The sequence below is a fragment of the Eumetopias jubatus genome, unplaced genomic scaffold (genome assembly GCF_037043125.1).
Source record: "Eumetopias jubatus isolate StellerSeaLion01/CBP00866 unplaced genomic scaffold, mEumJub1_p1.0 scaffold_9, whole genome shotgun sequence".
NCBI classification, from domain to species: domain Eukaryota; kingdom Metazoa; phylum Chordata; class Mammalia; order Carnivora; family Otariidae; genus Eumetopias; species Eumetopias jubatus.
Window position 1 is genome coordinate 14,050,130 of NW_028274815.1, and position 144,179 is coordinate 14,194,308.

Consider the following 144,179-nt stretch of genomic DNA (forward strand, 5'->3'; position numbering starts at 1 on the left):
AAGCTGTGAGCAAGCACACCTTACCACAAACACTCAGGACACCGACGGTACCTGAATCACTGATAGAACCGTCCCAAGTGGTACTAGAATGTCCTTCGTCCCTGTGCTTGGTGAGTCCAATGTGGGGGCAGGGAGAGATGGGAGAGCTTCAAGGCCTCCCGATATTCTCTGCCTCTAAGTGAGGGGGACCGGGGTGGGGGTGGGGGTGAGGAACTAGGGAGGCTCCTTAGAATGGTATTCAGTTAAATCAGACTCTGACACTGCATTCATAGCAGATCTTCACTGGTCACCTGTTGTGCACCCAATACCATCCTTTTTGGGGGGGAGACAGACAATAACCAAACACCACACACACACACAGATAATCACCTGTAAGAACAATGAAGAAAAGAACCACAAGTTAAGAAGGATGGGGATGGTAGCACAAGTAATGGGGTGTAACAATCTGATTAGATGACATTTGAAGTAAGACCTGAATGAAGGAAGTGAGCCACAAGGATATTCAGGGCAATTATGGGGGGGGAAACCCCTCCAGCAGACTGACTAGTTCTTTTTTTTTTTTAAAGATTGATTTTATTTATTTCAGAGAGAGAGAGAGAATGCCCACAGGTGGGGGGAGGGGCAGAGGGGGAGAGAATCTTCAAGCAGACTCCCCGCTGAGCATGGAGCCTGAGCAGGGCTATTTCCCACAACCCAGGAGATCCCAATCTGAGCTGAAACCAAGAGTTGGATGCTTAACCGACTGAGCCACCCAGGCGCCCCTGACTAGTTCTTTTCATAAATAAAATGTAAAGATTGGGTCAACAAGTGAGCACGGCACTGGTAGTGTGGGACTGGTGCTGTGGGTATGCTGGAGAGCAGTCCAGTGGCCCTTGGCTAGAGTAATTGTGCATGTGCCCTCGGAGGCGGCACTCCCACTTCCGGGTATACTGCCTGCCCCAAGAAGCTCTCACAGGGAGCCATGAGGGGATGTGTCCCAAGATGTCTGTGACAGCGTTTGTGGGAACTGCAGGCAATCTGCTGGTTCATGACGAGAGGAACAGGTAAGTAAAATGTGGTCAGTGCATCTAACGCATACTACACATTGGCTGGAGGCATGAGACTGATGCACACACAGCAACGTGGACACAACTTTTTTTTTTAAAGATTTTATTTATTTATTTGAGAGAGAGAGGGAGTGGGAGAGAGTGCATGAGAGCGGGGAGGGCCAGAGGGAGAGGGAGAAGCAGGCTTCCCACTGAGCAGGGAGCCCGATGAGGGGCTCGATCCCAGGACCCTGGGATCATGACCTGAGCCAAAGGCAGACGCTTAACCAACTGAGCCACCCAGGCGCCCCAGACATAACTCTTTTATTTATTTTATTATTATTATTTTTAAAGATTTTATTTATTTGACAGAGAGAGACAGCGAGAGAGGGAACACAAGCAGGGGGAGTGGGAGAGGGAGAAGCAGGCTTCCCGCGGAGCAGGGAGCCCCATGTAGGACTCGATCCCAGGACCCCAGGATCATGACCTGAGCCGAAGGCAGACGCTTAACGACTGAGCCACCCAGGTGCCCCGGACCCAGCTCTTTTAAATGCCAGATGGGGAAAATAGAAACAAAATCTTATGCATGGTATAATATATATAAATGAAAAATTCATTCTCACAATAAGAACACCAAAGTCATGTAAAACTAAAGGAAATACCACATCAGAAAAGTTTCTAGGGGTGGGTCATAATGGGAGTGGTTCAGTTCCTAGGGCTCCATGCTAACTCCTCCCCAAAACTTAGTGGCTAAAAATAGAAACAATCCTTTTGTTATTTCCACGGTTGCTGTGGGTCAGGAGCTGGTGAGAGGTTTGTGTGGCTGATTCTGGCTCGGGGTCCCTCCTGTAGTTGCAGCATTATGGTAGCTGGATCTGACCCGGGGTCTGGGGCAGCTGGGGTCTGGGGGGCATCTCTCTTCCTGTGGTCTCAGGGCTCCTCCCACTGGGCCAGTTTGTGCTTCTTCACAGGATGGTGGCCTCAGCATGAATTTTTTTAAAAAAGATTTATTTATTTCTTTATTAGAGAGAGAGAGAGTGAGCACAAACAGGGGGAGCGGCAGGCAGAGGGAGAGGGAGAAGCAGGCTCCCCATTGAGCAGAGAGCCCGACACGGGGCTCGTAATCCCAGACCCTGGGACACCCAACTGACTGAGCCACCCAGGCGCCCCAGCATTCACGACTTTCATGGTGGTTCAGGCTCCGGCACAAGTAGTCCTGCAAAGATGTTGGAGGTATCATAGATTTTTCTGACCTGACCTCACAAGTCAGGAAATATCACTTCCATAGCATTTTATTGATGACAAGACAGTCACAGACCCATCAATGTACAAGGGAATTAGATTCCAAGTCTTGCTTTTTACAAGGGAATCCTATTGTTTGAAGACTTCATATCTCCTGTAATTCACTCATTCAGGATCAGTTTCTGGATGAATAATATGCACTTCTTTCTTAAAGAGGCCAGATGCTTATTTCCTCCACATGGTTGGAACTTCATGTCAAGAAGTAAAACACATCTTAAACAGATGTCTTCAGAGAGCCTAAAGGCAAAGGATGTGTAGGGGAATAGCAAGAAACTGGTAGTCAATTAGAGCTCTAAATAAAATAACATAAGGTTCCCTGGGGTCCTTTCTTGTAAGCAATTACGTTTCTCCAACATTTTGGGCACACAATTCGGATTTTCCCCAGCATCTTGCAGGTGAAATATAATTTCCAGACTCTTCAAGTCACTTCATTGTTTGCCATTCTTACACTCACCAGTGTGACGTTACTCATCAAGTACCAGTACGCTTGCCTCCACCTCTGCATTTTCTCTGTAAATGGCACGTTCATTCTTACAGTTTTCGGGCCCCAGGCCAATTATCCTTGATTCCTCCCTCACAACTCCAGAGTACGACCAGCAAATCCCACTGCCTCATTTCCCACTTGAACACTCTACCCCCTCTACCTCCTTACTTCGGCCCAAGTCACCATGACCTCTTACCTGGACCGCAGCCAAAGCTTGCTTTCATTCACCATACTCTAATCCTAACCTATTCGCACAGCAGCCAGAGAGATTATTTGAATATGTTGACTAGACCAGGTTGGAAAACTTAGATGTCGAATAATCATGCTTCCTTCTGCCTACCTCTGCACCTCATCCTCTTTGTTCACTAAGCTCTGCCAACATGGGCCTCACGATTCCTGGACATGACGTCCGTTCTCACCTGTGGCCTTTGCACTCATGTTCTCTGCTTGGAACCCTTGCTCCAGGTCTTCCCATAGCTCGTTCTCTCACTCATTTCAGCTCTGCTTAGATACTACCTTCTGCAAAGTCTTCCTTCAACACTGCTTCTGAGACACCACCCCCTCCACTTAACTCCTGACCCTGCTAAATTTATTACACATAGCAATTACTGTTCTCTGGAATCATATACAGTGGATGTTCCCCTGAACTAGAATTTTAGCTCCCCAAGGGCAGATTTGGTATTACTCACAGTAGTATTCCCTGTGCTTTAAATTGTTGCAAGCACGCACATGGCAAGAACTTCATCATTTTTGAATGAATCTCTATATTCTTATACTTGAGAAAATCAGGCAGCAACAGTCCTCTTAAGCTTGCTGATCAGTGAGTATTCTCAGGCCACATTAGTTTCTATGGAATCTATCCAGATGCCCCAACCAAAATTCAAGAGGTTAGGTATCAATATTATAAATAATTAAGAAAATTTCATTTGCTGACGCAAAGAAATGGCTAATTTATATCCACATTACTTTACCACTCTTTAAAGAACAAAAGCTATTCCTATTAAATAATATTTTGATGTATCTTCCAGTCCACAGTCACTTAGTTCAAGTCATAAGATATCAGTTACTGTTTGAACTTTTAGAACTCTAAGTTTCAAACCAATTCTCTGGAAAATCTGAGTTGGTCAAAGTATAGGCATCCATGTTGATGTATAAAAAAGTCCTAAATCTAACCAGAATGTCACTGACTCGGGACATGATAACCTGGACTAATTCACAGGAATCTGGATCACTTGGTCTCCATCATGGCTGGCAACACTTCTGATCCAGCTCGTGTTCCAGACAACAGTTATTTACTCAGAACTCAAGCATTTTGGTCTCTGGACATCTTAAAGATATGTCAAGGTGAAGGGTTGGGAGGGAAGCAGCCCTTGAGGATGGGTCGGAGAAGTGAAAATACTTAAGAAAGAAGAAGGCAGTGCCTGAATCTTGATTATCAGCTTGAGTAACTTTATTATTTATATCTTGGTTTACTACAACTCATCACCTTTGTCATTTTGAGAATGATCTTAATCATGTCCAGCCCACGGATTTGAGAGGATAGGATTGAAGAGTCCAAGGGAGCACGTGCCCCTTGTTTCCTGGGATCTCATTACTCAGGTCAGTCCTGATGATAAACCAGGGGCCGGGGAACACTCTGTATGATGTAGTGAAGTCACTCAATACAAACATTTAAAGTTTTATTTTTAGAAGTTACATGTATTAAAAAAAAAAACTTTTTTCTTTTCTTTTATTCTAATTAATGTTACTATTAATTAGAACATTAATTGAAGATATTTTCATTTATGATAATTGAAACCAAAACTTTGTGAGGCTAAAGCAATGAATAATCTTCGACTCTTAACAAAAGATGTTCGGATACCTGAGGATTATATTTCCCATTCTGTATTCAGAACCATTAACATTCAAAAACTATCACAAAGATTCAGACACTAAAATTATTTAGCTAATATAAGTTTATGCATTTGGTATATTTTTTATTTGAAAAAGCACATGTTGTTAAAAAATAGTTTTGTTACAAACTAGTCATAAACATACCTTTAAAAGGTCAGACTTTGCATGGCTACGGGGGGATGTTTATTAACTTTTGGCATACATTTCCTCTTTCTGTAAATTCGTAGAAGAGCACAGATTTTGAACTTCTCATTTGCCAACTGATCTCACTTTAAGGTTAATCAGACTCCCTCCCCTCTACTAAAATAAAAAACAAAATCCAGTTTTTCTCAGTAACAATAGAAGTGTTGCTGCTTTTAAGAGTCTCACGCTCTACCGACTGAGCTAGCCGGGCGCTGCGTTGCTGCTTTTAAAATAATGCTTTTTTTCTTAAAATACTTCCTTTTCAATTACATAAATATTTATTGCTAGCAATACAGGGAATGCTTCTTGGGTATCCATGTTTGTCTTAAAAACTTAGCACTTACCCTAGTATCAAAGAGAATATAGGCAGGAGTCTTATTCATGCCTTCTTCAAAAAAAAAAAAAAAAAGTCAATAACTACCACTTCTTACAATATGCTATATTTTATCATTCTATGAAGCACACTCTTAAACAACTCTAAAATCAGGACGTGTCTTTAATGGCACAGATGTCAGCTCACCATCAACAGGCTGGCCTCTGGCTCTGCGCTGCTTTCCTGCTCCAGGGGGAGCCCCAGTTTTCCCAGCCCTTCTCCCCAGCCTGGGTCCTCTCAGCTGAGCCCAAGCTGAGCCAACAGCGCTGGCGCGTGAACAGAGGGGTTTGAAAGCAGACAAGCACGCCACTGCAGGTCAGGGCGCGGTGCCGTGTCACAATCCTGTTTTGACACGGGTTAGATGCTTAGTTGGCTGGACGACAGTTAAAGGCCTGAGAAAGGCACTGGGTCAGAGCTGGTAGTGCTCTGGTGCTCCTTCAAAGTGCCATATAGAGAGCATCCTAAATTTGAATGAAATATAATAATTAAAAGTACAGCCTAAATCTATAGTTGTATCTTTAATGATAAAAAATGACCTGTGCAGGAATTCTGAGCAATGTTTTATAGTCCTGTGCAGGTCCCTCATAATTACGCAAAAGAGACAATAACTCCACTGCAAACTGGTCCCCGTCCACAGACCACCTGTGCACCCCAACCCCTGCGATGAGAATGTGATACTCTGGAAAACAAAACTAAATATAATCAGGTGCTCAAACTTTTATTTTAATTCTTACAAAATACCATAGAAATGAACCCAAACTAAACAGATATGTACATGTACATATATACAAAATTTCACTTCTGAAAAACAATCTATAAAAGTAGATGGTTAAAAAAAACGAACTTAAAAAAGATTTAAAACCAATACTATGAAATTAATTTCTTCAAAGTAAAGTAACAGAAATCTTAAATTGCTGGTTGTAGTAGGCTTTCTAGACTTATTTACATATTTTATTGGGGCCAGAAATATAAAGGAATTTTCTTTTATTTTAGATTATCTTCAGTTTCATTTTATTTCATTACATACTCCTGAATCTGTTTCCCTTTACAAATCCTTCAACATGAGGACACAGCGTAGGCCACAGGAAGTTACAGATCAACTTCGGTCTTCTTCTTCCTCTTGACCCACAGGTCGGAAAGGCAATGTAGTTTGTCCTCTTTCAGGGTCAGACATTCGAAGGATTCTAATCAGTTTACTTGATGGAAGTGAACTAGAGGAAGCAAAATTAATTACTCAGATTACTAGGAAAATTTTTTCACATTAAAAAAAATCCTAGTACTCCCTCATGAAAACACCAATCTACTGCATCTGCTAATGTGGGATATGCTGACTATCTGGAGTTCTAGGAGAAATATAATTTGCAATAAAGAAATCATTTGTTTTCATTTTTAAAAATTAACATCCTGCTAAATGCAGTAGGCTTTCAGTTTAGAAGAAAAAGAAAATGAGATTTATATACCAACTATTTCTAATTCTTATTCTTGTCTAGCCAAGAAGCAGTTACCTGAATATTCCCAATCACAAACTTCAATCCCCAGAGGATCAAGTGACCACTTTAGAGGCAGAATATCAACACTAAATGACACAATGCCTGACACCTTGTAAGTACTCAAAACCTGCCGACTGACTGCAGAACAGAGCTCTTTATTCAGAAAGATTAGAAGCAGTAAGTCACCAGGAGAAGAGCCAAGACCAGGGAAATCATGAATTGTGTCTTTAGTCTAAACAGAATTACCAAAATTACTTTACTAGTTGGTCATGATAACCACGAAGAAACAGAGTCAAAACAGAAACAGTAACAAGTCAATAATCAAATTCACATCAACTTGCTTCTGTTATGGAAGGGAGATAACACAAACAAAATTTTAAATATCTTGAAAGGAAAAATTATCTTAGATCTCCTGACATTGGAACTGATTTTTCTTTTTATTGGTGATTTATGTATTTGCATTTAAAAAATTAAGATTATAAGAGATTTATTTCCCCCTTTTATATATTTGATGTATATATTCACAGAAGAATTTTTAAAAGTTACCTCATGCTTTGAGGGGTAAGCAAGATAAACTGTCTGAAACGCTGGGAATCCGCCATCTTGAGTATCATGTCCATTGCAATCCTCCGGTTAACCATGTCCTGAAGAACAAAGTGAGGATCACTATTGCATCAGTCATATTCCTGCAAAAGCAGCATTCTGCTGGCTGTTACAAAACCCCGCATTTTTATCCAGGGTTCACCTACTACCTTATCTGTGATGCCTAACTACTCACACAGGGAAAGATAATACCCAAAACTATTAGAGGAAAATAACTGAAAATATGTATCTTCCAGGTAATTTCTACAGTCAGAATATTTGTAAGTATAGCTCCCTCCCTCAAATATACTTAGCAATTAATCTGCAAATATTCCAAAGACACAACTAAATGTTAGAGAATGAATCTAATTTGGACAGTAATAATAATTAATCCCTCAGGAGAACAATATCAAAAGTGACAGCTATAAAGTATTAATTCTCTCAAAATTTCCCTCAGTGATCAAGGTGTTTTAAAACCTCTGCCCCTACCCTATCACGCTACAATGTGTACAGTGCGAACCAATTTATTTATTTATTTATATTCTTTTTTTTTTTTTAAGATTTCATTTTTTTATTTGACAGAGAGAGAGAGAGAGAGAGAGAGAGAGCAGGGAGAGAGGCAGGCAGAGGGACAGGGAGAAACAGACTCCCCGCTGAGCAGGGAGCCTGACTCAGGGCTCAATCCCAGGACTCCAGGATCATGACCTGAGCCGAAGGCAGACGCTTTACTGACTGAGCCACCCAGGAGCCCTGAACCAATTTAAATTTATAAACCAGTTCCTCGATTCAATCTTTAAAAGAAGTTAAATAGCATATCAGTATATAGAAAAACAATGCTTCATTATAACAGGTTTTGAAACGAAATTAAACTGTGGGCTTACATTTTCTGAGTTCAAATAACAGAGAAAGAAAAAAAATCCAAGTACCTTGAAAACTAAAAAGTGGAAAACATAACCAAATGCGTTTATAGGCATACATTGTTAAAGGTCTACTTGAAACCTCATGTGGTGGTACAGCATGGTGGCTAAAAACACTGTTTTGGAGGCAGACCAACATCCTGGTTATATTACTCAATGGCTTGTATTATATAAATTCTTCCCTCTGGCATATCTGTAAAGCAATCTACCTTAAAGTTAACAAAAATAACGAGAGCTTGCACACGCAGATGCTGTCCTTTCAAAACACTGCCCTGGAGAGGCCTATCATTTCATAACAAAGCTGCCAAACCACCAAAATATATTTGTTTCTGATTGGTTTTCAGAATTTGGGCACATTTTTCTGAATAATTCCAATGGGGCAAAATGCCATTCTGATTAAGAACCTCTAAGTTTCTGAAAGAGAAAGAAGTTATTCAGAATTAAATCTGACAAATAAGATGGGTGATAAGACTGCAAAATGGCATTTCAAACAAAATGAGTGCCTGGTAAGAACAATCCTCTCCTGTGATTTGTGAATTAGCTCTGAAGCCAATTCTCAGAGAATTTCTAACCAATTGCAGCAATGGTATCAAGGGGAAAAATGACACAGGATTATACAGGACTCACAGGGATAAACTGCATGAACGAGCACTTTGTAGTACTTATTACGGGCTAGGCATCAGGTAGGTAAAAATATCGAGACATAGTTGGTAACTTCAGAATGAAAATGTATAAAATATGTAATAGTAAAATGTATAAATATAAAATTACATAATATATTTTATATTATAAAATATAAAAATAATAGTATGAGTTGGTGTAGCGTGGTGCCAAGGGAGCTCTGAGAGGCTCCTAAATCCTGCCTGGTGGTCACAAAGGCTCTATAAAGGTCACATCGAACCAGGTCTGGAAAGATGAGTAGGATTCTGACATACACAAAGAAGGGCACAACAGGCAGAGGCACAGTGCTTGGAAAATCACAAGTAGCCTATAAGGGGTAGCCACAGAAGTGGGGAGATGCCACATCACGAAGGCTCTCAGTTACCCAAAGAATTAAACATTCATCCCAGATAAGATAATTCACCACCTCAGAGTTCTAAACAAGTAAGTGCCCATGATCAGATTCATTTTAGAAATATAAACCTGGCAAAACAGTGAGGGAGGGACTAAGGAATAAGGAAGCCTAAAGTCTGGGAGTCTGGACAGGAGGCGGTTACAACAGGCAGGGGTGAGGAGACACAGACAAGCTAACAGGAAGGAACAGAGACTCGGAAGGTCAGATGTGATGGGCAAGTAAAAAGGAAGGAAGGATCACAGATACATCAAAGGTCTGGCAGTGTGAGGTCACATGGTAGGTAACAGCAATTTGCCAGCAATCAAAGTAGCGGATTCAGGAAAAGGAAGAGGCTCTGAGTGGAACACTTGCTGAGTCTGAGGCATGGCTATGCCTGATGATGTCTAACAGTGGTTGGGCATGTGCGTCTGGGGTGCAAGAGAGGCGTCAGGAGGAGACACTCAGACTTGTTGGTATCCAGATGTAGGTGGTAGTGTTGGGGACTCCGTGTGTGTATGTGTGTATGTGGTGTGTGTGTTTAGTGTGTAGGTGTATGTAGCGTATGATATCCAGGAAAATCAACAACAGTATAAAAAACAAAGAGGACCTCACACATTTAAGGGCAACGGCATGAGGGGAGGCAGCTTGGAACACACTAGAACCAGAAAAGAGGAGAGCAGAAACTGGCAAGAAGACACATTATAGGAGACGGAGGATAGGCCTCTGGTACCAAATACTTCAAAGAATTAAAATAATACTAAAAGTTCATTGATGATCTTTGCTAAACAAGTTTTACTAGAGTATTATAGTCCAAACCCAGATTACAGTGGGTTTAAGAAGGTGTAAGGCATTAAGAAGTACACAGCACGGTTAACGGCTGGCTGGTGAAGGCTCACTCTGTCTCCACCATCGTAAGTGCGTTTACATGTAAGACTCGATCGTCTCACCATAACCCTACGAGGCAGGAAAGGTTAATGAGGTTATTTTATGCATGAAGAAACTGAGGCCCAAAGTTCTCTATGGAAGTAGTGGCAGAGGTTAGGTCTCAATCCTAGGTTTGTAACTTCCAAGTCAAATGTTCCCGCCCCTTGTGTGGTATCTGCTGCTCTTCTGATCCAAGCAAGGGTAAGGAAATGCTTACCGCTGTGAAAATGGAAGGTGGAGACAGGCTAGGGAAGAGGCGGAAGCCCAGGACGGGGTCTCCAGGGAGAGCACTAGAATTCTCAGTTCTTCCCTACCACCTCTCATGGACTAAAGTGTCAGGGCAGGATCCCTTCTCTTGTGGGTAAAACTAAAGAAAGAATTGCTTCCTTTCAAAATACACATTTCCAACAACAACAAAAATTTGAGAATTCAAAATTTAACACTACCATGTAGACATCAAACTCATCCAGGCATCTGAAAGGAGACTCAGCAATGGACCATAGAGAAAGAATGAAGCAAACTGTGGAAAAAGAACGTTCTCCTCCGGATAAGGCTCTCATGTCATTGAAAGCAGCTCTGTTTCCCTCTCCAGGCTGAACCTTGAGTGAGTTAAAAAACAAAGTGGAGCAAAAGTCAGACTAAATTCTTTACAAAAAGGTTGGCTACCATTAGAAAAGAATGGGTTTACGGTAAAAAAAAAAAAAAAAAAAGAATAAAATCATTTAGTGATTTAGTGATATGGAAATGACACCTATTTAACAATATTAATTCTGATCCATGAATGTGGGATATCTTCCCATTTATCTGTGTCTTCTTCAATTTCCTTCATCAATGTCTTATAGTCTTCAGTGTACTGATCCTTCACCTCCTTGGTTAAATTTATTCCTAAGTACTTTATTACTTTCAATGCTACTGTGAATGAGATTGCTTTCTTTTTCTTTTTTCAAGCATTGCTAAGCACTAAGACAATCTTTTATTACTTGAATTATAGTGACATCTAGTGGTTAAGCTGCTTTAAAGGTAATTACTGAACGTCAAAAAGACAACAGGACCAACTTCAAGAGGCTCACACTGGTCCAGGATGAACAGCAGCAACAAACTGGAACATGTAAAATCTCTTTCAAAAATTCCTCTTAATAAGGGCTCAGAGGGACAATAAAAAAGAAATTGATAAAATTAATAACAAACTCTTTCACACAATATCCTGGGGAGACAGTATAAAATAACATTAGAAGGAAGTCTATTTCATTTGGACAGAATTTCAGACATACATATATACCCATAAGGTGGAAAAATGGGGCACCATCAGCTTGTCTACCATAAAGTTTTACCACATGTGTTTTAGCAGACACATAACGTCACTTATTTTTCACACCCACTATTTGAAAATTATGTGCCTCTCAAGTAGCATTCATTTAGAAAAGGGTTATAAAAAATTCTGAATTTAAACATACACTGAAATTTTTATCATCCATAAGTCTGAATCTGTGAGAATCCAAATGAAAAAGCAACTAAGTAGTAAAAAGCCAAACCAAGCCAACAACCAAACTTCTCCACATAAAAGCAAGAACTAAGTAACAGGATGCGGTCCTTTACTCCAAAATTGCATTTTGTATCAATCTAATAAATGAAGCCCTAGATTAATTGTGGAGATCTAAATTTTACCTTTATTATTAACTTATCATGGGATTTCGGTCTCAGTTTATTTATTTGTAAAACAAAGACTAGAGAACTAAAGGATCCTTAAAACAGTAATACTCTTTTTGAATAACAGGGGTGATAATATCAGAAGGGCTAGCTTCGGTTGTCCTGTACAGTTAGCTCTGGGGATAAATGATCCAAACCCTCCTAATATTTTCTTCTTTTTTTCATTTTCATTAGAGTATAATTCATATACAGTAAGGAAGATAAAGCTTAAGTGTTCAGCTCAATTACCTGGGTAATTACTCAGATCAAGACACAGAACATTCCTAGTGTCCCAGCAGATTCCGTGTTCTCTCCCAGTCACTACAAATAACCCAAAGGGTAACAACTATTCTGACTTTAATCATCACCATTTAATCAGGTGAATTTTTATCAGTTTTTTGAAGAGTTTTTAAGAGTGGGATTGCTTTCATGGACACTGCCAGACAGGTTTCCAAATTAGTTCCACACCCTCACCAACACGAGACGTTATTGGTGTTGCTTGTTTTGGTCACACTGGTAGCAGTATCATAGTCATCTATTATGGTATATGTTTGTATTTGTCTTTTTTCTTTCTTTCTTTTTTTTTTTAAGAGAGGGAGAGAGAGGGGAGAGGCTGAGGGAAAGAGAGAGAGAGAATCCTAAGCAGACTCCATGCAGAGCATGGAGCTGGACATGGGGCTCGATCTCACAACCCTGAGATCATGACCTGAGCTGAAATCAAGAGTCAGACACTTAACTGACTGAGCTACCCAGGCGCCTCAAGTTCATATTTTTCTGATGAATAATGATACTGAGCACTTTTTCAGGTACTTAGTCACCACTAAGATACTTTATGAAGTTCCTCTTTAAGCATTTTGACCATTTTTAAATGCATCGTCACTCATTATTCCTTAAAAAATTTAGATGAGTCTTGTGTATATGTACTGTAAATTATCATTTATTCTAAGTATTAAAATGAAGTATAAAACTTAGGACAACTAAGAGCAGTAAGCAATTACTTAAAAGTTTTGCCCCAGAGGTGCCTGGGTGGCTCAGTCGTTAAGCGTCTGCCCTCGGCTCAGGTCATGATCCCAGGGTCCTGGGATCGAGCCCTGCATCAGGCTCCCTGCTCCGTGGGAAGCCTGCTTCTCCCTCTCCCATTCTCGCTGCTTGTGTTCCCTCTCTTGCTGTGGGTCTCTCTCTGTCAAATAAATAAATAAAATAAAATAAAAATAAAAAAATAATAAAAATTTTGCCCCAATTATTTAGAGTGGGTGGTTGCTCTTGACCACCTGAACACATAATTTTTTTTTAAAGATTTTATTTATTTATTTGACAGAGACAGGGATAGCGACAGCAGGAACACAAGCAGGGGGAGTGGGAGAGGGAGCAGCAGGCTTCCCTCTGAGCAGGGAGCCCGATGCGGGGCTCAATCCCAGGACCCTGGGATCATGACCTGAGCCAAAGGCAGAATCTTAACGACTGAGCCACCCAGGCGCCCCTGAACACATAATTTTTAATGCTATCTCCCTTACTCTCTCTTTCAAAGCATATGACCATGAAAGAATCCACAAACACAGACTCTACAAAGTTGAATATAGTGGCTTTGTTTTTTCAAAAGAGGCTGGATCTACAGATACCTTCAGAAATACATGCAAAGACAATTACAAGGGATAGAACATTCTTCTGAGAAATCCTTTCTTGGTTTCCTATAGTGACTTCCAGAGTCTGTGGACTTTCTCTAATATCCCACATAAATTAAAATGCTAGACGAATTTTAAAAAGAAAGCTGTGGAGTGGAAGGAGGGTAAACATTTGTCACTGAAAATTCCTAGTCATCTTTTTGGTGGTTGTGGAGGGGTAGGTACAAGGACAGCGTTAGCCAATGAGATCGATTTAATTTTCAACACTCGGGCAAACACTAGCCTTAACTTAAAAGTAAGTTCTTTTGTTTTTCAAAGACAACAGATTAAAGCTTATCAATGTATTATCAAAAGAAATGCAGCAGCTAATTCTCCTAATAATTAGCATATGAAGAGTTAAGACACTTACTGATATGCTCAGAGTCTCATTCTTGTGGTCAAAATTCATCTTTCCACAATAAGCCCGCTGAGACAATAGGTTGTCAAAGTACAATTTGCATCGTAAAGTCAAACACCTTGGAATAAAGAAATAGGGCACATTAAAAAGAATATAAAGATATAAAAACTGTATATTCAGCATGATCTTTAAACCTGCCTGTAAGACCAGAGAGAAATATGCCAAAATGTTAACACGAGTTGCCCATTTAATAGGTAGAATTTTAAGATTTTTCCCGTCTTTATATTTTGTGTCCCCACATTTTTACCACCTCATTTCCTTCTATAATAAACAAACGTAATAGAATGAAAAATGATGCTATCCCACATTTAATATATTCTATTACATTACAGCCCGTCCATATTATCTGGCCACGTCTGGCCGTGTTCATGAATGTATCAATCAATTCAAGCAATTTATACGAGGCATCACCCTAATACAGAAGACATAAATCTCGTCCTTGAGATTAAGCTCTAGTAGTGTTAAGATAATAAATAAATGGCCTATTCATTTGCATATCTCCTCTCAATTTATGGAGACATTAAGGGTGAGGGCAATCTCTTAATCGTTCTATACCTATAATACCTTACCCACAGCCTAGCACAATGCAAACTCCATCTATCACACAGCATTCCACTGTAAGGAGGACCTTTCCCTTCTTCCTCAGTTATTTATTTATTTATTTATTCACTTTTCTATTCATCAGGATGGAGTCACAGATTCTTATTTTATTCACTGGGTTACCATCCATTCCTGCCTCACACAGGCCCAGGTTTGGCCAGTGGGAGCCTCTTCAGGCTGCCTCTTATGTCCTTTTATCATGCATGACTCCCTGTTTCTTCCAAGCACTTCCTTACTTCCTGGCATAGCAAGAGGGCCCAGCTGTACCTTCTCTGCCCAGCTCTGGAATCCAGCCATTTCTCCAAGGGGGAATGGTATTTGGAAAATAAGATCTAGATGAGAGAAGACTTAGTATTTTCTTAACATCTTTGCTCCTTAATGGGCCTATGGTTCATTTCTTCAGAGTAACTATCATTTATTATTATCCCTCCTAATTCCCTTGCTAAACTACGTTAGATCTCTGCCCCAGGAAACACTGAGAGCTTAAGCTTTCTTTTGTGACACAGCAACCACAAAGCTAGCTGGTTTTCAGAATTTTCTGTTAACTTTTCTTTCTTTCACTATTGATAAGTATCAACTGCTTCCATACATGGGATGTCTAAGAGAAACTGTCCTAATAAAGTGGCAATGTTCTCCAGGGTAAAGAGATAAACAATTTAAAAAATTTGATCATTCTTATTCTACTCCTAGGACTGGGTAAAGAAGATAAAACATGTCAGTGGTGAAGAAACATATCAAGGTAATAAACTGTAAGATGAGTACCTTTACAGAAAATATTTTGAATATAAATTTCCTGGTAACAATATAAAAAACCCTACTGCTTCTGAAAAAGATGCAGAAATAGGCACTGGATATAGTCTTTTTTTTTTTTAAGATTTTATTTATTTTTTGACAGAGAGAGACAGCAAGAGAGGGAACACAAGCAGGGGGAGTGGGAGAGGGAGAAGCAGGCTTCCCGCGGAGCAGGGAGCCCGATGAGGGGTTCGATCCTAGGACCCTGGGATCATGACCTGAGCTGAAGGCAGACGCTTAACGCCTGAGCCACCGAGGCGCCCCAGCATTGGATATAGTCTTAGCCTGACACATCCAAAACACTGCATGGAATAAATGAAACACGTTTTCAGACTGGACATCGAACAGTACAGGCAATTCCAGTCAAAATGATCTCTAAAATACGGGAAACAAATGAATTGAGCCTTATAGATGTCCCACATCACTATTTACAGAAAGAGTAAAGGGGAGTGGAAACCCAGCCTGAAGGTCTCCCTGTTACAGAAGACAGAGCTGGGCGTCTGGGGAGGCCAAGCTGCTCCAGGTCTCAAAGCCTAGAGTGTAGCACACAGGGAAATCCAGAGCACAGACAGAGGGCGCAACAAGTCTCATGCTGAGAACTCTCTCTGCACGTGTGAAGCTGCAGCAACAAACATCCCGAAGCTGCAGGAACAAACATCCCAAAGCCGCAGAAGCAATCCCTGCAGGTCACCTGGAGCCAGGAATAGTCCCAGTTCCCACAGGCAGAAGCCTTCTAACTCACAAGGTATCAGTGGAGTACCCCAAAGGGCATTGCTGATCCTGGACCAGCTGCTCAGGTCCCATTTGATGAAACTTACAAGTAGCCTCAAAAAGTTAAAAATAAATCCCATATAAGTGAAGTCCTATTAATATGCTTACAAAACTGAAGCACACATTTCAAAAACTAACCTACAGTTTAGTTAAGGAATATGACCAAACATGCAAAACCTACTTCTCTTTATGGAATTAACTGAATTTCCTCATACATACTAGATATATATATTTTTTAATTCTCTAGTCTTAGGATTATAGAGTTTTGGGTATGAATACAGGTAAAAAGCAGATCATTGAGGGAATGCCACTGGGGAAAACAGGGGTTAAGTGCAAAGACGAGGACAGCTTTGACTCCAGGTAGGTCAAGGGCCATCCCTACCTATAAACTGACAGTTTGTTTATAACCAACTAAATAATAACTAAATAAACCAACTCTGGTTTATTTCTGTTGTTCCTGATTTTCACTGGGGTCAATCTATCCCTGAGAATATGAATATTTCTGGGTACATATAATATCCAGTTTCTCTGATCTTGTGTTCATTCTTTCAACCAATATATATCAATTTTCTACTACATTTCAGGCACAGTGGTAGATACTGGAGACACAGCAGTAAACAAATCAGAGTCTACATCCACGGAGCCACACCATTCCATTAGATCATAAACTGAGATACTACCTCAACAGGTCCCGTCAAAAACTTGTATCCCTTAAGAACATGCAATGTCCAAAAGTGCAACGGGCTGTTTCAAAGCCAGTGAGCTCCCATTCAAAGGACCTATGTAAGCAGAGATTGAATAGCCACCTCTGAGTTACCTAGTAAAGGGTATCTAATGGAGGAGAAAAACTCGATCAGCTTGCTTTAAACGTCCCTTCCAATCCAGAATTCTCTGATTAAATGACAGGACCCTAAATACCGCCCAATTAAGGAAAGAAGTTTCTTCTTTAACTGATCATGTGAAGTTCTTTCAATTTAATTTTCTTATTTATAAGGGATAATGTGAAAACAAAATATGAAACTGTGAGATATGTGATAATATTTTTAAATGCACTTACCTTCTAAATTGTTGATATGTTTTGTATCTATGAGTCATTATTTCTTCCAGCAATTTAATAAACCTTTTTAAAGTCCTTACTTTATTATCCAGATCAAGATAGGTTTCTCTTGCTTCTTGATATTGCCTGTTTTATGAACAAAATATTAAGTTAGTAAGTGTCATTCAAAGAAACATAAAGAAAAGTAAAATCTCAAATACATTTTTTGGGGAAGAAGGGAGAGTGCAGGGAGTGCCAAGGGGCCCAGAAATAGCAGGTGTCCTGTCTCTAGGCAAACTATACTCCCAGAATGAGCATGTGCTGCCCCAAAGGGGAAGAGCTGTACGTAGGGCTGGGCAGGAGAAAAGTCCAGGCCCTGGAGAAGGCAGAGGAAGTACATGAGGAAAGTGCCCGGGGAGCGGGGGGCAGATCTTAGAAATGCCAGCAAATATACACCTTCTACAAGTGAAGGGATCACATTGGAAGGCAAGAAATGTTTCCCTTAGTGACAGAGGCCAGTGCAAGAACAGAGGAACACAGGGTGAGCATTAGGCTCTGCCAACCCAGCCTGAACAAAACAAGGTCAAAGAGGCAGAGAAGGCCGGGTCCCGCAGAAGTGCTGTTACAGAGGGCAACAGCTCACTGGTAGAACAGAGGAGAGAAGGTTCTTGACCGAGTCTGAAAGGCAACCTTGGCCAGGGCTCCACAGCTCCCCACCCCAAGCTTATTCAAATGCCCAGTCCAGGAAAATCCACGTAAAAAATGAGTAACACAAAAGGCACAAGTAGTCTCCACACACAGATATTAGTGGAAATAGCTTGGGAAAGAGCAGCACGACACCCCTACAGACAAAGAGAACTCGTCAGAACAACGCGGTTACAAACCTGATGGAAACTGTAATTGAAAAACCACGAATTAAAACAGAACATGACACAGTGCTACCAGGAAGAGATGCCTCAAAACAGAAATAAAAAACTGAAAGAATAAAGTACTCAGAAAACAGACAGGTAAACAAGAGGAGGTGATAACCAGGTAAGAGGAGGCGGCAAGCAGGAACCTGCAGAACCGGGGGCGGGGGTGGGGGGGGTCGGACGGAAGAGAACAGAGACACGAAGACAGTGTAAGGCGGTGATGCACAGGGGAAAAGAGACAACGCAGAAAACTCTGACGGAGAGATCAGAAATGAGAAAAGCAAAAACATGGGGAGAAAGGTAACACGGTAGACAAAATAACTAAAGACAAAGGACATACTCCATGTGTGCAACAAAGGCCTACACAAAACCAAGTAAACAACAGCACAGCAAATATGTACAAGTAAAACACAAACAGGAAATTTTAAGAATTAAGATAAATCTACAGATTAAAAAAACACGGTGTACACCAAGGAAAGGATCACAGAATCTGACATTCTGGACAAGTTACAGCACTCATCATAAAACAGATGGTCAAGAGAAAAAGAATGTTCTATCAGGTTGAACTATCCCTTCAAATTCAAAAGCTACAGACAAACAGTTTTGAACACGCAAAAACTAAACACGTTACTTCACATGGCCATTCTTAAGGACGCAATTAATTATAAGACAAAATTTCAAATGGCTACATAGCCCTTTGGACAAAGACAAAATACTCTCTTCACACCAAAAATACAGAAAAATGAAGAAGTACATAAAAAGTTCACAGAAAAAGATAAATGAATGGTCTTAAGGCATGAAAAGATGTTCAGACTCAGTATAAGTGAAATGGAAACTAAAATTACATTGAGCTATACTCTTTTCTTTTTTTAAGGAAATCTACCCATTGGCAAAAAAAAAAAACAAAAAAAATCTAAGGTTATCACACACTGTTTAGGCTGAGGGGAACAAGCCCTCGGACACACTGTCCTCCGGAGTGCGAACAAGCACGGTCCCTAGAAGGGAGTCTTCCAAAATGGAGTCAATCCTATTAAAACACCCCGACTATACAATAAGACATATGTACAAAACTATTTACTGTGACCACCATTTATAACAGCAAGGGATTAGATTAGAATTCTACTATCCATTAGTAGATGATTCAATACCATATAATTATAAAAAGCAATGAAAAAATGCCTGTGTATATTGATGCAATCTGTACAACAGCTTACTTACTGTGCTATCTCTTGTATCTGGCAAGAATAAGAATAACATGCTCACATTACCTTGCATTTACATAAACAATTAAGGTAATTATCTAATTATCTAATTTAATTAGATAAAAAGAGAGAAAAGTGGTAGAGACGAGACCGGAGAGGAAGCAGACACCTTTCATGGGGTGCCCCTTTACAGTGAATTGAAAACATGGGAGTTAAGGCCCTCTCGGGTCCTCACTTCCAAGATGACCAAGAAAAGAAGGAATAATCCTGGACGTGCCACAAAGAGCCCCTCCGCTGCACCAGCTGCGCCCATTGCACAACCTGGGACAAGGCCATTAAGAAGTAGGTTATTCATTCATTCGGGACAGGGTAGAGGCTGCCGGGTCAGGGACATTGCCAAAGCAAGTGTCTTTGATGGCTGTGTGCGGGCCTACAGGGCTGTGCGAGCCATGCTACTCACAGCAGGGCAGCCGGGCACCGCTCTCGGGAGGTACCACAGGACCCAACACCCCCACCCCGATGTGGGCCCATGGGCGCTGCCCCTTGACCTCCAATAAGGCTGGTGGAAGGAGCCAATCACCTAAGGACGGAAGAAAAACTGGTCTCTGGAAAAAAATAAACTGGAGATTATACTTTATTTTTGTGTGTTTGTGTTTACTTTTTAAACAAATTTTTCTTTTATTTAAAGTCAATTAACATATAGTGTATTATTAGTTTCAGAGGTAGAGTTCAGTGATTCATCAGTCTTATGTAACACCAAGTGCTCATCACATCACGTGCCCTCCTTAATGCCCATCACCCAGTTACCCCATGCCTCTACCCACCTCCCCTCCAGCAACCCTCAGTTTGTTTCCTATGATTAATAGTCTCTTACGGTTTGTGGAGATTATACTTTAATAAACAAAACAAAACATGTGGGGTATTATCTATTTTAAAGAAAAACTACTCTTACTTTGTGTAAGAGTAGTTAGGTAGGTAAGAATACCATTGTTTTCCACTGTTTTTGAAAACAGAATTGAGATCATTCCTGTTCCTGAACTTTGTATTATGAAAAGCTCTTCATAAAGTATAACAGATATAATTTTCTACTATAATTCAACCGGCATCCTATGCTGTACACAATTTCTAATTTCCCAGCTTTGTAAGTAATGCTACAATAAACATACCTGGGCACAGATGGCTTTTCTCATTTTGGATTATAATAACAAAATTTCTTGGCCAAAGTGAAATTTTTGAAGGCGTTTGACATAAACTGCCTTAACGCTTTTCAGAAAAACTTTTATCACATCTAACATTTTATGTATCCTACATACTGTTTATTATGGACTAACTCATTTAATCCTTATCAGCACCTTACAACTATAGGTATCCCTATCTTACAGATGAGAAAATTCGGCTCAGAGAGATTAGGTCATTGGCAAAAGTCCCATAACTGGAAGTCAAACTTCAATTCAAACCAAGGTTGTCTTGCTTGAGAAACTGTGCTTTGCCTATGCTAGAGCTTCCATTCTTACCACTAATAGAAAAATAGCCATTTCACTGAAATCTCACTGACATGACACTGACACTTTTTTTCATCCTGACATATATGAAATCGTTCTGATTTGCATTTAATTGCTTGTGAAGCTAAACATTTTTTTCTATATGAATCTTATAGGTATAAAAATGGCATTTATGTTAAAATATCACTCCATAATGAGTTTTGTTATGATTCAGAAGAAAAAACATTAGTTTATTATTTTTCTTAAAGATTTATTTATTTTAGAGAGAGAGAGAGAATGTGTGTGTGAGTGGGGGGAGGGGCAGAGGGAGAGGGAGAGAAAGAACCCCAAGCTGACTCCCCACTGAGCGCAGAGCCCCAGGGTGGCTCGATCCCATAACCCATGAGATCATGAGCTGAATTGAAATCATAAGTTGGACGCTTAACTGACTGGGCCACCCAGGTGCCCCCCATTATTATTTATTATTAATAACACACATATGGAAAATGAGCTTGGCTGTAACTGTATGCCATAGCAATACTCAAACCAAATTTATGATTTATATATAAACATTTATTTTTTATGTCTTCGTAATATATATGAATAATAAAGTAGAAAAGCTACCAACCACTTACCTCATTATTTCTTCTCGATCTCCATGACTAGCATGTTCTGCTTGTATCTTTTGTCTTAATCTATTAATTTCTTTGTCCAGAATTGATGCAGATTTTTTGACTTCTATCCGTTCTGGGCAGATTTGTCTTGCTTGTGACATTTTCTCCTAAGGTTACAGATGTTTAGTATCTTTAAAACTTGTCTTTGACATAGTAATTCATTGTACTACTTGTGCTGACAAATGCAAAGTAAAATTCTGAACTTAGGATCAGAATTTTAGATGTTTTTTAATTATTTTTACAATCAATGTTATTTCTTTAAGCTTTATACTGAGAGGAGAATCTAGACTCTATAAATCTTCAAGAGAAAATTGCATTACTATGCATAACTTTAATAATTTTTACGTTCTCCTTATCTTCCTAGTGAAACAAATTTCAAGTGGCAGTTATGAAAAGTGTGGCACTTTTCAGTCAGCTTTCTGTGTTTTAGGATGGCCTCTGAACACCAAATAGTACTGAAAACACACAAAAAAAGACCCTCATATTCATAAAATATTAAAAAACTCAAAGCACGTTTACACATAGTACTTCTTTTACCCAGGCTACTCGGAGGAAGGGGTGCCTTTTCCTGACATAAAGCTGCTATCCAGTTGCCAAGCTAGGCATTTAAGGAGCTAAGTGGCTGAGAGCAAGTGTCACTTTCCACATCTCGCAGGGGCATGAGGTTAGACCTGCTCTCTGAGCTAGAGCCTTCTCCGCGGTGGGTGGTCTCACGGATTCACTGAAACAGCAGTCCCTCTCCATGAGACGGACCATCTCCAGACCAGGTGTCTGTGTTTGGAAGGGTGACATTAAGGAAAACACTTCAATGGCCCTGACTAAGGCGGTAAACAAAACATAAAAGAGAAATGTTTGATAACCTCTAGTTCTTTTTCTTTCATATCGAGTTCTCGTTTCTTTTTATTTAAAGTATCCAAATGTTCTTTCTGCTTTTCCTCGTAATGCCGCTTCCCTCGTTTTTGGTTATCCACTTCAGAATCAGCAAGGTTTAATTCATCCTGTTTGAAGAAAGCCAAAATAATCTTTAAAGAAAAGATTGTTTAAAAAAAATTACCAGCATAGGTACAAAACGAACTGATAACTCAACAAAGTGGACAAGGTTATGTTGCTTCTAGAGGCAAGCACTGAGCTCATACCCAGGCGTATGAATGGAAGTGAGAGGTTTCCACAAATTAAGAAGTCACATTATTATATTCAAATTCTAACATGAAGTCTCCATATATTATGGTGCTTTCAACTTTACTTTGGTAAACAAGAGAGTTTTGTGGAAAGTCACAGAGTTTTAAGCCTGAAAAAGACTTAAAAAAACAATGCAAGTGCTAGATATTTATAGAGGTGATCTGGCTTTTTAAAAAGGTGAGTCAGCGTGGAAGAGAAAAGGATGCAAAGATATTTATCACTGACTTATTTAGTCATCATTCTGGAAATAAAACCTCACAATTTTAGCATTTTTAAGATCACCTTAAGAATAAATAATAGTGGACTACGATAAGGTAAAGATGTATATTATAATGCACAAAAACCACTGGAAAAAGAAGAGTAATGGCTTAAAAACTAGTAGAAGAGATTAAAAAAAGGAACACTAAAAATTACTAGGCTAATCCCAAAAGAAGAAGAGAGGAAACAGGAACAAGAACAATTAAAATACATATAACTAACCTTTTTTTTTTTTTTAAGATTAAATGCTTGCTTTTTAAGACCAAGTACAAGGCAAGGATCTAGTCCCATTCTACTCAACACTATATTGCAGGCCCAGGCTAATTCAATGAAAATGTAAAAAGGAAATAAAAAGCATAGATATTGGAAAGGAAGAGTAAAACCACATTTAAAAAAAGAGATGACTAGAGCGCCTGGGTGGCTCAGTCAGTTGAGCGTCCAACTCTTGGTTTCGGCTCAAGTCATGATCTCAGGGTCGTGGGACTGAGCCCTGAGTTGGGTTCCATGCTGAGTGTGGAGCCTGCTTGGGATTCTCTCTCTCACTCTCTCTGTCCTACCCAGCCCCCAAATACATAAATAAATAAAATCTTTAAAAAAAAAGAGAGAGATGATTGTATGAAGAAATTTTAAAGGAAAAGCTTTTAAATTAGTAAGTTTAGAAAACTCACTGGATACCAAGCCAAAACAAAAATCAGTAATATTTCCACATGCTAGGAATAATTTAAAAATTAAAATCTGTAACATTCACTATAGCATCAAAAACATCAAACATATATCCAGAATACATAAAGAACTCTTAAACTCAACAAGAAAGATACATAAACGCAAGGGAAAAAAGGGCAAAGATTTGATCAGATATTTCTCCAAAGAAGATATACACGTGAGCAATACAAATATGATAATTTGTTCAACAGTATTAGACATAAGGAAAATGCAAATCAAAACCACAACAAGAACATTTCATTCTTTGGGGCGCTTGGGTGGCTCAGTTAAGCATCTGACTTCAGCTCAGGTCATGATCCCATGGTCCTGGGATCGAACCCCACATCAGGCTCCCTGCTCAGTGAGGAGTCTGCTTCTCCCTCTCCCCATCTCTCTCTCAAATAAATAAAATCTTAAAAAAAAAAAAGAACATTTCACACCTAACAATATGGTTAAAATAGAAAAGGCACACAATAACAAGCGCTGGTTCCCAAGGATGTGGAGAAACTGGGACACTGAAACGTTGTTGGTGGGAAGGTAAAGTGGTGCACTTTTGAAAATAGTTTCAAAGTTTCTCAAAACACAGCATAGGCATGTAGTTCAACAATTCTACTCCTAGATATTTATCCAAAAGAAAGAAAAAGATGTACATGAATGTTCACAGCAGTAGTACCCAAAGTACCATCAACTGATGAATGGATCAATAAAATGTGATATACAATGGCCTATTACTAGGCAATACACAGTTACAAATTACTGATACATGTTAGAACAGGGATGAACATTGAAAACATTATACTAAGTGAGGGGCACCTGGGTGGCTCAGTCATTAAGCATCTGCCTTTGGCTCAGGTCATGATCCCAGGGTCCTGGGATCAAGCCCCGCATCGGGCTCCCTGCTCCGTGGGAAGCCCGCTTCTCCCTCTCTCACTCCCCCTGCTTGTGTTCCCTCTCTCGCTGTGTCTCTCTCTGTCAAATAAATAAATAAAATCTTAAAAAAAAAAATTATACTAAGTGAGAGAGTTCAGTCACAAAAGACCACATATTATATGATTTCACCAACATGAAATGTCTAGAATAGGCGAATCTATAGAAACAGGAGTAGTGGTTGACAAGTGTGTATTCTGTACACAGAATACAAGTCCTGAATATATTTTGTTAGATGTACATAGAAACATTTCTTTTGAGGAACTGTGAAAGGTGTTGTAGTTTTAATTTCACCATCCATGTGTTCATTGCTAGTGTATAAAAAATACAATTGATTTTCATTATGTTTATCTTGTTTTCTGTGACTTTGCTGAACTTATTTATTAGTTCTACAAGTTTTCTTGTAGACTCTTTGAGATTTTTTTCTAAGTAGACAATCATGGCATGTCAAATAGAGTTTTATTTCTTCCTTAAAATCTGTGTATCTATTATTTCCTTTTCTTGCCATATTGCACTGGCTAGAACTTCCAATACTAACTACACTGAGTAAATGTAGTGAGACAAACATTTTTACCTTCTTCGTGCTAACTAGGTTGTTTCTGGTCTTTAATGTGTTGAAGAAATTCTTCATTTCTATTTTTCTGAGGCTTTTTAAAAATTATTTTATTTATTTATTTGACAGAGAGAGAGACAGTGAGATAGGGAACACAAGCAGGGGGAGTGGGAGAGGGTGAAGCAGGCTTCCCAGTGAGCAGGGAGACTGCTTGAGATACAGGGCTTGATCCCAGGACATTGGGATCATGACCTGAGCCAAAGGCAGATGCTTAGCGACTGAGCCACCCAGGTGCCCCTTTCTGAGGCTTTATAAAAAATCACGAATAGGTGAATATTATCAAATATTTGTTCTGCACTAATTGATGTCTGATTTCTCTTCTTCAGCCTATTAATACGGTGTAAATAGTCTTGCATCTCCAGAATAAGTAAACCCCATGTGGTCACTGTGAACAATATATAAAAAGGAAATGTATTTTATATATTGTTTTTCTATTGTTCAGTGCCATAAATTTCCCTCTCAGCACTGCTTTAGCTTCACTCCATAAATTCTGATAAATCATCTTCATTTTCATTTGGCTCAAATATTTAAAAATATCTCTCAATACTTTCTCTTTGGACCCTGGGTTATTTAGAAGGATGTTAAGTTTCACATATTTGGAAATTATCTATTAAAAGATCTTTAATTGAAGATCTTTAAAAGATTTCTAGTATGAATGCATTATGATTAGGAAACACACTGTATAATTTCAATACTTTTAAATTGTTGGTTTTTTTTAATGGTCCAGGAGGTGATCTATCTTGTATACATGCCAAAGGCACTCGAAAATGAGGTGTATTCTGCTGGTGTTGGTAGTATTCTCTAAGTATTGATTAGATACTGTAGGCTGACGGTGCTGTTCAATTTTCTAAATCCTTACTGATATTCTGTTCTATCAATTACTGAGGGAGTTCTGTCATATTTTGCAGGTGGTATGTTTGGTGCAGCTGTGCTGTTTTGGTGCACACACCTAGGATTGCTGTGTATTATTGGTGGATTAACCCTTTTGTCATTATATCATGTCCTTCTCTGCCTCTGGTAATTTTATTTTGAAGTGTACCTTATCAGATTTTAATATAGGTACCCCTGCTTTCATTGAATTATCATTTGCAAGATATATAAACTTCCATTTATTCATTTTCAACGTGTCCATAGGTTACATTTGAATCGATCTTCTTGTAGATAGCATATATACTGGTCATGTTTTTAACCTAATCTGCCTATATCTGTTTTTTTAAAGATTTTATTAATTAATTAATTAATTCAAGAGCTAGAAAGAGAGAGAGAGGCCTGCAAGTGGTGGGAGGGGCAGAGGGAGACGGAGAGACAGAGAATCACAAGCAGACTCTGCACTGAGCATGGGAGGCTGATGTTTGATCTCATGACCCTAAGATCATGACCTGAGCCAAAACCAAGAGTCAGATGTTTAACTGACTGAGCCACCTAGATGACCTGTGACTATATCTGTCTTTCAGTTATTTATTTAGACCACTTACATTCAATGTAATCATATAATTAGGGCTTAAATCTGTCACTTCATTGTTTTGTCTTTTTTTTTTAAGATTTTATTTATTTGATAGACAGCGAGAGCAGGAACACAAGCAGGGGGAGTGGGAGAGGGAGAAGCAGGCTTCCTGCAGAGCAGGGAGCCCAATGCGGGGCTCCATCCCAGGACCCTGGGATCATGACCTGAGCTGAAGGCAGATGCTTAATGACTGAGCCATCCAGGCGCCGGTTTTGTCTTTTTTTTTTTTTTTTTAAAGATTTTATTTACTTATTTGACAGAGAGAAACACAGCGAGAGAGGGAACTCAAGCAGGGGGAGTGGGAGAGGGAGAAGCAGGCTTCCCACTGAGCAGGGAGCCCAATGCAGGGCTCGATCCCAGGACCCTGAGACCATAACCTGAGCCAAAGACAGATGCTTAGTGACTGAGCCACCCAGGCGCCCGTTTTGTCTTTTTATCTTCTTTTTCCTGCTTCATGTGGGTTACTTGAACATTTTCTTAGAATTCCATTATGATTTGTCTATATATAGTACTTTTGAGTATATCTTTTTGAATAGCTTTTTTTAGTGGTTGCTCCAGGTATTATATTTGTATTATATATATTCAACAACATAGTCTACTGTCATAATTTTTAACAGCTTGATTATAAATATACAAATCATACCTCCCATTCTAGTCCTTTATGCTTATTTTTTAATATAATTGTCTTAAATATTTCTTCTACATATTTTAGAACCATCTCAGACATTATTAAAATTTTATTTGCTTTTAAACATAATTTTAAAAACTCGAAGAAAAGGAAAAGTCTACTGCATTTACGTATATAACTTGTCTTTCTTCCTTCCTGATGTTCCAAAATTCCTCCTTTTATTGTTTTCTATTTTGAGAACTTTTAGCCATTCTGTTAGAACAAGTCTGCTGGCAACAAGTTCTCCAAGTTTTCTTTCATCTGAAAATGTTTCAATTCTTCCTTTACTGCTGAAAGATATTTATGCTAGAATTAGATTATGGGTTGGCTGGTCTTTTCTTTCAGCAATTGAAAAATGTGTTACTTCCATATGGTTTTTATGGTTTCTGATGAGAAACTGGTTATCATTCAAATAGTTGTTTTTGTTTTTGTTTCCCATAGAGGTAAGGTTTCTCTCTTGGTGCTTTTAAGACTTCGTCTTTAGCTTTCAGAAGTTTGACTATGATGTGTCTTATTGTGGATTATTTTGGGTTTATCCCATTTGGGGTTCACTCACTTTCTTAATCTGTAAGTTCAGACTTTTTGCCAAATTTGAAAAAGATGCAGCTATTATTTCTTGGAGTATGTTTTTGGCCCTGTCCTCTCCCTCCTCTCTTTTGGGGACTCCAACGATACAAATGTCAGATCTTTGGTTATACAGTCTCCCAGGTCTTTAAAGTGTTACTCATTTTTTCAGACTTTTTTTTTTCTTTTTTTCTTTTGCTTGGTTTAGTCTATTTTCTCTCTGTTGTTCAGATTTATAAGGGCCAATAGTAAGAAAAATTATGGAACAACTACATGTTCAATACATGTGATAAACTTCAAGGAGACAATAAAATCCCTAAGTAGAAAACTTAAATAGCTCCATATCAACTAAAGAAATCGAATTCATAAAGAAACTACAGGCCACAAAGAAAATTACAGGCCAAGATAGCTTTGCTGGTAAATTCTATATATAAAAAAGAAGTAATTCCAAATATGCGAAAATTTTCAGAAAAGGGAAGGGGAAACACCTCCAAACTTATTTTATGAGGCCAATATAGCCATAATAAAAAAAAAAAAATCAAACACATCACAAGAGAATCAAAGAGTAATGAATAAACATAGGCCAAAAATCTTCAATGGAATTCCACACAATGGAATGTTAGCCACAAAAAAGAAAGAAATCCTGACATTTGCAACAACATGGATGGAACTAGAGAGTATTAGGTTAAACAAAGTCAGTCAGAGAAAGATAAATACTATATGATTTTTTTTTTAAGATTTTATTTATTTATTTGACAGAGAGAGACACGGCGAGAGAGGGAACACAAGCAAGGGGAGTGGGAGAGGGAGAAGCAGGGAGCCTGACGTGGGACTCGATCCCAGGACCCCGGGATCATGACCTGAGCCGAAGGCAGACGCTTAATGACTGAGCCACCCAGGCGCCCAAATACTGTATGATTTCACTCATATGTGGAGTTTAAGAAAAACAAACAAACAAACTAAGGGGAAAAAAAGAGAGAGAGGCAAATCAAGAAACGGACTCTGGAGAACAAACTGATGGTGACCAGAAAGGAGATGGTGGGGGGATGGGTGAAATAGGTGATGGGGATGAAGAAGTGCACTTGTGATGAGCAAAGGGTGTGGTATGAAGTATTGAATCACTATATTGTACACCTGAAACTAATCTTGCACTGTATGTGAACTGGAACTCAAATTAAAACTTAAAAAAAAAAATCTTCACTAAAATTTTGATGGATTTCAGAACCACCAAAAGAAGGTTTAGCCTGGCAGTTTGTTCATTTAGTCTTATATACAAAGACTTGTACACCAAGGCTCAAGGCAGCTTTATTTGTAATAGCCCCCAAACTGGAAGCCCATATGTCCCTCAGTAGGTAAATGAATAAACAAACTGTGATATAGCAAATACAATGGAATAGTACTCAGCAATAAAAAGGAATGAATTACTGATTCAAGTAAAAATACGGATGAGTATCATAAAAAAAGAATAACTTTTATTCTATTCACTTTCAAAATGTAGTGTGGACATATGTGCTAGACCATGTGTTATGTTCTGAAAAAGGTCAAATCAAAAAACATAAGAGTACATAATGTGTGAGTCCATTATACATAATTCTAGAAAGTGTGTAGACTATAGTAACAGCAAGCAGATTGGTAATTAGAGACAAGGAGAGGGGGTGAGGAGAGATTACAAAGGGACATGGGGAAACTTCTGAGTGTGAAGGACTCGTTCCGTTCTCTAATTGTGTGGTTTCACAGGTTATACATGTCAATACTTAACAAACTGTACACTTCCATGTGTATTCACTATACATCACTTATATCTCAATAAAACTGTTTTTAAAAGTCTCTGATTTGGGGCGCCTGGGTGGCTCAGTCGTTAAGCATCTGCCTTCAGCTCAGGTCATGATCCGAGGTCCTGGGCTCAAGCCCCACATCAGGCTCTTCCTCTCCTGCTCCCCGTTCGTGCTCACTCTTTCTCCCTCTCTTTCTCTGTCAAATAAATAAATATTAAAAAAATCTTAAAAGAATAAAGTCTCCTGATTTAAGGACCTCCGAATTAAATTTTACTCAGTTTGTTGGTTTGTTTTTTGGGCCTAGCACTAGTCATATACACTGTGATGATCATGGCCAGCCTCAAGAGTTACAGTCAGAAACAGAGAAAGAAATCAACACCAACCAAAACAGTAAAAACAGCATCAAGAAAGACAGAATATTTGGAAGTATCCCAAAAGGAAAAGAACTTGTGAAGCACCTAAAAACTGAAAATATTTACCTCATACAATACAGGATATAGGCTATAAGACTACAATTTATTGCATCTTGTTCATACTGCTAAAAACAACTATCCCCCATGGTAGATGTCTGATTATAAGAGTTCTATTAAAACTAAAAACACTGTTACATCGAGGATGGAGAAAAGCTGTTCCTTTATTTCAAACAGAATTTTTAAAATGGGTGCAACTGATGTAGTGGGAGACATTACAATTAGAAAATTGAGTAACTTATGAAACAGGATGGTTAAACACTATAAGTTTTCGAATCATTTGTGGTAGGAACTTTCACACTAAATAGGTCCGCATTTGCTTCAGGGAGCCAAAGGGTAAAGTGTTTCAGGCCACGATTGTGCTGGTTAATCATCCCTCCGGGCAACTGTGGAAAGGTACAGACTTAATTTGTAAAATAGGATGAAAAGAAACTGATCTGATGTCACTATCTCTTCCTCCACATTTACCATGATTGTTTGATCTGTTCTTGTGTACTTCATAAACGTATGTCCTGGGTACCATCAAATTTAAAACCAAAAGTGAAGCAAGAGAGTATTTTATTTCATTTCATTTTACTGATGAAAGGAAGGACTACAGATATGAACAGCCACTTAACGACACCCATCCTGGGTTAGGTGAGGACTAGGAGGGATTAGGTCTAAAATTAAAGTCTGATGTAGCCCTAAACCTGTAGCATTTCTAACCTTTAAGAAGTTACAGCCTTTAAAAAGTAAGCTGGGATACAGAAGGAACATAATCATTAAAAAATGTTATTCGCTTGGATGTTTAAGGTAACCAGCATTACTCAGCGACATTAGATAAATTGCTACAGGATTGTTATTGCCACTTGTTTCATATAAACCTGTATCAATTATGAGGTTTTAAAAAACTATAAAACAGGGCACCTGGGTGGCTCAGTCGGTTGAGCGACTGCCTTCGGCTCAGGTCATGATCCTGGAGTCCCAGGATCGAGTCCCGCATCGGGCTCCCTGCTCAGCGAGGAGCCTGCTTCTCCCTCTGACCCTACCCCCTCTCATGTACTCTCTCTCTCTCTCTCTCTCATTCTCACTCTCTCAAAATAAATAAATAAATCTTTAAAAAAAAAACAAAAAACTATAAAACATTACCTTGGAATTTTTAAAAGCAGTCACCCTTGATCCAAACAAACTCTATATTAAAAACTGAGAGTCCTTCCTATTCTAATAATGTAGACCATCTCTCTTTATAGGCTCAATGTGGATCACGTTCCTCAAACAACAAATTTAACTTGTGACTAAAACTAAAGCATTAAATTTGCAATTTAAATCAAAACAAACTGTTCAAAGTGAGAAAAATATTCCCCATACCAAAATTTCAATGACTATATATCTAAACAGAGTACTTTACCCCTCATCACCCCTGACACAACATGAATAACTGTCCTAAAAGCAAAGAGATTTCATCTTAAAGCTGCTAGTATATCATGATGGCAGTGTCTCAGGAATTAAATTATTCTGTTAGCCTGTTGGTCCTGCTGTATAATGTGACATGACATTGGGGAGGAAAAGCCTCTGGGCTGACTGCAAGCAAGTTCACTGAAGAACTCACCTCCTGGCTTTCAGTTATTTGCAGCCAAGGCAAAGAGCTAAGATCAAGAATCCTTACTGCCTTCTGCCCGTATTTTCTGCTCTTACACTTATTCAAACTCCCAATTCCAGGAGGTGTGTTAGCCTAGAGGTCCCTAAAAGAACAGAACAGAGCTTACTCATCATTTCTTGTTTTGAATTTTAAATTGTCTGGGATGAATAATTTAGGTGCTGATCTTTCCTTTTCTATATTGTTTTAATGTATTTCATCATTTTGATTTTAAGCCACCCTGTTCTATCCCTTACCCATTTTAAATATTTTTTTAATCCTACCTTTGTTGTGACTTGACTTAATTCCTGAGTCCTGAATTCTACCTTGCCTATTCCTGACGATTTTTAAAATTTATCTTACTCTGTCTTATTTTTTTTTTAAAAACTATTTGTCTTTTTTATTTTAGACTTTTTACCTTTTTCTTATTTCCTGTAGCAAATGCTTCTTAATTATTTTTCTCAATATTATCTTCAATACATTTTCCTTCCTCACAATTTTAAATATTTAAACTTTATATTCTTTGGGGCACTTGGGTGGCTTGGTCAGTTAAGCGTCTGCCTTTGGCTCAGGTCACGATCCCAGGGTCCTGGGCTTGAGCCCCACGTTGGGCTCCGTGCTCAGTGGGAAGCCTGCTGCTCCCCTCCCCCGCTCGTGTGGTCTATCTCTCTCTCTCTGTCAAATAAATAAATAAAATCTTTAAAAAAATAAACTTTATATTCTTCTTGATCATATAACTTATCTGTCGGTTTTCCCATTTTTTATTCTTATCGCAAAGAGAAAAGAGTTCAGCTGCCCTGGGTTATAACGTCAGGCGGGAGCCCAGCCCCGGACAGTGGCTCCACAGAGACCACAGCAACCTGTTTTTCCAGGCAGGACGTCTGGCACCCTCCTTTCATATTCTCCCAACTCTGTAAGTTAGGTTTTCTAAAATTTTCTATGGAAACAAGTACAGTAAAAGTTATAGGCACAATTCTTTTAAGCTATTAAAATACTTAAATCCATTTTGATTCAAAGGGGGTAGTTTTCCTGAAAAAAATAAAAAGGGAGGGTATGTTGAAATCATATCATCAACATACCCCTCTTAGAGTCTTAAAATATACTATTCATTCTTCTCCAAGTCTTATAAATAAAATTTAAAGCTCTAATAATTGAACTATGCATAAAAATGATGATAAGTTATTGATAATTAAGCTAATAAGCAACACAGGGAAATGTACACCATTTAATTGTTAAATAATTTTATTTTCTAAATTTGTTTTCAAAAAGCATGTGTTAAAAAAAAAGCCAGTTTAATTCAGGCTGGAACATTAACAGAGATATATCAATAAATAAGAATTCAGTGGTACTTAATTTCAAGTTGGCTTTTATATCTAATATATAACTCTATTTCTATATAACTAATCCCTGAATTACTGAAGGAAAGCAGGGAGGGACAACAGAATAGGTGAGCACAGAAACAGAACAGACGGACAAGAAAATATCCCTGCTTCTAGTTCTAAAAAAAAGAAGAAGAAAATCACAAAATAAAGAGGGAACAAAAGCTGTAATCTTCTGGGGGAAATAATTTGGCAATTTATGGTCCTAAAGACATGAACAGAAGTGTTTAATTCTAATTGATCTACTGATGAAAATTTGGTTTATATCCCATTTTTTGTGGTTATATTTACATTTGACCATAGATTCTATTAGAGAAATATCTAGCAAGTACAGCATGGATACACAACTGAAACATAAAATACACATATAACAGAATAACAATAACATATACCTTAAGTGGTTCTGCTAGGTCTGAGAGCTGATTAATTTTCTGTTTAATTGAATCATACTTGTTTTCTGCTTCTATTTTCAGACTTTTAAGATGTTCCATATTTTCTTTTTGTTGTTCCATATTTTTCTCAACCATTTTCATTTTGATTTTATTTTCTTGGGCTTCGTCTTCCTGGTTACATTTACAGAGCATATGGAGTTAATTAAAACACTTAAGTTATGAAATAGAAAAACAGTGTGAAATTATGAGAGAGGAGACACTACAGATTCCAGGCAATCTGATGAAAGACAAATACAAAGAACACTAGCATATTTTCATACTCTTAGTGGTAAATCAGGAAGTAGAAGAAAATGATTCAACAAAAAGACTGACATTTGGGAGACACGTTAGACTGTACTGTGCTTGAGGTCATAATCAAATGGAAGAACTTTTATTTTACCTAGTTACTCTTTTCTTTCAAAATGCAGTGTACTTAACTAGTGCCAGCCAATATGTTAGATGCTGAGTAAACAAAAATGACCAAGACATAATCCATACCTTTAAGAAATCTATGGAATTAAGGCAGAAAAATAAACAGTGAAGAACAAGACTACTAATAAAAAATGAAGACAAATTCTCATTCACGTAAAGCTCCAATAGACTTCATCTATCTTGCTCACTGTGACATCCCCAGCACTTAATATGGTGCCTGGTGCAGAGTGGATACTTAATACTTACTCATTTTAACCAGACCCCAATCTATCTAATGCAGTGCTTACTGTAACTCAGAGAAGTTAAGCTGAATGTAATAAACAGTTCCTTGAAAAAAAAAAAAAAACAGTTCCTTGAAAAAAAAATAACAAATGTGTGATAAATTAAAATGCAAACCGGTTTCTTGGGGAAAAAAAACCCCAACAATGCAGAGACCAGCTACAACTGCCTAAAAGATATCCATTAATATTTATACTGATTAACTGTGAAATATACTATGCTAGGCAGTTTGGTTTGAAAGGCCACTTGTTAGAAGCACACTGTTTAAGCTTTTTTTATTACATGGAGTAGAAGACAAAATCAATTATTATGCATGCACATTACATATACAAAACATTAAGGAACCTGAATGCCATAAGCCAGGTAGGTAGTTTCTACCTTATTTGCAAATGAAGACAGCAACCATAAAAAGTAGCTCCAATTAAAAGGATTTAAAAAAGGCTGAGTAGATGCTATTAACCTAAATGACTGCTTTGTCCCTTAACATTACATTTAAACTGAGGAAAAGAATCTTACCAACGTTGCAATATCTACAGACTGGTGTTCTTCTATATTCTCAAGTTCCCGAATTTCAGAAGTACTTTCTGTTATTTTTACCTGAAAGAAAAGTATTTCAATTTTAGTAACATAAAATAAATTAAGGGGGTGCCTGGCTGGCTCAGTCAGTAGAGCATGTGACTCTTGATCTCAGGATTGTGAGTTTGAGCCCCACATTGGGTGTAGAGATTAGTTAAAAAAAGAAAATCTTTTAAAAATAAATAAATAAATAAAATTAAAAACCTAACAAAACCCCAGAAAGGATATATTAATCCACAAAGTCCTTACTCTGCTTTTGTTACAGAGGGTTCTGTAGCTAAAGAAAGAGACCACATTAGTATTAAATGAACAAAAGGAAGTTGTATATAAAGTCTGCCGTGATCACCCTTATTTCTAATCCACTCCCAGGGAAAAAAAGATGGAAGAACTCCATCTTAGCATTTAAAATGATGACAATGTTGAATCCATCGAGAAAATCCTTTTCTGAAACACTCAGATTGAGGTTATGGCAAGATTACTCCAATGCAGTGCTTCACAAAGTACGACCCAAGCAGCACCTGCCCCCCCAGGTGCTTCTGAGACTCTTTCAAGGGGTCATGAGGTCAAAACTATTTTCATAAAAACACTAAGACATTATGCAACCTTTTTACTATTTATAAAAATATAAAAATGTCAATTTTCTCACAAAATATTTTTGGTTTTGGAAAAATATAGCTATTTTCCATAAAAATGTTATTTTTGTTAACACATGAGTTTTTGTTAAGTGAACCAATAATTATTCTTAAAGTTTGTTTCAATCTTTTAAAAGATTTATTTATTTGAGAGAGAGAGAAAGAGTGAGAGAGCGCACGTGAGCATGAGTGGGGTGAAGGGCAGAGGGAGAAGCAGACTCCCCACTGAGTTGGGAAACTTCAATGCAGGGCTTGATCCCAGGACCCTGAGATCATGACTGATGAGCCAAAGGCAGCCACTTAACCAATTGAGCCACTCAGGCGCCCCTTAATTCTTAGTAATTAGGTAAAAGCCACATAAATGAAAGCTTTTTTTTTTTTTTAAGATTTTATTTATCTTTTTGACACAGAGAGAGAGACAGCTAGAGAGGGAATACAAGCAGCGGGAGGGGGAGCGGGAGAGGGAGAGGGAGAAGCAGGCTCCCAGCTGAGCAGGGAGCCCGATGCGGGGCTGGATCCCAGGACCCCAGGACGATGACCTGAGCCGAAGGCAGATGCTTAACGACTGAGCCACCCAGGCGCCCCTAAATGAAAGCTCTTCTAAGACTACAGAGGGTCTGGAGGCCAAAATACTTGAGAACTGCTCCTCTAAAACTACATGAATGGTAGGATCTTAAAAATAACTTGGAAGTAGGTAAGTTGAGAAAAACAAAGGGACTTTTTCTTTTTTTTTTTTTACCTTTAACTCTCTATAATGTATTTGGCGCCTTCTAAGAAACTCTTCATTACGCTTAATATCCTTTTCAAGGGCAGACAAATGTTGCTGAAGATTTAATATCTGGGCCTTCTTATTTTCAACTTCATTCTCCAAGTCACTGGACAGAGAGGAGAGGATAAAAAAACACCTTAAATCTATTTCTGAAAATTACAATATTTTAGGTCTTTACAAAGAAGAGCTTATTTAATTGTGATAGTTTATTTGCAAAACTCTATTTAGTTAGACCAGTTCTATATTCCTACCAAGTTATCAATAACATGAAAATATGGAGATTTCAGAATACATCAAAACTGGAGTCATATTTTATGCATTTCATTAAGAAATATTTACGATTTCTTTTTTTTTTTAAAGATTTTATTTATTTATTTGACAGAGACACAGCGAGAGAGGGAACACAAGCAGGGGGAGTGGGGGAGGGAGAAGCAGGCTTCCCGCCGAGCAGGGAGCCAGATGCGGGGCTAGGTCCCAGGACCCTGAGAACATGACCTGAGCCAAAGGCAGATGCCCAATGACTGAGCCACCCAGGTGCCCCAATATTTATGATTTCTGTGTGGCAGGCATCATGCACAGTGATAGGCAGGGGTGGAAACAGAATTAAGACAGGGTGGCTCAGTCGTTGAGCATCTGCCTTCAGCTCGGGTCATGGTCCCAGGGTCCTGGGATCGAGCCCCGCATCGGGCTCCCTGCTCGGCGGGAAGCCTGCTTCTCCCTCCCCCACTCCCCCTGCTTGTGTTCCCTCTCTTGCTGTCTCTCTCTCTGTCAAATAAATAAAATCTTTAAAAAAAAATAGTATAGTTTCTACAAAGCCTCACCAGCATTAAATAATACCTTAAAAAAAAAAAAAAGACATGAAAGAATCAAACAAACAGGAAAAAAACCCAGGAAATAAGCCGTAACGTTAAAATGTGAACAGGATACTTTATATCCTACAGAACTACGGGAACATAACAAGTGAGCGTGGGGCAAGTGACAACCGAACTGTATTCTCTAAAGGTTCCCTCAGCTGGATCAACTACAGGACATGGAAAGACAGACACCGAAGCACAGAGAAGTTAAACAGAGAAACCCGACAGCACAACATGTGCTGTCGCTGGGTAACTGCAGGAGTGGAAGGCATGGAGTGGGGGACAGAAAAGGGATGGAAGAAAAAGCCAGCAGGTGCCAAAGCCATAAAGGGTCTCTGTGACAGGAGTCACTGTCTTCAGAAGTCACCTCTTCCTGCCTCACTGATCCAAGCACCTGTCTCCCAAAATCATGTGCCTGGTGGGAGAGAACCACCTTTGCAGTTAAAAACTTTTCTCTGTGCCATATTTCAGTAAGATGCATATTTTTCCACATTTTAATTGAAATCATGTTCCAGTTCATGGTTCAATTAGCAGCATTTTTTCTTTTTTAATAACAGAGCAGCTTAAATTTGATGAAATACTGTAACTGTGCTACCTTGCCAGAATCCTCAAAATTAGAAAAAGACTCAAAAATGTCAGCTGAATGAATGATAAACATGAGGAAAGGAGGAAAATAGTTGTGGTATTTCTGGTAAAAATAGGGACAAATATAAGAACTTAAGATGGCTCCTCAAGATTTAGTAAGAAATATTTGAATGACTATAAATCTATACCTTTATTAACAAATGAATGCAATTGCACTAAAAACAATAAAATATTTACCAAGTAAACAAACTTTGAAACCCAGAGCCCAAACCAAAAATAAAAACCAGTGAACTAAGCACAGACAATATTCTGTTATACTATTTCCTGAATACTTAGAATAAACATAAGCAATCAACATAATCTATATAAACAAAACTACTAAATTGTACAACTTCCTTTTCGCTGGGTAGGATGAATTCTGTTATACACTTTCTTTTTTTTTAATTTTATTTATTTATTTGAGAGAGAGACAGAGATAGCGGCAGAGAGCACAAGCCTGCTTCTCCCTCTGCTCCCTGCTGAGCAGGGAGCCCAACGTGGGGCTCGATCCCAGGACCCTGAGATCTGAGCCAAAGGCAGATGGTTGACTGAGGCACCCAGGCGCCCCGTTACACACTTTCATATAGTGTTCCTCCTTAGTTTTTAATTAATTTTTACACGGAGCAAGAACCTTTGCTACCTAATGAAACAGGTACAACTGAGCTAAGCATGTGTGCATTGTTTGCGTGGGATGAACACAGTCTCCTGACCACCTATTCAAGTAGTACTCTCCCCAGTCTCCAGCCCTTAGTGTGCTACGTTTGTCTCCACAGCACTTGACCTAGTTAGTATTCATCTATAGTCTATGTCCACCTTCTTAATACAAGCTCTGGGATGAGGAATATTTTGCACTTTATTTTGTGCTGTGTCTTGTGCCCAGATCAGGGCCTGGTACATTAAGTACTCATTCATTATCTGTTTTAAAGAACAAATGAAAGAATAAATTTGAAAAACACGCTTTGGAAAATTACATTAAATATGTTACAGTATTTTGGCAATTCAAAAATCCACAGGTAAACTTTTTTTTCTGATCTTGTATGTAAGCAGTAACTGCACTGGAATTATTCCAAGAGCTACCTTAGACATTTTTCTTGCACTTTATGTGTACTTTCATCATGGGAAACCACACTGGGATAATCAAACCAAGTCAGTACCTGTAGTGAGAACTTAAAACCCTTTGCCTATTAAGAAGTCACTCTGTTCGTTATGAAATTTTTTGTGAATTTTGTGAAAATATATTATAATCTTTTCACTTAAATTCCAGGGCCGTTTTTCATCAATAGAGATCTGTCAGTGCTGAGTTGAAGAGGGTGTAGAGAAGCACCCTTCATATATTTGCAGTATGAGGGGAAATCGAGGGATCTTTCTGGAGTCATTTAGGAATCACTGTTAAATGGCCAACTTATTCAAAAATAAAATAAAAATGTTAAATTATCTATTTTAATAAATATTAAAGCTCATTTAATATTACACATATTAAAAATATTAGTAATTGCTTAATATTATTAAATATTTAAAATTGAACCATAAATTATATATTAATATATCAATTATAGTCATTTGGCAACAGCTATTAAATAACTTAAAAATTCATATATCCTTTTATTTAGCATTTCTACTATTAAGAATTTAAGCTATGTACACACTTTCAAAACTCTGCCGAGATCCACATACGTGTGTTTGCTCTGCAGCACTGTTATAAGAGGAAATGGTAAACAACTGCTAGGTCCGTCAACAAGACACTGGTAGCAGCGTATTGATAAGCCATACTGAGAGGTAGTTCTAAATGTGCTGACATGGTACGACTGCCAAGATATAACACTGACAGAAAAAAAGCAAGATAGAGAAAGCATATGCATACTTATACATAGCACAGTACGGATGAACTTTACATGTAAGTGGAAGAAGCCAGGCACAAAAGGTTGCATATCATTTGTTTCCATTTATATGAAACATCCAGAATAGACTAATCCATGAAGACAAATCCATAAAAGGATTAGTGGTTGCCAGGAGTTGGGGATTGCGGAAGTAATGGCTAATGGGTATGGGTTTTTCTTCTGGTGTGATAAAAATGTTCAGGAATTAGCTAACCGTGATGGTTGCACAACCCTGTGAATGTAATAAAAATCTCTAAATTGTATGCTTTAAAATAGAGTGAATTTTATAGTATGTGAATTATATCTCAATTTAAAAAGTCACTGTACGGTACAAGGATAGAAACTAGGAACACGTATAAGAAACTGCTCAACTATTTACTTTTGAAAGAGGGATGAGGGTGTGCCTGGGTGGCTCAGGTCATGATCCCAGGGTCCTGGGATGGAGCCCCACCTAGGGCTCCCTGCTCAGTGGAAAGCCTGCTTCTCCCTCTCCTCCCCGCCTGTGCCCTCTCTCACTAACTCTCTCTCAAATAAATAAATCTTTAACGACAACAAAAAAGCAATGAGAACAGTTCATTCTGTATACTTTTCTACACTGTTTGAACTTTCTCACCATATGCATATATTCCTTTTAATTATTTTTTTAAATGTCAACAAGGACTATGGAGAAACAGGATTATGAGCTTTTGTTTCCCAATTTATACCTTTTTATATTTAAAAAACACTAGTGAATTTTTCTAAACTTCCAAATATCAGGCAACTATCACACTGGTTCAGGTCAAAACAGATGACACAAAAGTCATCTAAGTATCATTAAAAATTGGTATATTCTCTTTCTTTTCTTTCATTTTTTAAAATTTATTTTTAGTTTTTCCAGAAAATCCAGGAATTTTATTCCCTTCAGTGCCTTCATCTCCTTCCTACATTCTTTCAGACTTGGCTTTTTTAGCTATTAGCCTTTTTCTCTCTCTTTTTTTAATTGAGGTGTAGTTTACATACAATATTACATTAGTTTCAGATGTACAACATAGTGATTCAAAATTTATATACATTATGAGGCAACCACCACAATAAATCTAGCAGCCACCAGTCACCAAAGTCATTAAAATATTAATAACAATTAATATTAATTATATTCCCTACACTGTACATTACATCTCTATGATTTACTTATTTTCCAACTGGAAGTCTGTACCTTTTAATCCCCCTCATCTCTTTCAGCCATCCCATCATCGCTCTCCCCTCTGGAGAGAGACTGTTCATCCACCAGATTGTTCTCCATATCTATGAGTCGGTTTCTGTTTTATTGTATTTATTCATTTGTTTTGTTTTTTAGGTTCCACATATAAATGAAATCATACAGTATTTGTCTTTCTCTGTCTGACTGACTCGAATTAACATAATACCCAGAACACTATATTTATAATTAATAAAGTTTATCAATGTGGGAAACAATTTTTTAAAAACCAGTGTTCATCTGGCTTTTAAAACAAAAGATGTGTCCCCTACACATTAATACAAATACTGTTACCTAAAAAATGAAGCTAGTATCAACTTGAAACCCTTATTACTAAAACGTTGGAATCAGAGATGCCAACTTGCTACTGGGCTATATTTACAATCTCTTCCAATAGTGCCGTACTTCCTTTTTTTAAGACTCGGGACACAAATACACGAGGCAATTTTTGTTGAAAGGGAAGTGTAAGCAACATAGAGTAATACCACCATGATATTTTTATACATTTGTACTCATGTCTGCTTGAATACCATATAATTTAGTCTTACCCCGTTAAGAATTAGGAAAACTGGATTTAAACGTCATGGTACAATGGACAAAACCTTATCACTTTACAGGTCACTTTTACATAGCACATTCACACATTTATCCTCTAAAATTCAGTGTCAATGTAAAATGTGTGCTTCGTGCCATGACACCAAGTTGCTGGTCATTCAACTTTTTTCTGTTGCTAAATAAGTTTTACCAAACTTTCTGATAACCATCATGGCTACTGTTCTTTATGCTGCTCTCAAAGTCACATAAAAATGACTAATCTTATTTGAAAACAAGAGAGATATTTCAATAAAACTCTCATTTCTCTTACATACGTAAGTCATTTAGAATACTTTCACTTTTACTCAATTTTCGTAGATATTTATTTTACTTAAGTTCTAAGTTCTTCTACTGAAGGTCTTGCAGGTCACTAATTTAGTTTCAACCCATTAATTTGTCAATTGAATTCGTCTGGTTAGAAAATCATGTTTTTTGGTACCAAAATTCCTTTCTGCAATGCTTGTGAATCTCATTAAATACACTTACTAGTTTTTTGTTCAACTTCTCGCATTGTCTCCTCTGGCAGCTCTATTTTCCTAAATGTGTGCTCTAATTGTGCCGACTGATCTTTTTAGAACAGTGCAACTCAAGATACAGTCAGAGACGGAATATGGAACTTGAGCCAGAATGTAAACCAGCACACCTCTACTCTCACTGAGCAAAGTCAGAACTAATGATGGGATAGTGATGTAGCTGGTGTACATTCTGAGTTCAGAATGTGCAGATCAGCTGGTCAAGGGAACACACTTTGTGTTCTTAGCACAGAATACTATTGTCAAAGTGATGATGGGAAATAACCATCAACCTAGAATTCTACACCCAGCTAAATGATCTTTTAAGCCCGAAGAGATTACTCACAATCTTTCCTTGAAATAACTTACTAAGAGAGTAACATGAAGGGAACGAAACCCTATAGGAAGCAGTAGCAATACCACAGTAACTCTACATTGACACTAACCTTATCTCAGAATCCACATCTTTGCTTAGAAATTTAGGTCTTGTATTTTCAGATGAATAGTAACGTCCTGCAAAGACTTGATCACCATCAGCAGTAAAAGCTTCTCTACAATTCTTGGGTGGCTTTTGGGACTGCATTACTGCACGAGCTACAGAATTATTCTAAAAAAATAGAGGGGGGAGAAATAAATTTTTGAAGTTATGCCATAGCATTTCTGATACACAATCTCAAAATGTTACCTATCATTATTTTAAGATTCAAGTATTTTTATTTAAACATTTAAACATAAGTAAAATAATTCCAAAAAATGAAAGAATTTCAAAAACAACTCTCATGATTCAAAGAATTGAAACTACTGACAGTCTTTAGAACAACATAGTAAGCAAGGTTTTATGACAAACTGATTTTAAGTTCTAATGCTGCTATCTATTAAAATTAAAATTTTAAGTACATTTTCACACGAAAATGTTTACTTAGAGTTCATACAAATCTTACTTTTTCTAAATGACTTTAACAGCCTGAAAAGAAAGATGCGAATGAACAGCAAATTGCAATAAAAGATGAGTATACTGAATTACATGGGGGAAAAATAAGCCCTAGAAGTAAAATGGGCATCAGGCTTAATGGAGGCCTAGCCAACCTCTGGGGACAGACAAGAGGACTTCATTATTTCCGTTCAAGGATCCTTCTAAAATATGAGTGAGCAAAGCCCACAAATAATTACAATATGACCCTGTAACACATACACTGTATATATATTTAAATTACTGATACAATTACTTCTCAGTTTGTTATTGAGAAAAACAAACTGTTTTGATTAGATCTCTGTTTTGAATTTCCTAGTTCCTTCTCAGCAAATTTATGCCAGTGATGATCTAATCCAACAAGTACATAAATATACATAGATAAAGAGTAAATACTGATTATTTTACAGTACTTTTAAAGTTTTAAGATAAAGAACTCATAAAATATCAAGTAGAGTATTTGCTTAAAAATAGAATAATAATAATACACTTATCTATAAGGGTAAATAAAAAATGGATTTGGCAGCCAATCAAGAAAGAATGAATAACAAAAAAATTATAGCATCATTCACCAAAATAATAGGTATTTGTGAAATATTTACTGAGGAATAGCCAAAAATATAAAGTTCCCTCAGGCAGAAAACACATACACCAACCAGCTCTGTATTATGCTGTAGTTTCCTATAAGGTAAAAGTACAGCAGTAAGACATATTAACAACTCCATAATATAGAAGGGGAAAAGGATTTATATAGCCAACTTCAGTTTTGGAAATTTAAGAGTATATAAAATTCAGCAAGCATCTTATCTTACTTTGATCAGAAGCACTGTCTCTATGCTTCTCATGTCAATCAGGCTGTTTGCAACCACTGCATTATCTATTTCTAAAGCTGTCAGGACTGTTGGAAACTCTGGATGGTAAGCAGCTCTAGGAGACAAAAATATATAAGTATTAAAAAATTACATATTAAAAATATGTTAAGTATTATCAAACTTTAATTTTATATACATATCTTTTTAATGTGTGACTATAGGTAAGACAGTGGAAAATATCTGATAACATTTGAAAACATCTGGAATAGGTTTTATTTTATCTAAATAGCAAACATTTATATCATGTGCTAGGCATTCTAAGAATATTATAAATAATATCAGCTCATTGAATCCTCATAATAACCATGGGATTGATAATGTTATTCTCTAATTTAAAGGAGTTTGTTCTTAAGATGGGGGAGGCAAACCACTGGCCTAGGATTTAAAGCGGAGAGAAGTCAATGGAGTAGGAAAGTTTAAGGCCCAGGAGAGAGTTGAAATAATTAAAAGAAACAGTCCAACAAACCAGGCAAAAAAGCATGCAATTCAGAGTCTACATAGAATAAAGAGCTTTGGAGAGCAAGAGAATCTCTTGTGCTGAGCAGGATAGACGTACAGATGCAGACAGAACTGAGCAGTTCGGCGGCCTGTACTTCAGGGCAAACAAAGCCGTTTTTATACAACAGGAAACTATCCCCAGCATCTCCTGGGGAGCTATACACTCCCCCAGGCTCCTCTGATGAGGTTCTCTAATGTGAGCCTAATATACCTGATTCATTCTAATATTCCAAGGGTGTTTTACTGTTCTTTTCTACACTAAAATAACATGCCCAATTTTAAAATTTAGTGTTTGAACCACAATATATACTGATAAAGGTCTTCACCAAAAATCACCTCTCCAAAATGTCTGCAAAGGCAGGTGAAGTTGAGAGAATATTAAACATACCCGACCTGTCGATATTCTGTCAAAACCTAAAAGTAACATCCAACTTCCTCTACTACACCACCAACTTGAACTTCAGCATAATTCCAACTACTCTGAAAGGCGAATGCCTGGAGCTGCTCCATTAACCTCCGACTTCCCACTGTCACCACGAGCTACAGCTGCAGAGTTCCCGGCTTACCACGCCTGTTCAACCTGCTCTCTCCCTGCATCCAGCACATTTACAGATTTGCTCCCACACCTCACTTTCTTCCCTCTCCAGCCTCACCTCATGGCCAATCAATGAACTCTTCTCAATTGCTTCCCTCTTCTTCTGTAATAACTACCCATTCTAACAAATCCTACTATAGTAACAGTCCAAGGGTACACATTCTCTCCTCAAACCTATTAAAAAGCCAAAAATCCTGCAGCCATGGGCGTTTGAATCCTGAGTGGATGTTGGTTCTGCTTCCTTACTCACTCTCCCCAAACCTACCCAACTCCGGAGGCCCTCATTCTCAGCACACAGATTCACCTTATTTCTAAGAAGTGACCTCATGCTGCACAAATGGAGCTCACTCCGCACCCCTTCACAGGATGATACACTGCTAGGAGACTGGAAATACAACCATTGGGAAACACGGCATGCCGGCAGGGCGGTGCCAGGCATTGCTACTCATGGGAGTCTGTGCAGTGGGTCACGGAGCAGTCCCAACAGCTGTTCAGGGCCCCTGTCCCTGGTCCCCAAAGGACAGTGCTGGTGCAGAAGGATACTCCTCACAGAAGCCAATCTCTCCCAGTAATCTCCCAGGGACAGTTTCCAAGGTCCCCGTAGGGAAATATCCAATTGCAAGTCACCATACTGGCATTCCACCAGCTGTTCAGAATTTTCTCACTCTAGATGCAACTATCCTGCCAGGGGGCATCTTTACCATAACCAATGTTGTCTGAGAGCACAACTGAAATTTCACTCTTATCAGGTTTTAGAAATCAGGATCAGAGCCAGAAACTAATGTAGAGTCATATTTTCATGCAGACTGGGAAAACAGTTTACCCTTAACTCCCAAATCCTTATTTCTAGCCTAAAAGCTGACAATTCCACAACAGAATTTATCCACTTTTGACAAATCCACTTTTTCCTTACACTTCTCCTAAACCAGTTACGAGCACATCTGCTTGGTCCAGAGACCTAGCAGTCATCCTCAATTCTTTCATTCTCTTACATTCAAGTAACAAGTTTTATTTTGTCCAAAATAACGCTTTTAATTATTTTTTAAAGATTTATTTATTTGAGAGAAAGAGAGTGTGTGCACAAGCAGGGTGAGGGGCAGACAGAGGGGGACAGAATCCTAAGCAGAGTCCCTGCTGAGCGTGGAGCCCAATGCTGGGCTCTATCTCATGACCCTGAGACCATGACCTGAGCCAAAACCAAGAGTCAGACACAAAACCAGCTGAGCCACCCAGGCATCCCCTAAATAGCGCTTTTAATCTATTTTTTGCAGAATAATTTATGATGCCATGCCACTATGCATTTTGCACATAGAATTCTATTTGCTTATAAGGCAATTAAACCTTACCTGTCACTTGACAAATTCATCAGGTCAGAAGACTGACTATTTGTCCTCTTTTCTCTAATTTCTTCGCTAACCTGCCTACTAACATATAATTCCTCTCTCATTCGAACTACATCTGCATCTTGTGATCCAATTTTATCAAAGCTGACATTCAATTAGAAAATATGTATTACATTTGAAAGTAAAGTGACTAGCCAGTCAGGCAGTTAGAAAGAGGCCAGTTTAAATACTGTGCCTTTGAGAAGGTTTGTTAGGGTCATCAAAGAAAACTACCACAGCTCTTTACGGAATCTGCAAAGCACCTTGAGAGTTGAACTGTGAGTACTGAGTGCCAAAGCTCTTCCTTAGTACCCCCACCCCCACATACCCCTTAATTTGCCGTGGTCTGTATCACTTCCCTCAGTATAATTTCTATGCTGCACCATGTCCCTTCCCCTGTCCTGGCTCCCACAATAGACCTTGTGTAAGGAGCTCAAGGGCAGGGAGCATGTCTTATTTATCTATGTGTCTCCAGTGCCTAGACTGAAGTTAAAGAAGTGGCTTGATGAAATTTCATCAATCAGTACTACAGATTTGGTTAATACAAAAATGTCTTAATTCTTTCTGATCTTGTACATGATTAAGTAAAACCAGAAACGGCATTTAGCTACCGATGCCTCACCTGTGTCTTACATCATACATCTCATTCCGAAACTCAGAAACTATTATCTGTGGCCGTGAGGTCCCTCGTGAATAAAACCTTTCCATCAGTGCCTGAAGAACTCTTTCATCAGCATGGTTATGGCAACAATACGCCTGCAGAAGTCCTTTCAAGCAAGATTCAATAGCCAAAGCAAGTTCAGGATCACGAAGATGAATGCAAGCTCCTAAAGGTGAGAGAAAATTATTAAAAGGCCCATTAATATTTTGAAATATTAATGTAACTTTCTTCTTATAACAGTTTATAAATGACTTCAAAATATTTTCACATAAGGAAGCTTAAATGACATTACAGATCTTATGTTAACTAAATGGGAGATCCCTATATATCCACTGGATACACTGGGGAGAAAACCCATCAAATCCTGTGAAAAGAACTACCTCACTAACTCCCATGTAAATTAACAGATGTTTTTCTATGAAAGTGTATACTCTTCCAGCCTCTGAATGGCATTCTGAAAAGCAAGCCAAAAGGTTTACAGATTCTTTACTATTTTCTGTCAAACTGATTAACACTGGGATTTTAGAAACAGAGAGAAAATGCCTCATCCGTTTAAATGGATCCTGGTATAGAGGTACATATCATTTATATGAGATTTTACCATAATACTTAACACCGTGTGTAATGCTGTGCTTACACGGTAATAGAGTACTTTAGCAACAAAACCTTTAAATTGACAGCATCATTTTCACTTAATGATGTTATAGAATTAGAGATAACTCCTCAGGAGAATTCAACAGATTACAAGTATTTTTTAATTTCATGTATATATAGGGATAATTCAATAAACCCAGGTTTTCCACTTGAAAAAAAACTTAGAAACAATGTTGTCCAACCTACACAGAAAGTAAGAAGACAAGTCATTTTATAAAGGTTACACCAAACTCAGGTGGTGAAGGGTTCTTCTGACTATATCACTGTCACTGGATTTTCAAACTAATCAATTATATTCAAATTAGTTCACTCATTTATTCATTCATTCAGGAAAAAAAATCAGATCAGATTATTCAACTCTATAGTTTTTTTTTCTTTTCCTAAGTTTTCTTGCTTTTGGCTATTTTATGCTTTAAAAATGTAAAAGGGAAATTATAAAGTTTAGAGTGATTATTTCTTAAAATATGTACAATTAAAATCCACATATAATTACATAGCTCTTTGATAACAGTTTTAAAACTGGATTCAATAAACCTTTTCCTGAAAATAAACCCTTATTTTTAATGTTTCTTATATCCTGACCAAATGGTGGCAAATACCTAAAGGGCCCACGGGTTTATAGGTAAAATGCCCACGTCTATAGGCATCATCTATTGCTTCAAGAAGGGCTGGAACATGAGGGCCAAATCTTTTCAGTCGATCAGTTTTACTATCTTTTAATTCTTTCAGTTGCCTCTGATTATAGCTCAGTGTATGCTTGACATCTAATTCTTCTCTCCTAAAAAATAAAAGCAGAAAAACAGAAGAGATGTGTGATACAGTTATACAGAAATATCCAGTCTTTCCCCTCAATACCTGCATACCAGCGAATGACTCAGCTACTCTTAAAGACTAAAGGCAGATTTCTTTATTTGAAAATGATTGTGTTACTAGAGAAAAACAGTCTCAAGTCCTCAAAACTTAGCACGAAAAAAGAAATGATGCCATAGGGATGAGGACTAGAAATCCCAGAGATGGTTCAGCTCTACAAGTGTTGGAACAGTCTGGGAAAAGTAATTTTTAAAGATATTTTATTAACACAAGACACAACAACCACAACAAAACATGTTTTCTCTCTTCGTATAAAGAACAAACCACATGATTTTCAAGTCATTGAAAAAAGTCATTCTAAGGATGTTGAAACTTACTTAATTCTGATCCGTTCTTCCTTGTCCTTTTCTATGGCTTGCTGAAACTGTTCGATCTCTTGATTGATTGAGCTTTCTTGATCCTGCAAAGCCTTTACTCTCTCTTTTAACCAAGATATTTTTTTTTGTCTTTCCAATCGTTCAGGTTCCAAAGATTGATCAGTACTAACAGTAAATAATCCAAAACAGAAAATGTTAAATGAAAAACCAAACACTGAAAAAATACAAAGCAATGTGATAAAATTCCTTTAGAAATAATATGGAAAATATAATACTCCCCTTAGCTGAGTTCACTGTATTACAGAAAGAGGGATTCATGAACATAGCAAAGTAACCAACTTACCTTTTCTTTAGTTCTTCAATCCTTTTGCAAAGCTGTTCATCATCTTTCATTAATGCTCTATACTCGTTTAGGGAACGATTATATAAAACCTAACAAAAAAATTAGACAGTTTGGTAAGATAAAAAAAATACATATTCTATTCAAATCCACTTTTGCCAAATCTTCAAATCGGAGGGGAAATATATGCAAAAATGTATTTTTAAAACAAAGTATATAAATGGTCACATGAAACCATTATTTTTTAAAGTCTGAAAGCAGTACAGATTTCTACCTAATTACAATACCTCTACTTTTAAAAGAAAATGAACAGTATTTATATTTGATATACAGTATTTAATATTCCAGGTTGGAAAATTTCTCTCACCTCAGCTTCATTATAGACCCTTTTCTTAGCAGTAACATCTGTTTTCAATGCCATACATTCTGGTGCTCGTGCATTTGTCTCTTGACTAATCTTTTCCAGTTTATCTTGAATATCTTTGTATTTTTTTTCTGCTTCATTAAGTCTAACCTTTAAGAAAATAACATTGTTAGAGTGTATTTTACTTTTCTTTAACAAACAGAAAAAAATTTTAAATTATATATAGCAAATAACAAATTCAGTTTCACTCTAAATAATCTCAAGACCTCGGGTAAGCAAACATAATTACATAAAACACTAAAATACAATTTTTAATTCCACATTTAGTTATCCAACAAATGTGCTATCTTCTGGGGATACAAAGACAGAGTAACAATGGTCTGCAGGTAACACAATTAAAGGGAGATAGACACAATTTAACAGAAGAACAGATTGCTTAAATTGATCATAGTTTGGATACCATAATGCTTAAGTTGGTTATGTCTATTTGTAATTGTGGAAGCATAGAGAAAGAATCCAGAGGTCTGCCAGAAAAAGTCAAGAATGCCTCCTTCAAAACAAAAGTAGCATTTGAGCTGAGACTTGAAAGATTAATACAAATGTACCAGGAGAAAAGCTGGGTAAAGGTGTTAGAGGCAGATGGAAAAGCATGCAGAAAGGCACTAATACTACTTTTGGAAATGAAAATATCTAGAGCTTAAACTGAGAGGGTAGTGGTGGGAGCTGAGCTGGAAGCATGGAAGGGCCCAGAATTCCCTAAGATCAGCTTACAATTTAACCCTCCAGACAACGGGGAGACAAGACATGACCGAATCTGTACATCAAGTCACTTTGGAAGCACAAGCCGGGTGGAGGGAAAATTAAAAACAAACAATTTCAGTGAAGAGTTAACATTCCAGAGCAAAATGAATTAGAAACCAAAATGGGGCACTGAGACAATAGGAATGGATTAGAAGAGACAAATATGAGAACTATTTGGATCAGGGATCAGCAAACTTTTTCCAGAAAGAGCCAGATAGTGGAGCTGACACAATTTCTTCACATCCCTTCCACTTAACAGTCATCCTATAATCAATCACCACGCATAATACAGCATGAAAGGTTTTATGTAAGACATGGAAGGATACAAATATAAAATAAGATAGCTCTTACCCTCCAGAAATTTAACATTTACTACAGAGAGTGCCCAAATGCTTAAGTGGGGGCAAAGGCCTGCAGAACTAAAGTATCACCCTGCCTCAAGATCTTCCTTTTCCCACTTGAAAAAAGGTGAACATTATATTACTCAGACTGGATTCCATTTTTATTATTTTTTTTACTTTTCACTTTAAAAAAAAAAAAAATTTTATTTTGAAGTAATCTCTACACCCAGTGCGGGGCTCAAACTTACAACCCCAAGATCACGAGTCATATGCTCTATGAACTGAGCTGGCCAGGCACCCCTGGATTCCATTTTTAGATTGGAGATTATCTAAGGAGAAAAATAACTTAAGGTCTTCCACTATGATAAGCTAGGAAATGAGGATGAGGAGAATTTGGTGGGGGAAAAAAAAAAAATTCCAGCATATTCTCACAGAGATGAAAATCTGAGGTGAGAAAAGGTGGGTGGGGTTGAACTTCCATTTGCTACCTGAAGAGGGAGGAAGAAATTCAGCCTGTTTCTGTTATTTTTACATATTTATTTCTTACTTTTGATGGATTACTAATAACAACACTTAAAGGGAAGAAAACATATCTGCTTACCTTGAAAAAGCAAGGTGGGGAAGATTACATCCTATACTATAAACTAAGCTTGGTAGAACAAAATACTAAGAGATAAGCCATCCACACTGAGTAGGTGGGGCTTCTACAAAAATGAAGGGGCTAGGAGTTCTACTTCTGGCATGACAAAATGCAAGGAATTCTGCATTGCGGGCTACATACCCTTGTGAAATACTGAAAGACCACTCAAGTGCAAATTTTAAACTGGTGAATTATATGGTATATGAATTATATTTCAATAAAGCTATTAAACAAAGAACAAAAACGCGAGCATAAAGAGTGGATTGGCTATATGGTAAAAAGGTCCATGTGGACAGCCCTAACAGAAAATTACTGCTTTTGAGCGCCTGGGTGGCTCAGATGGTTAAGCGTCTGCCTTCGGCTCAGGTCATGATCCCAGGGTCCTGGGATCGAGTCCCACATCGGGCTCCCTGCTCCTTGGGAGCCTGCTTCTCCCTCTGCTTCTCTCTCTCTCTCTCTGTCTCTCATGAATAAATAAATAAGAATCTTTAAAAAAAAAAAAGAAAATTACTGCTTTTACTTACGATTCAACCAACTTCTACCTCTAGACCCAAGTGGAAGACTCTTGAATCTTACATAAATAGCATAGTTTCCACGTGGCTCTTAGATCTCAGGTTGAAATTAACTTTAGCAGACCTAACAACTTGTCCTACATGTGTTCCACCTACACGAAATCCTCTGATGGTTCTGAGCCCTAAAACTTCAGTTCCCTGGAAATTCTGGTAGCAATCTCTGGGCATTCTGCTCAGTTCTGAAGTGTTATACTTCATGATACTTAGCTTTCTAAATGACCATTATTCTAGCACCTCAAGACTTTTTATGTTGACACTCCTAATGAACACAACAGTAAAAGCTTCATGTTGTAGCATCTCTAGTTAATAACGAAGTACCTACCATTGTCCACATGCATGAGTTTAGAGTGCTACATTACTGGGCTCAACTGGCTGATCACGTCCAAACACAATACTCTTTTTAAAAAAGAGTTGCCGGGGAGCCTGGGTGGGTCAGTTGGTTGGGCAGCTGACTCTTGAATTTGACTCAGGTCACAATCTTGGGGTCATGAGATTGAGCCCTACATCGGGCTCAGTGGTGAGTGCAAAGTCTGCTTGAGATCCTCGCTCCCTCTCCTTCTGCCCCTATCCCTGCTTGTGCTCTACCCCCACACTGCCAGATAAATAAATAAAATCTTAAAGAAAAAAATAAATAAAATAAAAAAGGGTTGCCATAATAGTACTTGAACAAAAGTTTATGTCAGTTTCATTTGAGTAATAAATTCAAACATAGATAAATATATAGGTTGAAACTGCTACTTTTGTAGGTCTTTTAAAATAGTCTAATATCAGTAATCTCCTATGTTTTAACCTACTAAATCTGTATTAAACAAATAATTACCTGCTGTTCTTCCATCTTCCTGTCAAGTCTAGCAGCACGATCTTCCCCAATTTTGATATTATCTCTGATAGCATTCAATTGTTTTTCAATTTCATTGACCTAAAAAGAAATTAGTGTAAATCATGTATAAGAGTAACTGAAACCAATATTTTCTACATATTAAAAGCATAAGTGAATAAGTAATAAAGTAAAAATTACCACTGCCCAAGCCATTTCATGTTTCAAGTATTCTAAATTAGTCTTCATTGTACTTAAACCAGCAATACTTTGAAAACGTTCTTCTTTCTCCAAACACTGGCGTTTTAGCTCAATAAGTCGCTTAAAAAAAAGAAAAAAGGATACGTTTCTTACTAACACTGAAAAGACAAGAGTTTTTACAAATGTATTTCTTTTGAATGTACTTCCTTGACAGGTATTAAAATAGATATGCAGGGAAGTGACTTAAGGTGAAAATAAAAATACCTTTAGTTCTTTGGTATATTTGTACTAGGTGCGGTTATTTTCTTAATTTCTGCGTTATAAAAAAGGCCAAATACTCTTCAAATGAAGATCAAAGGAATAAAGGGTTTAAGACCTCACAAGTATAGACAAATCACAAAACTCAGTTTCCCATTTCTCTCAACTCCATATCAGATAGACAGACTGGTATGTTCTTCTGGGCAAACTATACCCAGTACTCATCCCAAAGATAATGGAAGATACGGAAGAAATTTATTTCTAAAATAAATAAGTTTATTTATTTATTTATTTATATTTTTTAAGTAGACTCCACATCCAGTGTGGAGCCCAATGCAGGGCCCAAACTCAGAACCCTGAGACCAAGACCCAGATGAAATTAAGAGTTGGACACCTAACCGACTAAGCCAGGTGCCCCAAGTTATAATTTTTTAAATCTAAGTTTTCCTTAATAATAAATAAAATCATCAGGGGCACCTGGTTGGCCCAGTCAGTTAAGCCTCCGAGTCTTGATTTTGGCTCAGGTCATGATCTCAGGGTGATGAGACTGAGGCATCCCCTTCCCCCCCTCACCCCTGCGGGCTCTGTGCTGGGTATGGAGCCTCCTTGAGATTCTCTCTCTCCCCGTTCCTCCCCCACGCGCTTGCACACACACGCGTGTGCACTCTCTCTCAAAAAATTAAAATAATAATAAAAATCATCAAACAAGTATCAAATATAATGACATTAGAACAGCTGAAGGGGCTCCTAGACTTTAGATTCTGTACACCTGGGTAGATGGCCTCTCCCCTTCATTCATGTTTACCATCTTCAACTAGGGCCTCATACTGTGGATCTAATGCGTCCCTACCAGTCACTTTCCCAATTCTCCAGGATTATTTCAATCCATTATCACTCTCTGCAAGCCTCATACACCCCCACCACCCTAATCCCTCCCTCATTCTCCCTGCCTCCCACCTCAGGGAATTTAGTGGCCATCAAAGGAAACTCTCCAACTTCCAACAACCTCATTTACAAATCTAAAGCAGGAGGAGGTGGCTTCGTGACTCTGAAGTCCAGCTCCCGTCTCCTACCTATATATTTTGGGTCCGACCACCAGCTTCTGCCTTCTCAGGAGGTCTGAATTAGTTCATTTTTTGTCCCCATCTTCTCACCTTTGTTTCCACTTGGCCCTCTTCATTGACTCCCTTCCATTATCAGGTTTAATCTTTACCCACTTGTCTTCCCCATTTACAAGCACAACTGCCACTCTCCATGCTTGGGCACCTCCTCCTCCTCTCTCCCTCCAAGTTTTTTGAAGGTAATCTCTCTTCCATTTCCTCGCATTTTCAGCCCCACAAACTGGCTTCTGTTTTCACCGCTACTGAAACTTGTCTTGCCACAGGCCTCTATGCAGATTATGTCACTAAATACAGGGAGAATTTTCAAACCTTGTGGTGCTTGCCACTCAGAACATCACCGAGTTGTGACTACTGCTTTCTCAAATTCTCTTCCCTTGGCTTTTATGGCTTCCATGAGCATTCTTCTTGGCTCAGGCCTGGACCCACTTTCCTTTCCTCCTCAGCAATCTAAGTCATTCCTGCGGCTTACACGCCGACAATATACTAATGAATCTCAAATTTTTACTGAAGCCAGACTTCTGCATTCCTCACTCTTATATCCAATTGGATGTTCTATAAGCATCTCAAAACCAATGTGTTCAAAATGAAATTCATCATTTTTCTTAAAAGAAAAAAAAGAAAGAAAAGAAAAACTGGCTCCTCTTCCCAAAATTCCTATCTTAAGAAACTTAGTCTGCTGCTCAGGTCACTGATCCGGAGGTCATTTGGTCACCTTCTGTCTCAACTTCACTCCTCCCTGTCCCACTTAACATCTGCTCAAATCATTTCAAAATTCGTCCTTCCACTACTACTGCTACTACTCTAACTTACGTCATCATCGTGTCAGTGGACAATGATAACTCTTTATCTCTCTGCATTCTTTCCTTACCGCAATTCACCCTCTTCCACAGCAGAGTGATCGATTACAAATACTCATTTAGTCACATCAGCCACTTCCATGTGTTCTACTGCTCTTAGGTTTACAAGGTCCTCTACAGTCTGGCCTCTTTTTTCTCACTCTTGTGCTCTTCACTCTGGCCAACCTGGAATTCCTTCAGCTTTCTAACAGCACCATATGCTCTCTTACCCAAGATGCTGCCATTCTTATCCCTAGGAATGACACCCTTCCTTACTCTCCCCATCCCTTGTTTGGCATTGTTCATCATTCAGTTCTCAACCTAGACATTATCCTTAACAACTACACTCCTCCCAGGTCTCTTTCCCCCAGTGCTGATACCTCTTAAGTGCTTTTGCACAAATCTAGTCACAAATCATTTAGGCGGGCCCACCATACTCAGTTATTTACCATCTGTTTCCTGCTGAACAGTTAGTTCTCTAACCCCAGAACCCAGACATGTATTTGCCGTCATATGGCCATGGACAAAGCACAATGCTAGGAGGCACACGCTGGACCTGGTATTTGTTGACTGGACAGCTTTCAGTTTCTATCTAACCTTCACATACTATTTCCTACAGATTTAAATATTCAAATCCAGAACTTATTTTGAGAATACAGGACATTTAATTAATTAGAAAAAGCTCTTATTATGTGCATATTATACATAAGGAATTCTGCTACATGATACAGGGAAGTGCTTCTTTAACTTCATAATCCAAGTATCTTTAATAGTTGATAACAAAGTATATCATGGAGAAAGTGGGTGTTCAACCCCCAGCTGTCTGACGCAAACACATTTCTTCAAAATCCTGATTTATTATTTTTAAAATAATAAACGTAACATATGCTATTATGTTTTTTTGAACATGCAAATATTTCCTTTTCCCAGTAACACTGATACACCAAGAAACTGTGCTGTATTAATTCTGTGGTTTACAGTGCCTCCTTGTACACTACCAGTACCCTGAGTTTGAAGGGATAATGTGGGGAATAAAAATATACCCACCCTTGCTGTTTGAGTTTTCATATACCCACAGACCTAACTTTAAATATGCAGTCCCCAAAACCTGAAGTAAAAGGGTCAGTGTAGCATCTAATGAAGTTGACCTGGGTCAATCATTAGTACAATTCTGTGTCAAAAGAACAAGCGAAGAAACTAGCTGGAAGCTCCACTAATTCTATAAAACTGACTAAGTAACTAAAGAACGAGATACAGAATCACACAAAAATTGGTGGGACTTAATGTACAGGATGAAAAGCTAAAATGTAAGCCTTATGATTTTGAGGTCTCTGATTATCATACAGAAGGTTGGATCTTCCGGAATCTGAAGAAGAAAGTACAAGAAGAAAATATAGCAGATGTAAAACCAAATTTAAGTAAGTCGCATTGGCTTAAGTAATTTTAAATTCACACAAATATGCACAGCTACCAAGCTGGTGAGTATGGATGTGACAGTTGCTACCAAGCTATCAGAGTTTAATGAATGTTAACATCTTCCCAGTGCGATGAAACAGTTATCTACCATATATAATTACAAATGCATATTATGTTTATTATCATCTTCAGGCTTGTGCTTATTTTCCCATCAAAAGAAACATTATAGTTTTTAAGCTACTTACAGTGGGAATGAGTGATACCTTACTATAGAACCAATTAGTCATATATCAAGGCATAAGTATGTAAAATACTGCTCTGTCCTCTAGTCTATAGCCTAACAGAGGAAACGTGTACATACCCATATTCCAAAACAAAAAAGGCTAATAAATACTGAATATAAAAACCACACTTCCCTATATTTCATAGAGTGTTACAAAACTGTTATTAGTTTTTTATAGATACATATCTACATATAGGTATATAATTTTACAGTACCATTTATATGTACTAAAGGAATTTGACTGAACTCAAAAATATTTGCATTACGTGTTTACAAACCTCTTCTCCTTGATTTATCTGCTCCTTTGTTCTTTCTTTTGTTTCCATAATATATGAATAATCTTCTTTCATCTGTTCAAGTTGGGTTGCTTTCATAAAGAACTGTATCAATAAGAAAAACACAATTAGGAGTTTGTAAATTTCCACGGAACTGTGAAAAGAATTAGATCTCCAAAAACTTTTGACTAATTATGTAAAAAGATATTAAAAACACACTCAAGTGAAAGGGGAACCCTCTACACTGTTGGTGGGAATGTAAGCTGGTGCAGCCACTCTGGAAAACAGTATGGAGGTTCCTCAAAAAGTTGAAAATAGAGCTACCCTACGACCCAGCTATTGCACTACTGGGTATTTATACCAAAGATACTAATGTAGTGATCCGAAGGGGCATGTACACCCCAATGTTTATAGCAGCAATGTCCACAATAGCCAAATTATGGAAAGAGCCTAGATGTCCATCAACAGATGAATGGATAAAGAAGATGTGGTATAGGGGCACCTGGGTGGCACAGTCATTAAGCGTCTGCCTTCGGCTCAAGCCCCACATCGGGCTCCATACTCTTCAGGAAGCCTGCTTCTCCCTCTCCCACTCCCCCTGCTTGTGTTCCTGCTCTCACTCTGTCTCTCTGTGAAATAAATAAATAAATAAATAAATAATCTTTAAAAAAAAAAAAAGATGTGATATATATATATATATACACACACACAATGGACTATTAAGCAGCCATCAAAAAAAGAAATCTTGCCATTTGCAACGATGTGGATGGAACTAGAGGATTTTATGCAAAGCGAAATAAGTCAATCAGAGAAAGACAATTATATGATCTCACTGATATGTGGAATTTGAGAAACAAGGCAGAGGATCATAGGCGAAGGGAGGGACAAATGAAACAAGATGAAACCAGAGAGGGAGACAAACCATAAGAGACTCTTCATCTCAGGAAACAAACTGAGGGCTGCTGGAGGGGACGGGGGTGGGAGGGATGGGGTGGCTGGGTGATGGACAACGGGGAGGGTATGTGCTATGGTGAGCACTGTGAATTGTGTAAGACTGATGAACCACAGACCTGTACCTCTGAAACAAATAATACGTTATATGTTAATAAAAAAAAACCCCAAAAACAAACAAACTAAATACTCAAGTTTTCACACCCCAAATTTACTTAATCTACTCTGTTCACATCTACACATTCATTTGCAATAGCTCTTAAAAGCCCACGTAAGAAAACACTTTTGGTGTAAGAACAATACCATCTTGAAAACTCATTTTCACTGATACATTCATTCATTCTTTAAACAATATGAATAAAGAGAAAACATCTGTATCCTTGATCTTGGTGCATCTTGAAATTTTAGAAAAGGAAATACTGAAACCCATTCAAAAGTTACAGCATAAGTAGCAGTCAAATATTTTGTTAGCTTTTTAAATTTTAAATAATTTACAGTTTAAAGGTTATTATGTATGGCCAATCATTCCCTTAAATTTCCTTAAAGATTAATTTTAGAATAATCCATTCTCTCAGAATTAAAAGCCAAAAAGTGAAAGCAAGAATTTACCAAGAAAATTATAGTCCATCATATTTAGAACTCTCCTAAACTAGTCCTACAATATTAAACACAGGTGGCTTTAAAAAACCTAACAATATTTATTACGTGAGCAAGAGTTATGTTTGGTATATATGCTTTATCTATAAATGCATTCTTTTTTGATAAATTCGTATTTCCTTTGGTGCTCCTTACTTTATATTTGTCTCCCTCATTTTTAGACTGCAAGAACTGCTTGCTCATCTCTTGTGTTAGAACAGAAACTGGATTATCCACCTGAAACAAACAAGAGAGGTTACTTCTGAATATTTCATTTTAATGCCTTAAAAATAAATGAACTGAAATACAGAATACAATTCACCTATGGTGTCATCAAGAAGGTTAAGTTTAGAGTATTAAGGTAAATATACCAAGAAAAAATATTAGACATTTTTAATGGAGAGAAAATGTTTCATCATTTCATGATACTAAAATAAATACCACAGTCAAAATTATTCTGCCACTATATGAGGGCACAAGCACATTTCTTTTACCTGTTTTATAGAATTTCACTCCTATGCTACTGGTTAACAATCTGACAACAGTGAGTAAAGCCCTCAGCTGCCTTGAGTTTTTGTGTCTCACCTCCCTATGTAGCCCTGGGCAAGTTAGTTTCTCCAACTGAATACAAAAAGTCCAACTTGGTTATTTCTAATCAGAATTATGATGCCAAGCAGTGTTTATTTTTCTTATAGCAGTTCTTCAGCTTTTCCATTTGTTGTTATTTCTTCATGATTATAAAATAAAGAGAAATGCTGGAGTCGTTTCTACCTTTCGAGGAGTCATTTTAAATAAGCCATTGCTTAAATTAAACTACCTATAACTAACAAGTTAAAGTACAATTATGGTAACAGTACTGTAACTGACCAAAGCACAGGGGAACAAATTTAAAATATATATATAACTTGTTTCAGAAAAATTCAAGATCATTACTCATTTATATCTTCGGTATTAGTATGAAAGTAATTTGTGTATTAGAAAATAATCCCGTTTGCAAGTTACAGAATATGCAGGACCAGTATAAATGAAAAAACAATTTTATTTTTTTTTAAAAAGATTTTATTTATTTGAGGGAGAGAGAGCATGGTGGGGGGGGAGCCAAAGGGAGAGGGAGAGGCAGACTCCCCGCTGAGCAGGGAGCCCATGCAGGGCTTGATCCCAGGACCCTGAGATTATGACCCGAACCGAAGGCAGATTATGCTTAACCGCTGAGCCACCCAGGTGCCCCTAAATGAAAAAAATTTTAAACTCCTTCATTTTACCATCTGTAAAATACTGATTATACTTTGTTAGCATAACAATGGTTAAAACCTTCCTTTTTAAGTAAAATTTTGGGTTTTTTTCTTCTCAGAATACAAAAACATTTATGGAGTTATAAAGAAACTTCTACATGTTACTTTATTATTATCATTATAGAGGTACACCAGACTGACTGCCACATATTTTTATATTTGCCCTGCATCTTAATTTCACATTCCATCTGACTTCTTAAAAATAAGACCTAATGCACTAGCTTTAATGACAGACATTTTCACCAACTTTGAATTAGTACCTTCATCCAAATTTATATTATTTTGTCTACATCTTTCTGCTTGTTTCTGAAACGGGGTTCCTAGTTCCTATTCTAGGGATTATGTAAGAATCTTGCAGTTTGAGGTGATAAAAAATTCTGGAGTTGAGGAGCACCTGGGTGGCTCAGTCGGTTAAGCATCTACCTTCGGCTCAGGTCCTGATCCCAGGGTCCTGGGATGGAGTACCATGTGGCTCCCTGCTCAGAGGGGAGTCTGCTTCTCCCTGTCCCTCTGCCTCTCCCTCCTGCTCGTGCTCTTTCTCGCTCTTTTTCTCTAATAAATAAATAAATAAATAAATAAAAATCTTAAAAAAATAAAATTAATCTTAGTAACATATTTCTAATCTAAAATATTATCATTTTAACATATAACCTATAAAAATTCAATTATCCCTTTGCATTAAGGCTTCAAAATCTAGTGTGTATCTCACACTTACTATGTCAATTTGGACTACCCACATTTCAAGAGCTTAATACCCACATGTGGCCAGTGGTTACTGTACAGGTAAGTGTAGCTCTAGACCTCCCATATTTTGATCAATGAACCTGAACCTTTACTTTACTGCATCATACCAGAAGAGGACTAAAAAGAGTTATGATAACAACCTTCAAATATTTCAAAAGAAATAAACAGGTTTTTACATTCCCCAAGGAAGTGGGAGCTTAGAGAAACAGGCTTTATTCAACTCTTCCATAATAAAAGCTTTCTGAGAGAGCTGTTCACAGAAGGAATCAAAATCTCAGGCAGAAGTGATTTCTCCCCCACAATCCACGTAAGCAGTTGCTGAAGGGACACCTGGTAGAGTCAACACATGGTAAATATGGACAGTGAGAACCCTACTGGTTGCCCTTCAAGATGCTCCCAAACACCTGATTCCATACACTTTTGGTTTTCTTGATTCTGCTTAAAAATTCTAGTCTCAAATTTATTTGATGTAACTGCTTTTTCCCGGATTTTAATAATTATTTTTCTGAACTCCCGTTGCCTGATATATAAGCTACTACCCACATGCAGCTTTTTACACTTAATTAAATAAAATCAAACACTTGATTTCTTAGTCATTCATCTCAGGCGCTCAAGAGCAATATGCTAGTGGCTGACACATTGAACAGCATAATACAGAATATTTCTACCATCACAGAAGATTTTTCTGGACAACTTTGTTCTAAACCAAACTGGAAAAAAGACCTAGACTCGTAATTGTTCTTTCTCCTTGGTGACTAGTCTTGGTGTTCTTCATCCTGGAATAAGTAAGGCAGGGTGGTATATTAGAATGAAACCGGGAAGCCTGGTTCCCCATCCAGGCTCTACCAGCAACCATGCCTAGACAATTGTAGGGATAAATTTACTTTTTCTAGTTCTATTCTCATCTACAAAATACAGGTGAATTAGATGACCTCCAAAGACAATTCCAGTACTAATAAGACTATATGCTCTATTTCTAATTATTCAAGGTATCTTAGCAGAAAGGACTAGAGCCTTATCTCCTATAGGTATGATCAATAACCCAAAATACATAAAGAAATGCTTTATTTTTCTAGAATAAATTTCTTTCTACAAAAAATTAGCATCTGAATTTTGGAAAACTATGATGCTATTCTGACCAGGATAGCAGAAAGCAAAGAAACTTTATAGCCTTTATTAACATTTATTTTATCCCATACCAGTATAAACTAGATGTTCTTGATTTTACAGGTGTTATATTATGCATTAAAAATTCCTGCTGGATTAGTAAATTTTAAGCAACTTTGCTAACAAGCGTTGTACACATTTGTCCTGTGGTCAATTTACTCACACGAGCCTATTTTAATTCTTTCAACACTACAAATGAAATCACGAGAAAGTGACCAGTTGCATTAATCTGAGACGAAACGTTAGCAATTACCTGTATGTTAAAATGGTCAAGAATGGCAATCAGCTCTTCTTTTCTAGTAGAAACCACAGTGCCTGGTTAAGAGAAACACATAAAATGACCAGACTGTTTCTAGGGCAGAAATACGGAGAAAAAATAAGCAATTTTATTTACAAAAATAAAATTTTGTAAATTTGCTCATTTACAAACACAGATATTAACTATTTTGTTGTGTCCCTAGGAATAGGCACACATGTGAGGAGCTGCAGGCTGCGGTCATCATGCGCCAGGCACACAGAAGGAAGGAGTAGCACGGACGCAGGGACAGTGCTCTTCTTATCCCTGCAGCAGAACGCTTGCTCTTCCTTCTCATATATGTCTTCGCCTCCTCTTCCTTCATGTCCTTTTCCACCTTTGGCTAACCCCCCTTTCTACATGGGATAAAAACTACAGGTGTGGGAGCAGGCCCGCTGGTGAGAACAAGGCAGCACAGCCTGTTTCAAGTGGACCCAGACTCTCGTAATCATGGTCCTGCCGTACGATGTCCTGGGTTAAAACAACTGTGTATGTGTGGCCATACATAATCACGTGTATGTACATACATGCAGCCGATCCTACACATGACAAGAAAGAGGTTTCAAGAGAGAGGTAAGAAATGCCCTTTCAACGAATACCTGAGCAATCACTCTGCTGTTTGACTATTTACTAGCATTTTATGTGAAATGAAAAGACATTCATAACAAACCTGTTTCACTTTTTAGTTTATAAGATCGACTTCCATCCATGCTGATGTGTTGCTGCACGACTATAGAGTTGCCGTACACATTTGCTCTATAGGCATCATCTCCTCTGTTCCTTAATGTTATTGAGATATCTGCTGAGCTAAAGCAAGAAGGTTAAGCTAAGTCACATGAAGGTACAGTGCAATTTCGATACTAGGTTACTGTAATTTTCAAAACCTCTGAAGTAATTTGTCTATTTCATTTGAAAAGTAGCTTTATACCAGCCACTGATGGCTGACAGGCTACTACGGAATATAACACTCCTAACAAAAAAATAGAGCTGCGAATAAGTGTTATAAAAACACTGACTATCCTATCTCTAATAGAAATACCACATTCACATAAAAGTCACTTTTTAAAAAGATTTTATTTATTTATTTGAGGGAGATGCGCAGGGGGAGGAGCAGAGCGAGAGAGAGGAACAAGTTGACTCCCTGATGAGCAGGGAGCCCGACGTGGGGCTAGATACCAGGACCCTGAGATCACATGAGCTGAAGTCAGACACAACTGACTGAGCCACCCAGGCGCTCTAAAACCATTTAAGTTTGGTTGTTTCAAATCATGTAGAGAAGAGCAATGTGTAATACTATACTGCCTGACTACTCTGAATTATGTCACAAAGCATCATGCTGACAGCAGACCTTTAAGAACGATTAAGTAACAATTATGGTGAAATAATAACATTTTCTTTTTTTTTTTTAAAGATTTTATTTATTTATGTGAGAGAGAGAATGAGAGAGAGACAGCATTGGGGGTGAAGGTCAGAGGGAGAAGCAGACTCCCTGCTGAGCAGGGAGCCCGATGCGGGACTCGATCCTGGGACTCCAGGATCGTGACCTGAGCCGAAGGCAGTCGCTCAACCAACTGAGCCACCCAGGCGCCCAATAGTAACATTTTCTAAGAGGATCAGAATCAAAGGAAGCAACTTTAATCTTTCAAATACTTGGCATTAAAAAAATGAAAGTATATGATATCAAGAAACATAAACAGAAGCTCAAAAATTATTGAAGTTTTATTGGTATTATGGAAGAATTATTTTTAAAGTTTTAAAAAAGTTTAAAGCATTTATAGCCATGCATATTTTTTTGCATATTTTAATATATTATAGGAAAAAAATCAATCTTTATTTTTCTACTTTAACTTTTATTAAAATAAGACTGAGTAGAAAAACAATGTCAATGAAATACATTACTAAATACAATAAAATTTCCTTAAACATAAAAGCAGACAATTTTTTTTTTCTGGCTCATATGCCAAAATGCTAAAGTCCTTTAATGTGAAACTACTATAACTGGTAATTAAATGAAATCTTTAATAGTACTTGTTTTCATGAATTTGTAATCATATTCCCAAATTGCTCCCATTTGTAGGAATTGCAGAAAAACATACTCCAGATAAACTTTCCTGTAAGCTGATACTACAGTAGACATGCTGAAGGTTTTCATCTGTTCCTGCTGCCTCACCCTCTCCTCTGGGAGTGCTCAAGCAGAAAGACAGGGCTTAGCAACCATCAGTCCCCACCCTATCCCGAGGGACTAAGTTAAATACAGAAATCTGACACTAACTGAAACAGATTCTCTTCTTGAAAGATTCAAATTAAGAAGAACTGGTCAAATCCAAATAAGGTCTGTAGTTTCGTCAGTAATACCCATACCAGTGGGAACTGCATAGCTTTGATAAAAGTACCTTCGTTACTTAAGATGTCAACATTAAGGAAAATCAGAGAAGGGTCTAAAGGAAACTGTACTATGTTTGCAACATTTCCATAAATCTAGATTACTTCACAGTGAAAAATTTTATCAACAGACCCCAATGAAACCCCAATGAAGGCACAACCAAGTCAAGAGCTGGTGATTCCTTGAGGCCTCCAAGGACCAGAGAAACCAGTTTGGGACATCACCCCCTGATGAGAGGCTCCGGAGAGTATATAGTGGAGAAGCTCCTGGGAAGCCATCAAGACAGAAAGACAGACACCCACAGACACTGCCAGTGAATGAGAGACACAGAGAACACAAGAGCACTTCCTTACACACATCGCCCCACAGACTAAGGCGGTAAGAGGTCAATGACTGCACACACAAAGACAGAGTAACAAAGACTTGGCTAAGTTATTAAGGAAGAGAACACATACTCCAGAGACGACAGAGAGAGAGAGAGAGAGAGAGACATTCACAAGCCCACAGACTTGTCATAAGGAGATGGAGGAAAGGGAGCACAACACAATACAGCCCCTTACGTGAGGGGTGAGGGAGGCTGGTCCAGCAGAAGGGTTGCAGCATGGATCTAAAAGAAGGAGTGGCAGACAGAGGCCTAGAGACACAGACACAGAGAGAAAGGCAGGGACACAAAAAAGAAAGGCCCAGAGACAGCCAGTACTTGGTTCTGAGGTCTCTCAGTTCCGGTCACTCATGAAAACCAATCGTACTTCTTCCCTCCAGGTTCTAAGATACATATCTCTGAATCTTTACAATAAAATCTCCTTTTCTAAACTACCCTAAGCTGGGGTGTGTGTATTTAAATCAGAAATACACAATTAGGGCAGATATGTTCCTGAAAAATTGTAATCAATAAGATTTTTAAAAGCTTCTGAGTTGATTCTAATGAATAGTCGTTTGAAAATCATTAAAGTATTAATAGGGGAAGGGCAGCTGGCCTACTATATAGAGCAAAAAATATTTTATTTCACTAACTAGTATGATTACCTAGTATTAAGTGAATGCACCTCATAAAAACATTTAAAAAATAAAGTGACTACAGAGAAACAAAAGCAAAAAGGAACTACTGGGACTTCATCAAGATAAGAAGCTTTTGCACAGCAGAGGAAACAGTCGACAAAACCAAAAGGCAACCTATAAGGGCGCCTGGGTGGCTCAGTCGGTTGAGCGTCTGCCTTCGGCTCAGGTCATGATCCCAGGGTCCTGGGATTGAGCTCCGTATCAAGTTCTCTGCTCCACTGGGAGCCTGCTTCTCCCCCTCCCCCTGTCTGCTGCTCCACCTGCTTGTGCTCTCTCTGTCAAATAAATAAATAAAATCTTAAAAAAAAGACCAGATGCCTTTAAAAATAAATAAATAAATAAAAGGCAACCTACAGAATGGGAGAAGATATTTGCAAATGTCTTATGAGATAAAGGGCTACTATCCAAAATCTACAAAGAACTTATCAAACTCAACACCCAAAAAAACAAAAAATCCAGTCAAGAAACGGGCAGAAGACATGAACAGACATTTCTCCAAAGAAGACATACAAATGGCCAACAGCACATGAAAACACGCTCAATACCACATTGACATCAGGGAAATACAAATCAAAACCTCCATGAGATACCACCTCACACCAGTCAGAATGGCTAAAATTAACAAGTCAGGAAATGACAGATGTTGGCGGGGATGCGGAGAAAGGGGAACCCTCCTACACTGTTGGTGGGAATGCAAGCTGGTGCAGCCACTCTGGAAAACAGTATGGAGCTTCCTCAGAAAGTGAAAAATAGAGCTATCCTACGACCCAGCAACTGCACTACCAGGTATTTATCCAAAGAATACAAACACAGTGATTTGAAGGGGCACTTGCACCCCAATGTTTATAGCAGCAATGTCCATAAAAGCCAAAACATGGAAAGAGCCCAGATGTTCATCAATAGATGAATGGATAAAGAAGATGTGGTGTATATATACATTGGATTATTACTCAGCCATAAAAAGAATGAAATCTTGCCATTTGCAATGACGTGGATAGAACTAGAAGGTATTAGGCTAAGTGAAATAAGTCAGTCAGAGAAAGACAAACATCATATGATTTCACTCATATGTGGAATTTAAGAAACAAGACAGATGAACATAGGGGAAGGGAAGGAAAAATAAAGTAAGATGGAAACAGAGAGGAAGACAAAGTATAAGAGACTCTTAACGATAGAAATAAATGAAGGGTTGCTGGAGGGGAGGTGAATGGGGGGATGGGGTAACTGGGTGATGGGACATTAAGGAGGGCACTTGATGGAATGAGCACTGGGTGTTATATGCAACTGATGAATCTCTAAATTCTACCTCTGCAACTAAATGTTAATTAAATTGAATTTAAATAAAAAAATCAAAAAAATAAAATGACTACATATATTTCCTCTCTGAATTATTAAACATCTCTCTTGATTAGCAAACATCTACTTTATTATTTTCATTCCTAGCTACTCCTTGTATTTAATAACTACCTTTAGTATTGTGAGAACTTGGGAGGCACTGGTATCCTGTTGTGGTAGGATCTGAATAAAGAAAGGCAAGTTTTTTAAAAAACTAAGGCTTAAGAGAAAGCTCCACTGAGCGTGAAGCCCGTCATAGGGCTGGATCCCACAACCCTGAGATCATGACCTGAGCCGAAATCAGGAGTCAGACCCTCAACCAAGCCACCCAGGCGCCCCATGAAATTCCTAGATATCGAACTTTTTAAATGAGAAAGGGAATGAGGAATAGTAATGGGTCTGATAAAGCTGTTTTTAAGCTACTTTTTCAGACAAGGTCAGTAAAAAGGAAACTGAGCTCAGGAAAAGCTGGGTCAACTGTTATTAACTGTTTAAAATATATTAATATTCCTATCTATAGGCAGCTGTATCCTTGAAAGTTGGTGATTTGTGTGAGTTGGCCTTCTTTTTTTCTTTTTTAAAATGATATTTGAGGACAAGTCTCAGAAAGAAGTTTCTGCTTTGGTCTAGATACTTCCCAAACGGCAAAAAAACAAAAAATATTTAATTGAGACATAAAACATACAGTGGTACAGAGAAAAAAAATTTTTTTTCCTGAAGCTCCTATCTGAAAGATCAATGTGTTATCTGGCTAAGTAGACCAGGTGGTTGTTTGGACAACTAAGAAATGTATAGTTTGGTATAATGAATTGAAACAGAGCTGGGGCCATTAAAAATGTTTAAATAACTCATTTTTGACTTCAGATATCATTTGGTTGGGGACTACAGAGGGGAGAAGACCTTGCTGGGCTGGGACCCAAATAAGATAGGGAGAGACAGAAAATACACTGGAGAATTGTTACCAAATAGTTCTTTTCCAAGGCCATACAGCATGGAGAAATTATTTTCTGTGTATCTTCACCCCTTCTCCTGAGTCCACTTGGAACCCTGGCTTAGGGTTAAGATTCCTTATAGTTTTCTGAGAGATACACAAGAAAACTGCAATCCTGGTTCACATCCCATCCTCATTCTATTTTTTAGTAATAAAATTGAAGAAGTCAAATGGATATGACACTGAGCAGAAGGAAAGTCTATTATATGAAATAAGATCACTGTTAATTATCAAAGTTCCAGAGGTTCTGGGCACAGGGCATGCAAAAGAGAAATGAGCAATGGGAGTAGCCTCACTCTGAGAGCTAGTGTAACAGAGTTTGGGACGTCTAGTTTTTAGAAGACACAAGGATCCCTTCAGAGTTACTTGAAACTGTATTAAGAAGAATAAGGAGATCAGTCTGACGAGTACTCCTAATGGACAAAAGGACCTAAGTCTATGATAATGCAAACTAGGCAATTAATATATAAGTTACACAAAAGCAAGTTATATCAAAAAGAAATACAAGTGGGGTACCTGGGTAGCTCAGGCAGTTAAGCATCAGCTCAGGTCATAATCTCAGGGTTGTGGGATCGAGCCCCGCATTGGGCTCCACTCTCAGTGTGGAGTTACTTTATTCCTCTGCTCCCCCACCCTTGTGCTCTCTCTTTGAAATAAATAAATTAATTAATTAATTAATTTTAAAAATCTTAAAAAAAGAAAGAAAGAAATATAAGCATAGAACCAATGAGAATAGTTATATGACCATTCTCCAAGAGTCAAGATGGACCACAAACAGATGTGCTGTTGTGGTCCTCAAATCAAACTCACTGGCAAACCACCTGAGTAAAGGACATAAAACTAAAGACAGAGAGCAGAACACTTTTTTGGAATTTTTAGGGACTGGAGGCAGAAATTTTGTGTAGGGACCCTTGGCTGGTCACTGACTCTGCTTTCGCCTGTATCATACCAACGTGGACTTGGTGAAGTTTGGGTCAAGAGCCAGGAAAGTCCGTTGTTTATAAATATTCCCTTAAGCAGAAATAAATAGATTTATCACTGCTAGTTCTTTCCTCCAAAAAGGTAACAGAAACAAGAGTGTAAGTGGGCAGGCACATGGTAGTACTTTACACAAGCTTTCTGTCTGAAGAGAGTAACAGGCAACACTGGCCATGCTGGCAACAGGGAGCAAGAGAAAGGGATGGAAACAGAGGACTATTCTGCTCTAGTTCTGGGAAGCCAATTCATTTCCTATCATATATATATATGAACTGGGAATCTACAGCAGCTGCTTCTTACACTTACTTCTGTCCATCCTTCACAAAACCTTTTAAAGAAGAGCCTCTATTAGTAGCGACAGCTTTTCCTCCAAGGCCAACGATGAGAGCTGTGAGGACGGCGCTCTTCCCACCTAGAGACAGGTGTTGAAGAAATCACATTCATTAAAGAGAGAGAAATGAAAAGGCTGACTCCCACCATTTGATGTAAAAAGATTTCTGAATGAAGATGTAAATTAGTTCTAACCCTGAAATGGAAGTGTTACACTTCAATTATCATTTTCTTTCAGCGAACATAAAAAAGTTGTACCTATCACAAGATATTTAGCTCTGCTATTAGAAAAAAATTAGTACATTTCAGGAATCAAATTTTTGTCACTGATAAGGAAATGGAAAAAAATGGTTGACAGCTTTCCAACCTACAACTCTCATTGTTTCACCTTGGTCCATCAGCCAATATATTAAAAATGAGTCTATCTTTTCTAATTACACATGTATACTTGATTCATCTAATTTTTGTTACATTCCAATTTAGACATAATTTACTTTTTCCATAAATTCACAGAAGTCAGAAACTATTTTTAACAACCCTTGAATACAAGCAAGCTCCATTGGGACAGGGATGTTGTTTGTTTTATTCAATGTTCTATCTCCAATAGCGGCCCATAAAAGCACTCTGGTATTTAACAAATGAATGAATGAACTTAAATATGAAAAAATCATCAGTCATACAGATGAATGTTTCTATGTAATATTTTGACAATTATTATTCCTAATTTGAATATTATTCATTTGCTAGCTTTCTGAAAAGTACACTTCTTTTTATGCTAACAGATATAAAATATCACAAGCTGAAATTTCAAAATCTAAACAATTACCCAGAATATGTAATCGTTTTCTGAATTCCACAATCAACCAATTCAATCAACTCTTACCAGCCTATTATGTTCCACGATATACCCTAAATTAACCCAAATATACCACTGGTTAACCTGATTTAGTTCCTGGAATGCCTTTTGAGTCTCTAAATCTCTGTTTCTTTATTTCCAAAATTATTGCCTCCACTGTTTACATTATTTCTTCTTCTCTCAGTTTTATTAATAAAATCACTGCTTCAAAATTAAAAACAAAAAAAAAAAGACAAGACCTAATTGCAGAACCCACCAGTCTTTCCTTATTTCTTGTCCTGCGGGGTCTCCCAGTAGCAACAATCCCTCTGTCCATTCTCTCCTTCTGAAAACATTTTCCTCTTGACTGAACACAAAGCAGGGGAAACAAAGAACGACAACTAAACACTGAACAGAATGTGGAGCTGCACTCACCTACAGTCCTTTCTAAGCACCACCACCAGCTGTAGACTCTGACGAGCCTCCTTTCCGTGTACTGGCTCAATCAAACTGTCAACAGCTCAGGCCAGGCTGGTCCATCACAAAAGCTGCCTAACAGGTCTTTCTAACCCCTGTGTCTCTGCCCTTCTAATCCATTCTCCACACAAGGAGGCCAGTTTGTTTCACAAATCTTGACCGTGTCATCCCTTCCTCATAAACTTTAATTGGTTCTCCACTGACTTTTGAATAAAACACCAAAATCTTTATCATGGCATTCAAGGTTCTCACCAATATCACCTACAACAGCACTCTCAAGTGTCAGTTTCTACCCCTCCCTATCATGTAGGATATGATAAAGCCATCTAAGGTTGTTCACCACTGTCCATGCACATCTTCTTCCCCAGTAAGACCTACAGAATCTGTCAGTCATTCAAGTACCACCACAAATACCACCTCCTCTTTAAGCTTCATTGGCCACGGTGAGAAGTAGTTTCTTTCATGTTTGGATTCCATGGCACTCTGTTTATGCTCTATTATAACATTTAATAGATGTAAGATGCAAGGCTGCCTCAATCACAATGAGGGTAGTTTGTCCACTCTTCTATGGTATGAATTTCAAAGTATATGGATTAAAAAAAAAATAAGCAGGAAATGTTTATTCTTACTACATAAATAACGAACCTAGAGTTAACTCATTATTTTCTTACAGTGTAGACTGGCAGCAAATACTGAAAATATTCATGACTACAAGTTCTAGATCTAAAACTTACATTTATCAGCATTCACAGACACCTATTTTAAAAAGTTAATGCATTCTAACTGTAAAGTACTGCTCAAAGTCAAATAAGGAGGACAAAAGCACTTACTTCCATTGTTGCCAACAACAAAGTTGACATTAGAACCAAATTTAAAGGGTCCAAGCATCGAATGACACATAAAGTTCCTTAGCTGAATACTCTCAATTATTCCAACTTCTGCTGCGGTCTATTAACAAAAGAAAAAAAAAAAGAGAGAGAGAGAGAGAGGAAGAGAGAAAACAATTAATGTGTCTAATAAAATCACTATAACCACCTAAGCATTTGGAGAAAGTTCAGCAGGGTTACTAATGAAAAAAGTTATAGTAAGCAAATAACCTTAACTTCAAAGAGTAAGATGAAATTAAATGGGAACCTTCTTTGAGGAATCACTCATTCTAAAGTCCTTAAAGGATCTAATAATTGTATCACATAGTTTCTTAATAGGACAATACTAGCATTTTGAGTCAGATAATTTTTTGTTGGAGGGGGGCTGTTTGGTGCATTTTGAGAATTTTAACAACATCCCTAGCTTCTACCCACTAGATGATGGTAGCACACATCTAACCCCAAGTTGTGATAACCAAAAATATATACAGATATTGTTAAATGTCCCCCCGGGGTGGGGGGGATGCAAAATCCCCCCTTGAAGCGAGAACCACTGGTACAATAAAATTTTTTAATCTTTTTTAACAGTGTCTTTAAAAACTCCCTGTTTCTTTTCTTCTGGATGCCATCTTATTAAAAAGCAGAAACATTTACATCCTTGTATGAGCAGAATATTGGAAATTATGGTTGAAGACTTTTTAAAGTAAATTTTTATTTTGATCTAATTGTAGATGCATTGTAAGAAATAACAGAGGGATACTGTGAATTCTTTACTTGGGTTTCTGCTCACGGTACATCTTAAAAACTGTAGTACAATATCACAACAGGGATACTGACATTGATCCAGTCAAGATACAGAACATTTCCATCACCACAAGGATCCCTCATGTTGCCCTTTTACAGCCAAGCCACATCCCACCCAATCGGCCCCGACTTTAACCCCTGGTCCACTAATCTGTTCTACATTTCTAGAACACTGTCACTTCACAAATGTTATAGAAATGGCTATTGTTGCCTACATCGGGAGTTCACTGCTAAGTAGTATTTCATGGTATGAATGTACCATAGTGTTTAACCTGTTCACTCACTGAATGACATCTGGGTCGTTTCAGTTTCTGGCTATTATAAATAAAGCTGCTATAAACATTCATGTATAGGGGCACCTGGGTGGCTCAGTCATTAAGCATCTGCCTTCAGCTCAGGTCATGATCCCAGGGTCCTGGGATCGAGCCCCGCATCGGGCTCCCTGCTCAGCGGGAAGCCTGCTTCTCCCTCTCCCACTCCCCCTGCTCGTGTTCCCTCTCTCGCTGTGTCTCTATCAAATAAATAAATAAAATCTTAAAAAAAAATTCATGTATAGAATTTTGTGTGAAGGTACATCTTCCTTTCTCTGGGACAAATGCTGTGTTATAGGGTGCATGGTGAATTAAAAAAAAAGAACAGCCGAACTACTTTTCAGAGTGGCTGTATTATTTTACATTCCCACCAGCAATCTATGAATGATCCAGTTTCTCCTCATCCTTGCCAGCATTTGAACTTGTCACTGTTGTCACTGTTTTTAATTTTAGTCATTCTGATGGGTGTGTAGTAATATCTCATTATGGTCTTAATTTGTACTTCCCCAATAACAAATGATATTGAACACCATGTCATGTCACGTCCCTTACTGTCCTAAAGCCTGCAGGGTTGATGCTACAGTTTTGTTACTGATAATTTGTGCCTCCTTTCTCTTCTTCCCTTTGATGGCCTTGCTAGAGTTTTGTCAAATTTATTGATTATTCCAAAGAATGAGCTCTTTTATTGTTTTCTTTACCAATTGTTCCAATAATTAACATAAATGTCAAAAGTAGTCATATTATTTTACCTTAGGTTTTTTTTTTAAATCATACTGCCTTTCCTTACATTGAATTATCAAGAATATGACATATAAACCAGACATGAGAACCATGCCAGGCCCCAAATTTTGCACTTACCAAAGTAGAGGTACCATTAGTGAAAGAAACTGTACATTCATCTTCATCACCGTCTTTGTCAAAGTCATCCAGCTCTTCTTGTCTTGATCTTTTGGCATTTTCAGGAGAGAAGAAATTTTCTTCCTTTCTTTTGGCCATCGGGTCTGAACATATATTAGAGTAACAATGCAGTAAATCAAGTATAGGCATCCATATGATGCTTCCATTCACATTAAACTTAACAAAATAAATGAGACAAAGCTTAAATTTTAAGTACTATGTCCATTCGTTTTTACTTTTAAAAAAGTAAAAATATCATCTGTACATAAGCCAAAGAACACCAGTGGCTACTAGAGGCTGGAAAGACAAAGAAACAGATTCTCCCCTCGAGTCTCCAGAAAGAAACACAGCCCAACTGCTGTCTTGGTTTTAGCCCCAGGAGTCATGTCAGACTTCTAACCTGCAGAAGTATAAGGTAATAAATGTAATGTTGTTGTCTTTTTAAATCATGTGTGTATGGGGTGCCTGGGTGGCTCAGTTGGTTAAGCGACTGCCTTCGGCTCAGTTCATGATCCTGGAGTCCCAGGATCGAGTCCCAGGATCGAGTCCCAGGATCGAGTCCCAGGATCGAGTCCCGCATCGGACTCCCTGCTGAGCAGGGAGTCTGCTTCTCCCTCTGACCCTCTTCCCTCTAGTGCTCTCTATCTCTCATTCTCTCTCTCTCAAATAAATAAATAAAATCTTTAAAAAAAAAATAAATCATGTGTGTATGCTACACTAGCTGATTTTACTTCAGAGTTATTCATGGCCAAGATTTTATTGATATGGGTCTACCTAAATGTTTTGACTCTTAAACTCACAAAAGGTAAAAGATTTTATTTGTGAAACTGTGGCTTCCACAGTTGACCCCTGGAGTCACTGAGGCTAAGGAAAGAGCTCTGGTAAAGTTCTAGATCTGAATCCTTGCGTCTACAGCCTAACGCAACACATAGGGCAGCAGTTCTCAAAGGTTGTGGCTGATCTCTTAAAAAGTACTCAGGACTTCAAAGAGTTTTTTATTTACCCTTATCAATATCTACCATACTGTAAATTAAAACTGAGAAACTTTTAAAACAAAGAACACATATGTACATGTTCTATCAGTCCTCAGAGCAATGGCATCATCACGTCTCATAACCTCTGGAAAACTCCATTCGCTCATAAGTGAATGAGAGTGAAAAAGGCAAATAACATCCGACTGTTATTATGAAAACTGTTTGACTTTGTAGACCCTTTGAAAGAGTCCTGGACCACACACTGCAAACTGCTTAGTACAGGGGATACTATAAGCAAGTCCATGACACAGTGCCATAAATTGTAAGGCACAGCTAACAAGCAATTAAGTTAGAGCAGCAGAGAAGAAGCCAACCATAAAATGACTTATAGACTTGATATTCAAAGTATGGTCCAAGGACCAGCAAGTAGCATCTACATCTCCTGGGAATGTATTAGATATCCAGAATCTCAGGCCCCTTCCTAAACCAAATGAATTAGAAACTTCATTTTTAACAAGATCTCAGGAGATTCACAAGTGCATTAAAGTTTAAGAAGAACTGTTGTAAACAACATTCTAAAACTTGGACTTTATCCTATCCTGAAGGCAATGAAGAACCTAATCATAATAAAACAAATGCCATCTAAAAGGTATTTATTAGATCAAATCTGAAGGACATTTAACCTAAACAAATGCCTGAGACAATACTAAGATTACAGTCACAATTACATAATAGTTAACATCTTTCTTTTTCAAATAATTGAATGTTAATTTTGAATCTCTCAAACAAGTTAAAACTTGAAAATCCAACCTATTTCTCAAACTATTTAACAAGAGTCAATGTATATTAGTTTCAGCTTGTTGCTAACTTAAATTCCCTGGAATACCACCATGCCATTATTTTCCCCAAAATACCTTCTTCTCTCCCACCCATTCTCTATTTCCTTCTCAATTACTGAGCAGTAATTTATTTATTGCAGGAAAGCAAAGAGGACACATTACCGTTTGGTTTTCCCCACGCTAAATGCCTTTTTAGATACTGTTTTCATTAATGCCCAATAATGATCTTGCAGTTAGCAGGCACTCAGACATCAGCTGACTGATTTTAGTATTTTACCATGAAAAAAAATGGCAGTTTTTCAAGTAAAACTGGGGGAGGGAGGTGCATGTAGATAAATGTGGTTAAGCTTTTTAAAATGAATGTGAGATTCTGTACTACACAGAAGATGGTGTGCTACATGATGACGATGTTTTTTATTTGCTATGCTTGGCCTAGGATTTGCAGTTTTCTATTAGGTTGCCATGGTAACATGCATCTGACAGACACTGAAGAATCCTACCTTTTAAAATACAAATAACTCTGTAATTTAATGATAATGGATTTTTAAAAACACATATGAATGTCCTGAGAGTTAGATACAAGTTAAAACAGTAAAATTATTTCCAAAAGGCTAAAGAGACATATAAATAGATACAAAGAAAAATACTTCTAATATTCTGAAATACAAAAGGGAAAAAAAAAAATCTCCTCTGGGATTTCCAATACATCCATAAAGCTCTTCATTTGTTTATTTACAATAAAAAAGTCAGAATTAAGGGATACATCTCTCCCTCACAGGAAGCAAATCAGAGCAGGATAGTAACATATATACAACTGTCAATAAAAAGTAAGTTCAAGAAGGAAAATCAATAACCAAGAGTTCATTACAGCAAGTTAGTGAATAGGAAATTTGATAGATCAAATACACTTCAACAGGATTATAAATTCCTAAATATTAAATTTTATTGTGAACCATCTAATAATTCATACTTCCCATTAACATCTGGTAAAGTTCTAGATCTGAATCTTTGCGTCTACAGCCTAACGCAACAGTGAGAACAGGATGTAACAGAACTGAAATTATCAACAGGAAATAATGGTCAAAAATAAAGGCAAATTGCTGCTATATCTGCATCTGCTGTGGACTGTTTACCTCATCTCCAATTCTGCCCCTCCCACCACCACCGACATACTCAATTCTGCATTAAACAATCTCATTTTTAATGTAGTGAACTAATTAATAATTAAGCACATTGCTTGGGATTTTTCATAAAATCATAAGATGCAATACATAATAAATAATATAAATAGTTAAGTGAAAAAATTCTTAAGTCCATCTATCAAAAAATTCTAGATCAGTGTGAATGGGGGCAAAAGAGACCAGCCACTAAAGGGTGAGGAGGCGCTGAAGAAAAGCAGTGGCAATATCAGGGATGAGAGGAACAGAAGAAACCAAAAGAGATTTAAAAGTATGGGTGAGGGGTGCCTGGATGGCTCAGTCATTAAGCATCTGCCTTTGATGCTTTCGGCTCAGGTCATGGTCCCAGGGTCCTGGGATCGAGCCCCATATCGAGCCCTGCACTGGAGCCCCATATCGGGCTCCCTGCTCCGTGGGAAGCCTGCTTCTCCCTCTCCCATTCCCCCTGCTTTGTGTTCCCTCTCTCGCTGTCATTCTCCGTCAAATAAATAAATAAAATCTTTAAAAAAATAAAAAATAAAAGCATGGGTGAAATGGGGGAGTAGAATTAACATTTGTTAAATATCTACTTACTACATGCTTATCTTTTGAGATAAACACTTTATCTCTTTTAATCCTCAACATTCATATAAGTACTGTCCTTATTTTACAAAGGGGGATATTGAGACTCAAGAAGACTTTCTGCCCAGACTTGTGTAGTTGTAACTTAGCAGAGCTCAGATCCAAACCCAGGTTTGTCAAAACCCAAAGTCAAACTTCTTCAATGCCCAGGTTCGTCCAGGCATGAACGACTGAGTTTGTTTATAGGCAATGAAATTGGCTATTATTTGTCTTATTTATGTTTTGTTAATGTATAAAGCTACAAAAAGGATTGTACTGTGATGTGTCCTTCTAATGTTACTATCTGAGCCAATTAAAACTTTGGGCTTTAAAAAATTTCATTTTGTGTTTCATTTTTAGAAACAATCTTCACACAATGCTAAATGCCGTAATAAGTAGACAGTGCAGGTTTGGAAAGAAAAGGGGTAAATAATACATTTATTTTGTTTGGAAACACTGAGTTTGAAGCGTTCCTAGGATATTAAGAAGGAGAGGTCAATAGGCAGTAAAATACACTCTGCAGTAGGGGTGGATTTGGGAGTGATGCTAAGAAAGCTACAGAAATTATTCTGAATTTGGTCACCAGGGAAAGTAAGTGAGAAAAGATGTATCTCAACTAGTGAATCAAAATGCTAACATTACTAGAAGTGACTATACTTGACCCTCAGGCACCTGGACTTACTAATGTGTGTGTATAGATAGAACTGTGACATGTAATTATGCCTTAAATATAATGCATACCATTATGGTAAAATTTTGAGTTTCTTGTTTATTGATTCCTGAAAGTAAGTCAAATACAGCTTTGATTAATTTTTCTAACTTTGTTCTAAAAATTTAGGTAAGTCAAGATTTAGGTAGGTTTTATATAAAATTCTACATCTAGACACTCAGTAAAATAAACTTTTGGGGAATAAAAACTGATTCTCACTTTAACAACTTTAGTATACCCTTTTGTGCTTACCTTTCTTGCCAAGCTCAATACTAAATGCTTTACATTTATTATAGATAGAGACAGGGCTACAAATGTCCTCCTCCCACCACACACACACACACACACACACACACACACAGCACTTAGAATCCAATTACAGAATAAGAACTAAAACTTAAGAGGTGATACCAAAAAGCTCTGGGTCACACAACACTCGTTCTCTTACAAAAAAAAAATGCTTTATAAGCAATATTCTAGTGATCTCCAAATTTTCTGTACTCATCGCCATTCAGAAAAAGAAATTTTGAATACATATTTCAACATAAAATTATCACTCTGTGTATTTCGCACAGTACTAGAATAAAGTAAATCTAAGAAGTTCTAATATGTTCCCTTGCACCCACACACCCAAGTAACTACTACCTAATACCTGCAGGCCAATGCATATGTTACTGAATTTTTTTTCTATTGAATATTTTAAAAGACTATACAGCAGTCATCTAAAAGTTAGGGAGTTTGGACTTTTTTTTTTTTTCTCTGAATATACATTCCAGAATAGCTTGTCTTAAAACACTCGCTTTTAATCTCCTACTCATGAAATATACACAGAGTAAAAGCGCTCGCTTAAGTTCTGCCTTCAGGGTTTACACACAAAACAGTTGCTCTTTCCATGAATTATCACAATATTATCTGAAGTCTTATTGGTCCCACAGCCGTTTCTCTATCCTAGAGTCTTGTGTTCCGCAATTCCCAATCGGGATTCCTCTTCGGTTCATTTCCACAAGAGAAGAGGGAATAGAAATGCCATCATAAAACCTCCAAACATAACAATTTAATTTTTCTAGATAATACAATCTGCGTTGTCATGACGCTGGGGTTTAACAACAAATCGAAGTGCTATTTGCATACATCTCGTAAACAGACTAAGTTGTTGCCGGTGAGGTCTCAGATTCGCGCTAAGAGCCGGATGTCCGAGCCCACCCATCCCTTCAAGCTACTCCCCCTCAGCCGAGGGCCGGTAGGGGCCGGGCGCCGGGTCCCACAGCCCGAGCCGGATTTGTCAGCCCCGCCGGCGGAGCCCGAGGAGGGGCCCAGCGGCGACTGGCAAGTTTCCCGCGGTTCAGGAGACCTGTGTCGCCCGCAGAGACAGCCCGAAGATCCCCGCCGGCGGGCTGGCCCACTCGGGCCCGCGGGGACACCCTGGACACCGCCGCAGCTCCGGTGACCGAGCCACCACCAGGTGGGCTGGAGGGCGCCGGCTAAGGGGGCAGCGACAGGGGATGGATCCGGAGCAAGGGAGAGCGACAGCGCGCGCCCTCACCTTACCTCGAACAAGTCCAAGTCTCCCCAAGGAACCCAATCGGCGCGGCGGTCGCGGTGCAGCGGGGCGCTAAGGACACCCTGGGGCGTCTCGGCCTCGGCTGCCCGCCGTTGGCCCACGGGGAACCGCGCGCCCGCGGTGGGAGAAGGCAAGAGGCTGGCTGCCCCGGCGCCGACCGCCGGACACTCCGCGCCTGCGCCCCGCCCCCCCTCCCGCCGGGGCTCAGCCCGCGCGTGCGCGGTTCAGAGTTTTCGCGCCCCTAGAGTCTAAGAGGAGGGGCCGGAAGTGCCCCCTCAGCCGGCGGGGAAGCTGGTAGGCACGCAGGGCTCGGCGTCGGCGGGACGTGCGGGGCCGGATGATTTGCCTAAGTGAAAGGGAAGAGAACTCGGAGTACCCCAGCAACAGTTCCAAGCATGCGTAGAGCCGACCGTCTGGAAGCCGGGAAAGTCTAGCGAGAGACTGCGGTCGCGGAAAGGGGACGGTTATTTCCCGGAAGAGGCGGGGCCATGTGGGAGAGGGCGCCGAATTAGAAGTGCGTCCCGCAATTTCCCGGGTCGGGTGCTGCAACCCAAATGTTAGTCTTTGCTTAGGGAAAAAAGGAAAGAGGACTTTTCCATTTCGTTCCTTCAGATTTTTTTTTTGTTTTCTTAGAAAATTTGTAAACTTGGAGGCAGCAATAGTTAGCATTCAGACCAAACGTAAATGACGGAGGGGCGTCTTCCAAAACCGAGGAGAAACGGTTGTCCGGGTAAGTCCCGCGGACCGTGGAGAGGCGGCCCCGCCCGGTTCTTCCTCGGGCTCCTCTGAAAGGCTGGGTTGGGGCGCTCCTCCGAACCTCGGTCAGCGGCTCGGCTGGGAGTACGGTGGGAGGTCCGCGTGGCCACCATCCGGCCCTGCTTGCTTGGCCTCCGGCGTCCCCGCCCTCGCCCTTCTCCGCCAAGGCCAATGGCCCCTGGATGTCTTCCGCCCCGGCACACTGTAGGGCGAACGCCCACGCCCGGTGCCAGGCCCAAGTGGGCGTAGTCCCACGGAGGTGTTCCTTGTTCAGTGTTGTGCTCTGAAAAATACTTCCACGATATCAGTTACCTTAAGGCATTGTGGTTATTTACAGTCTTGCCCCCGCCCTGGCCGGTACTGTAAACCCCCTCAATAAATATCGGAACTAACGAAGTTTTAAGTTTCTTGGCGTAGCTTACAGTGCTGTTCTCACCTCTTCTGCCTTTACACAACCCCTCAAGTGATTATGTTGATCTAGTCAAATACTCTACTTCCTATATTCCGCAGTCTTCCCTTGGAAGATGGGAAAAAGTGGCATTTACCGCTACCCCACTTCACCCCCAAGTAGATGACAAATTTCTGGGCTCCAGTAATGGAATTCCTTCCATCGAAGTCACCTTTTGCTTGTAAAGATAATCAAATGTATATTCTTCCCGTTGGGGCCCTTGCCATGGCACAGTGAGAAGTAGGACCTGGTCGAAATAGACTGAAACACTATGCTATCTGGTCTAAGGGTCCTTGTTGGTAAACAATGGGGAACAGTTGGGTGGTTTCTGCTCAGATGTCACTTCCTTTAGGAAGCCTTTTTTGATGCCCAATATTAGGTAAGGTACTTCCTCAATGTAGTCCTATAGCTCACTCCTGTTACCTCTGCCTGTCCCTGTCACATTGTTGTAAATCTCTTTTCATCTCTAGTCTCATTTGCCCTATTAAAGTACTTAAGTGCAGGGCTTTTCCCTCATTGTATCTAGCATCTGGGATTCCTGGTACATAGTAAACATTTGGTAAATACTTAACTCTAAGTTAAGTCTGGGGTATGTTATGCTTCAAAGTTTACGCTAAATTCATATGAAAATGAAACTGAAAAAATCGGGGCGCCTGGGTGGCTCAGATGGTTAAGTATCTGCCTTTGGCTCAGGTCATGATCTCAGGATCCTGGGATCGAGTCCCACATCGGGCTCCTTGCTTAGCAAGGAGGCTGCTTCTCCCTCTGCCTGCCACTCCCCCTGCTTGTATTCTCTCTCTCTCTCTCTCTCTCTCTCTCTCTCTCGGGCAAATAAATAAATAAAATCTTAAAAAAAAACTGAAGAAATCATAAAAAAAACCCAGCATTAATTAGTGAAATTATATGGAAATCCCATACAATCCAATCTTGTACTGAAATAAACCATTTACCTATCTTTATATGAAAACAGTCTTGTAAGTGGGAATTGGGAAATTGAAAATATTTCTCACTTTGTTGTTAAGGAGGTTTTTTTCTAATGTTTTGGCTTAAAACGGAAATAAAATTGGAAAACTGTTGGTTTAATAAAATGTGTATTTTTGCGCAAATCAAACCACTGACCTCTTTTTATGTTCTTTAAAATTTGATTCATTACTAGAATTAGCAAGGTTCTGTGCTTTTCTCACCTCATTCAGTTTTATAATTAACCAATAAAAGCTTATTAGCTTTTAAGGAAGTTTTGGGAGCATAAATTGATTTATGGGCACCATATGGTTACATCAAAGGATTTGTTTTGTTTTAACCTGAAGTGGATTCTTGAGCCCTTTCTTTAAACTAGAAATTCATGTCCTTTCTGTCAAGTAATAGTATCTAGAATAGAGTGATTGTCTTTATTTTAGTACAAACTACCAAAACTGGTCATGAGGTTCAAAGGCTATCAGAATCTTATAGTTCATCTGGTTTAGTGCCTCTCATTTTGTAGATGGGTTAAATATCTTCCCGAGGTCATACAGCTTCAGTATTATATCAAAGACCAAAATCCTAGGTTTCCAATCCCAAGTCTAGTGCTTTTACAGTAAACTAAAATTGAAGACACTAATAGGTTATGAAGTTACTTACTGTGGGTTGCTCTGACTTTGTTGATTCATTTAAGTATTCTAGTATCACATTAATTCTTAAGAATTGTTAATATGTTAAGGAGACTTCTTTTTATATGTAATATACATTGATGCACGATCAGATTGATGTCAATAAAATTTACTACGTTATAAAAGATAGGAGTAGAGACTCACCAAATCCTACACCACAAATTTTTCAAATTGTACCTTATTAAAAAATAAGCAAGAAAAAATTATACATAGTTGTGAGTTTGATAAATGTTGTATTTAAATTTTACTTAATGCTAAGCTATTTTCGAGTAACCTCATCAGGTTGATCATGACCTCATTCAAAAACCATCTGTTCTATCTTTGAGTGTATTTGTACTTGAGTATCTTAAAAGCTGTTGCATTCTGTCCCTTTTTGCAACTTTATATGCTTTTACAATCTTACTGTTCCAGAGGAAACACTGGAGCAAAGAAAGTGGCAAGGAAGGGACAGCAATACATCATGGGAATAGACATTTAGAATTAACTGTGTTCTTAAAACGTGTTATTTTCATAAAATAAACATTTCACATAATTTTTCCCTTTCTGGACTGTTGGGGTATTCTTTATATATTCTACTTTTAGGAGTGATTTTTCAAAAGGAACATGCCTTTTAAACTTAACCAATTCGATTTAGATCATAGATCTAGTGAAGATAATCCTAAAATAGTATTTTAAAATAATGTATTACATGTAAAACACTTAGGTAATTTTACATAATTTCTTTTTGCATTTTATAACTGGCTATAAGATAGCACCATAAGTGAAGAAGTAAATTAATGTGACAAACAGAAGGAGTAAATTAACATGTGACAATCAGATGATGATTTTAATATGTTTTAGGTTTTTAAACAGGATCACTGGCTTCTACGAGGAGAATGATTGTGTAAGAGAGGAGGGTAGTAAAAAGTAGAAGCAGGGAGGCCAGTTGGGAGACTGTTACAGTTGTATACAGGCAGTGCCAGGAGACTATCATTAGAAATGGGGATTTCGGATATATTTTGAAAGATTTGTTGATGGAGCAGGTGTTGGGGAGCTAAGTACAGAGAAGAATCAAGAAGGACTGCTAGGTTTTTGGCCTAAGCAACTGGAAGTAAGACAGTTTTGAGGACAGGTGGTGGAATCAAGAGTTAAATGCATATTATGCATCTACATGAAGGCAAAGTAGGCAATTCAATATTCTAGTTAACAGCCCAGGGGAGATGTCAGATGAAGTGGGATAAATAATATTAGGGAGACTGGAGAAGAGTTCATCATAGAGTCTTCAAAGGAGACTCAGCAATAATGTCCTTTCCAGTGTAGTCTGCCTCTGCCTCTAAAAATATTCTTTTATAATTCTTTCTGTTCACTTTCCAGTTCCCATGCCCACTCCCAACCCTTTTAATACATTGCTTGGCATAGTTCTAATTCGTTATTTTTTTGGTTAAAAGTAGTGAAGGCTTTATAAAACTTTGTAATTCAAGGTCTAACAGAAGTTCATTAATGTAAAGTTAGAAAAAAAAGATTCATTGGTGCATGTCATGGAAGCTAGCTCCTATTAAAATGTCCCCTTGATTCCTATCATTCAGAGAAAAAAAAAGTATATTTCACAGTAGCAGCAATTCTACCATGCTAATGAAAAAACTGAGCCAAGCATTACTATTTTATAGGTGTGTGCTTGGGGAGCACAAAGAGACACTCTTCTTTTTCAGATCCATTTCAATAGCTACACAGGGACTGTAGGGTAAGGTATCAAAGTCGGTTTGAAAAGCTTTGAGATAGATTGTAAAATATGGTGACCAAAAAGATAGGCAACGAAAGAGACAGTTTTCTGGAAAATATCACATAACTCAGGAAAAGTGGAGAAGAAAACACTTCAGCTCAGAGATAGTAACTCAAATTTTGCTTTCTGGGAACCAACAGATAGTTCTGTCATTCTTTTTCTTTTTGCCTACATCGTTCATAACAGTTTTTTTTTTTTTTAAGATTGTATTTATTTGACAGAGAAATAGAGAGCACAAGTAGGCAGAGAGGCAGGCAGAGGGAGAGGGAGAAGCAGGCTCTCTGCTAAGCAGGGAGCCCGATGCGGGGCTCGATCCCAGGACTCTGGGATCATGACCCGAGCCAAAGGCAGACACTTAACCGACTGAGCCACCCGGGCACCCCAACAGTTGTGTTTAAGTAGCTGTGATTCCAACTTTGTAGTCTTCTCTCACGTTTTAATAAAGGAATAGCCAAAATAGGTGTCCTAGGTAGACATTACTGATAACTGTTCAACTACCAGTGCTGGTGGTTCTGTAACATAACTGTGGATGCTTGTTCTTTAAACCAGGTATATTCTGACAAAAGAAAACAAAATAGCATGAAGAATTACGTTTTAAGTGTAATAATCATGTTATATTAAAAATATTATTGGGGCACCTGGGTGGCTCAGTCAGTTAAGTATCTGCCTTCTGCTCAGGTCATGATCCAGGGTCCTGGAATGGAGCCCCGCATTGGGCTCCCTGCTCAGGGGGAAGTCTGCTTCTCCCTCTGTCTCTACCCCTCCCCTGCTTGTGTTTCCTCTCCCCCCCAAGTAAATAAATAAAATCTTTAAAAAACATATCATTTATGGGTTTAGTTAAAAGCCCCCTTGATCTTGCTTAAGGGATCCAATCTGTGGAATTTTAGTGTTTTAATAGAATCAGTTCCAGGCTTATTTTTTTCCAGGCTTGGCTGCCCTAGTGAATAATATTCCATTAAAGTCTTTACAAAATGTTCCTAATGTGCTTGAAATATTTAGAGGACTGAGGTTGGAAAATCAAGAGTCTACCTCATCAACATCTCTAATTTTTTTTTCTACAACCTTCGGAAGGACTATAATACGCCTTGCAGTCCTTTACATAAATGTGTGTTTATCTGTGCCATCATAAACAACACTGCACTAGATGCAATCTTCATTCATTATTATTTACTTATGTATGTGTGGTTAACTCATGAAATGAAGCATTAGAGATAAGACCGGAAGGAAGGAACCTGTGAGCAGGAAAGGCCAGAGGAAAGAATGCGCCTTGCCTAAGTCCACATGACTAGCTCCTAGATGATCTGAAGGAAACCAGAAAATGTGAATCTCTCATCCCTAAAAAAGCCATACTCAAGTCAGATTTGATATGAGGTACTTGTAAATTTGCAGAACCTTGCTTTTTAATTTGACCCATGAACTATAGTCATATTTGATCTCTTAATATTTAGGCAAGAAGTAAACCACCTAAAGATTTCTAGTTTTATTTCCCCAACCTTTTACAGATAGGACCACATTTTTTTAACATTTTTTAATTTGAAAAATAATATATGCTTATAATTATTTAAAAAATTAACACAAAGGAGTATACTTTGAAGAGTAATTCTTCTTCCCCTTCCTAAACTACAGTCATCCCTGATATATAACCTATTTTGTACCTGTTTTCATTTTAAAACTTGGAGATTGTACATGTAGATCTATCCCATCTTTCCATGTCACCTGTTCTTTTTAACATACCATAATTTATTAAAGAAATTCCTCAATGGACATTTGGTTCTTATTGTTTTACTGTTATAAACAATGCTACAGTCAGTATCCTTTTTTTTTTAAAGATTTATTTGACAGAGACACAGCGAGAGAGGGAACACGGCGAGAGAGGGAACACAAATAAATCTTTTAAAGATTTATTTGACAGAGAAAGACAGCGAGAAAGTGGGAGAGGGAGAAGCAGGCTTCCCGCGGAGCAGGGAACCCGATGCGGGGCTTGATCCCAGGACCCTGGGATCACGACCTGAGCTGAAGGCAGATGCTTAACGACTGAGCCACCCAGGGGCCCCTACAGTCAGTATCCTTTTATATAAATCTGCTCACAGCTAAGAGCGTATCTTAAATTCCTGGGAGACCTTTTGCTAATCAGAAGATAACCTGCATTTAAAATTTTGACAGCTAGAGTCAAGGTCACATTTAAATGACATATGATCAGTTAATAATGTTCCTCCAGAGAGAGAAATTGCATAATTTCCTTCAATAGCAATCCATTCCGGTATACAATTTGAATCACAAATAAAAGGAAAGCAAAACTGTCAACAAGAATGTCCCTCTCAAACTTTCTACTTCTGAATTTTATGCGTTCTGATGTTTAAGACTGTAAAAGTCTTATTTCCTTTCATAATAATGACTTAGAAAATACATGTGTCCCCACTCTTTGTCCAGAATTAACTACAACTTTTCACATTAACAGAGATAAAACCTTATCTTCGAATCAATGCCACAATGCAACCTTCAACCAGTGGGGCTTCTTATGTGAAACAGACTACCTAATGCTTTATACTTTGCATTTAAATCTGTATATTTTTCTTTGTAAAGTGACATGTCAGCAAATATTGGTGCAGTTATTCATAAAAAAATGAATGCACAAAATAATACAGTGGCCCTGGCCACATTATAAAATTAAGAATCAGAAAAGTGCAGAGAAAACAACAGTCCAGCATTTGTTTTCTTTGCAGCCATGTACAATTTGAGAAAATTTGCTTTTGCTGTGGAATCTGTTAAAGGAACAGAAACACAGTACTTTTTATTTAGAATGGCTTTACATTGGTTTTGCATTTTGCATGGTGATAGCCTTTTGTATTTTTTTGTATCCTACCTGTGTTTCTGGAATGAATTAAGGTCATTATTCAGAGGATGCTAATCTGGATTATGTTTGTAAAGTGAGACTGAATCTTCATTGCAAATACTACATAATACTCTCATCAAATAATAACAAAATAAGAGAAAAACAGAAATAGGTGTTTAATAAGGAAAAACTATAGAAAATACCAAAGCAGGTTAGAATAGCAGAGTTTAAGTCAATTTTGTTTTTAAAATGTCTTGTACACTGAAGAGTTTATTTAACATTTGTTTTCTTTGAGTAGTGGCACTATAGGTGATTTAAATTTTTTTGTTCTTTCAAAAGATTTTTATTTTATTTTTCCACAATAAACGTGTGATTTTGCAATTTGAAAAGCCAATGCTTTTTTTAAGAAGATAATTCCGTATGCCTCCAACTCCATTTTATGCCCCCCCACCAATTTTCCCTTGACCTCTTAGTGTTTTTGCCTTAGTTTACTTGTTTGCATGCTTCTTTGCTTTTGTTTTCTTGTTTTTCCTGATTATGATAGAAAACTAGTCCTATTCTTGCTTTAGGTATGTAAATCAAGGAATGAATTCTCAAGAAGACAAGTATGATTTGCAGCATCCCTGCTACCCATCTCTGCATTTGTTATCTCTTGTTAACAGCTGGAACAAAGCCAATTACTACCATTTTTTTTCTTTTATTTTCTAAATTTCATGCAATATTAATGTCACCATGTGAGAAATATTCTTAACCACTGCTAAAGAGAACATAGACAAGAAGAGAGAATGAGGAGGGATAAGACCGTGGACAATTGGGTTCCATTAAATTTAAAAATAACATTATTTTTCAGTACTACAAAGAAACCCATATTTGGTGTGGAGTGGATTTTAAGGACAAATTTAGCATGGTACAATTTGCAAATAACTTTTATTTTTTATGTATTTATTTAAAAAATTTTTTATTTCCCCCCGAGGAGGGTGCACCATTCTTGGAAGTACTGCAATACCAGATCGATGCATGGAGTGGATGGAGCAAGCTCCTATTCCATCTCCTCATTCCAAAAATCCATTTAATATATTGTCCTCAGATAGAGGATATATCAGATATTAAACTGATAAGAACAGATACTACACTTGATCTTAGCCAAAAGGCCAAGAAGCGATTGCGAATAACTTTTAATCCCTTAGTTGCATCAGGATTTTTGTAGCTAGTAGGTCAGTTACTACCACTGTTAATGTTTCATATGTTCTTGACTCATTCCAAAAAGCTGACTAATGAAGGAAATAAGGAGAATTCTCTATTTTTGAATTATCCTAAACAAACATACTATATTGTTTGAATTCCTGTTCTGAGCTTCTGTGTCTCTTAACAATCTTATCACGTGTGTTTCAAATCACAGCAGGTAATCACCAGAATGGGCGTGTATGACTTGTGGCAAATTTTGGAGCCTGTTAAGCAGCACCTCCACTTGCATGATCTTTGTGGGAAAACCATTGCTGTTGATCTGAGTCTCTGGGTTTGTGAAGCACAGACAGTCAAAAAAATGATTGGAACAGTCATGAAGCCCCACCTCAGGTATAGTAAACATTCTTAGGATATAAATGTATGATTGCGTAAGCAGGTAGTTTTGTTTCCACTTTCTTTGTTATTGTTGCTGTACATTTTGGGATTTTAAAATATATTAACATGTCAGTGTCTGCCATCTCTAAATCGATGGCTCACACATTTGAGCTCCAGATTCACAGACCTAGCTGCCTACTTCCCATATCCACAGGATGCTTTGGTGACTAGAAGCCAGAAATTTGGGAGCCATTCTTTGACCCCTTCCTAAATCCAGTCTATCAGGAAGTCTTGCCCGTTATACTTCCAGAATATTCCTTGTGTTTAGAAACTTCTGTCAATGTCCAGAGGCAGGACCTCAGTGTGTGACACCATCATCTCTCATCTGTACTGAAATGACATCTTTTGTGAGTTTTCTTCCCTCAGCTCCTGGCCTCCTCCTTCTCTAAACCATTTTCCATGTAGCACTGAGAACCATCATAAATCTCTCCTGCTTAAAAAATTCAGTGGTTTCTCAGTTCACTTAAAATACAAATACATAAAATGTGATTGCATGTAACCTTTTTGGTATTAGTCTGATGTTCTTGCCATTATGTCATATTGCTGTGGTGACTTTTGCTATTGGTATATGATTATTAACGGATTACTGATTTTTATATTTAAGGAACTTATTTTTTCGTATCTCCTATTTAACACTAATGGATGTAAAACTGGTGTTCGTTATGGAAGGGGAGCCCCCAAAGCTGAAAGCTGATGTCATAAGCAAGAGGAATCAGATTCGGTATGGGTCTTCGGGAAAAACATGGTCTCAGAAAACAGGGAGATCACATTTTAAATCAGTTTTAAAAGAGGTGAGTGTTTAGATATGATTCAGTAATTCTGTTTGAGTTAGAGAATACATTATACTCTGATAAAGGTTGTTATATCATCATCTTTAATACTCACTAAGCTTACTGTAACTAGAAGGCCAGTGTGGTTAGATAAGAGAGTTTATATTCCATAGTAAAACTGACCCAAGTTCAAGCCTGGCTCTGGCATATAGAAATTCTGAAATGTTGAGCAAGATTTTTAAATTATATCTGCCTCACTTCCTACCCTGTGAAATGAGGATAGTAACACTTCGCAGTGATGTGGTGAAAATTTGAAAAAAAAAATCAACATATACAATATCTAAAGCAACTACTACATAGTAGGGAGTTGGTACGTGTTACCTCTTTTTTTTTTTTAAGATTTTATTTATTTATTTGACAGAGAGAGACACAGTGAGAGAAGGAACACAAGCAGGGGGAGTAGGAGAGGGGGGATCAGGCTTCCCGCCGAGCAGGGAGCCTGATGTAGGGCTCGATCTCAGGACCCTGGGATCGTGACCTGAGCTGAAGGCAGACGCTGAACCAACTGAGCCACCCAGGCACCCCCATTTTTCTTTTTAATTGTGGTTAAAATTTTCATTCCTTTTAAAACATAGTACATAAAATAATCATTTTTCTCTTGAAATTTTATTTTCTATTCGTAATATGATTTTAAAAAATAGTTTTCAATTAGTGATTTTCCACCATAATGACTGTCAGTAGTTGAAGAAAATATCTGTACTGGATTCTAATTATTTCTTACATAGTCTGTTCCTGGAAATATCTATGGTCCACATACTCAGGCCATGAAATACCTAGTATAAAGCAACAAGATGTCCATCTCTTCTTGAGAAAATTGCTCCATTTCTATTTCTTTATTGCAGTAATTGTGATGTTTCAAGCATTGTGTCAGTGTTCAGTGTTGTCTGAATGAATAAAAAATTCATTTTCATATATCTGTACCCTTAGTTACTAGGCCCTACTTCCTGCTAACTCACGGCCGTCTTTTAGGTATAAGCATGAAACACAAATTAGTTTTCCTCTAATACCACCCCATGTGACAGACTTAGGGTAGGGAAATTTATAACCAGCCTTATCACAAAATCTGTGCTGGTTTTTGAAGATTTGGAATGACAAATAATGCAGGAATCTGAAATAACTTCCACACTCTTTTTTTTATTATGAGAGGATATTTCTTTCTTTTTTTTTTTTTAAAGATTTTATTTGAGAGTGAAAAGAGAGAGCATAAACGGGGGAGGGGCAGAGGGAGAGGGAAAAGCAGATTCCGTGCTGAGCAGGGAGCTGGACATGGGGCTTGATCCCAAGAACCCCCAGATCATGGCCTGAATTGAAGGCAGACACTTAACCAACTGAGCCACCCAGGTGCCCCTGGAAGGATATTTCTTATCTAGAGGAAGGCAGAAGTAACATCTGTAACAAAACTATCACCCTAAAGTCACCCAGCCAGAGTCCTGAAAAGTACCTTTTTTTTTCCAACATAGTACTTTGTCTTTTTGAACCCTGTCCACCTTGGGCAACATCTGGCAGAGGTTTTTATTATGTAATACAGCATGCAAGCAATCAGTTAAAGCAAAAGATGATATTTATAGCATCAGTTTCTAGAAACTACAGTTAAAAAGCCTCTTTTCCTCACCATGCCCGGTATTTCTCATTGTAGAGTGCATGAGCAACAAGAAAGAATGCCCTAGGCTATAAGGCTAGACTACAAGCTGTTCATCTGGGTTCAACTCATAGCACAAAGGGAACTCACAGGGGATTATTTATAAATCAGCACATTGGCAGAAACAGCCTGCACAGACATTTGACTTCTAGGAGCAAATCAACAACCGGTCCCTATGTGGTTTCGCACAACATGAGAGTGTCATTGTACAGACATGATAGAGGAAAGAGAACTGTAAGGTCTCGAGTAAAATTTGATATTAGGATCTTCTTTGGAAGAGCTTGTATTAAGTTGAGCATCATGTGAGAAGAATTTTTGTAGTTTTGCAGATGTAAATCTTAATGTGGTTATTAATCATTTAAAGATATTTCTTTTAAATCTTGAGATAACATTGAACAAAACAGTGAAAATTGAATATTTAATGCTTTTTCTAAAAATGTAATTTTTTTAAAGATTTTATTATTAGAGAGAGAATGAGCAGGAAGGGGGGACAGAGGCAGAGGGAGAAGCAGACTCTCCACTGAGCAGGGAGCCCAACTTGGGGCTCAGTCCCAGGACCCTGCAATCATGACCTGAGCTGAGGGCAAATGCTTAACCAACTGAGCCTCCCAGGCGCCCCTAAAATATAATTTTTAAATTATTTTTTAACTGAATGTGGATTGCTTTTTATTTTTTTTTATTTATTTATTTACTTATTTATTTTTTAAAGATTATTTATTTGACACAGAGAGAGAGCACAAGTAGGCAGAGCAGCGGGCAGAGGGAGAGGGAGAAGCAGGCTCCCAAGGAGCAGGGAGCCCGATGGGGGCTCGATCCCAGGACCCTGGGACCATGACCCTAGCCGAAGGCAGATGCTTAACCGACTCAGCCACCCAGGCTCCTCTGAATTGGATTGCTTTTTAATTGACATTATTTTTTTAAGCTTTCATTATAGAAAATTTTAAGTCAATATAAAAGTAACCCATCATCAATCTTAAACAGTTATCAGCTCTTGGTCAATCTTGTTTTATCTGTCTCCACTCACTCCCTACTCCCATGTCATTCTGAAGCAAGTCCCACACATAAAATTGCCTCAGTCTCGATATTTCAATATCTTTGTCTAAAAGATAAGGACTCTTAAAAATAAATAAGAACATAACCACAATACATTTCTTATTGTCACACCTAAAGTTTAGCAGTCATTCTTTAATGCCCTAAAGTATTCATTCACTGTTCAAATTTCCAATTGTTCCTTAGATATCACAATTTGTTAAAACACCTAAATAGTTACAATTAATATTTATAATACAGATGTCAGTTAAACACTGAAAAAAATAGCAATACAGTAATGTTCTTAGATTTCTTGCACCTATGTTTTCTTTTCAGTGCCTCGATATGCTGGAATGCTTAGGCATTCCCTGGGTCCAAGCTGCTGGGGAAGCTGAAGCCATGTGTGCTTATCTTAATGCCAGTGGTTATGTAGACGGCTGTCTCACCAATGATGGGGATGTTTTTCTCTATGGCGCCCAGACTGTTTATAGGAATTTCACTATGAATACCAAGGTACTTTTCTTTCTCTTTTTTAGCATTTGTTTCACAGAGTACCTTTTTAAAAGGGATTATTAAATAATTAAATGAAACAATATGTGTAAAATACTTACCATAATGCCTGGCACATAGCAGTTGCTAAGTGAAATGAAATGTTGTTACAAATATTGACACATAGTTCATTTTCTCTGAAATGTGGATTTCCTTCTTAAGGGCTTGATTTGTTTCACATGATTTAATTCTAAATCAGTTTCAGTAATATATTATAAAAATACATATGAAATGTCTTGCTTTGACCCAGAATTTCCATTTTTAGTAATTTATCCTCAAAAACACCTCTAAATATGCAAGAGGAGATGTACGAGGATGTTAATTGCAGCATTGTTAGTAATTACAAAAATGTGACAAACAACCCGAAGAGAGAGAGCGTGCGTACAGCACGGGGAAGGGCTGAGCCAGGAGCCTGACACTGGGCTTGATCCCAGGACCCTAAGATCATGGCCTGAGCTGAAGTCAGCCAGCCACTTCACTGACTGAGCCACCCAGGTGCCCCTCAAATGCCAATTTCTAGGGAATGGTTAAACGCTGCTATGGTTCTCAGTTAGAGAGGTATTGCCAGGGGAAATTTTAGTTGTAACTATTCAAGGTTGGGCAAGGGAAATTACAGATATTTGATAGATTGGAGCCAGGAAAGCTAAACCTCTTGCCAGATGATTCTGTTACTTCTCTGAAAATGCTAATAGTGTCCCCACTGAGAAACATTGCCTCAGAGTCCATTGTATGTAATAGCAAGCGGTCATTAAAGTGATAGTACTGGGGCTCCTGGGTCCTTAAGCAGCTGACTTTTGATCCCACCTCAGTTCTTGATCTTTAAAAACATTTTAAAAACTAAAAAAATAAATAAAAAGGTATGTATTATTGATATTAAAGATGTATTAGTGAGCAAAAAATGTTACAAAATAGTACTTTTGTATAATTTATAAATATAGCTAATAATAATAAATATTTGTGTATATATGTCAGAGTAATTTTTGAAAGACTATGCATGAGAGGGAGACAAACCATAAGAGACACTGAACTCTAGGAAACAAACTGAGGGTTCCTGGAGGGGAAGTTGGGGGGAAGGGATAGTTGGGGGATGGGCATTAAGGAGGGCACTTGATGTAATGAACACTGGGTGTTATATGCAACTGAGGAATCACTAAATTCTACCTCTGCACTAATAAAAAAAAAGAATATGCACTACATTATTAATAATAGTTTAATAGTTAACTTTAGATACTGCAATTACACGGAATGTTTTACTTTTTATAATGCTTTACAGTGTCTAATTTTGTAAGGTGAAACTCTTTTGTAGCTGTCAAAAAATAATAAAGAGGAAAATTTTGACTATTATAGTTTATTTTTTTAAGCCAGTTTTTGAAACTATGACTTTATTTCCAGATATTGAAATGATAGATTCTGTGAAGATTCTGGTGATCAGGATAATTTTTTCCTATTTTAACGCTTAGGAATAATTAAGCATTTAGAGACAAATTCTTTTATGTAATGTTTAATTTATAAATGTTTACTTTTTTGAAGATTAAACTAAATCTGTACTTTCTTCTAGGATCCACATGTTGATTGTTATACAATATCATCTATCAAGAGTAAACTGGGTTTGGATAGAGATGCTCTGGTTGGACTAGCCATACTACTTGGCTGTGATTATCTTCCGAAGGTATGCTTAGATTGTTGTATTTACTTAGTAGTCATAGTGTGTCTTTTTTGATACCTTACATGCTGCATAAATATAAAAATAATATGGCTATCTGATTAAGAACCTAATTTAGAGTATAATTTTAGGCATAATAAACAATTTAGTGATGAAAGTAATCAGCATTTCAAGTGACATTAAAAAACTGGCTCATTGTGACACTGAATGTGATAAACGAGAATCGAATAATAACTAGGCCCACAGCTTGAATATCAGTAAACCATTACTCTAGACTAAGAGATTCACATTCGAGTTTTACTACCATTTAAAAAAAAATACAGGAATTACTCTTTTCTTGTGTCATGCCAGTATTAATTTCTATCACTGGTTTGTCTGTTTTTTGGTTTTCAATCTTCCTTGCAGCTTTCCAACTGTGCACATGCTCAGTAGTAATACTGTTACTAGGCAACATGATTATTGTGGTAAGCCATTCATCCTTCCTTGCCTCTTAGCATTGCACTGAGTTTTGTTCATGAAAACATTTTATTTAAGATGCACAGTACAGTACTTTGTAACAAATAGGTGTACTAATAGGTGAGTGATAAATTAAGAATTAAAGGAGAATCCCATTCTTAAATATATTTTTTTCCATTTTAAATATATTTTAAAATATGGAATGCCTTGAATTGTAGTTCTTACTATGTAGTCCCATCATTAGGTCCCTACTGATCATCTCTGTATTCTTACTAATTCTTCATTCTACTGTACACTATTCTTCCTTATACTATGTATTCTGTCCCCAAGAGAAGTCTAACAAAGGATGACATCTCTATTTTTTTTCACCAGAGCTTAGGAGAGAGGAAAAAATAGCAGAATAGTAAAATTATTAACCATCATTTCTAACTCAGGTCATCAGTGACCAGAGAGAGAAATCACTTTTTTTAGCTAGTAGGAAAAGGAAGCAGGAGTAGGAAAGTAGGAAAGTAGGAAAAGGAAACTTTTAAGTAACACAAAAGTAATTATTTTATTATAATTCTCATTCTGAAATAGAAGATTCTTATTTCCCATATGTAATTATATCATAATTAAAGTCTAGAAACAGTCGAATGTTGAACGTAAGAAAAAATTTGCAAAATTAAACTCACAGAAACCAATTTTAGCTACAGTGGTGTTACATTATGTCTTAACCTTAGCTATTTTGACATTTTCTATCCTTTGTAACAAAACTGGTATCTGTTTATTTTGTTCTACTTGAAGATTTTTACCACTTATGAACTAAGATGATTTACCTTCAAGAAACTTAACATGTAGCTAAATGCTAATATAAGAAGGGTGATATACAAAATATCTAGCAACGGGTATGCCAAAGACACAGGCTGTAGCCATGAAAACAGACTTCTGGGGACCACTGTTAGGAGAGGTGCTACCCTTTTACTAGCTGATCCTGAGTGTAAGGGGGCTGGAAAGGGGATTCAGGCTGGAGGGAGACCCCTTTGCCAGCAGATATTTAGGATGCTTGTGCAGTGACCATTTACTAATCAGTTTGGAAATATTTTAACACTGGCATGTCTATCCCAGTGCATATTGGCTAAATGGCAGTCCTGCTTATAAGGTAGATTCATAAACTTTTATAGGAACTGGAAGACTCAAACCAGAAATTGTCATGCAAATATACGTTTATTAACATTTTTTTTGTGTGTTGGCAACTTGTTTTAATTTTTCAAGAGTTAACTTGGAACTCTTCTTTGTTCTCTTTTGATTGTCTGGGTCTTTAAAGATTAAATGTTCATCTAAGTAAGTGAACATGCTTTTTCTGATTACAAATATAACCTGAAGTTAAGTCAAATTAAAAGACTATCAGAATAATTAACATAAAAATTAAAAGCCCTCTAAAGTTCTGTTCCTCCCTCCCTTAAAATAAACACTGTCAGTGGTTTAGTACATAATCTTGTGACTTTTTGGTTTGCATAGATTAACAATGTCGTAGTAATTTTAACAAATCTAGATCGCAGGGTGGGCGATTTTTATTTTTTTCTTACATGTGGCAAGGTATCTTGCACATCTTTTCCTATCATTACATAGTTACCTTATTCTGTTAGCTGCACAACCTCCCATTGAATGGACATGTCATACTTTATTTCTCCATTCCCCAGTGATTAACATTTGCTTTTCTTTTCCACTTTCTGAAAGGGAGTCCCTGGAGTTGGCAAAGAGCAAGCATTAAAACTTATACGGACTTTGAAAGGGCAAAGTTTACTTCAAAGGTAACTAAAAATTACTCTTTTCTTGTGACATTAGACATTTATTCTTGTTGAATTGAATAGCAACTATTACAAAAAGTATTATATTATGCTTTCCAAAAAAGGATTTTGTATTTTTATTTTTATTTTTATTTTTTTAGAGGTGGGGAGAGGGAGAGAATCTCAAGCAGACTCCCCACTGAGTGCAGAGCTGAACCTGGGGTTCGGTCTCACAACCCTGAGATCGTGACCTGAGCCAAAATCAAGAGTCAGAGATTTCAACCAACTAAGCCACCCAGGAACCCCCAAAACTAAAATCTTTAAAATAAAATAAAATGATAACTGATTTTTGTTTACTCTGAGACTTTCCAAAGAAAAGATAAGAATATACGTCCTAAGCCATACTATATTTTTTTCATTATTAGGTCACTACAAACAGAAGTAGTACAATGGAAATGTGTTTATTTATAACCGTGTACTTTTACCAGAGGCTATTTTAGACTGTTTTACCACTAAGTAAAGAGAAACATAGCCATAAAATAATTTTATATTTAAAATTATTTTTGATATAAAATATTTTGATACCATATTTATTCTCTATAAGTGAAATGCCTGATATATTGCAAATATTTAATAACATGTAACACTTGATCACAATTTTTACTTGAGTGCCTTTTGTTTTATAGCCACATATTTAGTAATATATTAATTCTAATTAATTTAGACTGTACAATTTAAGGATTCAAAATAGTTAAGGTACAGAATATCTGGAAGTTTACCAACTGTGCTATTTAGTTCTGTGAGCATGTGAAGTATATTTACTTAATGAAAGCAGTGGTTTATGTTAATGTTAATTAGGAATTAATATTAATGATGATAAAGTATGGAGTGAATAAGAAGAAGCTCCTTCAGCTATAAAGCTACTGATAGATCTAAGACTTCAGTGAATTAGGTAGGGCACATGCTGTGATGAGCACTGGGTGTTATACGCAACTAATGAATCATTGAACACTACATCAGAAACTATTGATGTACTATACAGTGGCTACTGAACATTAAAAAAAAAAAGCAACAAAAAATAAGACTTCAGTGAATCTGGTTTCAGTGAGTGCTGTGCCAAAAGCAGGAAAAAAAGGTACACATTGGCGTGGAATCATTTGGGAATTGTGAAGAATAAGATAAAGAATGATATAAAGAATAAAAAGAAGGTATGGCACTAACTACAAATCATCCTTATTGTCACAGCAAATATGTGCTTTTGGCAGCATTTTATGAAATGTTTGTCTGAACATTTGAAAGGAATAAAATTACCTTTCTTCTTATTATTATGTATCATTCTAATTTTAATTTAGACTGACTCTCCCCCCTCTTTTTCTTCCCCACAATTAAAGTTCTATTTATTTATCCAGCATCTATTAATGCTATTTTTAGCAAGCTCATACTTGGTCTTTATAGTAAATGAATCAGAAATTCCAAAAGCCAAATAATATCTCTTAGTACCAGACACTGCACAATGAACTGAAGAGATAATTTAGTTTTTTATTAGAACTTTAATTTCTGTAAGTAGAGGAACATAATTCAGAGCGCTTGTGTTTTATGAGGAATACTTAACTATCCCCTTGGTCGCTTTATGTTGCCTAGAAGTTTAGCCAAAAATAAAATTAACTTTTATTTAGTAGAAATCTTAGCAGATACACATTTTCCTTAAAATCAGTCATTAAACAGGCAGTGTTTTGCAGTTTATGTAAGAGATTAAGAAAATGATAATTTCAGATGATCTAGATTTTTTAAACAGTTTTTACTCAGAAACTTGATGCTCTATTTAGTTTTATACTTTACCCTTCACCCCTATTCCTGACACAGGAAAATGTTCATGTACGTGATTCGATTTGTTTTATACTTACACATAGAGAAGAGATCAAAAAGATATATACAAGTCATTCTCCCTGCATATTGCTGCCTAAATTAAGATTCTCTAAAAAAATACCCTAAACTGAATGAATATATGAATATATACAAATGAGTACACGAGTAAATGAGTACATATTCTTTGTCTCTTCTCCTCTCCCTCCTTTCTGCTGCCTCCTCCCTTCTCTTCCATTACTCTATCTTCCTTCTTTTTTCGCTGTGACTGTCTGATTCTCTCTTCCCCCTGTTGCAATTCTGTTGTCCTTGGGGCCACGTCTTTAAATTGGCGTACATAGATTGAGGGTTTTCCCAGCTGGGCCAGTGACTTTATCTACCATCAAAGAGAAAACAAGTGGGCAGGTAAGGAAGGAAACAGAATAGCCTGACATTTGAGAGCATGGCATTTTGGTGACCTGTTTTTGTTTTGTGTTGTTTTCCTTTTAACATCATTTTTTTTTTTACAGGTTTACTCAGTGGAATGAAGAATCACGCTCTGATCCACAACCACTAGCTATTAAAAAACTGGCCCATTGTTCTGTGTGTTCCCATCCAGGTAAGCTGACATAGGGAATGATATCTCTAGAACATTAGTGTCTGATACCCACATTGTCATCCTTTTCTTACAATACGTGTTACATCCCTATCTTCCTCAGTAGATTGAAAATCCTCAGTGTCAGGAGTTGTGTCCATATACATAGTAGGCACTCAATGATTGTTAATTGAATGAAATAATGTGATGTAAATGATAAATATAGGGTAAGTGCAGTTTCAAACTATGATACCAAATTACATAGATGTTAAAATTATGTTTTCAATATAGAAATCCATTTAAACAAAAAAATATACTGCTAAGTCTTAGGGGGAAATCGGACTAAAACCATTTGTTTTTATTTGCACAAAGATAGTGACTTAAAACTAATTCCTAATACATGTTCATTATTATTGAAAATAACTTGGTTCCTCTTCATTAATCTTGGTAAAAAAAAAAAAGATGCCATTAGTGTGTACTGGATCAAAAACACCTTTCACTCCCAAGAGAGAGTAGGAGATCTTATTAGCTCATCTTTTAAAAGAAATTCTTGGGGCTGTTGGGTGGCTTAGATGGTTAAGCATCTGCCTTTGGCTCAGGTCATGATCTCAGGGTCCTGGGGTTGAGCCCTGCGTCAGGCTCCCCGCCCAGGGGAAGTCTGCTTCTCTCTCTCCCTCACCCTTCCCTCCCCCCAGCTCATGCTCTCTCTCTCTCTCTCTCTCTCTCCCCCTCTCTCTCTCTCTCACAAATAAATAAGAACTTTAAATAATAATAATAAATAAAAGAAATTATTTGTCTCAATATGTGTTCATAAGCATTGTCAAATTATGGATGAAATAAATGTTTTTATAGGATACTTTATAAATTCAATTCTGTAGTTTTTTGATACTTTATAAATGACAGTTTTAGTTCCTATCAATTATATGTGCTCTTCTGTATTCCCAAAACAATGTTAAAAGTGGTCTTGCTTTTCTTCAAAAGGGAACTAGGGCCCCACACCTGTGCCGTAGTCATAATTCGTTCATTTTCCAAGCACAGTTTAAAAATAGCTGTTCAGGTTACTGAGGGCTAGACACTAGCAGAGGTAATTAACTGTTATATTCTTTTAATAGTCTCATTAAAGAAAGCCTTTCATGAATTATTCTGTTAAATCTTTTTTTTTTAAGATTTTATTTATTTATTTGAGAGAGGCAGGGAATAGCACAGAAGGAGAGTGAGAGGGAGAATCAGACTCCCTGCTGAGCAGAAAACCCAATGTGGGGTTCCATCCCAGGACCCTGGGATCATGACCTGAGCCAAAGGCAGACGCTTAACGACTGAGCCACCCAGGCGCCCCATAAATAATCTTTTTTAAAGCTAGTAATTATATCCTACTTCTCTTGCATGTAGCTACCAAGTAAACCACAAAGTTTTCTATTGTTGATTATTGTAAAATTATAATTTCTAGTTACAAATTCATAGTTTCAGATAGAAGAACAATTTATAGAAACAACAAAAAAATAGTGTCACAGAAGAGTAATAGCTCAGGATCTACTTTGTCTTAAAAATTATTACAATATGCATCATTCTGTTCAATCTAAATGTATTGGAACCTTTCTGTATGCTAAGGACTTTGCTAGGCAGTATTCATTTTTAAAAATTTGGAAAAGGGCAAAAAAAATAAAGATGTAGAAGGTAAATCTAAAAAGCGGTGAAAATCATACTTCTTTGTGTTTCCATAAAGGTTCACCTAAGGAGCATGTACGTAATGGATGCAAACTCTGTAAAACTAATCAATATTGTGAACCACATGATTATGAATACTGTTGTCCTTGTGAGTGGCACCATACGGAGCATGATAGACAACTGAGTGCAGTAGAGAACAGCATCAAAAAGTAAGTTCTTTTTTTTAACTCCTTTTTTTCTGTCCTGACCTATTTATATACCTCTACTTGAATTATTTTCACATAACCTTCCCCCATGTCTAGACTAGTAATATTTCACAAAATCTGTTTTTTTGATTTTTGTTCAAATATTAGGCTATATCAGAAGACAGTGATTTAATAGTTATTCAAAGAGAAGCTTGATGACTGGGATATTATCCAATGGCATTTTTCATTAAATGAGCAGAGATTAGGTGAAATGAATTGGGTATGTCTAAAACTGCCTGATTATATTAACAACATGTATATAATTTATTTTCAGAAAAGCTTGCAGTTGTGAGGGATTCCCATTCCATAAGGTAATAACTAATAATTCAAACGTATGCCTTATTTCAGAAGTTCTTTTAAAAAGTCTGAAGTCTGAATTTCTATTTTATTTTCTCTTGCTAGGTTATTCAAGAATTCCTTTTGAACAAGGATAAATTGGTGAAGGTAATCAGGTACCAAAGACCTGATTTATTATTGTTTCAGGTATCGGAAAATAAATACTTACTTTATGCGATGTAGTTGGGTACTAGGAAGATAAGAAGGGATAATGACTTTGTTTTGAGAGGAGATTTAAAACAGCTTTGATTGCACATATATTTTTCAGCATTTTTTTCTAATCTTCATTTCTTTGCCACATAGGAACCATACTTTGCAGACCACAAGACAAACAATAATTATGCTCTTCTTTAGAAGATTCCTTACATACCATGTACAGATTCACTGTATTCAGGAAGATATTGGGGGTGGGGCATAATACCCAAAGAATGTGAGGATCAAGTATGTTGTTATAAAAGACAGTGTAGTTTACAAGGGCAATGGAATTTTTTTTTTTTTTTTTTAGTATATTTGACACATGAGGTTACATTAGTCTCAGGTGTAAAACTTAGTGATTTGACAAGTTTATACATTATGCTATGTTCACCAAAGGGCATTGGAATTTTTAATCAGTGACCTAACTTTAAATTTGGACAGTCTGTCACTTACTATGTGATCTTGTATATGTGTTATCCTCAAAATAGAAATAATATTACTTATTTCATGAGGTCACTATGAAGATTAAATGAGATTATTTATAATAACCCCTAACATAGTGGCTAGGGAAACAGAGTAGTTCAATAAATTGTAAGTACTTGTTGCTTATCCCTACCAACAACAGTAATACTAATGCAGCCAACATTAATTGAAAATTAAAATTTGCTATCATATTAACACATTACATGTAACCTCACTTAATCTTTATAATCTCTCAGTTGGGTTATATTTTGTGATGGAAACCCTAAGGCTAAAAGAGATTAAGTAATTTACCTAACATCTTGGAAATACCATACTGGGGTTCAAACTGACAACCCTCACAGTTAATCCTTATGCAACATTGCCTCCTTAGGAGGCGCATTGTTCTTTCTGGGAATATTCTTACTGATACTACTTTAACTAATGTTAATTCTGAAAGAAAAAAATGATATTATCCGAGAGTGCTGTTTGTCTCCAAGAGATAACAAAATCTTGTTTTATTTGTTTTATATTTACAGAGATTTACTCTTGAAAAAATGGAATGGCCCAATCACTATGCATGTGAGAAATTGCTAGTGCTTTTAACCCACTATGACATGATAGAAAGAAAGCTTGGTAGAAGGAATTCTAATCAACTACAGCCAATTCGGTAATATGAAGAATTGTACAAAGAAGTCTCTGTGTTTCCATTTGAGTATCTTATGATCTATGTAATAATCTTATTAATACCTTTAATAATCTTAATACCTTTAGTAGAGGGATATATAGTTCTTTGTTATATAAAAATGGAGTAAAGGTCTAGTATGAAATATTAAAAGTTTATTCAGAGTTTTCAGTCAAGATAACAATAAGTTCGTGCCTTCGCACACTTTTCTGCTTCAAACAAGTCGTAATAACAGATTATTAAAAGAAATAAATATAAAATGATATAGCCAAGCTTAACTATAGAACTATTTCAATGAACCAGAAAGGGAACAAAAATGTAAAGTGAATGGAAGGACAGAAACTGAGAATTGGTAAAACTCAGCAAAGGGAATATGAGTATTCATTGTGCTATTCTTGCAACTTTTCTAAAGGTTTAAAAATTTTCAAACTAAAAGTTTGGGAGGAAATATCAAAGAAAAATGATAAACTACAAAGGAATGACAGTCTGATAGCATACATCTTTCATGACAGTAATGCTGGAGTAACATTTCAAAGCTTTGAGTAAAAATAATTGGCAACCTACACGTCATTAAAGCCTTATTTACTGGTTGGCGAATAAATCACAGATTCTCATTAAAAGCACTGTTAAAGGAGATACCAAAGCAAGAAGAAAACATGAACCCAGAGGGATGATGTGGATAACAAAAAACAGTGGTCAATCAGTAAAGAGAAATCAACAAAATATATTTAGCTAATTTAAAAAACTGGAAAAATATGTATATAAATAGCTGCATAATGCTTGATTAATATACAATGATGATAATAAATTAAAACTTCCAGCATATGCATGTAAACCATTAAGGGTAACCACTAAAACACCAGAAATGCAATCTCTGTCTTTGAAGCCAATACATAAAATAGGAAAGTAAGACTGTCAAACTAGAAGAATACAGGGGAAGTAGCAAAGAAAAAGTTGGGTAACAGAAAACACAAAATAAATTGTATAAATGAGTCCAGCAAGATCAGTGATCACAATAAATGTAAGCGGATTAAACTCATCAATTAAAAGGCATTATATTGGATGAATAAACAAAATTCAGCAATACTCTGCTATTTATAGGGCACGTGCAGAATAAAACTACACAAAATTTGAAAATAAAGAGATTTAACAGATTACCATGTAAATATTTACCAAAGTGATGTAGCAAAATTAACAGAAACAAAATAGACTTTAGAAGAAAAATCATTATTATGGAAGAAAGGAATGCTGAATAATAATGAAATCTACTGATAGGATATTACAATCATCAACTCTATGCACCTAACAATAAAATTATCTTTTGAATAAACTAGTCAAAGGAATAATTATGCCATAATTCTTTATAGTATTTTTAGAATATTATAAGAATAAAACAGAAGCCAATGGAAATTGAATAATTCAATCTACAAATTGAAAATTTCAAAATAACTCCTGCAGTTAGACCTCATTAGAAGAATTTGTTTTTCAGAATCATTAAAACCCGGATCAGAAATGGAATTCATTGCTTTGAAATAGAATGGGAAAAGCCCGGTATGTATTCACTCTAAGCAAAATTTGTAACATTTAACCATATGTGTTTAGCAAATATGGTGTGTATATATCTATATATAAAACATGTATATACATATATATAAAACATATATATATATAAAATAAAGAAGAGACATATTACATGCACTGAGGATTGATTTCATAGTTTACCTGTGCTATTTTGACTAATAGTTTTGACTAATAGTAAATATTAAAAACTTTAAGTAATTTTATCTTAATATCATAAGTTCGTATTTCTATTGTAATTAATATTTAAGAATATAATACAGAAGTAGTTTTGATCTGTATTTCTGAAGAAAATGCTGCTGCAAACAGTCTTGTCATTGGATTTCACTGTGTAGTTGGGTCTAAAGAAATCAGGTTGCTGCATAGCACCTGAGGTACTCTTCCTCTCTTTTCTTTCCTCTGTTTAGTTTTCATGAGAATTTATAGTTGTCAAATTACTCTTGTTTTGCTATAGACAAAAATGCAGTGAACTCTGAATTAGCTCCCAAACTGAAGGCAAGGAAAGCACAGATCATTTAAAATGGAAAGTAATACCAAATTCATATCTATCTGGCTTTGAAATTAGATTGTGTGATTATATGTGAATGAGTGAGGCAGTTGATTTGTCAAAGAAAGTTTAAGTTGTAGGTAATTTTGAAGAATGAAATTATAAGGAATTAGATAAACCATGCTAAGCAATACTAGGAAAAGAGAAAGCTGAAGAATTTTGAGGACTGTTTAGCAACAGTTCCACGAACTGTAGTATATTTTCAGGAAAGAAAATCACATTAACCCAGTTTGGCAGCACATCTCTGTTCAGTGTTGTCAGAGGCACCTGGGTGGCTCAGTCCATTAAGCGTCTGCCTTCGGCTCAGGTCATGATCCCAGGGGTCCTGGGATCGAGCCCCATGTTGGCCTCCCTGCTCAGCAGGGAGTCTGCTTCTCTCGCTCCCTCTGCTGCTACATCCGTTTGTGTTTTCTCTCTCTCTCTGTCAAATAAATAAATAAAATCTTAAAAAAACAAAAAACTGAGCATTGTCCTTTGTGGGTGCTGTTTTTTAAGGGAGAAAATGTACTCCTAGCCAGTTTAAGAAACACTGTAAGTTCATCTGTTTCCACTGTTTGTACTTTAAACTCATCAACTAATATTTTCATTATAGTGTAGCTTCTCATGTGATTTTTACCCCTCATATAGGATAAACATAAGGATCTAGTCTATTTATGTATTATATTGTAAATTTACATGCAAGCATTCTCATTTTCATTCAGTAGCTGCTTGTGAGTCCAGTGAGCCTGGGTGTACCCTCAATTCTGTTCTTTTCAGGAGCCATCACTAAAGAAAGTTAATGTTGGGAGTTTTAGGAAACTGCCTATTCCCATTCTTTATCTGGAATTTTAACACTTATAGTAAATTAAAAGCAACCAACCTTATCTAAGCAATGTTTTCTATCCTGTAGGTACCATCTTTAGAGCAAGAGAATTTAAATTTTTCATTTTGAAAGGAATCTTTTTCCACGTCTTGCCAGGCAGAAGAAAATCATTTCTGTACTAGTATCAACAGATAGTAAAACAGAGATGTTGTAAAGCAAGAATTGTGATGAATTATCAATTTGCACATGATTTCGTTTACCTGGTAAACTTACCAGGTATGTTTCTTACCTGGGAAAATTGAAATTTACAAATATGCAACTAAGGCTGTGTCTACTGTATTTTTAATCTTTTAGAACATTATGCTCTGGAAGATAAACATGGAGAATTGGTTCTACAAACAATAGAAGAAGAATCATTGTTTGAAGCGGCTTATCCTGAGATTGTTGCTGTTTATCAAAAGCAAAACTTAGAACTGAAAGGGAAGAAACAAAAAAGTAAGTATCACATTTGATAGCTATTTATGCCACACACAAATGTTATAGAAGTTACCTATTCTATTTGAATCTATCTTGTCTAAATTTTGCTGAAAGTTCTGTAAAATCAAGAGTTAGGATTTTACTCTTGCTTCTTTGTCTTGATACACTTCTTTTTTAAAGCCACGAGTAAACCATTCTGCTCTGTGTGTGCTAACTTAACCAAGTGTTAATAGTAATCGTACTATTACTTGTTGAGCAACTAGTATGCATAACATGTTTTGGATTATAAACACATTTTCTTTATTTCCTAGAACTTGATGAGGAAAACAAATTCAATTATAACATTGTTTCCAAGAGAAAATATTTTATAATGTTATGATTATTTATAACACAGTTTCTAGGAATGCACTGAGACAAAAAAGACAAAAATAATAATTACTCATGCAGAAGATTTCTGGTCTGAACTCTTAATTTACTTACTCAAGGAAAATAAGATAGATTTTAAGAGTATTGTATTTTTTTTTCTTTTTAGGCATGAAAATTAAGTCTAAAGAAAGCAATTGGCCAGAATCAGATGATATGATGAGTTTCCAGTCACAGATGACTTTAAACCCCACATATGAAGTCTTTTCTAAGCAGAATTCCAAGTTACATTTGGAAATTACCCCTGATTGTGCATTACCCCAGAAATCTATTTCTGCATCATTGAATAGCTTAATTTTACCTGAAGATACTCTCTGTTTGAATACACAAGAGCACTTGGTGTCTTCTCCAAGACCTTTGGCTATGCAGCAAGTTACAGCTGTCAGTAAGTCTCTAATTCCAGAATCTAGTCAACCTAGTACCTCATCCCATAACGTATCAGCGATTGCTGATCTACAATTAAGCACCATTGACTGGGAAGGTACTTCTTTTAGTAATTCTCCAGCTATTCCAAGGAACACTTCCTCTCATGGTTTAAAATCAGAACTTGAAACAGCCATCCCTGAAAATTTTAAACATTTCCCAGAAGAATTATCATGTGAATCAGAATGGTGCACCACAAACATTAATAAAGTGTTGGATCGGGATCTTCAAAAGACTAATCCTGAAGAGAATCTACTTTTTGGTATTACTCATTTACATCTTCAGGATTTGCCTTTAAAGGAACGAATACGTATAAAATCATCATATCCTCAGGATAATGCACGGCCAAATGTTGACCTGAAAACTTTGTCCCTACTTACCATAAAAGAATCTTGTATTACTAACAGTGGTTCTGATTGTCCATCACATCTCTCAAATGATCTTCTAGGTATTCATTTGCAAAATGAATCTAGAAAATCTAAAGTTCTAAAAGGAGACCAGCTATTTCGAGAAAACTATAAAATGAATACTTCTAAATCTTATTCTGTCAACAATCCAATAGTAAAGACCTTCAGTGTTAGAGCTGGACCACCAAATACTGCTTTAGATCATAGTAGAAAAGTTGATGTGCAAACCACTCAGAAAAGTGTAACGAAGAAGAGCGTTTGCCTTGACAGACATTCCTCTGATGAAGAAGGTGTCCCAGTGTTTGAGAAAGCTAAAAACACAACTCAGAAAATGAAGCATAGTTCTCAGAAGCGTAACCCAGCCCAATTCAAGAAAGATAATGCCAACAAGTTGAATAACCCTAAAATATATATGAAAGAAACTGAACAGTGTGTCCAGGCTTATAAAACAGGTGGAAATGAAGAATACTGTTTCCCAGATGCAGCTAAAGGTTCTCTGAGTTTTCTACAGTGTCATAAAGACAAAGGTGACTCTGGTACTTCTTTGGATAGTCCTCTTCCTTTATGTCAAAGATTAAAACTAAGGTTCCAAAACTCTTGAAATGGAATTAAAAATATTTAAGTATAACTTAGATTTTAGTACCATCAGCACTAGCAGAGGCAGAAACTCTACATTTGGCATAAAAATGTAATGTGGTTCTGTGTATCATGAGACATTTTCCATTTTAATTAAAATTGTAATAAAAAATGTCTAAAACTTTGGTTTTAAAAGATGATCCTTGTGGTGAAAACTTAAAGTATATTTTAAAAACATACTTTTAACATTGTTCATGTCTTTATTGAATTTAAAGTTTTAAAATATTAGTACAGTACTAGAGTAAATGCTTCATCCATTTGCTCACTTTTGTCCATTTCTTCCACAAACCTCTGAAGTTTTCATTTATATTTCAGTTTGTTCCCATGAAGATAACTCTTTGTAATTACCTACACTCCCTCGGTGTCTTCTGTTTTGCCTTTCCTGAGAATTTTATTTTCTCTCAATATGAAGATACATTTGGTGTGCTCTTCCAGTGTTGGTAACCTTATTCTCTTTGTGAGGGGCAAAAATGAAAAGGAGGAAGATGCTCAGTATAATTAGTAAAAATTATGGTTGTAATGGCTGAAAAAACTGAGGAAAGCTACTTCTTACATAACCCCGAGTTCACAGTTATGCCAAATGGAAAAAGATTTGCAAAATAGAATGTATAATGAGAAAAGACTTAGAAATTTGCTCAGGATCACACAACAAACTAATGGTGTGGGAACCAGATTTCTTGCCTCCTAGTTTATTGGCTTTTCTGTGTGTTTTTTTTTAATAGCACTTTTTTCTTTCCATTTTTAAAAATGATTTTGTACTATATTGACTTCAGTAACTCTAAATATTAAATTGTGCGTTAACATTCAAAAAGTCTAGCGGTAACCAGTTTGGAAAGTAAAAAGTAAAGCTGTTGCTATTTGCAGATGACAAGATCTTTATATACAAAATTCTAACAAACCCACTAGAAACTATTAGAACTAATAAATGAGTTCAGCAAGGTTGCAGGACAGAAGATCAATATACAAACATCAGTTATATTTCTATACATCTGCAGTGAGTAACCCTAAATGAACTTAAGAAAATTCTGTTTACAATAGCATCAAAAAGGATAAAATACTTTGGAATGAATTTAACAAAAGAAGTACAAAATATACACTCTGAAAACTACAAAATATCGTTGAAAGAAAAAAAACCTAAATAAATGGAAAGACATCCCATGTTCATGGATCAGACGACTTGATACTAAGATATTTCCCAAACTAGTTTATAGAGTCAAGGCTGTCTCCATCAATTTCAGCTGATTTCTTTGCGCAAATGGACAGGCTGATTCTAAAATCCATATGGAAATTTAAGGGACACAGAATAGGCAAAACAATCTTTTAAAAAAAAAGGAAGGACTTGGCTCTCCTGATACTGATCTTGAAACTTACTATAAGGTTTCAGTGATGAAGAAGGTGTTGTAGCAGCATCAATGTAGACATACAGATCAAAGGGATAGAATTGAGGGTCCAGATATATGCTCTAACTTTTATGTTCAATTGATTTTCAACCAGAGTGCCAACACAACTCAGTGGGGAAACAGTATTCTTTCAGCAAATTCTACTGGCATTACAGGATATCCATATGCAAAAGTATGACTTTTGAGCACTACCTCATACAATATGCAGAATTAACTCAAAATGGATCAAAGATCTGGTTGCAAACTATAAACTCTTAAAAAGAAAACATGGACATAAATCTTTGTGAATTTGGATTAAGCAAATATTTCTTAGATAAGACACCGAAAGTTTAGCTTGTACTCCATCAAAACCAACAACTTTTGTGTTTCAGAGGATACTATTAAAATGAAGAGAAAACCATAAAAGAGTAAAAAAATATTTTCAAATTGTGAATGTGATAAAGGACTTGTGACTAGAGACACATATCTAAAAAGCTCTTACAACTCCATAATAAAAAGACAAAAAATAAATCAGTAAACATTTTTCCATAGAAGATGTACAAATGGCCAATAAGCACATGAAAAAACTAAAATTCATTATTTATCGGAAAAATACAAATCAAAATCACAATGAGATACCACTTTACACCCAACAGGACAGCCAGACAGAATCATAAAGACAAGTGTTGGTAAGGGTGTGGAGAAATTTACATTCCTACCAGAAATGACCTACTGGTAGGAATGTAAAATGAGGCAGCCATTTTGGAAAAAGTCAGGTGATTCCTCAAATGGTTAAACATAGTTACCATATGATCCAGCAGATCCACTGCCAGAAATACACCCAAGAGAAATGAAGATATATATCCACCCAAAAACTTTTAATTACACAAATATCCATAGCTCAAAAGTGGAAACAATCCAAATGTCTATCAACTGATGAATGAATAAGCAAAATGTGGTATATCAATACAATGGAATATTGGCAATAAAAAGAAAAGGCACTACTGATCCCTGTTACAATATGATGAAGCTTGAAAGCATGCTAAGTGAGAGGCCGGTTGGAAAAGATTACATATATGATTGAATTTATGTAAAAAGTTCCAAATAAATCTATATAGAAGCAGAAAGTAGACTCATTGTTACCAAGGACTATGGGAGTTGGGGCAGAGGAGGGGAGGTTAAGGAGGGAGAAGGGAAAATAACTGCTAATGGGATGTTTTTTGGGGAGGAGTGGGTGGATAAGGAAAATGTTCTCAAGTTGGTTGTGATGATAGTTGCAAAACTCCCAATTTACTAAAACCATTGAATTGTGCGATTTAAATAGATAAGTTCTATGGTATGTGAATTATATCACAATAAAACTTTTAAAACCAAAAAGAAGTTGTAGAGAATTTCACCCGTCCAAACTCCTTAATATCTAAAATATTTATACACCAACCTCCTCCCACGTATGCACTGCCATTATTATTTTATTGTTTTATAGAAAACAAGTCCAGAGTAGTGAAGAGATTTTTCCCAAGATTGGATATGAAACTTTGGTTTCTTAATCTAGTATTTATTATATTATGCCATGTTTTAAAATTAAATTCAAATTTGGAATACTTTCGAATTTTTGTGCTTTTTCTGAAATTATAATTTTGGTTTTTCAACATTTCACTAAAAGCTAAAATGCTGTGAATCAAGTTTAACTTAGAAAAATGTCATGTTTGTAGAGCACTTACTACACATGAATTCTTAGGCAAGGGGAATCCTAAATAAATGCAATCAGTCCTCTCCTCTCAAGGATCCCATCTATCCTAATTGAACTGATATATAGATATAGATGATAAAGATATAGATAACAGATATATATCTATGTTTAAATCAGTGGCTGTTCTTAAGTAAGTGTTATTTATTTTTTAAGGTGGGATTTTCATGTGGTTAGTAAAAAAGGTGAACTGGTACAAAAAAATAGAGAACGAAAAAGTCAATCTCCTTTCTGTTCTAATAACCAGACCATAATTCTTGCATCTAGAGGCAAGCACAGTGTCTAATTTCTTGTAGATCCTTCCAGAGGTGTTCTGTACCAATATATTAATGTATCTAAGAAATTACTCCATATCAATAAATATGGTCTGTTTTACTCTTTAATAACTCCAGTGTCACTGCATGTGTGTCTTTGCACAGACCCCCTGCGCTATGTAATGGATGTGAATGTCATGTTTGATTTTGACTGTTGAAGCATTTTCAATTCTCGAATGCCATCTAAACTACGGAATGTGAAATATGTGAACTAAATCATATGAGTGTCTCTTAAACACATTTGATTCTGGTATAAGCTTCCTCTTAAGAGTCCCCCAAATGTCCTTTAATAGCTTAGAATAATTATAAATGATGTGAATTAACTGTACATATGAAAAGAATACATTTGCTTCGAAGACCTGACATTAGAAAAACCCGATGGCACTTCTTTAGTAAAATAACTACAGTTTCAAGTTTGAGCTAGAACCCACATAGTTCAGTAGTCTCAATTTTAAATGCTCCTACAATGTACATTTTTCTTGAAGTTTTATTTATTTAATCTCCACACCCCAGGGGCTTGAACTCACAACCCCAAGATCAAGAGTCACATGCCCCTCTGACTGAGCCAGCCAGGTGCCCCATATGCCCATACAATGTACATTTTTTTAAATAGTTTATTTATTTGAGAGAGAGAGAATGAGATAGAGAGAGTACATGAGAGGGGGGAGGGTCAGAGGGAGAAGCAGACTCCCTGCTCAGCAGGGAGCCCGATGCGGGACTCGATCCCGGGACTCCAGGATCATGACCTGAGCCGAAGGCAGTTGCTTAACCAACTGAGCCACCCAGGCACCCCCATACAATGTACATTTTTAATATTTTTCAAGGAACCACATTTTGACCTTATTTGGACCTCACTGCACAGTTGTGTGTACAACTCTTAAGTTCTGAGTTTATAGTTGCACAACCCGGTACTACATATTGAAGGAGATAAGGGTGAAATTTTACTCTGGAGTAATTGGTTTTATTTTGGATTGCTCACCTGATCCCACACCCTGTGCTAATTATCCTGATTATGTCCTCAGAAATACAGCTAAGGACTCAATTCCTTTTTAACCTGACTTTTTTTCTTTATTGAAGTAGTTTACATATGATAAAATCCACTCATTGTAAGTGTAAAGTTTGATGAATTCCCGTAATTGTATACAGTTGTATAACTTCTACCATAATCAAGATAAAGAAAAGTCTCATCACCCTCAAGTTTCCTTATGTTCCTTTACAATTAACCCTCTCAGATTACCTTGATCCCAGACAACAACTGATACGCTTTTTTCCCGATGTTTTGCCTTTTCTAGAATTTCTATAAATGGGATCATTCAGTATGGAGTCTTTGTATATGACTTTCTACCTGCCACATGTTTTTAGGACCTATGTTGTGTATGTTAATACTCTGTTCCTTTTCATTGCAGAATAGCATGACATAGTATTAATATACTGCAATTCTTTCTTCATCAGTTGATGAAATAAAAGATTGTTTTTACATTTTGTTATTATGAAAATATAACCACGAATACTTGGATAAACATCTAGGGGTGAAGTTGCTGGTTCATACAGTCAGCATTTGTTTAATTTTTTAACACACTGCCACACTCTTTTCCAAGTGCACAGAATCATTTTGTGTTCCCACCAGCATTATGTGGGGGTTCCAATCACTCTACATCATCACCAAAACTTAATATTGTCAATCTTTTTCATTTTAGCCATTCTAGTAGGTGCATAGTGATATCTCCTTGTGGCTTTGTTTGCATTTTCCTGAAAACTGGTGACATGACGAATCTTACGTACATATTGGCCATTCATCTATCTTCTTTTGTGAAATTCCAGTTTTTTCTGGCCAATTTTTAATTGGGTTGTTTGTTTTCTTGTTATTAAATCATAAGTGTTCTTTATTTTTTCCGGCTATAAGCCCCTTGTTTGATGTGTTTTGCAAATCTTTTGTCTGAATCTGGCTTATCTTTTCATTTTAACTATGTGTTTCAAAGAGTAAAATGTTTTAAATTTTGATGTTTATTTTATTAATTTTTGTTTCCAGTGGCCTATTTAAGATATCTTTGTCTAGCCCAGTGTACCAACTAATTTTCCTGTTTTCTTCTACAAGTTTAACGTTTTTTACCTCTTATATTTTGGTCTGTGATTCATTTCAAGTTAATTTTTGCATATGATATGAGGTAATGATTGAGGAACATTTTTCCCATACAGATAACCAGTTGTGCCACCACAATTTGTTACAAAAATATATCTTTTCCCTCATTGAATTCCCCTGGCTCCCTTGTTGAAAGCCAATCGACCTTGTAAGTGTAGGTCTATTGCTCAGCTCTCTTCTTTCTACTGATCTATCATTCCAATATCACATTGTCTCGTTTACTGTAGCTTTAGAGTAAATCTTGAAATCAGGTAGTTTATCTTTGTTCATTGCTTATATTTTCCTGTTAAAATCACCAATTTGGCTTCCATGTTACTAAAGCTAATAACTATAGTCTTAAATTTACCTTTCTGCAGAATTTGAGACTATTGAACTTCCCTCTTTCTTGAAGTTCCTATTCTCTTGTTTGCCATATCAACGCTGCCTTTTGGTTTATGTAGTCCCTCCTTGGCTATAATTTTATTTTTGTATTTCTTATTTATTTTTAAGATTTTATTTGTCAGAGAGAGCACAAACGGGGAACGGTAGGCAGAGGGAGAAGCAGGGTCCCCGCTGAGCAAGAGGCCCAGTTGGATTCACTGGGCTTGGGGCTCCATCCCAGGGCCCTGGGATCATGACCAGAGCCAAAGGCAGACGCTTAACGACTGAGCTACCCAGGCGCCCCTTGGCTATAATTTTTAAACTCATAGGCTTAAATATTCATTCTTCTTAAATACTGGTATCCCAGTTCTCTCTCTTCTCTTACTCTCTATACAGTCTAGATATTTTCCACTATGTATGTGCTTCTGACTCAGATACAGATCTTTAGCTAAAACTTGCCTCCTAATCTATAGGTCTGCTTATTTAACCCATTCTTGACATCCCTGGGGATAAGAGTATGGTAATAAGATGGTAGAGGCTCTGAGGTGCCTGACACATTTAACCTTTGATGTAGTTCCAAGCCTTGTTGTAACTGGTTCCTGGTTCCAAGTGAAGTCATTTGGATAGTGCACATTGATTAACGCCAGAGATATTTATTGATGGTCGACTGAATAAGTATTATACACATCAAATGCCAAGGACTGCCAGGAAATACAAAGTGGTATAAAACCCAACTTTTACTCAAGGAATTGACAATCTAGAGCAAGGTAGGGAAATGTGGCATATTTACATACAGGAATAAATTATATTGGCTAGCACAGAATTGTTAAACGAAGGGAACGGGCAATTGATACTACATGAGTCCTTCAGAGGAAGGAGGATTTTTTTTTTTTTTAGCAAAGATGAGAGTTGACTGGGCTTTGAAGTATAGGCAGAAATTTGAGTGGCAGGATTGGAGCAGCATTGTGAACAGAGGACATTTCAGTGGATGAGGGAATAGCTTGAAGTAATGACACGGAGTAAAGGATGAGATTTGTCATGCTTATGGAATAGTGAACAATCCATTTCAACTGTGGAGTCTTACTCAGAACTCCGGTCTCCAGGGAACAAATCACTATGCAGGCAAAGAAATGGCCAAGGATGGAGAAGAGGTGATAAGGAATCTGGAGCAGAAAGCGAGCTAAGGTATCTGAGGGCAAAGGGCGAAATAAATAGGACAAAATGTAGCAAAGGACCTGACCAGGATGCTAAAGGATTCTGACCACATAAGCCACATGTAATATGTGAGCTCATCCATTCACACAAAGTACCAAAGGTGCACCCAACCTGGTCGCAGAGGAGGAGGAAGACGCTGAATTTAAAATTGCTGGGCAAGAGGGAAAAGGAACATTTCTTGAGTGCCTTCAATGTGCAAACTAGGCTTTTCACAAGCTTTTTAATCCTCTCAACAACTCTGTAAGGGCTATATTGCAGTATTTTGAAAATTTAGAAGCAAAAGCAATCCTTATTAAAACATTCCTCAGAAACAAAACCACATTTCTCCAGGGATCTGCTTATCTTGATTTGTTCACTCCGGGCATTTAACTTGGGATTTTATGAGATGGAAACAAAACGAGCTGGGAGTGACCGATCTGGGTTCATTTTGCCCCATATTGAATATAGGCATGAATAGATGAACTGTAATGTCAATTTTCAGTTTCTCCTCCTGAAGGATTTCTCTTCTTTCATTGTCCAGATTATACCTTTTTTTTTTTTTTTTAAAGCCTCCTATGTTGTTTCTGTTCCTTGCTGATTTGGTCTATGATGTCACTTGTAATACAGACTTTTATCATAAAGTTGCCACTTATGTACTTGCTCGTCACTTCATTGAGGCCTTGCTTTACTCCAAAATAGTCTTTCAAAGATCTGCCTCTAAGCTACCAGAATCCCAGAATTTGTTTCTCCCTGTTGGCTTCAAACAAAGGACCTGTTCTATCCTAACTACTCTGGGCTTTGTGTGATCAGTCTTAAGGTTTGGGGTTTCCTTCCAGATTTCATAATAAGGAGGACCCTACTTATTGTGTGTGTGGGTAACATGGGTCATGTTCTTGGACATGCCTATTTTCAAATTCTTTTCTATTGCAGATTTTCTATGTGAACTCGGGAACATTTCCTGACTTTTTTGAGACTCATTGATTCAAATATTTATGTTACATCTATTATGTGATAAGCACTATGCTGGGTCCTGGAGACACAGTGGTAAATGGTATTCTATAAAGTTGGTTTAATAAAGGTAAAGTGACTGCCACCATCGACATATTATAGGCACTCCGTTAATGGTGTCTGTGTCAGCTACCGTCATTTGGAAGAAGAACAAACTTTCAGATTTGGATTTAAGCTGAATGTAGCCCAACACTGCTCTTTGGGTAAAAAAAAAAATGTGAACACCATAACATTCTACTAGGGAGCAGTGTGAGGGTGGGAGAGGTGTTTTCAGAAAAAGGAAGCTCTATCTCCAGGTTAGCATCATCAAAAAAGGGATCCTAAAAGGTATGGCCTTTGAGCTAAGTTTATAATATTGGAAAAAGAATAATGTGTTTGTTCAGATATAATTGGTAATTAATATTGATCAGCCACTTAACATATTTACTGAGGACCTACTTTGTGAAGGCCTCCTATGCCTTTCTGTATCTAACAGCGGGCTGGAAGTCTATGGAGTTTAAAATAATTTTCCCAAACCCGCCAGCTGGAAAAAGCTGCAGCTGGGACTAGAACTCAGGTCTCCCAATTCCTTAGTGAAGGAAATGCCCTATGTTTCCCTACTTCATTCAGTTCTTTACTCAAAGGTCAGCTCCGACAGCTTTTCCTGACCTCATCTAAAATCACTCCCCTTTATACTCAGCAGTACCTGACATTATGTTTCATTGTGTCTTTTCCAAACCAGAACACAAACTTGATGAGGGCAGGGGCCGAGTCCTTTCTGTTCACAGATCCTGGAACGGTGCTTAGCACAGTAGTGTGTGACTGATCCTCCCCCCGTCCTCACTGTGCCAAGCATGGCTGCACGGTCCTTGCAAAATATGGTCTCAGAACTCCAGCATGACTCACAAGGCTGGGGCAATCTGGCCCCAACCCATCTCTCCAGCTTCAGCTTAGACATTCCCAGCCATGAACCTTGGCTCTAGCCATCTAAGACCACTTGTTATTCCTTGAACAGATGTTTATGTCTTTGCTCATGAGTGGCTCACTGCCCCAAGTCCCTGCTCCTTCCTTATTAGCTAGACAACTCCTCTTCATCTATCAAGGACCAATTCAAATGTCATAACTTCTAATTCCAGACAGAATTCGTTGCTCTATTTGTGCTCCCAGAGAAACTGGGGTTTCCTCCATGAGAGTATTTATCACATTTCATTCATTCATTCAACAAATATTAGTTGGGTGCCTTCTAGGCAGGAGGCAACATATTCTTCTTTATAACTGTATCTATCCTTTTCTTTTTCATTTTTTTAAGATTTTATTTATTTTTTGACAGTGAGAGACACAGCGAGAGAGGGAACACAAGCGGCGGGAGCGGGAGAGGGAGAAGCAGGCTTCCCGCGGAGCAGGGAGCCCGATGCGGGGCTCGATCCCAGGACCCTGGGATCACGACCTGAGCCGAAGGCAGACGCTTAACGACTGAGCCACCCAGGCGCCCCCTGACCTCGTTTTTTTAAAAAATTTTTAAAAAGATTTTATTTATTTATTAGAGAGAGATAGACAGGGAGACAGGGAACACAAGCAGGGGGAATGGAGAGGGAGAAGCAGGCTTCCCGCGGAGCAGGGAGCCCGATGCGGGGCTCGATCCCAGGACCCTGGGATCACGACCTGAGCCGAAGGCAAACGCTTAACGACTGAGCCACCCAGGCGCCCCTGTATCTATCTTTTTCTAAGATAAGACTGAGAACTCTTTCAGGGATCAAATCTTATTTATTTTTGTATTCCTTGGAACTTGTGCCAAGTTTGACTCTGCTTCATCAACTCTCATTTACCCATCAAGACTCACTGTGAATATGTTCTTCTCTAGAAAGGTTTATATAGCTTCTATGGCTCCCTCCTATTTCCAACAGACTTCTAAATTATTACCTGTATATAATTTTGTGTTGGTTCATTTGCATTTTTGTCTCTGGCACCAGCCACGAGCATCTTGTCCTTCTGGATCTGTAGCACCTGGCAGAGGAGCTGGTACACGAAGCTTCAGGGAATGGGTGTGGATTGCCTGGTGGTGAATTCAGGGTCTCAGTTCTTCCATTCTCCATGGAGAGATTTGATCCATGGAGAAAGATCAAATTTGTTTGGATGCTTCCCTTCATCAACTTGATCCCTGGCGCCCCTTCATCATTTTAAGATGCCATGGTGAGATGCCTTGCCTTCTGAAGGCGGAGAGGCTGAACCAACAGCTGACTGATTCTATTGCGCTGGTAGCACTTGGGGTAAAACAGTATAAATAATATCACTGAAGGCAACCTCCTTTCATCTGCAGATTAACCCACCAATGTTTATCACCTTCTTTGCCAGGAAAAGCTTTTATCAGGCTCAGCTAACAGCTTGCATCAGTCTCTTACAAGGACTTGCCACATTGCCTTTAAACTGACACGCTGCAGAGTCAGCCCCAGTAAGAGTCCAAAAAAGCGCAATCCTTCCTGATGAGGGTCAGAATGGCTGGCTTCTTTATCTCCAGGCCAGAGAAATTCAATAAATTGCCTGTTTGGCAGCAGAGGGGAAGGTCATCAGCAAAGTAGGCTGACCCTTATGTGAGCAGCCTGACTTTGAATATTTTGCTAATGTTTGGGAGAGTTCTTGTAAGCACCAAAGCAGAACTTCTTTGATAGAGATTAAGTATCTGAGCTTCCTCAGCATTATTCTGTGCCAAGCCCTGAAAAGGTAAATGTCGACCTCCCCAAATGGCAAAAACTGCCTGTGTAGTTAGAATTCTTTGATCAGAGCCCTAGTGAAAGAATTCTATAGTGTTTGCCTCATCATGACTTCGATCTCTTCATCCACCGCTCAACAGCTATGAGTGAAGTTGGGAAGGGCTCTCTCCCCTTTGAATCTGGAAATGAGAATGAGTGATTTATTCAACGTCCATGGGAAGGTAGACTTCACACCCTTTCCCTTTTTGTTTTGTTTTGTTTTCAGGTAATCCCAGTTGCAGTAACTGCTCCAATGTGATCATTATTGCTAAAATCATTTACATCTCTACTAAACTGAGAGAGCTCTCTCTCTGCAGACGCCAGATCCCAGAAGACTTATTTTACAGGTTGTCCAAACACAGGCGTCTCCGGTCCAGGCCCTGTGAAGCCCTCACGACTTCACAGCTGGGATAGTTCTATGGGAGGTGTCAAAGGACTCGGTACAACCAGGTCTACATCCTGTGAAACAGACCAAAGGACCCTCTTTAGCCTCGGAGGCAGTGGTCTGAGTAATTGTGCTAGTTCCGAAGAGACTAGCTGCTTGCTTGTTTCTCCTTCTCATGGTGAGAGAATGATACTTCCTCCTTTCTTCACACTCATTTACATATTGGGGATGAATGGCCTCTTCAAAGACATATATTAATGTACAAAGTTCGCATTACTGATTTTGGCATACAAAATCCATTGATGGACCACAAGTGATGTCTTTAAAATGTGTTCCATTATAACCTGTATGATTTTTTGAAATGGTAATTATCTCTAGTTTATGTAGGAAGACAAGATAGACAGAGTATACCGGGCACTAAAGAGTTTGAGTAGGTTCACACAGTTACAAAAGCTTTTTTTTTTTTTTCTTTCAGTTTCAAAAGTCTCTTATGCAAGGGGTGCCTGGGTGGCTCAGTTGTTTAAGCGTTAGCCTTTAGCTCAGGTCGTGATCTTGGGGTCCTGGGATGGAGCTCTGTGTTGGGCTCCCTGCTCAGTGAGGAGTCTGCTTCTCCCTCTCCCTCAGTCCCTCCTCCCTGCTCATGCTCCCTCTCTCTCTCTCAAATAAATAAAATCTTAAAAAAAAAAAAAAGTCTCTTGTGCAAAACATTAGTGAATCTTGGTAGAAGAGAAATGACAGAGATTGCGTGTTTACTATTATGTCCATCCACTTTACTAAGTCTTCAAATTCCTCATATATGTCCCACAAACACTCCGAAAGGCAGGCACTTTTATCCCCTACTTATACATGAAGCTAAGAGAAGCTGAAGAACATATCCGAGGTCAGCATCTAGTAGGCAGCAGAAGCAGGATTGGAGCCCAGAGCTAGTCTATCTCCAAAGATTCTTTGGTAAGAATTAGGCTTCTAGCTACTCCGCAATCATCTAAGGCTGTGGCACTTTTCAAGAAACCATCCATCAGTGAGATGCAATGACCCGTACTGATTTGATTTATAGAAAACGGGCAACTAAATCAGAGTAGTTCAGAGTCCCAGAAAAGCAGTATTGTGGATATTCAAGAAGCAACCCCGAAAGTTATTTTAATTTTGAGAATTAAGAAATAACTATCAAAGTCAAGCCTTGGGGAGATTGGGGGATTTGGGTGTGTGGAGACGGAGTAGGATGTGAGGGACTGCAGGACACTGAATCTCCCAGGGCTTTCGTGCCCTTCCTTCAAAGCTCTAAGCACCAGGGCCAAAGGTCCTCAAGACGGGTCATCGGCAAGTTCACTGTGGAGTGCCAGTTAAGAGCATCTCCTTTTTAGCAAGCACTTCTGACTTTAACCACCTTTGCGCAGTGCCTACAATGGGCCAGGCCTTGTCCTAATCGGATAAATACACGTTTTACTAATCTTGAAAAGCAACCGAAGGAAGTAAAGCAACACACCTGCGGTCGCACAGGACATACATCTCCTCCCAGTTGTGTTGTACCTCCAAAGGGCGGGTACCGGCAGCCCTTGCATGAACCACCAAAAGCACTTTCAAATCTGATCTCCTTACTTCAATGCACTCGAGTCCTTCACAGCACACACGTGAGCCAGATAAATCTATTGAAATTGCAAATCACGTCCTAACAGCCCCCCAACCCACACCCATGTAAAAACTTCCCGTCATGCTCTGCATAAATTCCAAAGTCCCTGACGAGCCTATAAGGTCCACCATGGCTGACCCCTGCCTATCTCCCTAACTTTATCTCCAACCTCTTCCTCCTCATTGCTCACCCCGCTCCAGTGGTGCTGGCTTTCTTTCATTTCCTTAAACATGTCAAACTCTGGCTCTTGAACTTGCTGTTCCCTCCACCTGGACTTCTCACAGATCTCTGGGTAAGTAAGCTCCTTATCACCCTTCAGCTAGTATTTTTGTGAGCACCCTATCTAAGTAGCTGCCTCCACTGCTTGGACACACTCTCCTTCATACTTGCCTCCTACTCTACCTTATTTTCTTCACAAATCGCTAGATTTTGTTGTTGTTGTTGTTCATTTGGCTCTTACCACTAGAATAGCAACACAAGAGAAGGAACTTCATTTTGTTCTTTGTTATATTCCCAGAGCTTTCAATAGTGCCTAACATGTAGCACACATCTAATACACCCTTGTTGAATGAATGAATGGATGAAGTTAACCTCTGAATCCAAATCCGCCTGAAGCCAAAGCCCATGCTTTGACCACCAACATGCTACCATTTTTAATTGAATTCTTAAGACGGACTTAGTACTAGGCTAGGCATGTTGCAGAGAACACAGGAATAATATCTGGTCCCTCCCTTCGAGATGTTTCTAATTTAGTTGTAATATCAAACTCATGTGCTCTTGAGATATCAAATAATACCACCGAGTTCTGGGTGAAGGGAATGGTGTCTGAGGGCATCAGAATGCAGAAGTGAGTGGTCAGTGAGGATCTGGGCTGTCCTCAGAGGCTTTCTAGAGGTGAGTGCATGGTAGGAGGCTTGCATGATGCAATTTAGAGAAGGGGAGAAGAAGACTATTGGGTCCTTGGATAAGACTAGCATTGGTGAGTTTATCCAGGATAGAGTCTAAACAATGACATGTGTTTTAGGTCATCCCAGACTGGGGACATTTGTTAGAGCCTTTTTGGAAAAAAAAACAAAAAAACAAAAAAAAAAAAACCACTCACCCATTACATACAAGTACAATTTAACAAGAAAACAAGGCCAGCAAGGGAAAAAAGGAAAGGAGGAAAGGAAGTAACGCTCCGTGCTTCCGACTTGTGGTTGGGGGCTGAGCGGGAGGTGGACCTGACACACAGTGGAGTGTTAGGTAATTATTGGCTCTCTTGCCCTTGAAGTTCCTTTTTGTGGAATTCACCTGGAATTCTATGCTTTCTTCAAAAATCAGTTACCCACAGTGTGGGCTCATAGGATGAGGTCACCTCTTTGGGGTAAGTGGTAGGGCCAAGCTGCTCTGGAGTATCATATACACGCAGGTGTGGGGCGGCACAGAACCCTGGCTGCGAGAGAGACCATGCAAGAGTTTATCAGAGGGCCGCGGTTCCCCTGTGGCGGGATTCCCCCACCTCCAATCATGGCTCCCAGTGAAGGGTAGAGCAAGGGGATCCTTGAGAACTAGGTCATCAACTAGTGAAGATGACTTTCCATGCTCAGAATAAACATCCATCCATCCATCCATCCATCCATCCATCCATCCATCCATCCATCCAACAAGCAGTTACTCTATGCCAAGTATCATGTAAGTTGCAGGGGCTACAGTAAGGGTGAGACAGTTTTCTTGAGGAATTCATGGTCTATCCACAAAGAACCCCCTATGCAATTGTGTCTTAACTTGCTGCTCAGGCTTCCGGGTCTGGGTTGAATGAAAACATTTATCCCATATCCAGACTTGGCCACAAAATCACACCAAACCAAACCAAATCCCTCCATGAAAGGGAAGACGACACTTAACCTTTTTTCCCCCTGGAGCTCTTCCCAGAAAGGTGATAATGGAAGATTTGGTCCCAACAGGGCCACAGGCAAGGGATTTGCATTTTAAAGTTTGACAGATATTTATAGGCCTTTTGATCTCCTTTCTCTCCTCTACCCCGCCCCCCCCCACCCAACCTTGCCTGCCTCTTCCTCCCCCACCCGATCCTCTGCATTGTACCAGGTACAAATCTAAGAAATGATGGTCCCAGGTCCAGGGGACCCTGGTGCACTGGTGTGGTGTGTTCATGGTCATATACTTCCTACTTTTTGAGTAGCACCTGTCTATCAAGTACTTTTCTTAATTCCTAACCCCCACCATCCCCCTGCAAGCTTCATTTATGATTTATTTACCTTGTGTTGTTGTTGTTAAGGGAGGAGGAACATGAGGCTCGGAGACGTTCAACAAGCTGCCTGGAGTCACTGAGAAGTGGTAGAGACAGAATGAAAACCCAGGTCTGTTTGTCCCAACCTATGACCTTTTCATTAAGCCAGGCGGATTCCAGGAGACAAGGCTGGTTCTCGCAGGCTGCTTAGCTAAGATCCTTCTCAGAAAAGATTATTCTGCATTCCAGTTTTGCTGGTGTTACTCTGGAAATAGCCCAATAAATGTCACCATTTGATTTACTTGGGACAAACCGGCAGCTGCCTTTTCCTTTGCGGCCCTTCTCGGGCTTGGAGTTGTCCCTTTGCTTCGACTCCTCTTTCGCACAGATCCTGGCCACGCAACAGCTGCAAGCCTCGGGTTGGCCCTGTCGTCTGCAGCCCCGTCAGATTTGCCGACCACAGCTTCTCTCTCTGGCCCCAAGAAGCCTGTTGGAGACAAACACAGAATCTCAGGCCCGTACATTTTTTGCAGCTGGAGGGGATCCTACACACCAGCTGGGACCCGGGGGTTCAGAGAATGGCTTGTGCAGAGTAGCTGGCACCAGATTGATTAGAATATCACATATTTGTTCTATTACAAGTGGACAGATGGGAACTATGCTTATGGCGAACATAGCGTAATGTATAAACTTGTCAAACCACTGAGTTGTACACCTGAAACTAATGTAACACTGTGTGTCAACTATACTCAAAAAAAAAAAAAAAAAAGTAAAAGTCGAGAGAAACAAATTAATTAACACCTCTATGTGCTAGGTGCTTTGTCGGATTTAATCTTTCCTACAACCCAGTGAGGTAGAATTAATTATTACCCTCATGTTACAGATGAGTCCTGGCTTAGAGAACTAATTGACTTAAGGTTCTTAACTAGTCCCTGGCGGGGCCAGGATCTGAGCTCAGGCACTGCAGGTAACACAGACCTTTCCTTTCTGACAGTGGGCGGCGGGGCGGGGCGGGGCAGGGGGGGAGGGGGCAGTGAAGAAGAGCACGAGTTAAGACCCCCGTCGAGGTGACCGGCCTAGGAAATTTGTTCCTGAAGAGCAAAGAGTCAACGGCAGAACGAAGTGATGCATGCAGTCATTTTGAGGTCAAGCCTGTAACCTAAAATCATCTGGCATTCACCAACAACCCAGGTAGGATTTTGACCCTGAAAAACAAGGTCGGCGGGCTCTCCCCAAACATTCTGAGGCTGTCTGTGACAGGTCAGAAGGTTCTGCAAGTTCCCGTCCTCCTTGGAAAATCCATCTCCCACCCCCAGAGAGGGGGCCTTAGAAGTGCCAAACTGGGAGCCATAAGAAAGTTGTTGCTTGGTGCTGAGTCTTCCTGTTGAGGTTGAGAGATCACGTTCAAAGCTCAAGCCGCAGCTTCCCCACCTCCGCTCCGCATCCCACCTCCAGTCCGTAGAGGGAATGCCTCTTCCCTTCCCCCACTGTAGTTCCTTGTCAAAGACTCCGGATTGTGCTGAGCTGGGGGGCAGATTGGGAGTCTGAGGCATCCTTTCTGCTCTTTTCAGATAAAACCCAACCTCATGAGAGAGGTAAATTCCTGTCCAGAAGCAGAAATCTCCCCTCCCGAGCCCCCAGGGATAGATTCTGGTACGGATTGGGCTGCTCCTAAGAAAGCTCTTTTCTGAATGATTCCCCAACAACCACGTAGCAGGAGGTCCCAGTGTTCAGAACAGCAGGGGTAGGAGATGATGCTCATCCAACAGCTTCAGATCTTAGCCAGCATGCCCGGGCCCAACCCCAAACTGCTTTTAAGGTATAACTTGCAACCTATTTCTGCCAAAACATGTTTCTTGACCATCATCCATGCTAACCTCATTTTCCTCAGAAATGCGATATACCCACACATAACTATCAGGAGGAGAGACTGTGGCATTTAGTTGTGCCTCGAGGGACCCCTTTGAACTTGACACCAAAGGAAACTTTTCTGCATCTTGATATCACCCATTTTGGAGTAAATAATGGACCTGCTGATGACAAGGTTACTAAAAATCCCAACTTGGCATCATTTTGCTGGCTTGCCAGTGATGACATTTTCTCTACTTAGAAAGTACTCATTATTGTTATCCACCCATCAGGTAGCTCTTAGGCCTTTTTGTGTTATGCAAAACTTTTAACACTTTATGAAATCTATAGATCTCCTTACCAGTTAGTACACACGGACACATACACGATCATTGTTGTGTGCTGTATTTGACACCCTGAAGCCTATTCCTGACCTCTATCGCACTGTGGACGTGTGTTCTAGAAAGTGAGCACCCTGGTACAGGGCCCTTGTCTCCGAAATGTAGTGAGGTTTCTAGTACATCGTAGAGAGAGTACTCGGGAAATGAGTGTTGCAAGTTGAATGCATTAAGCCATCTGGAAGCGAGTTTGTGAGAACAAAGCTAGCTGGGTGACCCTTTGAAGGAGGTAGCTGCTCTTCCAGCCCAGTAAGAATGGCACTGAGTGATTGCACACAGCTCAAAGAGAGCGCCCAGTGCTGCACTCTGGCAGAAATGAGAGACGGTGGGACAAACGAGACCGACAAACGTCAACAAGGGAAACACTGTGGGACTTCATGTACTGGATCAGGTGCCAGGTAAGTAACCTTGGGGATTGCCAAGTGCTACACCAATTGTTCCCAAATCCAGCCTTCTTAAGATGATTCATCTGAAGAATTGTTATAAAAACAAATTGTTGGGTCCCACCCGCATAGATTTTGAGTGAGGTGGTTTGGGGCTCCCACTTAGAGAAGGAGTGCTACAGATCAGAGAGGGATGTAGGGCGCTGGAGCCAGAAAAGAAAAGAAGAAGAAAAGAAGAAAAATGCATCTGGGGGCCACAGATCTGTTCACTACTCCCTGTGGTTGGCTGGCATAGCACCCGCTCTACGTGCAACAGAGGCCACCAAGGTGTTGGCTGGTAGTCCGAGGAGACCAGAAAGAACACACGGGTTTTGGATAGGCAGTGGGGTGGCACCACTCACCGCAGGCAAAAAACCGACACTAGCCAACGAAGAGCAATGGGAAGAGCCGCCTGTCTTCCCAGGAGAGTGAGAAGGGCAAGTCCAGACTGGGAGGAAAGGGGAATGTGGGGAAGGAATAGGAAAGAGACAAGTAAGATGGGTAATAAGGGTATCAAAAGAGAACACAGCGTAAGGGCTCATCTACAGGCACAATCCCTTCAGCATCAAAAAAGATGCTAAGATCCAGAAGATGGTGACAGCTGGTATTGTGGGGAAGGCCTGGAAGGGGAGGGGAGCAAGACATTTATCCCCAATCCCATTGTCTGTTCCTTAGACACTCTTAGGGCCCCCCAGCTCTGCCAAGAGCATTTTTCTGCAGGGCTTATCACAAATGCTGATAATTAAAAAGCTTGTGCAGCCCTCAAACACTCTGCTTTCCATTTGCAAGAATGTCCAGGAAAGGCTAGTTTAAGACACTTACCTCCTCTCTGCTGGCTTTCTCACCTGTACTCGCCAAACCCAGTCTTCCTATAAGGAATCATGACATTGCTCCTTTAGGACGTTTTGAGCCGCGAGAAGGGAGACTATCATGCACGTACACATAAGCACAATTATTTTCACAGGATTCTATTTCCCTGCTCTCTCTGAGTCCATCTCCTGGTAACAGCTGTGGGGCTCCCTAAAGCCAGCAACAGCTGGGACCATGAGCCCACCATTTGAGTCTGTGGATGACACAGGCTCAGCCCTGAGATACAGCTGTTCTTTAAAGCCTCGAGGCTTGGCCTCCCCCCACCCCATCCCGGTCTGGACAACAAAGAGAGTCATTCATTAAAAAGAAACTGTGGTCTAGGGACAGTGTAGAGCCATCTGGGAGTGGGGTAGAGAATGTACTTGGGGACCAGGAGTGGGGTGGGGGGGGATGGGACATAAAGTTCAGAGGGTCAGGATGGGCCAGAACATGGATAACCTTAAATGTCAAGCAGAGACGTTATCAGGAGGTTTTAATGGCATGAAAAAGTCAAGGAGCCATGAGGGCCTAGGGGTCATCCAGTCCTGCTCCCTGGGGCCTGTGCTTCACGTCTACTTAACAACCTAGACAAAGAGACCTACGCTGGACCCGCTCTTGGCTTCCTGGTGCCAGACTCGGTAGCTGTTGGACCCCTGGAGGTCTTTTATCAGTCCAAATCAGAAGTTTCCAACTTCCCTGCTTATTAAAAAAAGAGATTACCTGGCCCCGGCCTAGACTTATCAAATCAGAATCTCCAGGAGAGGGGCCTGGGAATCTTTCTTTTGAAAATAATTGTTCCTCTTTCCCTAGGTGAACTTGGGAGCTCCAACAAGGACTCAGCAACCGTTAGGGTTTCCTACTTGTCGATGTCCTATTGTCTTTACAAGAGTGCTTCCCCTCCATTCCCTCCCTCCCTCCCTCCCTCCCTCCTTCCCTCCCGCCTTCCTGCCTTCTTTCCTTCTTTCTTTCCTTCCATCCTTCTTTCCTTCTTTGTCTTTTCTTCATTTTTAAATAAATATGCTACCCAGATGCTTTGATTTCAACTTGAGGTCAACGTGGTTCCCGAGTCGTTTTCCTTCACACGTGGACCTACTCAGGCCATCCTTGCCTGGTCACTGCTTTGAAAATTTCAATTTTTAAATTAATAGCTTCTTAAATTTAGAAAATACTGACAACTATAAAGAATAATAGCAGCTACCAACGATTGAATGCTCACTCTTTCCAAGGCCAGGTATCATGCCATCTCTCTACATGTATGAATCTTCACAACAATCCTGTGAAGTGGGTACTCTCATTATCCCCAGATTACAAACACAGAAACAGACATGGAGAGATTCAGTTACCTGCTTATGATTGCATAAAGAAGGGTCAAGATTTGAACCTAGGAACGTTGGCTGGCAATCTTCGCTTCAAACCATGACACGAGACTACCCCTTGAGAAGAAAGGAAGATGAATGGAGAAAAATTACCCTCAATTCCTATCACCAGAAACAACCACTTGGAAACCTTTAGTCATTTTTTTCTGTGAAAAAAATGTAATTGGATCAAAATTTTATATCCTGCTTAAAAACTCTCCGGTTAGATTGTATTTCCTCTCTTATGTGTTCCTCGCAAATACGATTTTTGTCAACTACCTAGTATTCCATCATATGGAGAGGACATAATTTCTGTACCCCCCCTTTGTTGTTAGATATCATAGCTGTTTCTAATTTTTCACTATCATAATATTGTGATAAATATTCTTGTTTGTAAATATTTGACTGCAACTCTGTTTAGTTCTATAGGATGAAGTTCATGTGCCAAAGGTACTCTTACATCTAACATGCACTCCGGATATTTTAAAATATGAAAACAAGTGAGCCAGTTTGCCCTTCCACTGGCAGTGTGTGGGCAAAACCGCTTCCTTACCCTTTTGCCAACTTTGCCAATTTGGGAGGTGAAAAACAGCCTTTCCTCGTTTTCCATTTCCATGTCTTTGATCACCATAGAGGTGATCTTTTCTTCTGAGTTTTACTAGCCCCTTGTACTTCTTCTTCTGGGAACTGTTTATTCATTCCCTTGCTCATTTCCCCAGTGGCAAGCCTGTGTTGTTCTTATCTGTATGAATTCTTCAGAACAATACCCTTTGACCCTCTTATTTATGAGAAATATTTTCCCAACTTTGTTCTTTGCCTCCTATCCACTTTCTAGGTGCCAATCAACTTGAAAATTAGGAAATCCGAAATAAAAATGGCCCAAAGGCCAATGTTCTTGAAAATAAGCCGGGTCATTATGCAGATACCCTCCTAAAAACATTTTTCGTATTCATTTTAATACCAGCATTTCCAGCATCTGAATTTCCGGCATTGGAGAGGACTAAAGAAGTAATTTCACACATTTTTGCTCTTTAGGCTGGTAAGAACAGAGGCGAATCCTTAGAGAACAACCTCAGTGCAAAGTGCTTTCAACTTTTTTGACATGGGTATTAAAACGCCACCCCAAATACCAGTAGTAATAAAGAATCCAACTTAAAAGGGGAGTAGGTGTAAATGTAACACATGAGGTTTTTTTGTTGTTGTTTTGTTTTGTTTTTTGTTTTTTCGAATCTTGCAAGCCAGTTGCTAAAGAATCAGTGGAGAAGTGCTCGAAGCTGCTTCCCCTCCCTGGTCTGTGAGGAAAACCCCAGCTCTCTGGGGCTAAATGTTGATGAGATTTTTGAACCCAGAGGAACCGCTCATGTTCCCTTGTGCTAAGATTAGCCAAAGCATTCTGCCCACTGCTCTCAAGGGAGAATAGCTTCACTTCCTCTGTTTACTACCCTTTCCCTCTGTGCTGATGATTCTTCACCCACATGTTGCAACCCCCTCTCTCCAACCCTCCTGTCTTCCACCTAAGTGCCCATTTTGTGCAGACAGGGTGGCTGGATTTTCTTTTTCCCCAAATGAACATATTTAGTTATAGTTTTCAAAAGAGAAAGAGATGTAGAGACCCCACAGGGAAATGGCTCCTCGGGAATGGATTCTTTCTGAGGGAAGAACACACTAGCTTGGTTTCCATCTACATTCATTTTGCAAAGAAAATTCACACAGTGCTTGGCTACGGAGTGGGTTGATGAGTTAGGATCTTGAGCTCAGGTTGTCCAAGTGCTGGAGGAGAAAGGAAACCTTACAAAGGCTTGGGAGGGAGGATGCTGTCCTTCCTCATGATACGGCACACCAACGGGGTGGAGATAAACCTAATTTGGGGTCGGGGAATCCTCCTCAGGAATGGCTTAAGAAGTACACGAGGGTTTCGTCTTTCTGTTCTCAAGGATTTCTGTAGTTCAGCATGTCTATCTTCTGTCTCTTATTTCTCATGAAATAAGCCAAATTATTTTATGCCTGTTTTTTTTTTTTTTTTTTAACCTGCTCTTTTGTCCTGGTCAAATATTCAGCCGGTGAAAATCATCTATTCATTCATTGTGTGATGCTTTACAATTTATTTTTAAGAGGATTAAGGCCAAAAATATTATTTTCCGGCTTTACAATGAACCTCAAACTCAAATCAGGAGAGCCAAAAATGTTTATTACTTCCCTGGTTGGTAGTGAACGTAATGGCAGCGACATCAAAGTAATCCTCCCAAGTACCTCGCCCTGGCTTTGCTAAAACTCTCACACGCTTGACAACACAGGTGCTCTCTCCCTAACTGTGTAGGAAATTGCTACTTTTATTTCTCTTTACTAGCTCAAGGACATAGGAAGATATCATATAGCACTTCGGTGCTTTCTTTTAACACACACAGATACACACACGCAGACACATAGGGACAGACAGACAGACAGAAACTCACACCATATTCCCTTGTCCCACAAGAATTACCTGGGTTTTTTGTTGTCGCGTGTCGGTTGGGTGCCAAGATTGTGTGGAGAGGTGAAAAGATCCAGGTTTTCAACTTAGGCCAGAAGGTTTTCAAACACTGGTTCCATCCCTTGCCTACTTGGAAGGCCAGGGGCCGGCCTGGCCAGTGGGGTCCTGGGAGGCTGTGGCTGGACCAAGGGACTGAGGGAGATAACACAGGTGAGGAGTGTGTGCGGAGCCCAGAGCAGGCAGGAACCCCAAACGCTAAGGGCAGCTCTTAGAACGGGGGCCTCTGAGGGTGGCGTGCTGAGCGCAGAGCTGGAGGCCAGGAAGAACGCATCTGACTCCGGGCGAGTGGGCCGCAGCGTGGTCTGGTGGAGGTGTGGCCTTGCCAAGAGAAGCCGCTTCTGTCGACCTTGGGCCAGCTCCTCCACACCCGAGTTTGGCCTCCTGTCTTGTAAGCTGAGGATGATGCCTAGCTCACTGGAGCGGCGAGGCTGTCCTCTGTAGCCCAGCACAGGCTCAGCGCTGCAAGTCTGCAAGAAAGGAAGAATAGTCACTGCTCTTATTGACACTAATACTGCAAAGTGTTTTATTTACACAGTCTTAAGACTTTCTCTGAATTTTCAGTGATAGGAAAATATGCTTAAATATCAACCTGACCTGCTCTTTGAGAAAGATAATTGCATGGCCTTAGGCCAGGGAAAGTACTAGAAAGTGGTAGAGGGAGACAGATGTTTCTTATTCTAGAACTGTGAACTCAAAGTTGTAAAACGGCTGCAATCCTCACGACATGTGACAGGGGCTCCTTCTGAAACCCTCCCTCCCCCATGTCCTCCCTCATGGTGTAAAATCACCCCCTAGAGCCTGGGGCTCCAGACTCAGACCCCTTGAGACTAGGTCATGTCTCCTCCACATTTTCATCTCATGGGTTTGGGTAACGTTTCAAATTCTCTAAGCCCCAGTCTTTTCTTATGTAAGATGGAACAAAAACACTACTTCCTTTAAAGGATTGTTGTAAGATTTAAATGAAATAAATCGTACAAAGCATTTAGTACTAAATACATTTATTATTGTTTTCATCACTGGGTATGGCCAAGAAAGGGGGTGGCTCTCTGTGGGTGCTTAATTTAGGAATGAAGACAGAAAGTCTAAACCTACTACATCTTTCCAGCCCCTGCAATGCCTAGTACACTGGGCCAATCTCAGGGGCTCTGTATACACTGGCTACGTGATTGAATGGTACCAATCAGTCTTCCCCTATTTACTGAGCTGTAGTTCAAGCTTGAGTTCCGGCTTTAAGAGCACTGCAAGGACCATCATGCTGACGCCTCCAACTTTCCTCAGTTGTTTTCACCACTGGAGAAAAGCCTGGACTCCAGGCAGCCTACATAGGTTTGGATCCTGGGGCTACCAGTCAATATGTGGGGTCTTGGGCAAGTGACTGAACCCCTCTGTGCCTCAATTTGTTATTAGTAAAACAGGATCAGGGATGTTACTAGCACCTACTTTGTAGGGTTGCTGTGAGGATTAATGGGAATTCATCTCAATTAAGCACCTAGAATAAAATCTGGTGCAGCCTTGGCCTCTAGGCATGTTCTCCACAAGCAGCTTGCGTTGGGGCCCCAGGGCTGTGCTGACCCAATCCGCCTCTGCTTCCTCCTAATCGTGATGACCAGAAGCTCCTTGTCACCTTCCGGGTAAAGTCCCAGTGCCTCATCCTTCTGGATAGGGCTTTCCTTTCCAACCTCAGCCTCTGCTGGGCCTCCTGCAGACATGGTTTCCTAGTAGTTTCCTGCAAATTCATGCTATCTCGAACCTTCGAGCAATACCTAGAAAGAGCTCCCTGAACCTTTCACCTTGTTAAAACAGCTCTGCTTTTAAAGGAGGATCCTCTTAAGACCCCACAGGAGGGTTCTTTTAGAAAGCAAGGCCGTAGAAGTCATGTCTTTCAGAAAGTCCTCCAGATTCTTTTCTGTGCCCCTCATTGGTGTGTAAATACTTCTAAGATTTGACTCAGGTGTAGTCTGCTTCTAGTGGCTCTTCTCTTGACACAGATATCACTTTCTATCCATCCACCAGTGTTTGGACAGCCACTGAAGCACTAAAGCGCTAATATTATCATGCGGACACGTTACAGAGGACGCCCAGGGCTGTCACATAGAGCCACGCATGTGCCCTATGGTTCAATTTATCACAGCACATGTACATTGTTTTATCAGTATTTTCACTTCTCTATCTCTGCCCTCAATGCTCCAAAGCAACATGAAGACGAAAGCTTCTTCATTTAGCTTTCTGTTCTCAGCACCCAGCACAGTGCTTGGCACTCAACGTGTACCAAATAAAAACCAACAGGATAATTGATGGTCACCTTCTTAGCTCTGCACACCACGCTAAGACCCAGCAAAATAACCATCCGTACCTTCAAGGAACTTGCAACATAATTGGGAAACAAGTCAGACTAATGTGGGGAGATAACCAGAACAGTGGGCAGTATATTTTAGTGTCAAAGGAATGGGGTCAAAGTTAGGTAACGTCCGTAAGAGAAGGGAAAAGTTCTGAGGGCTGAGGCAGGTGGGGAAGGCTTCTTGGAGGAGGTGGGATTCGAACCAAGCCCTGCATCTTGCAGATGTTCTCAGTGATTATATTATGTGGGTGACATGGCTTCCAGCGTGCAGGGTGTTCGGTGGAAGGAGGCTGGACGTGGCATTCATGCAGACTTAGGTAGTGCCAATCCTGCCTTTCTGTCCTCTTGCTGTGTCTGCTGGGTCCCTTTCTGAACACAGGTCCCCTCCTCTTTTGAGTATGGATTATAACCTCTACTGTACAGAGTTGTATGGAAATTAAGATGAACTAATAAATCTAAAAGAGACAGGTTTAATTCTCAGTACATGGTGGAAATTCAGCAGAGTAGCTCTCATTTTAATTAGACTCCAGGATTAGGTTTTGTTTTTTTAATTTTTTTTTTTAAGAGAGGGAGGGCAGGGCAGAGGGAGAGAATTTTTTTTAAAGAATTATTTATTTTAGAGAGATAGCGAGATAGCAAGAGCAGAAGGGGGAGAGGGAGAGAGAATCTCAAGCAGACTCCCTGCTGAGCATGGAGCCCGATGCAGGGCTTGATCCCAGGTCCCTGAGATCATGACCTGAGCTGAAACCAAGAGTCAGAGGTTTAACCAACTACATCATCCAGGTGCCCAGGGAGAGAGAGAATCTTCAGCAGACTCCCCATTGAGCATGGAACCCCACACAGGGCTCCATCTCACAACCCCAAGATCATGACCTGAGCTGAAACCCAGAGTTGGACACTTAAGCAACTGAGCCACCCAGGTGCCCTTCCAGGATTAGTTTTTTTTTTAGTTTACTGATCTATTGAAGGATTTCCTGCAGCATCATGAGAGGTCGAAATCCACTGGAGCCCTCCCTCTGCCTTGAGCAAATGGCCCACGCAAACTGCCTTATGTGGTTCAGGGATCCAGGAGTTTGCAGGGGGAATAAACTTTCCATCTTGATGCTTCTCAAAGGCCTGGGGATAGTGCTATTTCTCACAAGATAGGCTTTGAAAGAGCCAGCTTCCATGCTGATTTACTTGGTATTATGTAGCATGGCAAAATCGCTGGGTTTGGGTGGATGATTTCATTGGTGACAGCAGTTACTTTTGTTGACCTTGAAAACATCTCAACATAGTCCTGTAGCCCTTTCCACTTCCCAAAGGCAAGCTTCAGTTCTAAATCTCTAGCTTCTTGGCAACGCGGTGTACAGGGTGACCCTAACTTTCCCATGAGGAAACCGAGCTACGTAAAGGTTGAATGACTCACTTAATGTTTCATAGTAAAGCAGGGTCAGAACTAGGACTAGAATTAGGGTGCCCTGTGTCACAGTTCCAAACTGCTGAGTGAAGTTGAAAGTTTTCTTAGGCAGTGGTTACTGAGGATAAGTCTGTGGTGGGAATGATCCATCCTACGAGGAGTGCTCGCTTAATTTTTGTCATTGCTTAGAGTGGGCAGTGCACGGTGATAGTAAAACACAGACCAATTCTCAGTCAGCTTTATCACTATTCTCATATAATCTATAGGCAATGCCTCCCTTCACTGACTGCCTTGGGGGCTGATGGCTCCCACCACCGGCCCTGGACAACTACTGATCTTTGGTAAAGAATTCTATCTGAAGTGGTTTTGTTAGAAAGAAAGAAAGAAAGAGAGAAAGAGAGAAAGAGAGAAAGAAAGAGAGAAAGAGAGAAAGAGAGAGAGAGAGAGAAAGAAAGAAAGAAAGAGAGAGAGAGAAAGAAAGAAAGAAAGAAAGAAAGAAAGAAAGAAAGAAAGAAAAGAGAGAAAGAGAGAGAGAAAGAAAGAGAGAAAGAGAGAAAGAAAGAAAGAAAAAAAGAAAGAAAGAAAGAAAAAGAAAGAAAGAGAGAGAGAGAAAGAAAGAAAGAAAGAAAGAAAGAAAGAAAGAAAGAAAAAGAGAGAGAGAGAGAAAGAAAGAAAGAAAGAAAGAAAGAAAGAAAGAAAGAAAGAAAGAAAGAAAAAGAGAGAAAGAAAGAAAGAAAGAAAAAGAAAGAAAGAAAGAGAGAGAGAAAGAAAGAAAGAGAGAAAGAAAGAGAGAAAGAGAAAGAAAGAAAAAGAAAGAAAGAGAGAAAGAGAGAAAGAAAGAGAGAGAGAAAGAGAGAAAGAAAGAAAGAAAGTGAGAAAGAAAGAAAGAAAAGAGAGAAAGAGAGAAATAAAGAAAGAAAGAAAAGAAAAGAAAAGAAAGGTTTCATTTGAAGTGACTTGAAGCCAAAAAATATGGGAGAGATGTATTTGTCACCACATGTATTGTGTGGCTCTAACTTCTCCTATCTCAAGGAATCAAGAGTTCACTGAACATGGTTTCATACTTAAGGGGACATTAGTTGCCATACTTAAAGCTTACAATGTGCAGACCTGGTAAAGTGTGTTCTCTCTGAGACAAGTACTAGTATTTCCACTGTACAGAGAAAGCTGTGAAGCTGAGAGATTCATTAACAGGGCCAAGGGCACAATTACTCAGTAGCCAGTAGTTAGGTCTGACTCTAATGGACACCCTCTTGCCACGACTGCCGCTTTCTATTTGCCCAACAATGTCTGGACAGGCACTAAAGCATGAAAAATGCTAATATTGCAGAGGAGACACACCACTGAGGACCCCCCAAGGCCACCATTTGTGGAGGTTGAGCCCTGTATAAAGAGCCCGGCCAAGGAGGTCAGTGGGTGCCAAAAGAAGCCCAAGCTAGGCGTTTTTCTAATTCGCACAGAGGTGCCTTATGGGCTGGCAGTGACCTGGGACCTCGGGTGGTTATAGGGTCAGGCATCAAAACAGCATGTTGCCCTCTGTTTCTTGTTGATTCTTTGAGCAGTATTTGTCAGTTTCTCGTAAGTGGCTCGGCCTAGTTTCCTGGCCAGTTCCAGAGTCTACCATCTTCTCTGTGATCTCCACTACGGGCTACTGTAAAATGCCCAGTTGTCTTTGTCCCTGTCGCGCTACCGTTGTCAGAGATATGACTGGCATCCCCCTCAGAAGCGACATGAGACACTACGTGAAAATTTAGACACCAGGCCACTCATGAATCCGTGTGACAAATCCTGGGTCCTCCTCATTGGAAAGGCTGCCTGGGGCCTGGGATGGGAGAGGCAATCTGTATCTCCATGTTACTCTTTGGAAATAGGACCAGGACACTTTGCAAGCCCTCTTGGGAACATGCCTCAGGCTTGGGAACTTCTCCTCAATGTGTTACAGTCGTCGTTACAATTGCTTACCAGTGTTTGTTGAGTGACCTTTAAATGCATATTAAGATATTTATCCTACTAACTTAGTAATGTGGGAACTGTGTAGTCTGACTGATATGAAAGCTTGTGTATCACTTAAATCTGTACTCGTTTCTAGGGAAGAAAAATGGCAGATCTGGGAGTTAAACAACTTTATGCTTTCTATTCTCATCTCAGCCGCAGCCTTTTGGTTTGACTTTGAACAAGTCATTGTCATCTCTAGGATGCAGATTAAAGGATAGACTCAGTTGTCTCTAGGTCCCTTCATGCTGGGATGGTGGGTGATCTTTTAATCAAGCCCCTTCACAAAAAAACACATTTCATCACATTCTAGAGATGGAAGGGAGGTTTGATGATCCTTTGGTCCACACACCTTATTTTAGAAATGCACATCCTGGGGCGCCTGGGTGGCTCAGTCGTTAAGCGTCTGCCTTCGGCTCAGGTCATGGTCCCAGGATCCTGGGCTCGAGCCCCGCGTCGGGCTCCCTGCTCCGCGGGGAGCCTGCTTCTCCCTCTCCCACTCCCCCTGCTTGTGTTCCTGCTCTCGCTGTGTCTCTCTCTGTCAAATAAATAAAATCTTAAAAAAAAAAAAAAAAAGAAATGCACTTCATGAAGAAGGCAGGGCAGATGTTATTATCCTTCTTTTACAAAGTAAAATACTAGGGCCCTGAGAGGCTGAATCATGTGCTCTAAAGGAGATGAACTCTGGCTCATCTTTCCACTACACCACACTCTCAACTAGGTTGTTCTGGGTCCAGTCTAGCATTGCCCAGTTTTCTGCCTTATTTTCAATGGATGTAGAAAAACACCTAGCTATTGTGGCCCAACCATAGTCTTCAAATGTTAATGGTATACCATCCTGCGCCTCCATTTTCCACAGACTGAGCAGAGGCTACTTTGTGGAGACTAGAAGGAGAAATGCACGTTTGGTTCTAGTTGATTTCTTACCAGAGAGCACCCTTGAGAAACATGGAAACCAGGCAGTTTCCCTTGCTTTAAGAACAGGTTTTCAGGGAATGGTACTCCTGGGGGCTGGGGTCAGGGGTGGAGGAAGCAGAGCAGAGTAAGTCATTCTGATACCAGTGAGTTTGACCATGGATGACATTAACAACAGGAACAAAGCCGACACTTATTAAGCTTCTCTTTTTTTTTTTTTTTTAAGATTTTATTTATTTATTTGACAGAGAGACACAGCGAGAGAGGGAACACAAGCAGGGGGAGTGGGAGAGGGAGAAGAAGGCTTCCCGCTGAGCAGGGAGCCCGATGCGGGGCTCGATCCCAGGACCCTGGGATTATGACCTGAGCCAAAGGCAGATGCTTAATGACTGAGCCACCCAGGCGCCCCCCCCCCGCCTTTTTTTAATTATTTGACAGATACTGTCTCATTTAGGAAATGAAATTTCTAAAAATAGAAGTTTAAGAAATAAGCAATTTTAGAAAAAACTATAGAAAGAAAAAAAAAGAACTCGAGTCTGAGATCAGTAGTGTTACGTAGAAAACTGTGCAGTTTAGACTATAAGGACTAAAAGCTTAAAGGACTCAAAGTGCCCATCACAGCTACCTCCGGCCTACCGAGAGTCTCCTTCTCTTTAAATCACAGCTGCCTCTGAGATACAACCAAAAGAGAGAAAATTGATTAAAAAAAAAAATAGTGGGCTTAGGGGTCTTACCAGGAATCTTGGCTCTACCACTTCCTACCAGGGAAATCTTAACTGAGTCTCTTAACTTCTTAGAGCCTGAGCATTTTCATCTGTAAAATTAGATTTAAAAACAAATAAAGGTTAGTTATAATATATGTAAAGTTCCTTGAATGGTATTCACAGATTCTAGGCTTCTCAATAAGAATTGAAAGAAGAGAAAGATCAGAGAGGCGAAAGGAAGACAGATTAGTTATTACACTTAGTATGTTTCATTAACGCTTATTCTTCAAGATATGGCTTAGGGTCCTTTGGTAAATGGCAAATTTAAGAGCATTCTTCTCCGAATTACCTGCTTTAGCTTTTTCTTCCCTGAGCCTAGCTAATTAAAAAATACTGTGAATGTGCTAATTAGACCATTGACATTTCTTTTCAATAATTGCAAAGAGACTTAACCATGCTCAAGAACACGTTAATACTACTCCAGTATGTAACTCACTCTGATCTGATGTTAATACTCATTTGTAGAATTCGTTACGTGGAGAATAAGTTACGTTCATGGGACAAATGGGGAATCTGAGGCCTCTTTCCAACACACAGGGTCTATCTCAGAGCAAGTAGGAAGTGAAGCAAACTAGCAGGACCATCCAACTTAACACATTCAGCGGCATTTGGAGAGATGGTGGGGAAAACAGGCTCCCCAGTTAATTTCACACTTCCTTTATACATTTCAAAAAACAAGGTGTGACACTGCAGCTGGATTTTTAAAAGACCTTCAGAAGGCAAAATGCCAGGTATTCCGCAAACTCCCTGCTTTAAACAGGTTTTCCGTTTCATGGCTCCTGTTTGCTGTGGGGAATCCCAGTTCGCTCAGTTAAAGCAAGGGCTTTAAGCTTCTTGAAGTGTATTTCCTACTCCTTAAGGCTCTGGGTTTACTGGGGCCACAGGCCTTTGTCATTCTGAGCGGGGGCATGTTGGGGGCATGTCTGCACTCTACCAAAACTCCGGAGAATGTGCTTGAAGACCAAGGCAAAGAGCGGAACTGGCCTTCACAGTGTATCTGCTGGGTTCTCCCCCCGCCAGAGCCCTATGAAGGAAGAGTTACTATGGTCTGCATTTGCCACGCTGGGGAATCCAAGCCCCGACGGGTGACCTGTCCCCAGGCCCTGCGGCCTCTCCACCAGTACACCCCATCTGCTCTGAACTATGTAGGTCTTGCTGGGGAGGGAGGCCCTCTGGGGCACCCTGCTACTCGCCACCAGGTCCCTGGGCCACCACCTCCTTGCTGCAAATTGCCCCAGGTTTGTTTTCTTTGGCTCCCTCATTAATGAGTTCCACAGGACAATGCTAAGTCTAGTTAGGCGGCCTTAATTGGTTTAGTTACAACAAGTTAATTCCTTTTTTCTTCTCTCGGAGGCCTTTTTGTTTAAAGACATTTTAGCTGGAAGATGCTAATTATCAATGAGGAGAAAGTGACACCTGAAGAGTTCATTTTCCATCTTGGTCCTTGGGGTCTCCTTTGAACTCCCCCTCCCCGGCCCTCTTTCCCACTTCATCGCTTCTCCCCCACCATCATAAAACGGAGCTCTGCCCTGGGCTGGCGGCAGAACTTTCTTTCTCACTTGCCAGGGAGCCCTTCTCTCTGCAGCTGTCCCCCCCCCCCGGCATGGACAACCTGCGTGAGACCTTCCTCGGCCTCGAAGAGGGCTTGGGCCCCTCCGACAGCCCCGGCCTGCTGTCCTCCTGGGACTGGAACAACAGGGCAGGGCCCTTTGAGTTGAACCAGGCCTCCCCCACCCAGAGCCTGTCTCCGGCTCCGTCGCTGGAGTCCTCTTCTTCTTCTCCTAGACCGGCTGTGGCTGGGCTGCCCTGTGGGCACGGAGGTGCCACCAGTGGGGGCAGTGGGGGTTGCGGTGGCCGTGGGACCGGTGGCCTGGTGGAGGTGGACTACAATATGTTAGCCTTCCAGCCTGCCTATCTGCAGGGTGCGGGGGGCCCCAAGGCCCAGAAGGGTGCCAAAGTCAGGATGTCTGTGCAGCGGAGACGGAAGGCCAGCGAGAGGGAGAAGCTCCGGATGAGGACCTTGGCCGATGCCCTGCACACCCTCCGGAATTACTTGCCCCCTATGTACAGCCAGAGAGGCCAGCCGCTCACCAAGATCCAGACGCTGAAGTACACCATCAAGTACATCGGAGAGCTCACCGATCTCCTCAACGGCGGGAGGGAGCCTCGGCCCCAGAGCACCTGAGCTCTGCCCCGGGGACCCCGACCCATCCCAGCCCCTGCACAAGAGGGGGCGGGCAGGAGAGCTCTAAAGACCTGGACTAGCTCACGGAACACCAGCACATAGGTGTTTTGTTTTTTTTGTTTTTTTTGTTTTTCTTTTAATATAGTAAGCATGGTGACTTTGTTGTCTGCAAAGTTGTGAGGGAATTCCCACTGGACTTGTTGGAGCCACCAGAACACTTAACAGCCAGACAAGCAGGTATTTTGCTTCCAGTTTTCCCACGGTTGCTCAGGAGATGAGCCCCTAGCAAAGAGACCCTTTACTTGACCCTTCTCTGCCGGTCCCAGGTATTTTAAAGGGTCAATGATTTGCAATGCACTGTGTCAAGAATGTAAAATTGTCACAATTAATCTCTATTTCAGTGGTGGGAGCTCCCTTTCTGTAGCTAACTCATCCCATATTTTGTATAGCATCCAGCGTGACTTCTGGATTCTTATTTAGAAAGTTTTGTATCGAGTAAAGGGCTAGAGCATTTCTGGTTTTATTTTGTTTGTGTGCTTGTGTGTGTGTGTGTGTGTGTGTGTGTGTGTGTGCGCGCTTCGAGTGCTTGTGTGTGTTTGACTATAAACATGCCTTTTCTTTTGCAGGAACCCAAATCACATAGACGCAGAAGGAATTAGCATCATGGTAAATAGCAAAGCCCAGGCAGACAGGCTACGTTGAGATACAGTGAAGTGAAGGGGAGTGCCTCTTCTCTTGATGCAGGGGACAGGAGGCTGCACGCTGGGTGCTGGGGGATGAGCAGTTAGGAAGGAGGAGGAAGTGGGGGAGGACTCAGCCCCACAGGGTGGGCCCGAAGCAGGGCTGGGGACAGGCACTCTATGTGCCCGTGCTGGTATGAAAATAACCTCATTGAATCCCTTCACTTGCTCATTTCTCAAATGAAGTGATTGGTTCAAAAATATAAGAGACTATTTTAATTCTATAGATGAGCGAAAGGGTTGGGACTAACCCCAATTCAGGTCTGTCTCTAGAACCCACCCCGCAGAGGTATTAGTTCTTCCCCACACATCCTCTCTCCCTCTCTACCCCATCACCCCACATGCACCTATACACAAACACAGGCTCCCGAGCACGGTGCTCTGACTCAGGGTGGGGGATGCACACTCTCAGCTTGGCCAATGTGAATGGCACAAGGCATTGAAAATGGGGCTTTGAATTAAGGTGATTCACAAAATCTTTGAATTAAGGAGTGTTTTTTTTTTTTTAAGGCTGCATTTTTCTCCCAGTGGTTATTAACCATTTGCATTATTTTTTCAATAAATAGTCTGTTAAGGTTCCCAGTCATTTCTTTTCCTATTGGTGCCTTTTCTTCTTTGTAATGACACATTAACAAAAGCAGTAGATGTGTTACAGTTTCATGTATAACTTCTCCACTTTTTCCCTTTGTGGATACACACATATACAAATAAATATAGACATACATACATTTAAAAATGCCTTTAATTCTGCAAATTGCTTTTTTTTTTTACTTAGCAATACATGATAAAAGTCCTTCCAATGTAACACAGATAAATCTGTGATGGAAGTACCATTATTACCTTGATTTTACAGAGGAGGAAAGAGAAGGGCAGGCTAGCTCTGAGGTACACATGTGTAGAGCGAAGTGGATATCAGAGGTTCAGTGTGCAAAGGCACAGGTGTTGCAATATTTGTTTAATGAGTCACCTTTTGAATAATATTTAGGTTGTTTCAGTTTTTTGTTACGAAAAAATGCTGTAACAAACATCGCAGACAACTAGATTTATCCACGGATATTTTAAGTAGCCTGGAAATTTCCCGGAAATGGGATTCTTGGATGAGAGTGTATGCACATTTTAAATTTAAATAAAGACTATTAGATGACTTTTATAACAGTTTACAGTTATTTACAGTCCCTCTAATATTATGCAACTGAACCAGCTGTCCTACTGGATATGACCAATATTTAATGGATTAAAAAACAGTTAGGTCACTGTTATGTTAATTTTAATTTCCCCATCTATTATTTGAGATGGTGCATCTTTTTTTTTTTTTTTACTTTATGGGACTTTTGTCCATTTTGGTTCCTCTGCTGTAACTTGCCTGTTTATGTTCTTTTTTATTTTTCCATTGTGTTACTTTTCTTTTTGTTAATTTGGGAGAGTTCTTTGTATATTATGCATATTGAAAATGCTTCCTCCCGATCTATCATTTTTTTAAATTTTTTATTATTATGTTAATCACCATACTAGTGTTCCATGATTCATTGTGCATAACACCCAGTGCTCCACGCAGAACGTGCCCTTTTTAATACCCATCACCAGGCTAACCCATCCCCCCACCCTCCTCCCCTCTAGAACCCTCAGTTTGTTTCTCAGAGTCCATCGTCTCTCATGGTATGTCTCCCCCTCCGACTTACTCCCCTTCATTCTTCCCCTCCTGCTATCTTCTTCTTTTTTCTTTTTTTTTTAACATATGTTACATTATTTGTTTCAGAAGTACAGATCTGTGATTCAACAGTCTTGCACAATTCACAGCGCTCACCATAGCACATACCCTCCCCAATGTCTATCACCCAGCCACCCCATCCCTCCCCGATCTATCATTTTTGATAGTCCTTGTTTATGGTATCATATATTTATGATTTTGATTATGGTATTTTTTGCTCTAGGAAGCCTTGCATTTTTAGACAATCAAATCTCTCCCCTTTATTGGCTTATGTGTTTTTTCCTTTTGCTTAATTTTTCCCAGTCCCGAAGCTATCCATTCTGATTTTTTCAAATATTTTCATAATTATTTGTATATGTATCTTTTTTTAAAATAAATGTTATGCGCTATTTTTTTTAAGTAGGCTCCATGCTCAGTGTGAACCCAACACGGGGCTTGAACCCACAACCCTGAGATCAAGACCCTGGATGAGATCAAGAGTCGGATGCTCAACTGATTGAGCCCGAGGTGCCCCGTATGTATCTTTAATACACCTGCATTTTATTTTCATCTATAGTGCAAAGAAGGAATCTAACTTTATTTCTGATTAGTGTTCTTACAACTGAGGAATAAGTATATATTGTCATCAAGAGTGATGAGTTGTGGTGGGGCAGAGTTGCTAAAATGTCATTCTATGAATACAAACCTTCATCAACTCATATATTTGTTGCTGGTGCTTTACAGAAGAAACTAGAAAGTGTTGGACAGTATCAAGATTTTCTTCAAGGGACTCTGCCCTGTGCATGTATAGATATTCATGTGAGACAGTACGTTTGTGCACATGTATCTGTATGTGTATTTGTGTGGATGTGTGTGTGGTTTCATGTGTTGGGGGGGAGGATCAGGGAAGATAGTAATATGAGGAAGGGGATGTCTAGCTTTGGTCAGATTTTAGATTAATTGCTATTTTCCTTGCCATTTTTATTTATTTAATTATTTATTTTTTCCTTGCCATTTTTAAAAGATTGGGACCCAAATGCTCTTGGCTTTGATTTTTTTCAAGCTCAAGCATTAAAAAGGGTTTATAAATAGCTTGGGTCATTTTGGTTGCCCTTGGGGACCGGATACTATGGATGAGTTAGAGGAGTTGCTTGTCCTCACTCTCCAAAAACCTGGAAAACCCCAGACTCACCTGCTAGCTGGGCTGGCCCTCAGGACCCCTAAGGTGTCCACGGGAGGGGAGGCATTCGGAAAATGAGGAGAAGGTGACAGCTTTGTGGGAGGGGGCCTCTGGCTCTGGGTCCTGTCAGACAGACATGAGCTCAGCATGGCGGCAGCCTGCCCCCGGCTGGCTCTGCAGCTGCAGCCCTGTCCAGGAGAGGCAGCTTTGCATCAGCATGTGACTCCGGCAGCAATCCCCAGTGAAGATGCCTCCCCTGGGGGAGGATAGGTGGACCAGGTCCCTGAATCCTCTAGGGAGCATTTAGAAGTAGCTGGCCGAGGCAAGGCGCGTAAATCAGAAGAAGTTATTTCTGGTGCTTGGACAGGGAACTGCAATTTGTGTGTGTCTACTATGTGGTGGTCAGATTTTTATATTTATTATTTCAGTAATCCTCCTCACACCGCCAGGAGCTGGGTAATATTGGTCCCATCTTGAGGATGAGGAAACTAAGATTTGGGCTAGCTCAACAGCGCAAAGCCCCATGATTAGCCAGTGGCACATGGTTGACTAGTTAGCTGGAGAGCTCAGCTCTAAGTCCAAAGCTTGGGCCCTTCTCTGAGTCACGCAGCCTTTCCTTCTAGCTCACCCCAGGACACTGTGGGCTGGGCAGTGGAGAGCTTTCTCCGCAAAGGCTTGCTCCCCTGGTTCTCGACTGTGTCTTTGCTTCCCATCTCTTCCCTTATTTCTTTCAACCATCAGAAGCATTTCTGATGGGACTGTCATTCCTCTTGTCCTCTAAATTATTTCCCTTTGAACTTCTGCCTCTTCCCCCAACATTTCCTCAAAAATTCCTTTCACTTCCTTGCTGGCACCTAGGATGAACCACCGAGGAAACCTGACTTCTGTTCATTTGTGTTCAATAAAGTGTTCCACAGTTCACACCAGGCTGAG

At 38.8% G+C, this 144,179-nt stretch overlaps 3 protein-coding genes and 1 non-coding gene across 4 annotated transcripts; 2 read left to right on the forward strand and 2 right to left on the reverse strand.

Annotated features, from left to right (window-relative positions):
* Positions 1-4,762: 4,762 nt before the first annotated feature.
* On the reverse strand, positions 4,763-79,404 carry SMC6 (structural maintenance of chromosomes 6). Its single transcript, XM_028099380.2, has 27 exons — positions 79,213-79,404; positions 73,326-73,468; positions 71,317-71,434; positions 69,151-69,256; positions 62,769-62,905; positions 62,057-62,118; positions 58,757-58,837; positions 57,017-57,118; positions 52,825-52,944; positions 52,627-52,725; positions 49,456-49,602; positions 49,092-49,180; positions 48,749-48,913; positions 48,161-48,339; positions 46,869-47,073; positions 43,712-43,826; positions 42,376-42,536; positions 36,202-36,337; positions 34,771-34,851; positions 33,505-33,675; positions 22,320-22,457; positions 21,421-21,566; positions 17,213-17,338; positions 13,945-14,050; positions 10,674-10,826; positions 7,297-7,394; positions 4,763-6,471 (listed from the first exon to the last, which is right to left on the reverse strand). The coding sequence occupies exons 2-27, from the start codon at positions 73,461-73,463 to the stop codon at positions 6,357-6,359; spliced, it is 3,294 nt and encodes a 1,097-aa protein (XP_027955181.1). The 5' UTR covers positions 73,464-73,468; positions 79,213-79,404; the 3' UTR covers positions 4,763-6,356.
* Positions 79,405-79,414: 10 nt separating this feature from the next.
* GEN1 (GEN1 structure-specific endonuclease) lies at positions 79,415-107,736 on the forward strand. Its single transcript, XM_028099381.2, has 14 exons — positions 79,415-79,955; positions 88,067-88,242; positions 88,892-89,078; positions 92,122-92,298; positions 93,893-94,003; positions 96,170-96,243; positions 98,592-98,680; positions 100,380-100,530; positions 100,841-100,877; positions 100,969-101,049; positions 102,096-102,226; positions 103,731-103,792; positions 105,523-105,663; positions 106,178-107,736. The coding sequence occupies exons 2-14, from the start codon at positions 88,082-88,084 to the stop codon at positions 107,497-107,499; spliced, it is 2,724 nt and encodes a 907-aa protein (XP_027955182.1). The 5' UTR covers positions 79,415-79,955; positions 88,067-88,081; the 3' UTR covers positions 107,500-107,736.
* LOC114206053 (U2 spliceosomal RNA) lies at positions 87,640-87,830 on the reverse strand. The gene has a single exon (XR_003608546.1). It is a non-coding gene; the product is annotated as a U2 spliceosomal RNA (small nuclear RNA).
* A 31,321-nt stretch (positions 107,737-139,057) lies between the features above and the next one.
* On the forward strand, positions 139,058-139,639 carry MSGN1 (mesogenin 1). Its single transcript, XM_028099337.1, has one exon. It carries the CDS (start codon positions 139,058-139,060, stop codon positions 139,637-139,639), a length of 582 nt encoding a protein of 193 aa, XP_027955138.1.
* Positions 139,640-144,179: the final 4,540 nt, after the last annotated feature.

What these genes read in the sequence shown, in the direction of transcription:
- SMC6 (XM_028099380.2), bottom strand. Translation starts at nt 73,463, where the DNA reads ATGGCCAAAAGAAAGGAAGAAAATTTCTTCTCTCCTGAAAATGCCAAA. An exon ending in TGTTGTTGGCAACAATGGAA is followed by an intron (nt 69,257 to 71,316) that starts GTAAGTGCTTTT and finishes ACCTGTCTCTAG; the next exon opens with GTGGGAAGAGCGCCGTCCTC. An exon ending in ATTGAAGAACTAAAGAAAAG is followed by an intron (nt 48,914 to 49,091) that starts GTAAGTTGGTTA and finishes ATTTACTGTTAG; the next exon opens with TACTGATCAATCTTTGGAAC.
- GEN1 (XM_028099381.2), top strand. Translation starts at nt 88,082, where the DNA reads ATGGGCGTGTATGACTTGTGGCAAATTTTGGAGCCTGTTAAGCAGCAC. An exon ending in ATTTCACTATGAATACCAAG is followed by an intron (nt 92,299 to 93,892) that starts GTACTTTTCTTT and finishes ACTTTCTTCTAG; the next exon opens with GATCCACATGTTGATTGTTA. An exon ending in TTCTGTGTGTTCCCATCCAG is followed by an intron (nt 98,681 to 100,379) that starts GTAAGCTGACAT and finishes GTTTCCATAAAG; the next exon opens with GTTCACCTAAGGAGCATGTA.
- MSGN1 (XM_028099337.1), top strand. Translation starts at nt 139,058, where the DNA reads ATGGACAACCTGCGTGAGACCTTCCTCGGCCTCGAAGAGGGCTTGGGC.